Here is a 144,179-nt window from a genome sequence, read left to right on the forward strand (position 1 = left end):
TCCCACAAAATACCACGGCCTGGGTGAATCTATTTTGAAGAAGTGGCGTTATAAGAAGTTTAAGTTTTAAAAAATTGGCTCTCAAAAGAAATTTCAATCATTGTACTGTTGATATTTGGCTCTGTTGACTAATGAGTTTGCCGACCACTGGTATGGGACATAGTATATTTAAAATTTTTTATTTATCTGAAATTCAAATTTAACTGGGCATCGTTCTCTGTCTGACAATCCCACATATGAGTGTTCTGAAACATTATTTTCATTATTCTGAAAATGATCAGTGTCCCAATGACCTCTAGGGCTGGGGCCACAAATTCAAATTCCTACAGGGCCTAGGCAGGTAATATAAATGTATAAATTGGGTGATCAGGAATGGGCTTGGAGCCAAATTGAAAATTGAAGAGCAAATTTTTCCCCATCCCAGACATTTAAATTCAGATTTTAAAAATATATAATAGCCCTAGCCAGTTTGACTCAGTGGATAGAGCATCAGCCTGTGGACTTAAAGGTCCCAAGTTTGATTCTGATCAAGGGCACATGCCCAGGTTGTGGGCTCAATCCCTAGTAGGGGGTGTGCAAGGAGGCAGTTGATCAATGATTCTCTCTTATCATTGATGCTTCTATCTCTCTCCCTTTGGTCAAAGTGCCCCTCGATACCGAGGGACAGCACTCTTGGTCACATCGTTTTCCTCCCCAGCAGTCCACGGGGAAGACAGGAAGTGATGTTGAGAGGCCCCTACTATGTGCCACGTCCTTTCTTTGCAGATATTTGCTTATTGTTGATCTCTTCTTTGTGAGATGGTGAACCACTCTATGGTAGCACCCCTGGGTCACATACCTCCAAGTTCTATATTAAGTTGTGGTATAAAGATGTGTTCTGTGTATATTTACCAAGAGGCCCAAGATCATGCAAAATCATGAACTTAGTTACTGCAGATTGGAAGCAAAACCATCCACTAGTGCTTCCCCCGGCCCCCACATTGCCTTGCCAACCTCCTACACCTCCCAATTCTAGTTACAAGCATTTTTTTTTTTAATCTGAAGCCTTTAGCACAATTTAAACCTTAGCTTAAAAATCCATTTTATTTTTATTTTTTTTACAGAGCTGATTAGAACCTAAATTTAGAAGACGCTGGTTCTTTATTGGCCCTAATTCAAAAAAGTATTGTTCTATTGGAAAATTAGCTGTAGCACCTTCAAAGGCCTCCTCTTGTGCGTGTTGAACTGAGCCAGCTTTGGGGCTTTGAAAGGAATACCAGCTAATCTTGGCCAAGCCCTACCTTTTGTTTCTATTGGGGGGGGGGGGGGGGAGGCGGGGAGAGGCTGGAGGAACACGGATGACTCAAAGCAAAGGACCAGTTGGCCCCCGATGTGGTCCGCTCCTGATGGGAAAGGGCACGGATCCTGGAAATATATGAATTAGACTCAAAGCTTGGAAAAAGCAAGGGCCAAGTGCCAGCCAGGCAGCCTTTTGGTTTTGCTAACTCCAAAGATTTTTCGAATATTCCCCGCCCTCCTCACGATTCCTGGCCTCGCCCAGCTGCTCCAGCTGCGAGGTGCTGAGTGCAGGTCGGCTGGGCTGGCTGGGCTGCCACTCTGGGTCTGCTTTGCAGCCAGCGGTGCCTTCCTGGACTGCTCCCTCTTCAAGGCTTCCTCCTGCTGCATGGCGGCACCCAGGAGTGGCCCACGCAGGGCAGGAAGCATCTGGAAGCCCCCCCCACCCCCACCCCTGCCCTTTGGAATTTTTTATTACTCCTTTTCTTTTTAAATGGAGTCCCTTCCTTTCCATGGAAAAGGTTGTCATGACAAATAATATGTCTCTTTTTCATTATTATTATTAGGCTCCAAACTTCTCCATGGGGGGTGGGGAAATGCTTTTCAAAAAATTAAAATCAACTTGAAGACCGTTCTTTATATTCATCAACTTCAAAGAGACTCTACTAGGCTCCTTGGGCAGGACTCAGAGCAGAATTTCTTAATAAAAAAATCAGGAACAGAGAGACAAGGAGACCAGCACACATGAGTGAAATGTACTGGATTAGTGGTTTTCCTTTAAAGTTTAGTGTCTGGGGACAGGGAGAGGGAGTGTGCATGTGGGTGTGTGTGCCAGGTACTGTGCTGGCAGCTGGGGATGCAGATGCATAAATGAAGGAAATAGTCCCTGGCTTTCCATGCCTGATGGAGGAACTAGGCGTAGGCGCCCTGTGCCCAGGAGAAGCAGTGCAGTGCAGTGGTTAGGGGCACTGCCTGCAGAGTCAGAAGGTCTGGTTTGTGCATTGGCTCTACTGCTTGCTTAGGGGCTGTGTGGCATCGGGCAAGTTACTGAGCTTCTCTGTGCCTTATATTTTTTTGCATCCTAAAGTGGGGTTTAACCCTACATGATGGGGCTCCTGTGAGAATATAGAGTTACAATAGTTAAAAATACTTTGAAGCACAGTGCTTGGCACTTGTGTTTATTACCCTCGGATAGAAGGTGTGGAGAAGTGTGTGGGAGCACAGAGGAGGGGCAGCCGACTGCCTGCATGTGGCAGGGAGGCTGCAAAGAGCAGGTGACAGCAGATCTGTACCCTGAAAGGTGAGCAGGAGTTCGGTAGACAAAGCTGGTGCCAGTGAACCTGGCTGGGGTGGGAGTGGGGAGGGTGCTGGTCAGAGGCAGGAGGAAGGCGGAGGCTGTAGCAGGAGCAGAGGCCAGTGAGGCCGCAGCCAAGAATTGTATCTGGATTGGGGAGGGAGTAAAGCACAAAGGAGTCTGGAAAAGCGGGGTCAGGCTAAACTGGGAAAGGCCTTGAGTTCTTTGTAATAGGCCATTCATTCATGTAAATCACCTCAACTGCATCTGACAAACTAAAGGAGAGCTCCAGTATTAGCACGGTTATTACTACGTTTACCATCCAGTTCTTTACAGACATCACCTCACTGAATTCTCAAGGCAGCCCTGGGAGGCAGGTTCTATTGTCCCCATTCTGTAAAACAAAGAAGGCTTAGGGAAGTTACATAACTGGCCCAGCCTCACTGAGCCAGTAGTGGGCAGAGCCAGGAGGTAGTAGAGCTGGGATTTGAACCTGAGTCTGAGTCTAGGGCCTACGCTCTTAACCATGACTTGGTGCTTTCTCACAATGTTCTCACTGCTGCCTTAGAACAGTGCTTCCCATTTGCCTAGTTAAATGGGATTGTTTGTGAATGCCATACTGTTTACTTTGAAAGATATAAATCAAAGGAATCCAATAAAGCTGTCTGACAGGGACCTTGGGTGAATACATGCACCCTCAGCCTGGGTGTGTGTCAGATAGTCTTCATGTATGTCAGGCAGCCCGGGTGTGTGTCAGGCAGCCCGGGTGTGTGTGTCAGGCAGCCCGGGTGTGTGTGTCAGGCAGCCCGGGTGTGTGTCAGGCAGCCTGGGTGTGTGTGTCAGGCAGCCCGGGTGTGTGTGTCAGGCAGCCCGGGTGTGTGTGTCAGGCAGCCCGGGTGTGTGTGTGAGGCAGCCCAGGTGTGTGAGGCAGCCCAGGTGTGTGAGGCAGCCCAGGTGTGTGAGGCAGCCCGGATGTGTGTGTGAGGCAGCCCAGGTGTGTGAGGCAGCCCGGATGTGTGTGTGAGGCAGCCCGGGTGTGTGTCAGTTAGCCCGGTGTGTGTGTCAGACAGCCCGGGTGGGGAACGCTTGGGCTGTATCTTCAAGGCTCAGGCCCCAGAGGAGAGCCGTTTGACCCCCTGGTGCCCTGAGCACAAAGACCGCCATGGCAGCCCCAGTTAGCATTTCCTTGCAGACTACTTGGCAGGGCTGAGCGGTACCTGATACCCTCTGGGGTCACTTCGCTTTGAGCAAGGACGTGGCTCCCTTAGGGATCAGCGCAGGCCAGGGTGTGCAGGTCTCCAGGCCTTGGACAAGAGCCCAAACATCTTCCGATTGGACGAGGGCCTGGGATACCTTCTCTTCCACCCTCTCACGGCTGGCTGGACACTTGTGCCCCGCGTCAGTTCTGCAGTCCACTCCCTTCCTCTGGGAGACACTCCTGGGTGGAAGGCACTGAGTCAGCGGACCCCGGCACCTGCCGGGAAGCAGCTGGGGAGGGAAGGAGATTCTTCAGGGGGGAAGCAGGCAGCAGGCGCCAGGGAGTTCCCCTCCTCCACTTCCCTGTTCTCTGTGGACTGACCAATGACTTTAGTGCCAGGCGTTAAAGGAATCACCAGGGGCTTTTTGTGTGTGTGGCAGGGGGAGAGAAGGGGGGGATCGGCAGGGGGATGGGAGGGTGGGGGACCTTTGCTTTGTGTTTGTGGTGTGTGCAAATAACTTGATTTGGGGAGAGAGGAACCTCACCTTGCTTTTCGGCAGTGGGCAGTGCTTTCCAGGCCCTCTGTTTGATAGGGAGAGTTGGTAAAGTGATGGCACTAATTGGGGAAGATAAGTAACTGCCCTTTGGAGTGAAAGAGGGAAGAGGAGGACAGAAATGCCCATTCTCAGGCACAGCGCCAGATCTGCGTCAGGAACTGGTAGACGAATAGAATGAATGTGCCATTGGCCAGGTGGCCCGTGGCATTGGTAAGGGATTACAGCAGGCCCCGAGCCTGGGCAGGTCTATGAAGACGACGTGGTCCTTGGACCTAGGAGGCCCAGAGGACTTTCTCAGAATGCCTGAATTGAAAAACTGAAACTAAGATGATACTTTCATCCTCAAAGTTGGTTTTCTAACCACATGGCTGGATGAACAGAAAGCAGAAGCCCATGAGAACCTAGATGTCCTTTTATTAAACATCTATTTCTAATGTATTTATTTACAGCAATAAAAAAAAAGAGAGAAATCATCAGGGGTCCCAGGGCATTTACCCTGGGACAGGGGCCCCACGTTGGCATCCCAGTGCAGATGTCCCTCAGAGAACCTTGCTCACCTCACAATTCACTCTTATTCTCTCTCTCTTTCCCTTTGCAACATTCATTCCAGTTTATCTGTATATGTAAAAGCCTAAGCAACCATACAACTGGTCTACTGTATGGTGTGCACTGACCACCAGGGACAGATGCTCACTGACCACCAGGGACAGGAGCTGGCCCCTGGTGGTCATTGTGCTACCATGGCCAACTTCCCATGGTCACTCCCCCCAGCCAGCTGTCCTGATCAGCCCTGATCACAGGCCAGGCCGAGGGACCCCACCCGTACACGAATTCATGCACTGGGCCTCTAGTAATTCCATAGTTTTATGGCTTTCTTACTTAATGTCCCTGCCCCTCCACCTGACTGTAAACTCCATGCTGGCAGGGAACATGCCTGTTTTATTCCCTGTTGTGCAGCCAGGTGGAGCCCATGGCTCTTTTGTCTGCATTTCTGGCTGTTCTTTCTCTCTGTCCCTCTGGCTCTGATGCCTTCTCCTCTTTCTGGCTTTAAATAGCGAGTTCTTCAAGGCTGGCTCTTTGGTTATCCTCATCCCTCTTTTCCCTAAGCCAGGGGTCTTCAAACTACGGCCCGCGGGCCACATGCGGCCCGCAGAGGAGTCTGATCCGGCCCGCCAGGTTTTTTGGGCAGTGAGCGCAGCCGAGGTGTTACAGTAGGAATTAGTAGTTCATATAGTCCGGCCCTCCAGCTCTCTGAGGGACCATGATCTGGCCCCCACTTTAAAAAGTTTGAGGACGCCTGCAAGCCATCTCACCAACGCTTCATTTCACCTACTTGATATCTTTGTTTGTGCATCTGAGCGTCACCCCAGGTTGTCAGTGACCCAGGCAAACTCATGGTTTCTTTCCTAGCCCCTGGCCCTTTCCAATGTTCTCGGAGTAAGTGGCTCCATTGGGCAGTCACATGGGCAGGCCAGGTGCCTAGGAGACACCCTGACACCTCCTTATTATTTATCCTCCCCCCAAATCCAGTCACTGTTATCTCTAACTTATCTCCCCAGCCCATCTACTTCTCGCCATCTCTGCAGTCCCCATTCTGGTCCTCGCCACCTGCTCCTTTCGCCTGCCTGGCTTATTAACTAGCCTCCCCACTTCTATTCTGGTCACCTTCACTCTTCATGTTCCAGCCACAATGATCTTGAAATGCAAATTTGATCATGTCAGTATCCTTCCTTCCCTCCTCCACACATTCACTTGAAAACTCTTGCTAGAGCCTCCATTGCTCAGCCACAGCCCAGACCACACAATGGACTGTCGCAGGAGTGTGTTCTCTGGCCTGTGTGCTGGGGGCATCTCACTCAGACAGTGTCCCTTCAAGATATCACCAGCCTGGTTACCTTTCAATTCGTTGCTCGGTCTATAGAGAGCTTGCACGTCCTTGCCATGATGAAGGCTGGAAGAGCTGTTTTTGCTGATCCCTGCCCCCTCCCCACCAGGGTGGCCTGCCAGTGAGGGCAGTTCAAGCCACAATTCTTTCTAATTAAATCATCTCTTCCTGCCTCTTCAACTTCAAGTCTTTTTTTTTAGTCCTCACCTAAGGACATATTTTTTCCATTATTATTATTATTATTATTATTATTATTATTTTTAGAGAGAGATTAGAAGGGATTAGGAGAAAGAGAGAGAGAAAAACAAAACAAAAACATAGACATGATAGAGACCCATGTGCCCTAACTGGAGCCAGGGATTGAGCCCACAACATGGTCTTGACCAGAATGGAACCTGAGACCCATCAGTCTGCAGGCAGAAGCTCTAACCACTGAGCAACTGGCTAGGGCTCAACCTCAATCTTTTATAGCCAGGAGTAGGGTTGAGGAAAGGGTTGGTTTTGCTTGTCCTGAGCACATGGGCCGTCATTGCACTTTGGGATATGGGAGCACTTTGCCACATCCCGAATCCTTTTGGGGCGACTGGCAGAACTGAGCGGAAAAACTGCCAGTTACAGAATCCTGTTTTATATAGAAGGTGCTCATTGAAAGCAGTTGGTTAGGATCTATTGTTACATAAGAAGGGACATGTACCTTTTGGGGAACTTGCGTAGGCAAAGCCCTAAGCAACTAGCACCCCATGATGGTACCATGAAGTGGAAAGAGGGGATAAAGGCAAACTTGGCTCCGTCGCTGCCATGCCTGCTGCCTGAAGTTAGAGCTCAGGGTATCTGAGGCCCTCACCCTCACCCACCTCTGCTGACCTCCTTCCCTCTCAGTCAGTCCCTGTACCCCCATGGACGCCAGCCCCCTGTCTCAGCCCAGATGGGTTCCTTGTGGAGATGGCTCTAAGACATATCCGCCAGCCAGGAGATAGCAATCTAGAAATGTGTACTAAGAGCATTGAGTGTTTTTGCCTCTTGAGTAATTCCATTTTAGTAGTTTCCAATTCAGGAGTAGTTTATAACAGGTTTATGATGGGAGCTCATTTTCCTCATGGGGAATCCTCCCCCTCCTCCTCTTCCTCCTCCTCCTCCTCCTCCTTCTCCTTTTTGTTAATCCTTTCTGGAGGATATATTTTTTTGCATTGATTTTTAGAAAGTGGAAAGGAGGACGGGTGGAAGAAAGAGAAACATTGATGTGAGAGAGACACATGGATTGCTTGCCTCCTGCATGGGCTCTGACCAGGACCAGGGATTGAATCTGCCCTTGACTAGGAATTGAATCTGAGATCCTTCCGTGCATGAGCCAATGCTGTAACCACTGAGCAACCCTGGCCAGTGTAGGAATCCACCTTGGAGGGAACTTCTTCTAGATTCCATTTGATTTGCTGCTGTAATAAGATGTGAACCTTCTTTGTTTTCGTTCATAGACTGAACAGAGAGGGTGAGGCAGTCGATAAGGATTTAAGCTGTCAGGGGGCCTGCTTCCAGAAGGCATCGGGGTCTGAGAAGGAGATTGCAGTGGTGCTGAGTGCACAGAAATCCGCGTGGGGAGCCTGTAAAAAGGGAAACTGTGTGAGTCCACACCTCCCACTCTGATTCAGGAAGTTTGGGTGGTTTCCAGGAACATCTATTTTTAAGAAGCTTCCCTGCAGATTCTGATGCACAGAGAAAGGGTTCTGAGAACCACGGCTTAGACTAAAACCTCCCCTAGTCCATTTCGTTTTTAAAGAAATCCCCTGGGTCTTATTTTTCATGGAAATATGGTATGTCACCATAGGATCCTTGCATTCAAGAAATATCTGAAATACCAGACAAGCATTCTTGCCACACAGATATTGGGGGAAGAGTAGTTACAGAAGACATTATGTGACCCATATACCATTTTTAAGTGGTATAGATACCGAGAAATCTAGAATGACTTCCTGATGCAAACGTGTTCTGCTCACAAGCAAGGATGGACACTTGGCTTCTTCTCCTGGGGGTCATGGGAAATGGGAAATGGGGTCCATGTTTCCATGATCATCTTCCCGGCATTAAGATTCCACCGTCATGTAATTTTGGAAGCTGCGGGGCATTCCTTTTTGTATCTGCCCTATCCAGTGGTCTTTTCTGCATTCGGCCTGGAGTCAGTCAGTTAGGTAAATCAGGGCTGTAGTTCTTCCCACTGTTAGGACGATAGCTATTTGGTGGGAGGTGTTATGAATTTTGCCCACTGATTCTCACAATGTGCTGGGCATTGGAATCACTAGGAAAGCTTTTCAAAACCAAAATGGCCTGTACGCGCCTTAGACTGATCCCATCAGAACCTCAGGGTGGGGCATGGGTTCTCAGGTATCAGTATTTTTAAAGTCCTCGGGATACTAGGGGCAGGGTGGTTGAGAACTATTCATTGGGTCTAAATGCCACCTGAAATAGGAATAGAAGCATAGCAAGAACTTTCATTAAAAACCAGGAGAAAAATACTTCTTTTCCTTGCCCCCTACATTTCTGACTCCATGGTGACTTTGTGTCCACTTGTCTTTCTGTGGTTGGTTTTGTTTCTTGTTCTTGTTCTTTTCTCTCTCTTCACAGCCTTCAAGTATTACCTTCCATGTGGCTCCCAGGTACCCAAGATACACACACACACACACACACACACACACACACACACACACACTACTAGAGGCTCGATACACGAAATTGGTGCAAGGGTAGACCCTCGAAGCCCTGGTTGCCTTGCAGCCCTGCAGGCCCGCCCCCTGGTCTTTTCAGAAGGTCATTTTGATAGGCTGTTCCACCTAATTAGCATATTAGCTCTTTATTATATAGGATATCATTGGAAGTTCTTGGTCTCTGCTCCATACTCACTAAATCAGAATCTCTGAGGGTAGTTCCATAAATCTGGATTTTTAATAAGATCCTCAATGATTCTTACGTACTCTAAAGTTTAGGTGTTTGGGCCCTAAACTCACTAGTCTAGTTATGGGGTCCAAAATATTGAAGATGAAGACTTAAGAACATGCTTAATAGGAATATTATATATTTTATCCCACAAAGAGGGGACAAAGAAGGATGATCAAAGGGCTGAATATTAATTTACTACTTTGACTCTAGTTTAGAGATATAAGTGAAAATCCCTGAGATTTTTTCCTATTTTTTTCTTTTATTGAGTTTATTGGATGCCATCTATAATAATAATAAAAGTATAATATGCTAATTAGACTGGACATCCTTCTGGATGTCCTTCCAGGACGAAGCTGGGGCTGCAGCAGTGGGATCACAGCCTGCAGCTGTGAGGGAAGGATCCAGGCAGCCGTGGCTGCGAAGGCCTATTCTTACATGCATTTCATGCATCAGGCCTCTAGTTGGTTAATAAAACTGTATAGGCTTCAGGTGTATAATTCTACTACATCATCTGTATATTGTATCGTGTGTTCATCACCCTGATTCAAGTCTCCTTCTATTTATACCCCCATACCCTCCTGTACCTCCCCCTCCAAGGCTATCCTTAATAGACTGTGATCTAAGGAAGACATTTCCCAATCCTGATTCTTACGAAGTGCCAGCCACCTGTGGCATTTACATCACGTCAGTTATCCATCGCCACAATAATGCTGTGTAATGAACAACCATAAAACCCCAATGGTGCACAATAAACAGGGAGTTGTGCTCAGGTGTCTGTAGATGGGCTGGGTGACTCTACAACTCTGGTCTGGGCTTGGAGAGGCACTCCCATGAGTCAGCATCTGTTGCAGGTCTGGGGCAACTCAGCTTAACCAGTGGCTCGTCCTGCAGCAGACTAGCCCAGGGTGGCAGGATTCTAGAGTGGCAGCTTGCGAGGGGTCTTAAAGCACAGGTCTGCAATGTAGTCACAGGACAAACCCATATTCAAAAAGTGGGGAAACAGATTCGCCTTTGGATGAGGGAAGTTGTTACGTTACAGTCCAAAGGGTGTGGCTGCAGGCAGGACAGTAATTGATGCCCTTTATGCAAACAATTGACCATACCCAACCCCTAACTTCCATTCGTTTAGGTAAAGTGTGGTTAGACAGCACAGTGTTCTGAAGGCTCTCCTCTTGGGCCTGGGCATGGGGGTGGGGATCTGTGTGCACATAGCGGGAAGGGAAGGCCTTGTGTGTCAGTAGTCTGCTTTACCAAGCAGAGCCTGGTGTACATCATCAAGGGGTGTGTGACAGTGCTCAGGAGATTATTTCAGATGTTCCTAACACTTCCCAAAGGGGCCTTCCCAGTCACCTTGCAGATCCTGTTTCTCTCCTGCCCTGGAATTCTAGTCAGACTCTGATTAGCAAGGGGCACATCCATCCCAGTGGTAAAAACAAACAAACAAACAAACCAAACAATTGAAAGTGGCTTTTATCTTTTCCAAATGAATAAATATAAGTGGTTTAGTCCAGTGGCCGACAATCTGATTAGTCAACAGAGCCAAACAAATATCAATAGTACAACGATTGAAATTTCTTTTGAGAGCCAAATTTTTTAAACTTAGACTTCTACTAACGCCACTTCTTCAAAATGGCGTGGTATTTTGCCCAGGCCATGGTATTTTGTGGAAAAGCCACACTTAAGAGACCAAAGAGCCGCATGTGGCTCGTGAGCTGGTTTGCCGACCACGGGTTTAGCCTAACCTTGCAGATCCTGCTTGGTCTGACCAAACAACACTTTCCAAAGCCGTGTCTTAATGTGAGTCCTACACATCCGCACTATCACAGGGGGCTTTCTCCATCTGTCCTCTCTGCCTAAATGTCTTGTTCCTCAGCCTCTGCAAATCTAAATCTTAGATATTCTGTGTGTCCCTGTTTATTACCTGCTTTAAAAGCTGTCACTGATAACAGCAAATACAGTGCACTACTTCCCTGTGTACTTGGCAGTGAGGAAAAGAGTATTAAAGTCACACAGATCTGAGAACAGTTCAACCATCGACTTGTTTGACCTTAGAGATTGCTTAATTGTGCTAAGCCTATAGTTTTAACTGTCTAAAATCGGGATAATACCCTCTTACAGGATGTTTATAACAAAAATAATGTGTTTAAAGTTCCTAATACTGAGACAGTTCTTGATAAATGATGGCTATTTTATGACCCCATTTTACAAGCTATTATTTTTTGCTGTGTTGACAGATGTCACCTATCTTTTCTTCTTCTTATCCACACTTCCCCTTCTTAAGGACAAGGGCTGCCTTCTTTCTTATTACTGTTACCTGCATTTTACAGATGAGGAAACAAAGGAACCACAATGTTCAGGTGACTTGCTCAAGGTCAGGTAGTTAGCAATGGTGGTGCTTAGATTTGAATTCATTCCAGGATCTGCTTTCAACCCTCCCCTCCCCCGCTACTGCCTTATCTTGGCCTCAGCTCCCAGGAGAACAAAGCCTTTGATCAAGGCTGATTTGAGACCTAGGGGGCAGGGCTGCAGGCCAGGGGGGCTGAAACAGGAAAGGAGGGAAGACCGATGGAGCCGGTCTGGCACTCAACTCCAGCAGACCCTTGGAGTCTCCAAATCGGGGCCTGGGGAAATGAAAGGAGGAAGCACTCACACACTGTCTCCAGTCTCTGCTCCTGGGTTAACCACAAACTCCCTGCACTTCTGGCTGTGCACACTCAGCTCAGAGGCTGTTCCCTCTGCATCCCGCCACAGACTCCAGCAGCCCCGAGGCAGGAAAGCAGACAGCAGTGCAGGGCCACCGAAGGTTCTTTCCCACCGAACCTGTGAACACCCGGCCACAGCCAGCGTGAGACTGGTGGCCGAGCAGCAGGATGAGTTAGAGGGGCCAGGTGACTGCCAAGTGGGGTCTCACAGGCATGCACCACCTCCGCAAATGATGGTGAAAAGTACTGCAACCAGGAGGGTCCTGTGAACTTCACCTTGATGCAAAGACGGATGATTTACTTACATTTATTTTGGGATCAGGACAGCGTAGGAGGGAATATTAAGAATCCTTGCCTCATGTTCCTTTTAAAGAATTCTATGGAAAGGCTTGGACTCCACCTGCATTTTGAAACGTGAAGTATGTGAGATCCTGGGATAAGAGGTAGCCTCTGAGGCTGACTTCCTTCTCAACTCACAGAAAATTAAATGCATAAGAAACTATGACTTTGAACTGGTAACTTCCACCACGCAGCAGCATGTCCTAAAAATAACACGGCAGCAGTTGCAAGCTTTCCTGATTCTTAGCATCAAGCTTCGGGTTGGGAGAAATGGTCAGCCTTCAAATGGACAGGTCCCGCTTGTCTACACTGGTCTGTGCACCTGCCTTCCCCTGCGGAACCTTCTTCTAAATCAAAGGGCCCGTTCAGGACTGGAGGGAAAAACTATAAAAGTTGCATGTTAGCCAGAGAGGAAAGTTATCTAACTTCTGGCTGGCAGTAAACGCCATGTTGATAGCATGGTCTTTTAGATCATTAAGCAAGCCACTTGGGCTGAGCTGAGGTAATGAAGTTCGGTGTAAAAGGTGGTCACATAAAGACCGAAGTACAAGTCTTCCCCAAGCCCATTGCAGGGGCCAGCTCTCGGGCAAACAGAGTTCTTTTACATCTCAATTTCCTATAAAATATCACTTCTTTACTATTTTAGTAACAAGAGATAATACTGAAATTAATTTGTCTCTTGCTGAGTTCACAAATTTTAAAAGGTAACAATACCTATATTTTGCCCAATATATACTAATGTAATATTGAATGAATATAAGAAATGTCAGGAGACAACTGTGGGTCGGGAAGAAATAAGGGGAAAAGTGACTCTTGTGATTCTGATGTCTTTTAGAATGCATGCCTCTACTCAAGCAGAAACAAAGCCAGGCGAGAATGCTACTCCAATGTAAGTATAAATACGTATATAAATACACAAGAAAGAGCAAATAATCCGGGTTCAGTTTTGCCAATTTTATTGAACCAATAAAATTCCTACTAATAACAATGAAATAAACTTTTGCAAGTATAAATGTGATACAGTTTAACAAAACCCATTGTTCTGTACCTATAAATAGATTTTCAAAATGTCATAAAAAGTGCAGTTATGAATTGTTAACATGTTAATACACAGTTCCTTTATTTCAAATGTGTTTGTCTTGACTCACTAACAGTTCCTTCTGCATCTGTTCAAATAATATTACCCATCCCTCCAAAAAAAAAAAAAGGGCATGAAAGCACTAGAATATTACACATACACTGATCCACTCAGGTCAGCTTTAGTCAGAGTTGTAAAATCAGCAACGTAAGAAAAATAAAACCTAGTTTTACATACAAAAAAGCTTTCATGGGTTCTATAATCTCCTTAACTGCTAACTCATGTGGAGGGCATAACAGTGGAGAAGGCTTATATGGGTAACTACCTCAGACTATATCTACAGCAGGGTCTGGTTAGCCAGAACACGTTTAAAGTGGCTGTTTCTCAAGTTTGCTATTTTCGGAATTGAAACTATAAATAGAAGACTGCCATTTGACATTGCAAATTGTGTAAATCCTAAATTTCATCAATGATCTATTTGATAAGAGCTTATTCTAATGGAAAACCTTATATAGTAAGAGACTGATACATATCTAGCAGTCTTACGATCATCCGCCTCACATTAGTCCAAAGTCACGTGCTTCGTAAAAAAAAACAAAAACATTACAGTAACAAAGCACAGGACTACAAAGGCAAAACATCACAGCTTCTGATTACATTGAATAAAAAGTACCAAGGAACGCAAAAGATAGTTCTGCATTAATACTGATGAATTAAAGAACTATAATAGACATTTCACAGCATGCTACATATATCGCTCACAACTCAAGGATAAAATGAAGTCTAATTTTGAAAGTCAAGAAGTTGGCAACCTGATTTCATGTGCAATTCAGCTACAAAGTCTTAATATATACATTCATCGTGTAGCTGCCCTGCAAAATCAGGATTAAAAAAAAAAAAGATTTCAAGTTCAAATCCTGTTTCATAAGCTAAAGGATACATCCAGTTCTTCCATGACCAGAAAAGGTATTTTCAGGCTTGAAGGGGCTAATCCAAGAAGCAAGGCCATGTTCCACACCGACCTGAGGGTCCTTGTTGCCCTCACTCAGACTGTGCCTGTGATGTCAGTGTTCCAGTGGCACGAAGAGGCCACACTGGCTTGTGGTTTGGTTTCTGTCTCTCCTACCTTAGGTTGAGAAGAGTAAATGTGAAGAGAAACGGGGAGGGGAAAATGGTCTTTTCTTTCCAGGGAAGATGTATCAATGCAAAGGAAATACCTGCATTAGATAGAGTTCGGATAACTTTCCTTGAGAACAAGGGTACCAGTGAACTCCTGCATTTTATTTTAGAGAAGCGGTAAAATTCAGGCTGGAGAAAACAGCCTCCACGTTACAAAGGAAACTAGTAGGCCACCCAATTGATGTGTTTCCTTTAGCCTACATTTTGATCCTTCCATAGCAGATTCAGAAGCCAGATGAAAAATTTGTGAAGACTGATTAAGGAAGAGATGTACAATCCATTCCATTCGGTGTCATGATGGATATGTCTAGCTAACCAGGATTCAGACATTTGCTTTTAAGAGGTTAAATTGAGGGGTAGAAGATAAGACTGTTTTTTGCAAATTTATATACCAAGAATTATATGTGTTACATTTAAACTTACTAATGTTTGATACTGTCCTATGAGCTATAAAATGGGATGCTTGTTCTAAAGGTTATTTTATAGTATGCATTTCATTTTTTCCAGAAATTTCCACAAGCACTGCAAAGAATCAGACATTCTTCCTTCCCCCCATTTCTTATATCTCCTTTTTCAACTCTGTACTTCATGGTGGTGCAGCCATGACGAATTTAAAGCTAGAACAAATACTTCATGACATGCGATTTAGTAAAAACCATTCCTTCAGTCTCCATTATTGTCTCATTCCTTAGCTAGGCATTGCTCTATTCCTGGGCTCTTAAAGGCATTTACTAGACTCTGCTGTCAGGTTGGGTTGCTCATGAATGGGAGTGGAAAGCATCCAGATGCCACCATTGATCGTAACAATCGATACTTTCAAACAGGTGGCTCGTTGGTCCCCAGGCCATGCAGCCATCTACCGAGAAACCTGACTGGGTTTCCTCTGACAGCGAGTACACACTGGCGGGAGAGGAAGAACTTCCTCCCCTGCATTTCCTGCTCCTCACAGACCCTGCCTGGATGGACCTAAGTGCAGCCAGAAAGTACAAATGGCAAAGGCAACGCATTCCCTCTCCATCCCACAGGACATTCCCCCCAAGAGAACAACAGGGTCGGCATGGGGGTGAGCAGCTCAGTCTAACCCAGGAAAGCTTTATCAAACTGTCATGCAGCCAATTTTGTGGTGGGCTTCCGTGATCCAATAGGGCCACCTAACCATCTTTTAGCAGCTATCCTTCTATTAGGCATGTGTCTCAAGGCCCAGATACCACCAAATACAACCAATGATCTGAAACACCGCCCATTTGTGTGCCAGAAACCCCCCGTTTCACCGAAGGGTTACAGATCTGTCTGGACTCCTAGGGAACTTGAACTTCACATTCAAATAACTTGGACTAATACCAGTATTAACTACCTAATACAGATCCAGGTTAGAATGGCAATTCCATCACTTTAAAATCCTGTTAAATCCTAAGTTCTGCATGGTAGAAATAGTTCACTTTCTGTATCATGTATAAATATAAAGATTCCTACTTTGTTAGAAGGCAAACACCTATGATTTATTTTAACTATGGAAGTAGTATTACTGAACCACAGAGAGTGAATCCATGAAAAGGTTGGATACTCTGAATTTACAGGCTCTTTGGGGATGAGGTAGAGGACAGCAAGACATTTTGGCAGCTGGGAAAAGTGGAACAGTCTGGGATGGAGAGGATTACACGTGGTGCTGCGTAATGTTTGGTAGGGCATCTGGGGCAAGGGTGAGCCAAAATATAGCTGGATGGTTGTGGGATTTAGAGGGAGCTGGGACAATGGAGAGAAAAATGACTTGGTAAAGTAAATGCTGGTGACTTATCAGCAGGTGGCTGGTGATGTTTGATTTGTAGTGTGACAAGGCATTCAGATCAAGATGGGTTGAGGGAGAGGGAAGAGGGAGCGGGTAGAGGTTGAGGCACTTGGAGGATGAGAAAGCAGGCGGGAAGGGGGGATGGAATGCAGGCAGGAGCTCCCACGATGGGAAATGTCCTTTGTAATGAGTGTATGATGCTGAGGACAGCCACACTCTCGGAATGATGTCCCACATGTTCTTTGAAAACTTTTCCTTCCTCACCAGGCTCTGCCTTGACAAATACCTCTACCTCTATGGTCCATTTCACCCCTGCTGTTTTTGTTCTAGGTCTCACCTGAGCAGATACTGCTAACTAAGCCACATTCGCATGAAAATAAGCTGCACATCCAGGAGGCATGTAAGTTCTGTTGACTGAGATGAATACATTCATGTTACAGTACTGCTTCGAGGAAAGACTACTTATTTTGATTCTCAGTCTTCAGAGGAATATTATAGGGAAACACAGTTTATGATGATGACCAAATAGAATAGGCTCTGATTATACAGACGAGCTAACTTAAAACTTGATCTGAACAGTACAGCCATATGTCTCTCAGTTTGCTGTTGAATTATCCTAAGAACATTTCATATACTATTTATGTAACATTATGGTTGCCTATGTTTATTCCATGTAAGACCATCTATTGTATTTGCATAAAAAGGAAAAGTCCTATTAGATAAAGAGGTTGAGGTCTTGCTTTCTGGAGGAATAATACAGAATTGTCTTTAAACACAACTAAAACAACACAAAAACCTCATTCTACTAGTATAGTTGCAGATCATTTTTATAATACGCACTGAAACTTAGTTTATTTCTCCCTGATGAATTTCTTTAGAGTTTAAAAGAATGTTACCATCATATACGCATGCACTCTGCACTACAGTGGAGAACTATTTTTAAGCACAGATCTTTGTTGGTTAATTTTGTTTTGCTGTGGCATAAAAATCTAACTTTTTGGATTAAAAAAACTCTGTAAGATGGAAAAGGAAAAAGAATTCTTAAATAATGTTAGCTTTCAGAAGCACTGAAAAATTTTAGGAACTGTAACACAATTAAAATAGGGGTTCTGGTTCATATAGCATTTTGATATAAAGCTTACACTGAGTACTCTGTTCTAGAACAGCCCTGTGAAGCTTGGCCATTATTAGGGTTTGAAGCCTGACTAAAGGCCAAGGCCATGCCCCAGATTCACACTGGCCATCTTTTATTTTAAAAGTACCCCAAATGAGACAAAGATCCTTCCCTAGACTGAGACAATATACTTAGTTCAAAAAGGTGAGGAAGATAATAAGTCGTCCTGTCTCAAAAGCCTCTTTTCCTCTATATATTATGAGTCTGCCCAAGAGGCCTAATCTCAAGGACCTTATGAGGCCACTTCTGGCCATGCCCGCAGTAAAGGGATGGGGCTAAAGGACAGATTCACTTTCAGATAGCAGAGTATTTAGACATTTCTTAAGGGGATCTGAGAAAGGAAGAATTACAATGGAAGCTGGAAAACTTGAAATTCAAAGTAAATTGACATTGATCAAGCATTTACATCAGTGGGTGACTAAACTAACTTGAACATAACAAGCTAGGAAGGTAGAGAATTCACATTCGCATGTGCTTTTTATTTTTTCTCACGTACACTTGCACATTTAAAGTTTGGCACGATGTAAGCCCATGGGATAGGTTAGCATCTTGTATAACCACATCACTTCACCAATTGAACCACATAGCTCTTTTAAAAATATCACATTTTAATATAAAAAGCTATACTATAAATTACTACATAGTAAATTCAATACTCTGAAAAAATACCACCCTGGAAAACCGCATCGGAATTTCAAGTCTGCATTAGGTAAAGTCCACAGCAAGCTCGCTGTAAAATGGAACCCAAAACCTGGAATGCTGCACATGCGTCTGAGTAGGTGCTTAATGAAGCACCTCCAGAGGTCACCTTCTCTAGGCTGGTTCACTGAGGTTCATGAATAGATTGTTTTGTTTCTGTTTATAGTTCCAAGCCAACTTATTTTCCTGATTACTGATGAGATGGATCAATGCTGAGCTGGAAAGAAACCTTGCTAGGAAAGAGATCTAATAAAGGCACTACATTTCTGTAACCCAAACGCCAACTACTTAATATTTCTGAGGGGAAAAAGCAAAACAACAAAAATGAAGTGGCCATTGTAGTTTCTTAAGCCTTGTTTCCTCTTTTGGTCTAAAGCTCATATGGTGTTCTGTGAGAATTCCTCCTCCTTTTCAATATATAAAATTCATTTTCCTCCTCTAATAGAGGTCTCCTGAATAAACACAGGGCTGTTAACTGAAGGACTCCTATTAACAAAACAAATGTCAAGACTAAAAGAGATCCTCAACTTGAAAGTTTCCTAAAGTTTGGGAAGTTAAATGGACATGTATGTTGTCGGCTGGGTTTTGCCATTCTCCTATATACTTTTTAAATACATATCTATATAATATGATTTGAATAAAGCCAATTTATGGCATATCAATAAACAAAACAGAAGAAACCTGGCAAAGTTCTTTATCTCTTTAAATAAACCACCCTCGTCTTAAAAAAAATTAGTAATTTTTTCCTCACATGGAAGTTTTCAAAGAAGATCCTGGAATCCAAAAATGCAGAACTGCCTTATGTTACTAGGCTCACAGTCTTCTTTCTATTTTCTCATCTGGGACAAAATCTAAAAGAAAGCAACCTACTGCATTGTACCAGAAAAGGATGATACATGGAAAGGGGTAAATCATTGAACAAAACACTAGCCCACTATTCTTTCATGAGAGAGGAAAAAGAAAAAGTCATATGATAAATAAGTCTAAGATGAAATCTTTGTGGAAAATCTAACAAAAAATGTTAACTATTTAATATTATTTACTAGGAAATTGATCTGTTTTTAAAAGATTAGCATGTTGGTGTACAATTCAAGTCACCATTAATTAACCACAAAGTGTTTAAGCCGTGCAGTTGTGTCCTACCAGATGGCTGTAAGCATCTCTTTAGGCACTTCGCTGGTTCGTTAAAGTAACACAAATTAAAGCTATAAACACATAATGTTGTGCTCTGTGAAGATAGTCTAATCAAGCAACATAAACCAATGCAAAAATGTGACTTTTTGGATGCTTATATTCCTCCCCTAAGGCTTGTTCACTTTTTTGAAACTTGTCATCCAAAGAGATTTTCCTGGGGAAGGGGGTGCTTTGGCTTTATGAAAGGAACACTGTTCAACCCCAGTCAGGTGAAAGCCTTGTGCAATAAAGAAATCTGAATCAAATTTCTTTATGGCTCAGTCTTAAAGGACACTTCCGCAGTGACATAGTAGGGGGGAAGTTTAGTATGTTTTTTAACATATTGCACTCTTTTTGTTGTTCATTCACATTAATGCATAGAAACACAATTTTTAATTTTGAATAATAAACCGTTTAACCTATTATAATAAAAATCATGGAAAATAAGTTCTAAAAGCCTAACAGGAAAAAAAAATATATAGGTAGAGTAACCTTCTTTTGTTTACTGCAATATAGAAAACACTACAAGAAAAGAAAAATGTGCAAAGAAAATTTTTGGTCAGCCTAGTGTGGGTACAAGTTTACATGTGCCAACTACATGAACTATAAGCAGCACTGTGAGCACTGGTAACTGAAGATGGCGGAGGATTACTGTCAGTGATAGGAAGGATTGTGCATAATTCCACCTTTAACGTACACATCTGATATGGAAAACTGAAACTTCTGTTTCAGAAGAGAAAAAATAGCTGAATTTGGCATTTCAGTAGCATGCTATAGAATTCATCATGATTAATTTCACATTAAATTATGGACAATGGCTGTATCACATTTCACGTTATCGCCAATAGCAGTAAAAAAACAAAAACAAACAAAAATACCAAACAGTGCCTGACAATAATCTCCTGGGGACACAGAGCCGTGTCCTGTGAGCAGCTTAGTTCAACAGCGCATGCTTTTCCTCTACCAGGTTTAGGACACACCATGGAAAGTGGAGTGGCCAGAGGAGGCTATTCTTTGCTGAATTCCAATATCTGAATAAACAGTTGCTTGAGCAGATTGTAAGCGCTTTTCCTTATTTAACAACAACAAAAGGTGGGGAGAGAAATACACGTACACACAAACCCCAAAGCGCTGAAGTTAAGCATTAACAAACCAGGTTCATGATTTATGATCCAAAACTCCAACTATAAACAATGCCAAGTAGTGCTCCTCAGTATTATTCTCGCAATTGTTAGTAATGTTAAGCATCAAGAAAAAGAAAACACATCATTGCACATTACAGCCGCCCCCAAAAACGGCTAAACTTTGACACAGAGAATTGAATAACTTTTGATGCTACATCACAAACTGCTTCTGATGTATATCTTAAGTGAAAAGGTCGAATAACTTTTGATGCTACATCACAAACTGCTTCTGATGTATATCTTAAGTGAAAAGGTCTTTACACACATCTGACATTTTCCCTGGGTGAGGCTTCAGGTCAAATGCCGAGTTATGGCACGAAGAGCATATAGAAGTTCAGCTTGCATCCGTGCTTCCATTAACAGTAAATTGACGTGAACCTGGGAATGAAAATGTTATCAATTTAATGACCATTGTAAACAATTGCAAAACTTTATAAACTTTTTTTATATAGCATTCACAAAGGTTTTTCTTGTGTATGAAGACTCATTTACAAACATACACCCCTGGGCATTGCTAAACATGCACATGATGTGAAACTCATGAGAAAACTGTTTATAAAAAAATGGCTCTTGTGCTCGGCTGGTGTCGCACAGTGGAATGAGCATCATCCTAAGCACCAAGAGGTCACGAGCTTGATTTCCAGTCAGTGCACATGCTCAGGTTGCGGGCTCGATCCCCAGTAGAGGGTGTGCAGGAGGCAGCCAATCAATGATTCTCTCTCATCATTAATGTTTCTCTCTCTCTCCCCCCCTCTCCCTTCCTCAGGGATCAAGCTTCTAACCTGGGTATGTGTCCCTGACTAGAATCAAACCCAGGACCCTTCAGTCCGCAGGCCATCGCTCTATCCACTGAGCAAACAGAATAAGGCTAAATAAATAAATAAATAAATAAATATAAAGTTGGCTAGATTATGCCATTTCCACTTCTATAATCGCACTAATTTATTAATATTTTCATAATCATTACTTCTCATATTGAACACATATCTATGGTATAATGTTTAGTCATGAAACACACCTTCTCTGAGTGTTTGAACTGACGCCAGTAACTATCATACATGCGCTTGGTAGTCCTCTCAGGATAGCAGGTCACTGTCTTAATGTAAACCTTCAGGCTTCGTTCAAGTAATTGATTAACTTCTCCGTAATCATAGTCATCATACCTATGAGGAATGACAACAGCTTTATAATGACAAAATCAAAATTTCTGATTTCTAAAGCTTCAATAGAGATACTTATTGTCCAGTAATTAAATAACAAAAGCTCATTAATTAAATTCATCTAAAAATATTTATTGAGTGCCTATTATGTGCCATGTGCCTTCCATGTACTCTTCTAGGCACTGGTGATACACAAATGAACAAAACAGACAAAAGCCCACAGTCTTATAGAATTTAAATTCTATGGGAGAAAAAAAAGTTAAAAAGATAAACATAGTATGTAGATGGTGAGAACTGCTATGGAGATTAAGTGGAACTGAGGGCTAGGAGGAGAGGAACTGTGATTTTAGATAGGAAGGCCTCTCTGAGACGTCAACATCTGAGCAAAGACCAGGAGCAAGTATAAAGCCCTAAGTAGGAGTCAAGTGTTTCAAGGAAGGAGAAATGACTCAAATAAGGTGATAACTGGAAACTGACCACCGAAGTAGCATGTACAGAGATCACTGGCAACCTCAATAATATAGTGGTTTCAAGAGAGAATGAGAGTTAAGAAAATGAAGATAATAAATACACCACCAAAGAGATTTGCTGTGCACAGGAGCAGAAAAATAAGGCAACTGTCAGAAGGAAAAACGGGACTGAAAAAAAATCTCTCTTTAGCCTAGCCAGTGTGCTTCAGTGGTTGAGCGTAGACCCAGGAATCAATAAGTTTCTGGTCAGGGCACATGCCTGGATTGAAAGCTTGATCCCTGGTAGGGGATGTGCAGAAGGCAGCAGATCAATGCTGTTCCTCTCTCATCCATGTTTCCATATCTACCCCTCTCCCTTCCTCTCTCTCTAAAAATCAATAAAACCATATTTTAAAAAAGAATCTGTTTACAGATGAGAGAAATGCATGTTTATATACAGATGGGAAAGATCCACTAGCGAGAGTAAAGGTGATCACGCAGTAGAGGGGAGATTGCTAGAATAAGGATCTTTAGAAGAAGAGAGGAGATGGGACTTTGCGCCCATGGGCATAGGAGCATAGACAGTTCACCCACAATAAGAGGAGCTAGAAGAAGTAGGCACAGAGGCAGACAGGAGGGTAAATGCAATAGTGGGGGTTTGTAGAATTTCTGGTCTATACTTTCAGTTAATATTTAACCTAAACACAATACTTAAAAAAGAGTATCTCAAGGATTTTAAATAAGCTTTATTTAGTAGCATCTAAGAGATAAAGTCACCATAACATTTGTTATTTATTGTCATGAATACACATTTATCACAACTGAATTAAATTCTATTGCTGTTTATTTTTCTTAATTAGGTAGGTACAATATCTGTTTTAAAATGTAATGATTCTGTGCTAACTTATTGTCTAGGATGGTTAAGTGTTAACTAGCAATTATTATTTATCATCACAATAGTGTCTTCTAGGTAGAATGTTGATTTTTCAGGAATTTTGTTTTACATTAAAGTTATAGAAACTACTTCACTTAAATTCTAATTCCACTTCACAGAGACTTTCTGATATTATATCAGAAACAACATAGTAGAGTAAAACTGAATGCATCCACATCTGGGGATTTCTCTTTCTACAAATCTATCTCTATAAAAGCCTCAAAAAACAGCTCAAAGTGTACATTAAAAATAAAAAGCTTTCCTGATTACACCATGATTAGACTCTTCAATCTCATTTATTCACTGTCCTCTCAATGCTAATCTTTAAAAAATTGAGAGGCTATTAATTTACATTGACTGACAGTTTTCTTTCAGTGTTTTTATGTGAACTCATGCAAGCTTTATGAGAGAAGAATCTATTCTAGTTTTATTTATATCCTAATTATCATTCATTCAAAATTACTTACTAACCAGCATTTATTAAAGTGATCTAAAGGAATACAATATATGGTTTTTAACTGCTATTTCTTCCTGGAAAGATTCTCAAACTGAGTCTGATTTTTCCTATCTCCAATGATTCCTGATATTTTTCCCCTCATTAGTAAATTGTTAGTACTGTATTTACATATGCATATTAATATTCACAACAGTTAACCATAGAGAAATTCTTTTCTATAAAATGGAATTCATTTTCCAAAATCGGAAGTCCACATGTAGTATTTTCTCCCCAAAATACATACTCCTAAACAGGACAGGAGTAAGGCTAGTGTCAGAATTTTCTTTTAGAAACGTGTAAACTGGTCTCCACAATGAGCATACCTGATTCCAAACATACAGTGGACATAGTTAAATAAAGCTCTGCGTAGCATGGTTGTGTCGACATCTTCGTGGGTGGCCATAGTGTTATAGGTGAGACTGTAGACCATGCGAAATTTTTCATCAAGAAGATGTCCAATGTCAGAATAAAGTCTGTTCACCAGGGAGAACCCATGGTTTTCCCAGGTATAGTCCTAGAAGAATAAAATGTATACCCTTACAAAATGGGCATTCTTCATTTAAGTCAACTCTAGTTTTTTATTAACTATAATGACTTAAGCAAGAAAGTGACGATATTTCAAATTTATTTCTAAATTTGTAGCTTTGCTAAAAAGCCTTCACATTAGTTTGTAGATTGGAGTGCTGTGCTATTCCCTCAGTGGGATTCAGGGGTTAGCTTGTCGGTGATAAACTGGCTACTTCCTGTGCTCAAGTGCTATGCAAACGACGCCCTTATCTGGAAGAACCCCAGAAGATCTTGGACTAATATGTGACCAAACCTGTTGAGACATGGACAGTTAGCAGGTCATCTGAAATAGGCACCATGGAGCTTGTCTTAATCCAAATTTGCACCCTCTTTAGGGGGTCACATCATTATTGTGATTGTTTTTCTAGGGGTGATGAGGGATTAACTCTGAAGCCATTAGCTACTGATATAGGACAGTATTATAAAGTGCCTTTTTATTATAAATGTGATGTGATACATCACTGGGTTTTTTTCTCTGCTATGTTCCCCCTCCCAAAATGGTATGAATATTATACAACTACAATGTAATAATGCTGTAACTTAAGGAAGCCTTTTCCTTTTGCCTTCTCAATTGGGAAAATGTTGAAATAATAATCTACCTATTAAGAATCAAATTAAACTAAGCTGAAAACAAATAAAGTGATTTACAGACTATCAAAATGATTTCCTAATTTCTTTAGAAGTCAATTTATTTACATTTAAACATGTCACAGTTAAGATAGCAGTATTTACTTTCTAGTTTCTCTGAAATACAGACATCTCATACCTGAGCTCGGAATGTTGGTAAATGCTCTTCTCCTCGTCTAGCAAAGTCTTCATACCCAAAACCGGGGTCTTCAATGTATCGGGAGACATCAGATGTTATAATCATGTCATCCTCAAAATCTAAGAGTAACAACAATCTAGTTAGTGTTAGGGAAACCACATAGTTAGAACAATGAAACCCCTCCATTTTCCTCCACTTTTTTAGCTTTTCCATGGATTTTCAGAGTGACAATATTGACTAGCTGGCTTAAATTCAAATAAAATATCTACTACTTAAGTTTTGAATATAATTTCATTACCAAATCCTGGCCATTTCAACATTTTAACTATAGTTACTTAGTCAAAAAATGGATGAAATTAAAATATCTAAGTAGTAGTAGCACATTTAGACAAGGAAGATAGCCAGGCCTCTGGTTAAAATGTTTAAACTTTTGATCTCTCTGGGGATGAAGTGGGAGGTGGGGAAAGAGAAGAAGTGAAGGTAAAGAGCACTTTAAGTGAGCTGAATGTTAAGATAGATTTTGTTAAAATTAGATGGTGTTTCATCTGGATTCACAGGGAAAATGAGTTCATTTTTAGTTGACCAGGAGGCATATAAGGAGAAGGAAAGGAACACCACAGGGAGAAAAGTGGACTTCCAGGAGTCACTATTAGTTGATTTGCGATCAGTTAAAGAGGTTTCTGTTTGGGAAAATTCATTGAGTTTTACACCTAAGATATGTGTGCTTTTCTTTTCACGGGATAGGCTGCACTTTCTACCACGGCTCCAAGTGGGACTAATGCTAGTCTGCAAACACACTCAGAGTAGTTAGTGTGACAATCAAGAGAGGGCTTTTATACAACTACAATGAAAATTCACTGAGTTCTACAACTAAGATATGTGTGCACATGAAAAGAAAAGGTATACAACATATGGAGTAAATAATATGCTAATGAGATTGTGAATGGAATACTATCAAAGTGGCATTAAGATAGGAAGACTACAATACCATCGTAAGATAGCTAAATTTTGCATTCCTGATAAATTAAAAATTCACCCCCGAGAAACTGTAAAAACCCAATGCATGTTAATTTAATTTAAAGATAATTATCTTTTAACTCAAATTTTTTAGGTTAATCTTTTTAAAAAAATATATATATTTTATTGATTTTTGTACAGAGAGGAAGGGAGATAGAGAACTAGAAACATCAATGAGAGAGAGTCATCGATCAGCTGCCTCTTGCACACCCCCTACTGGGGATATGCCCGCAACCAAGGTACATGCCCTTGACCGGAATCGAACCCGGGGCCCTTCAGTCCCCAAGCCGATGCTCTATCCATTGAGCCAAACCAGTCCCGGCATAGGTTAATCTTTATATCGATACTTTTCCCTGATTTCAACCACTAAAAGGAAATGAACCTTTACTACCTTCTGTTATAAAAAAAAATAAACAAATATTTTAAAAAATAAATGAAAAAAACTAGATCTTTCCACACAAAGAATATTCTATTAGTATTTTAATATTAAAAATACATTAAATATTTAATAAATAAATATATATTAAATAGTTAAAACAGTTTTATGGCATAACAAAAAACAATAACTCTTAATGACAGTGTTGACAAGCTTAAAAAAACAAGTGCAATTATAGTAATTCATTTCATGAAAAGCCTCACAATAAGTATTCTTTTCCAACAAGTTTTGACCTTCCTTGGGTCATTAGCAGGGACTAATTGGAGTGCTTGATAATAAGGCAGGAAAGATCAAATGCCCAGACTAACCAACCCAGGAAATAGTGTATGAAATTCTTACCTAACTCCTTTATTACAATAGACTGTCATTGTTGAGTACTTACTCTATATCAGGTGCTATGCTATGCACCTGTTATTTTTTCTTTGTTTCATTAACAGTAAAAAATTACAGATACTATTGTTGGTACTAAGTGTCAGAAATACAATGTGGACTACTTTAAGATTACGTGGAAAACTTGTAAACGTTAAATCACTGAAATTGGTCCGAAGCTTCAAAGTGACTTTCAGCTCTAAAGAGAAATCTCAGGCTCTCCTGGCCCACTTCTCAACCACTCTGTTACCTCTTCCTTATGCTCCAGTTATCTATTCTGGGTAAATAGAAATAGCTTTATAAATAGCATTTCAATGCATTATCTCTTAACATTTACCAACGAGATTAATTAAGCTTGTACGTCCCATAATAATCAACAAAATAAAGCAGAAAAAAAAAAAAAAAAAGCAACTGTTGAGGCCACAATGAAAGCGAGGAGTTTTGTGAAGTGCAAAGTAAAATTAAACCAAGCACAGTGAGCCGCCCACTGTACAGCCTAGTGGTTTCATTTGCCAAAAACAAATACTGGAGTTAACTATTACTTAACTAGTTCCATTGACTTTAATGTTAGTTTTTGTTTTGCTCATATACATTTTGGGATTGTCATATGACTTTTAAACATCTTTAAACAATAAAGAGTAACTAACCAAATAACATAAAAATGTATCCTATGAATACTATCCATTCATTCATTTTTAAATTAGGAGTCAATTGAGATCTGTTTTCTAGACAATTTTGTCTACAGAAAAAATATATACAAAGATCTCTCAAACCACACATATCTTTTCCCTAAATTTATCTTAAGATGTTAAAGTTTAAAAAAAATTAAAATTAGTATTAACAAATCTAAAGCTCTCACTTTAATTCTACCTAAATAAATATTTCAAAGTCTGAACTGAAATAGTATTTTGTACTTTGCCTGCACTCTTCTGCCCCTAAGACGTAGCCATTAATAAAATACAGAAAACATTATGCTATAGTAACAAAACACCTTTCTAACTTGAAAACCCCCCCCCCACACACACACACAACACAATAAAAGCTAGTTAACTCTGTTACCAAGCTACAGAATATCACCCTCATATAAGACTCTAAATATTTATTTTCTTCAAAAGACTTGAAAAACTATTGTTAGAATCTCCCCATAGAATCTGGAACGCTTTACTACACTAGTTAAACCAAGAAGTTGTTTACTTTTTAACTTTTTTTAAACCAAGAAATTTTGAATAGGAAAAAACAAATTTCTATTTTAAAACTTTGCTAAGTTTATAAAAATGACTCAATTAGCCAGTGTATGAAGTTATTTTTCTAACTTATCTTTGTGTGACCAGAAAATTTAGTACAGGGAATGTTTAAGAGTAAATAATGAAATGATTTATTTCCTTGAGTTATTTACAAATGATACCGCCTCTACTGTTAAAATTAGAACACAATTTTTGACTAGGGTCTAAGATTTGCTAGTCAAAAATTCATTTTAGAAGGCAATAGTCCTGCTCAAGAGACCAGGAAGATTGAAACTGAGATCCAGGAAAGATTTTCAGTAGTAAAAACATAAAAACAAAAACCTATCTTTTAAACTCTAGTGATTTTGCCGGGACCGGTTTGGCTCAATGGATAGAGCGTCGGCTTGGGGACTGAGGGGACCCGGGTTTGATTCCGGTCAGGGGCATGTGCCTTGGTTGCAGGCATATCCCCAGTAGGGGGTGTGCAAGAGGCAGCTGATCAATGACTCTCTCTCATCGATGTTTCTAACTCTCTATCTCTCTCCCTTCCTCTCTGTATAAAAATCAATAAAATATATTTAAAAAAAATAAACACTAGTGATTTTAGAGAAGCTCTTAAAAAGTAATGTCTAAAAGCAAATAGATATTAGTAACTTTAATAAAATGTTTATATTTTAGAATATTGGCTTACCTAGAAGGTTAACTCTAGGCTCATTATTATAATTACAATATTTATTTTTGTATTGACTTGAGAGACAGACAGAAAGGGAGGGAGGAAGGGAGGTAGGGAGAAGGAGAGGCAGAGGGAGAGGGAGAGAGGGACAGAGAGATATCGGCAGGTTGACTCGCCACCTTTTGGTGTATGAGACTATGTTCCAACCACCTGAGCCATCCAGCCAGGGCCCTATGCTCATTATTTTTCATTGTCTCATTTGTTCTACCTGGACAAATGAGACATGATTTTTATAATCAACTAGAGGCCCGATGCATTAAAATTCGTGCAAGAGTAGGCCTTCCTTCTCCTGGCTGCTGGCACTGGCTTTCCTCTGGCACCTGGGACCCGGGCTGCTTCCTTCGGACTTTGGCTTTGTCCAGAAGGACATTTTTTTTTAATTAGCATATTACCCTTTTATTATTATAGGTTGTTTTGATTTTAACACCAAATATATACTGAAAACTTCTAAAACTTTATCTTGAGCTAAAAGCCCTCTGATCGTCACACTAACTCACATGTGTCAAACACAAGGCCCGCGGGCCAAATCCGTCCCGCCAGGCCTTGCAATGTGGCCCACACCGCGCTGTCATCACTGCACTCCGCTGCGTTTCCATCACAATGACAGTTTATGACTGTTCAGTAAACCATTCGGCCCGCGATTTAGGCTGGATTTTAGATTTTGGCCCCTTCTCTGATTGAGTTCGACACCCCTACACTAACTACTCTGAGTGTGTTTGCGGACTAGCATTAGTCCCACTTGGAGCTGTGACAGAAAGTGAGGCCTATCCCATCCTAGCCCAGACGGACTGCACTCCAGCCAGATTCCCCAGTGACTCCCATGCACAGTAAAGTTTGAGAAGAACTGTGCAGACATCCCTGGCCTGGATGTTGTAAAGGAAGTCCACATGTCCAAACTAAGGCAGCTTATCTGTTCCTTAAGTTTAGAAAGATCAATCACTATGATAAGGCCCCTGTCCACCTACCCAGCTCCTTGTCCCATTAGCTATCTCATGATTTATGTCCTAACAACACGGCCATTTGTTCCTGAAGCAAGCATCCTCTTTCCTTACCACCGTGCCTTGACTCAGGTGTGGATGCTGTTTACACCAACTCCCCTATCCCCAGCCACTGCCTGACATCCCTGCACTCAGCTTACAGCCAAAGGGTTGGAGAAAGTCATCTTCTGGGCATCCCTTCTTGTCTACATTCCTCCCCCACGAAGGCTGGGTTCAGGGTCCTCTTCTGGCCACACAAATCTTCCACATTCCACTATGTGTTATAATTACTTATCTTTCCCACCAGCAATGACAGTTCCCTGAAAGCAGGAACTGTGCCTCATGTAGGCTGAAAATCTATTTGCCAGTGCTGAGAGTATATGGGGGCACTCAATAAATATTTATAGAGTAAATATTAAACAAATAACTAAAACACCAGGTTTCCTTTTTGAGGGAGATTTCATACTGATTAGAAGCTCTGAGAAACTAGTACTTAATATACTCAATTTTGAAGATAAAATCTTCATTTAAAAAAAAAAATCATCATGAGAAATGGTAAAAAGAATTCCTACTTTTCCTGGTAAAATTTCTGAGAGCAATTGGTTGATGCTATGTTTAAAGTTAACAAATATGGGCAAATCAATTACTCTCAGAACTTGTGAGACTAACTAGTCTTAAGACTAGTTATTTTAAAGCCCCCTTTTAAACCAAAATGGAACTCCATTTAAAAATAAATGTTATGTAGATGGATGACTTTGAAGGATTCAAGCTTTCTACTGAGTCTATGCTATTTTAATAACACTTACTACATGGTGTTTAATATATTTTTTAGTCATAATTGAAAAGTTTACCTCCTTCTTCAAAGTCTGAGTATTAGATAAAAATGTGTTTTTAAGACTACAGCAAAGAAGCCTAGCTTTAAGTATGGAATAAATTCCTCCAAATTCAACCCAAGAAATAAACCCAAATAATACATTTTACAAATTCCAAAGAAATGCAAATGCAAGTGAAATGTAATTTTAAACTAACCTGGAAAAGCAGCAGTGTGAGAATAGTCCTCCTACACATTCCACCCACAAAAAAGGCAGTGATATTTTTAAAAAATTATATCTATTGAAACAGGATTTCACTGGTCAGGAAAAAAATCACAAAAGTAGGATGAATTAAATATTTCTATCTAATTTTATAAGCACCTGATCTGCTTTGAATTACATTTTATGTAGAATAGAGTATGTTTGGAGTATTCCTCCCAACTGGATCTGAAATATATTCAAAGATGCACCAACATAACAGAGGAAGCAAGTAGTGTCAGATATACCATCTATAATGCAGAGGATGAGAAAGAAATAAAAGGAACATGTAGCACAATTATTTTTACAAATCCACATGGAAAACACTGAAGGTGGTCTGTCAGGGTTCCAAGAACAACCAAAAGATAGTGAGAGAAAAAAAAAAGCACCTGAATGAGGAAATGAATGAAAAGTATCTCCAGAGACAACGAAAAGACTTTCTTTCGTCTCCTTCTCAAAACGAGTGGTCATTTCTTCCTGAGATGTGTCTCCATCTTCCCTTTCTTCTTGAAGCATTTTCATTCTTTCCATTAAGGCCTCCAGCTCACTTAGGGAACCTACAATCTGAAGCCAGGAAGAATGATGGTGTTATTAATAGTAGAAATGGGTCCAGTAAACATCTCCACCTCCCACAGTCACCTTAATATGTACAGAGGTATCAGTACTATTATTAAGTTCCTAAGTGGGTTTTCCACCAACTCCAAAGAAAATCATATCATAGCTTTAAACATTTTCAGAAGTAGGATGTTTTTACATCAGTTATAAATTTAGAAAGTTTATAGATACATTCGATCTAGAATTCTAGCATTTGGCATATATTAAATCATATTATGGTTTATTTTTTAAAGTAAGGCAGCTTCAAATTCTTTAATTTTTCTGTCATAAGACATATTTGCTATTGGTTAGTCCAGCATCTATGGACGAAAGATAAACTGTTCTGGGATCTGCTGTTCAAAGAGTCTAACATTAAAAGCCTAGGATCATTGGAATGCAGCCTTGTTTTAGTCTTTATGATTTGTAATGATATCTATCTGCAGTAAAAGCCTTTTTAAGAAAATTCAGAATTTCAGGTACAGGTTACATTTTTATAGTAAAAATTATGCTAACATATATATCCTTTTTAATCAGAGAATAAATTCTCTGTAAATATTTTTTAATGTTTTTAGAGAGAAAGTAAGAGATAGGGATAGAGTTAGAAACATCGATGAGGGAAAATCAGCATTGACTGGCTGCCTCCTGTATGCCACCTATTGGGAATCGAGCCCATCAACCCAGGCATGTGTTCTGACTAGGAACTGAACTAGTGGGCCTCTTAGTTCATGGATCGACACTCAACCACTAAGTAACACCAGCTGCACCTTCTAGACCTTTTTAATGTTAGAAATTATAAAGGCAAAACAATAAGGAGAGGAGAAAACTGACCCCGAAGTTGTTGCCTGTAAGGGATGCATTCTCTATGTTGTTGTCATTAGCGAGGTCACAAACACAGAAATTGTTGACTGATATTAGCCTGAATCCATTGGAGATTTCTGGATCTCTCTCCGGATTAATGCCACTACCAAAAACAAAGCTTGCCAAAGCATGATAATGTGTCAGTAGGACCACAGCATGTACCAGTTCGGGCAGAGACCAATTATTTTCTCCAGTTTTGACAAGTTTCTAAAATGAGAAAGCAAATCAGAGTAAAAATAAAAATCACAGAATGCTATAAAGCAATAGAAAGCATAAAAAAAATCTTATTAAATTTCATATATATTCATTTATATGAATAAAACTTAAAATTCTCTTTTAAAAATGTTTCCTATATTCAAAATGTGGCTGTAATCAAATACTATTACATTAAAACTATCTAACCTAACAATATGATTTTTGTTGTGGCTTCACCTAAATTCATATGTATATACTAGAGGCCCGGTACATGAAATTCATGCATTCAAGGTAGGGGGGTGCAGATCCTTCAGCCAACTGGGGGAAGGTACAGACCAGGCTAAGAGACCCCACTGGGGCCTGGGAGAGATGTGGGAGGTTGGCCAACCAGGGAAGGGTCAAGGGAGGGCTCCAGGGTGTGTCCAGCTCATCTTGCTCAGTCCCCATTGGCTGGATCCCAGCACCAAGCTAACCTACCAGTTGGAGCGTCTGCCCTCTGGTGGTCAGTGCATGTCATAACAAGCAGTTGAGCAGCCTTATATCATTAGCATAGTACAATTTGATTGGTTGAATGGACGACTAGACAACTGAACACTTAGCATGTTAGGCTTTTATTTTATTCATATATATATATATTAGAAGCCCGAAATTCATGCACTCAGGGGGAGTGAGGGGTCCGTCAAACCAGGCTGTTCCCTCTTGCAGTCCAGGAGCTTTCAGGGGATGTCCAACTGATAGCTTAGGTCTGCTCCCCCTAAGCTAGCATTTGAGCATCCTTAGTGCTGCTGCAGAGGTGGGAGAGGCTCCCACCATCGCTGCTGTGCTTGCCAGCCATGAGCCCATCAGGGGGCAGTTCCTGCATTGAATGTCTGCCCCTTGGTAGTCATTGCATATCATAGTGACTCGTCATTCTATCATAGTGACTAGTCATTCTACCGTTCAATTTGCATATTAGCTTTTTATTATATAGGATGAATTCATATATGCAGTATCCCCTGAAATGTATATGCACTTTAACAGCTGATAACTGTTATATAAAAATGAAATGTATTTTAATAAACGTTGCCTTTATAATTATTCTAAATGTATGTATACATTTTTGGGACATTACTATATAATAAAAGGCTAATATGCAAAGTGACCGAAAGGCAGAACAAATGGTCGTGATGATGCACATTGACCACCAGGGGGCAGGCCTCAATGCAGGAGCTGCCTCCTGGTGTGGGAGCGCTGCTCAGTCGAAAGCCTAGAAGCCAGGCTTACACAGCAGTGACAGGAGCCTCGCCTGCCTCCTCGGCAGCACTAAGGAGAGCAGGGAGTGGCCTAAGCTGTCAGTCAGACATCCCCCAAGGGCTCCTGGACTGAGATGATGCAGGCCAGACTGAGGGAACCTCTCACCCTGATTGCATGAATCTCATGCACAGGGCCCCTAGTTATATATAAAAGTGCTTCCAAAGCACTTTTCCATGTAATTTTATGTCAATGTCTTGAATTCTTTGAAATATCTTACTAAAATAATCTAGCACAACCATTCATTTAAACTTTTTAAGGTAGAGACTCTACCTTTAAGAATCATATAAAAATCAAATTAAATAAATCAACATTCTTAATCCCTTCATCCCTTCTTCCCCCAAGAACCAAATCCATCCATTAACCCATCAGGGATTTGTTCTCGTCAGTGTTTGCTTTCTCTTCTGTCTATCCGTGTGTGTGTGTGTGTGTGTGTGTGTGTGTGTGTCTATGTGTGTATGTACTACAGCTCCCTCCAAATCTAAAATATTGTTGAAAGTATCACAGATGCTCCCCTTTTACTCCATTGACTGTTTTATCCAGCACCTGCCCCCACCCAGGCCTTCACCATACTATTGTCTAGGTCTATAAGTTATGCACATCCTATATAATAAAAGCCTAATATGCAAATTGTCCCCTCAGATGGTCATCTGACTACTCGATGATGTGCACTGACCACCAGGGGGTGGCACAGAACATAGCGAGCCTCGGTGACACAGTGCTGGCAGCAGGTGGCAGTGTTGGTGCTGCCAGCCAGGATGGGCCCCAATGAGAGCGGGACCATGATGAGATGGTGGAGGAGGTGAGTAGGCGGCACCAGGTTAAGGTGGGTGCAATTGGGGGCCCAATCACCCTGCCCAGCAACTAGCAGTGGCAGTGAGGCCGCTGCCTGGCTCCCAGGCACTGGGGGAGTTGAGTGGGAGGTCTGGCCCTGACCAGTTGCCCTACAAATGGGGATGGTGGAGCAAGTAAGGGGGCTGTGCCAGGCCAAGGTGGTACCCAGCGGAACTGCAAGGCTGGGGCCCAATCTCCACAGGCCACCCCGAGGAACCCCCTCTGTGCATGAATTCGTGCATTGGGCCTCTAGTAGTCATATAAATTCTTTGGTTAATCTCTTTCCAACCACCCCACCTTTCTTCTGAGATTCGCCAGTCTGTCTCTTTCATGCTTCTATGTCTCAGATTTATTTTGCTTATCAGTTTATTTTGTTCTTTAATTTGGCTAATTTCATGGCTAAAAACTAAAACCAAAACACTGCTTTTGTTTTACTTTCCATTATTTAAACGCACACACACACACACACCCACACACACTCACCCATAATTTATTACCAAAAACAAAAGCTCAGGGAAAAGAAAAGAAAAAAAACAAATCAATTATATTATACCCCCTTAATGTAACTTTTACACATCTTTTATTTTAATAGGCACGATTATATAATCAGAGTATACATCTATTTTTTTCTGCTTTTCACATTTCACATTTTGACACATTCATTTCTCAAAGGCGACAGTTTTACATTAACGTTGAAGCCTGGGCTACACTGTCTAGGAGTGAGTGTACAGAACCACTTCTCCATGTCCTACTATCAGACATACACATTGCTTCTAAATTATTGTTGTTTATTTGCTACTATAGCTTCATGCTATAGCTTGGTTATTATTTTAGAAACAATTCCTGGAAGGAATTTTAGGGCACAGGGTATTAATAGTTTTATGGCTTTTGATAATACTGCCAAAGAGCTTTCTAAAAGGATTGATAAAAATTTACAATGCTTTTGTCAGTTTTAGCAGGTTTATCAGTAAACCTAAAATGATAGCCAATATTCGTCTTTCAAATTTCTCACCTCATATTCACTTTTTAAAAATTTATTATAATCTGATTTCTTTTTCAAACAATCTCCTGAAGCTATTTTCTATTTCTTTTTAGTCCTTATCCTATTAGATTAGAATTTATGTTTTCTTCATAACCATCTCTCCACTTAAGTAACTAAAGTTGCTATCTACTTTTCCAGCATATCATAATATTCCATACTCTGCTCTCAGTCTGGAATGTCCTCCTCTACTCCAAAACTCCCACTAATTCTTCAAGCCATAGCTCAGATGTGACCTCTTTCATGAAACCTCGGGATCAATTCTCTTTACTCACACATTCATACGCTATTACGCTGTGATCACTGTCTCTCTTCCTCTAGACTTCAAGCAGGTCCTAGGGCAGTGTCCATCCTTTTAGACCCACCAGAGTTTCTGACACAAAGTAATTAACAAGTGACATAAAAATAATGAGTGACTCCTTTATCTAACGATCATATTGCAAAGCGAGAACATAAGCATCAGGACAACATTGTTCTTCAGTGATTCCCAAACGTAATTGAAATCGGAGCATATACAGATTGACAAAAATTAAGTGAGTATAACTAACAAATAACAAAAATGTAATCTAGTAATATTTTTTCAAAAGGACATCTCAATGCATTAGAAGCAGAGATTTTAAATGCCTTAGACTTGTATCGCTAATAATTTAGATGATCGCTCCTATTTATTAGTAGTTACTAAGTGCCCCTCACAGTGTTAAAAATATTCTATAACCACCTCACCCTGCTGGCCTTTGATGAAAGGTCCTTTTGAAGTGCAAGTGCTTTAGTCCATCACAACTCTAAATACCATCTCAGGCATTTAAACATTCACACACACCAGGTGGCAAATCACTTCTTATTTGTAAAACCATTCTGTGAAAATCTTAAAATGATTAAATGTTAGAATTGGAAAAGAGCTTAGAACTCATGTAATCTAGGCCCCTTATTTTATAGCAGGGAAACTACTGAGGCCCAAATAAGTTAATTTACTGAAGGTCACAACCTTGTGAGTAGCAGAGGAGAGACTAGACCCCAGGTACCCTATCATGCTTGTGTATTTTCTTTTTCTACCCACTGCTTTTCTCATAGCCACTCAAAGCACTTGTGCAAGCTAATGATTGATTACTCAAAGAGAAGCATTCATTCATACTTAGAGTAAACCCACTGACTTCCTAAATTTATTTTTCTACATATATTAATAGTCTATTTTATTTTTCAAGTTCCTAATATACGCAAGTTTTAAATATTGAGTCTTAAGCAAAATACTTAACTAGAAAACTACTCAGTTGGAATCATTAGTAAGTATCTTTTTTATTTCAAAGAAACATCCCCGGTACCTGAATGTGCTCTTTTGTGATCAGCCAGGGTCGGTGTGCTAGCAGCTTATTTATTTCATTAAGGTTTTTCAGTCTTTGTGGTACATATTTCAAACCATTCAACCACTCAGCGATACCTCCTGTTTTTAGGAATTCATCCACATGCATGTTTATTAGGTAAGAACACTGATGTCTAGCTGCAGCCTAAAATACAAAGAGTTAATAAAACATCATTGTAAAGTCTTATTCTACTATTTCTAAACAGAAATATAAATGGAATTAATCATTTTTGTAGCCAGTAATTCTTGTCTTACAGAATATTCATCCTTCTAGAACTTGCATCAGAGCGATGCCATAGATTCTTGAATCCATACCGGAAGCTGATGCTTGTGCTGTCACACAAAGCCAGTCACTTCCTCATCTAGGAATTGGTGCCAGTCAACTTAAAAGCTACTTTCTTGTTTTGGGAAGAAAGTACGTGTTTGTTTCATTTTGGTAAATTATATCAACTGTAGTGTATTTAAAACAATAAAATCTCATTAACTTGTATCCTACCAATTCAGGATGTATTCTATTGTAATTTGGGTAATTCTCTTATTGCCTTTGGTATAACTGTGACATCAGTCTTATCTGTGCACACCACTGAGAAAAAACTGAAGATCACTGACCCTTTCCTTCCTCTGAAGCCAAAATCAGCCGTGATACTGAAAACTAGATAAATCCACACACAGCAAACTGCCGCAGCTCCTTTCCTCAGGGCTCCTCTGCAAAACTGTGTTGTTCTATTCTTTCTGTTTTCTATATCTTATTTCTTTCTTAGTTTATGACCACTCTAGGTCTGTTTTCAGCCTTACTGTCATCAAAACCTTAAGCTATAATTACATTCTTAGTCAAGTTCATCATTCAATAAAACACAGAATGCTACATTTTCTGTTTGTTTAAAACTACAGTGAGAACATAAACAAGATAATCAAAGTAAACTTGGTAAGACCAATCTGCTAACCTCTGGCCATCTCTGCTAGCTCTGTCAGCCCAGCTGGTCTAAATCTCCAAATATAAAGCACTTGCATCACACTCATTCCTCTTTTTCTCTGGTAACAGTTCAACTATAATGCTGCTTCCTTCTACCCTTCTCATTCCTGCTGCCTAATACCCCAATTTATAATTCTCTCCTACAAACATTAACTAGTTAACTAGTGCCAAGCACTATACTTAAAAGTATTATCATTCACTTAAGAATTCTTCTGTTCTCCAGAGTACCTCCATTGGTGCAGACTGATACTTTCCTCTTAGCCAAAATAGTAATTATTTTCATGTATAAAATGACTAAATAAAATGTCACAAACTGGTTTTATTCTAACAATAAAAACAAGATATCAAGAGCAAAAACAAAACGTGTGGGATATTACTTTGGCCCCTACAAGCATCTTTAATCATAAGAGAGTAAGTATAGAAGATGATTTTAGTGAAAATTAAATGAGAAAATTGCAGTACATTAAGTGGTTTAAAGCATTCAGAATATACCCAAGGGGCCTGGTATCCAAGAGGCCGCAGCCTTCTTAAATTCTTATGTCCTTAAAATTATACTTAGTTCCACACACCCACACTCCTAATGCTAAGGGAAGAAGGAAGAGTGAGCGCAGTCACCATTATTGCGATGTAGTGCCTGTGTGGGAGAGGAAGGGGGCCGTCCATGCGCAGCATGTAGAACTGGCTCCGCAGGAAAGACTCCAGGTACTGGGTGTGCAGACTCATGACCTGGGTGATGTTGTCCAGGCGACCGGATGTAGAGTATTCTTCCACAAGAAAGTTAGTACGTTCATCCGATGTGTTTGCTTGAGCAACCTTACAACCAAGAAACCCAATACAAGATAATTATTGAGAAGTAAACACATCCTTGGTTTACATAAATTATGCCACTACTGAAGCAAATGAATGTTCTTTTGATATTAACAGATGCTGGAATTACACAGTTGCTCATATGGGAAACAGAAGTAAAAAGAAAGCACCACTCATTTTTGGCTCTGGTGCCACCATTTATTAAACAACAAATGTCAAATTATCAAACATTACACACACAGCTATGAAATTGGAGAAAAGAAGTTTCCATCTGCTTTGCCAGGAACATAAGGCAAATATTTCAGAGCCCACATATGTGGCCATTGTCACACCAATTTGTGGTGAGGAAAAATAGTGGCATTTGATTACATACATAATTTTATGTCAATAGCCTATGAAGTTATTTAATCACCTTATCTTTAGACAAGTATTTTCCGTCTGATCCTTTGCTTGTTTTTGTTTTTCAAAATTAAAAAGGGGCCTTCTGAAGTCTTTTTAAGGAAAATATGATAATTTGTAGGGAAGTGTTAATTGAAAAATTAATAACATGATAATACTGTCTTCCTATTTTGAGTCTATCATGTTAATTATAAAATCAAGGTAAGTTATTAAAATGGACATCCTCCATCATAGGGAATTAATAGAGCTTACTCAACAGTAGGTTATTTGTACTATAGTTTTATACACAATGACAGGTTGGGCATCACACTAAGAATTGGCTTGGCAGGTGTAAAGAGCTTATTAGCACCTTGTAGAAGGCCCCAGCTCTGTGGGAATGAATAGGCATGAGATGCTATTTCTAGTATTGGTTCATTACTTATTGATTTTAGATTAGAGTTCTAGACTTAAGAAGAATGTATTCCTTGTATTAAATTCAAGATTAAATTCAAGCTCACACACCTCATTATTAGCAGAGCCTGATCTGGAAACAGATTTCCTAACGGCCAAACTGTCTTTCCAAAGACCCACACTGCTCATAAGAAATCCTGTTAACTTATAGGGCTGGCTCCACAGTCTCTTCTTAAAGGAAGTTATATAAAAGGCACCACTGACAGAAAAATTTAATCTCAAAGAAAATATGTTTGAAAAGTGTAAATTGCAAGGAAATGCTAATTACAATGGTGTAAAAAAAGCAATTTCACTTTGGCTCACTAGAAATCCAAAATATATGTTCATTTACCCGTTTCCCCCATTTTGTTAACTATAGGGACCAAGTGATTATTAAAAATAATAGGATCCTGATAAACTACATATAATTAGGGATAGTATACTACTATTTGTTGTTTTTGTTCTGTTTTCCCCAGCAGAAGTTTCTTCTGTTAAGTGATGTCTAACATACATTAACAAATGATTCATATGATGCAATAGATCCTGAAAACAGTGATGGCTTTTGCAGATCAGATTATCTTCAAACACATACTGTGAAAGTGATTCTTTCAGGAAGTCTTTATATATAACACTTATGCTCTATGAGGGAACTAGGTGCTAGCACAGCAGTTTCTCTAATGCATGGCCACCACCTAGGTCAGCTATAGTCACTGAGCTCCTAAAACATTACTGTTATCTTTCATTTAAATGGCAAGGTCACTAAAAAGGTGAAATGAAGGTAAAGGAATTGCCAACTTTGGCAATGACCTAGGATGTCTTATTTGAATTCCACTCATCCCTTAAGACAATGTCTGGCACAAAATAGATGCTCTATAAATATTTGTTGACTAATTTCAGAACAATATGGGAATTATGTTGGTGCTTTGAGAAAAACGCTATCTTTGCAATACATAGTGAATCAGTATATATAACCATATTCAGTATGAGTTAATAACCCCTTGAAGCAGAGAAAAATTCCTTAATTAGTGGTTCCCAAACGTTTCTTAGCCCTCATGTATCTGAGAGACATCTAGGAATCTAGAAGGTCCTGCACATTGCTGTGATCCTCATAGAGATGCACACCCACATAACGGGCACAAATCCTGTCCTGATTTTAATCTCCTTTGTGTCATTCTACAATTTTTCCTTCTTGCATCCACCACTTGACTCCCCACCTTCACCAAAGGTATAGATTTTATCAGGAACTCTAGCATTTTGTACAGTTAAGACTTAGAAACAAATGAAAATAATAAGTACCAGTGATGTAATACCATGTTTTGTTTAATAAATAGTTTAATAAGGAAACTTAACAGGTTTAGTTGGGAAATTTACTTTTTCATTTCAAAATATCTTTATGTAAACTATAATCAACATGACAGTGGCCATTTTAAAACCTAAAACCTTTAGATTAATATTAAATTTTATGACTGTTAGCAGCTTTGCTCAGAAAAGTTGTATTTGAAATCAAACATGTTAAAATTTGTTTCTAATCTTACTAATAATAACTATTATTTTGGGCAGATTATTACACACAATATTTTAAGTGAACTTGAAAAGAAAATATTTCTGTAGCTTTCTGACATAGAAATAAGAAACGAGCAAAACACATTTACTTCCATATTAAAAATGGAGATATTCTTTGATATAATTATTATTCATCACACTTTCATGTACTTTATGACAAACTTACTTCCTTCTCTGGAATAAAGGCACTTGGTCCTCTTGTCAAGGGCTGAGATACTCTGATTCTTTTATCCTGTTTTTAAAAGAAAAGTTTTATGTATTAATGATGACTTCCTAAGAAAAGTTAAATTTTATTGCTAAAGTACTAAAATAGAATTATGTAAAATCAAAGTGTTAGGTCTCGGATCAACAAAAACCTATATAGCCACTGGATGAATAAGATAATGGGGCCAGCTCCTAACCAATGCTGCGTGCACAGTAGGCTTCCAAAGTGTCACTTCCTCAGGCACATTCTACAGAGCCATAGACTTTAGTCCATAGTTGACATGACTGAAAACTATCAACCTTCATAATAAAAACCTTCCTAAGTAGTACTTCAAATTGAAAGCTAAAGGAAAGATTAAATTCAAAGAATTAAATTCCATGCAACTTCCCAAAGCAATGAATGACCTGACCTGTGTGGTTTTTAAAAAGAAATAGAAATAATTATATCAAAGATAAAGTTGAGGTTTAAGTAAGAAAAATGTAAAACTTGGAGAAGTAGAAGTTAATTTAACCTAAGAAATAGGAGAATGCAAGAATGCTTATTGTTACACTTGCTATTCTATTTAGTATTAACAACTGGTAGCTTGCCAATGACATGTTGATCTGTTCGATTATTTATGTTTCAAATCATTGTGTTAATTTTTTAAAAATATATTTTATTGATTTTTTACAGAGAGGAAGGGAAAGAGATAGAGAGCTAGAAATGTTGATGAGAGAGAAACATCGATGAGAGAGAAACATCGACCAGCTGCCTCTTGCACACTCCCTACCGGGGATGTGCCCGCAACCAAGGTACATGCCCTTGACCGGAATCGAACCTGGGACCTTTGAGTCCGCAGACTGACGCTCTACCACTGAGCCAAACCGGCTTCGGCTAATTTTTTTAATTAAAAAATATATTGGTGTTCCCATGTAAGTGTGATTATCTGTAAGTAACTTCCTTTTCCATAGGCAAATGGAAAAAAACAGGAATAATCAAGGGAGGCCCTCTGGCTTTGAAGTTCTTAGGAGAAGAGATTGGAGAAATGGCCACTTAATTTTCTATAATACAAATAATATTTTAAAGCGCTGAAAAAAATAGGGACTATTCTATGGTTTATAAAGATTATAAACACTGAGTGGGAAATTACAGAGCATGGGAACCGGAAGAGAGTGGATTAAGCGTTAGGAGTCACTAAGCCCTCCTCAGGAAGCGTCTAAATGGAGGAGGTAGCTCCAGGTGATATTTCTTATCTGAGGATGGCAATATCTCTTGTATGGCCACAGCTGACTAAGCAGTGATTTTCAATGCTTTTTATCTCACAGCACACATAAACTAATTACTAAAATTCTGCAGCACACCAAAAAATGTATTTTGCCGATCTGACAACAAAAGGTATACTGATTCATTCACATTGGATAGCTATGGTGTTGGCTGTTGTTATTTTTTTTCTTGACAATCTAGGGGAAGAGAAGTCAGTGCCCTGGATGAAATAGTCAGATATATGTTTTAAGAATTCTTGCGGCACAGCGGTTGAAAAATCGCTGGATTAGATCAATAAACATAGAAGCTGACCTGCAGCCATAGGTGCCTTGGTGAAAGAGTTCTGCCTAAACAGTTGAGGTTAATTAGCTGGAGCAGGAGGATTCCAGAACACTAGAAGTCACTCCAGAGCACTGGAGTCGTACAAAAGCAATGTAACCTGATGAAGAGGAACAAATAGTGCTCAGAAGCAGGAGCAAAGAGAGAATAATGAAGAGGCACCAGAGTAAGCATCAACCATGTCTGCTTCGAAGGGGAAAACCACTAGTTTCCATGGATTCACTAGAGCCTAATCATAGCTCTCTTCTCTCCCTTCCTCCCTCCTTCTTTAGCTCTGCACAAAGTCATCCGAGTCTTTTTGTTCCTTACAAACAGCCTACCAAACCCAAAATAGTGGCTTAAATCCCTTACTTAATCAGGAAGCAGTCACCATACAAGTTGGCAAAAGTAGGCAGTCAGGCATTCAATGATTTTTTTAAAGAGCTTAATCAGATCTTTAATCACAGGGTGCTGCCCTGATGAGTTTGGCACAAAACCATCATTAAATTTCAGGGTTCTATAGAAATAAATATTTTAAATAATGATAATCTTAAACTGCTACATTCTCAGAAAGAACTAGGCATCATCTATGTTATATTTATAAAGTGATGACAACTATATCTCAATTTACTGGTCAAGTACATTAGAGGACTCCATGTAAAAATAAGTAATTTCAAATTTTTAATATTGGCATTTCTTGCCTACATCAACCAGAATCAAGATTTACCCAGAAAAATAACTTCGAAGAAAAGAACAGATTTCTTCCCTTTGCTACTCTCTGGAAGTTATAGAAAGTAAAAATTTAAATTCTCTCCATTTAATATAGCCTAATTCACTATTATGTAAAAAGCAATTTCCTTTACAATTGATCATTTCAAATAAACAATGTAGTCAGAGAAACTGATTCTGAGGACAAATCATAAATTTGAGAAAAATGCCAATAGGAAGGTTAATGGAATCTTTCATTTATTTATTTTTATTTTTAAAATATATTTTATTGATTTTTTTACAGAGAGGAAGAGGGGTAGAGAGTTAGAAACATTGATGAGAGAGGAACATTGATCAGCTGCCTCCTACTGGCCCCGCCCTACTGGGGATTAGCCCTCAACCAAGATACATGCCCTTGACCGGAATCGAATCCTGGACCCTTCAGTCTGCAGGCCAATGCTCAATCCACTGAGCCAAACCGGTTTCGGCAAGTGGAATCTTTTAATTACATTTATAAAAATACATAAAATTCATAAAAATACAAAGAAAAAAAATAAAAGTGTACAAAGGGAATTTGAAGATGCAGAATGATTTACTACTAAGGTGATTTGTTTATAAAAATTACTATTTGATACACACACATTTAAATTTACCTTTAAATGTTTGAAATTGTTATTTTGCTTACAAAAATATTTTTTGGAATAAAAGATGTTTGCATTTGAAATACATTTTCAGAGTACTGAAAATTACTGCACTTATAAGAACATCTCTTAGTTTTTACCAATTAACAAGCAACTGAAACAAAATTTCATTTGTGTCAACATTCATTAAGCATTTACACTGTGCTCGGCACAATGGGAACACAAAGAATAGTTAGATGGGCAGAACTGCATACAACTAACTGTATATAGCATATGATATATTCCACAGTGGATGCATACACAAAGTGATATGGGAAGACATAATTTTAGCAATTACAATTTACTTTATTTCCCTGCTGTTGAATATTAAAGTTGTGTACAGTTTTCACTATTATAAATAATGCTATCCTGCATAGCTTTGTTCAAAGAGATTTGAAGGGGCATATTTTGTGGTATTTAGGCTAGTTTCTTTAGGAAGACTCCCAGATGTGAATTTATGGGGTTTGAATTATAAATATAGTTAAAGTTCTTATTGCCAATATACTAACAAAAATGCCTGGGTAGCTTAATTGGTTAGTCATCCAGATATGCCAAGGTTACATGTCCCATCAGTGGAGTAACAAATTGATCTCTCTCTCAAATCAATAAATAAACATTTTGAACAAATTTTACGAAGTTTGTTTCCTTCAGCTGAGTAAATAAATGTCCATTTAGCCCATTAACTACAAAAGTGAAAAACAACATCCAAAAATGTGTGTGAAACTTTTTATTATAAATTGATTTGAGGTAAAATTTCTTAAGCAGATCTGTGGACGAGATCTGTTTTCAATAATATAATTCTGGGAGGTGATGTAGCCCCTGGGCCCCCCGCCCCCCACACCAATGTCTCCCACACACACACACAACCCCCCCCCCCCCCCACACACACACAAACACACAAAGGCACAAAAACAGCTGGGAAATTACTGAAACAGCCCAGGGAGAGATGATGTGGCCTGACCTAAGAGCTGTTTAGATACTGAAGAGAAGGAAAAACTAACATTATTTTTAAGTTTCACCATCCTGTACCCTTCTCCTGGGTTGCACTTTTGAAATGGCATCACTACTGGAAAGATCAGCCTAGCTCCTGCTTCTGTGTAAGGAGCACCTTTTCTGGTGAGGACTCAGACACTGTGTCAGCTGGTTGCTTTGGATGTTTATATGAAGGTGAAAAACAAAATTTAAAAAATGACCAAGCAGCTAATAAATCCTACTATAAACTCATTTTACTGAAAGTTTCTTTTCTCCACATACTTTCTATCAACTTTTTAAAGTTGATAAATCAAACACAAAAGAAATAGGGTTGTGTCATATCCAAAAGATTCACTTTTATATCATAAGCTGAAGTTCTGGTCTCCTTTCTTCAGCTTTTATTTCAAATCCAAAATGTTTAGGACTGAATTTCTACTTCATTCATACTCCAACTACAATAGTTGTCTGAAGTCCCTTGACCTGTGTTGCCTTATATGGTAGCAATCAGCCACATGTGACTAAATTTAAATGAATTAAAATAAAGTTAAAAATGCAGTTTCTCGCCCTAGCTGGTTTAGCTCAGTGGATAGAGTGTCGGCCTGCAGACTGAGGGTCCCAGGTTCGATTCTGGTCAAGGGCATGTACCTTGGTTGAGGGCACATCCCCAGTAGGAGGTGTGCAGTAAGCAGCTGATCGATGCTTCTCTCTCATCAATATTTCTAACTCTCTATCCCTCTACCTTCCTCTCTGTAAAAAATCAATAAAAAAAAATATATTTTTTTAAAATGCTGTTTCTCAATCACATGGGTCACAATTCTAGTGCCTAACAGCCACATGTGGCTATGGCTACTGTACAGGAAAGGGCAGATGATTCCATCTGGCATTGCAGAAGGTTCTACCAGCTAGGGATGCTCCACTTACTTTTAAAATCACATCTTCAGGCATTAAAATGCCTTTCTGAATTGTTAAGTGACAGCTCTGCAGAGTTATTGCTTTGATTGTTACTCCTACTCAATCCCATAACCAAGCATTTTAATGTAATTGCAGAAATCCTCTCAAACTAAGAGTGAATCCACACAGGAGCAATGCAGGGGGAAAATAAAAAGAAAAAAAAAAGAAAAAATCAGTTCCAGAGGATCCTTGTCTCAATTTTCTACTCACATTACAGTCTCCAGAAAAATATCAAGGAATTTCCCCCCTCTCTTTTGTCCCTTTTAAACAATGATGGTAAAAACCCCACATGAGGTCTAACTTCTTAACAATTTAATGTACAGTACAGTCTTCTTAACTGTAAGCACAGTGTCATACAACAGATGTTTAGGATTTTTTCATCCTCACTGCAATTTTATACCATTGAACAACAACTCCTCATTTCCCCCAGCCCTTGACAACCACTACTTCCTGCTTTTTACGTAAGCGCCCACTTCAGATCCCAGCTGAGAAGCGGTGTCATCGCCAGCCTTCTTCACCTCCCACCACCATTCAGATCTGCCTCTTCCTGTGCAACTCCCCCCGTGCTGGGCTTCCATAGCACCGAACCACCCACTCCACTTCTTCGGCCACTTTTATACTTTCCCTAGATGTTCCCTACGTTTCTTTCATCAATAGTCATTCTCTCAAGTGTCTCTTCCATGGCTTACCACTTTTATTGCACGAAATTCTACTGAATCGTGTGACAGTCACTATATTGGGAGAAGAGAGTAGAGAGGATAAAGGAGAAAAAAGGGATGTGTGATATGAAAATGATCAAGCCATACAACTGACCCCTCAATCTTTTATATCCATCTCGGAGCATAGCCTTTTGGTCTGGCTTTGGGCATACTGAACTGGTGTGACAACATCTGCTTGTAATACTAGCACCTTCAAATCAACATATCTAAAACTAATCTGCTACCCCAAACCAGCTGTTCCTGCTTGCTCTCCTCTATAAGTTATAAAATCACACCCCCTCCCTGTCCTCCTCCTCCTACCTCCTCCCAGTAACTCTGGCTCCAATTTACAGCTATCCTTGACTCCTTATCCTAGGAGTCTGCATTCAAACAGTTGCCAAATCCTATCATTGCTCTTACCAAACTAAATCTCTGTCATCCTTTCAACAGACCAGACCCTTCAACAACCATAAGAGTTTCTCTTGGCTGAGGAATACTTTCCTCTCACAACTGAGAATAATATCAATATTAGGTCTTGGCTTTCCCTCTTGCTTGGAGGCTTTGAGAAGACAACATGTGAAAAATGTAAAAAATCCGAAGCATAAAACAAAATAAGGTCCTATTTTCACTTTTCTCCTGCCAATTTTCCCTAATGTAAAACAAAACAACCCAAACTGGAATAGCCGTGAATAACTGACGGCTGTTCTGTAAGTGAATAACCTGCCGCTGCACTGGTTCTGAAGAACACTGCCACACCTCCTCTCTTCTTTTAGTTTAGTATAGAGCTAACATCTTATTCTGGGGAGCAAATGGCTTTGATCATACTAGTGCTGAACCTTATACAACAGCTTTTAAATCATAAGCCTTGTTTTGTCTCTATGAAAATCCAAAACCAACAAGTAAGCCCTTGAGGCTTTTTTAGCTGTATTTATAGTAGCCACTAGTCACATGTAGCTATTTAAATTTAAGATGATTAACATTAAAGTTAAAAACTTATTGCCTCAATTGCACTAGTTAAAATCATCCTTATCATCAGAAGGACCAGATAAAATTCCTGTTTATCCTCCAGTAGCAGGTTTCAGCTCCCTACCAGCCTATGAAATTATTCAAACAAGCCAATATAGCTTCCCACAGGAACCCCGGGGGTAACTCACCCCCATCATTCTACAAAGCCTTTCTCCCACAGCACCCAAATGTTCACTCTTGAGTGAAAACTCAATATAGCCCTGCATGTTTTCTTCTCCTGTGAGTCCTATGTAACTAATAAACTGTGGATCTTATTTGTTCAGTGTGGAATACTGTGGTTGACCATCCCACAGCCCAAAGTTGAAAAGAGGGAGCACACCAATGGGGTGAACATGAGGCTCGTGAGACTATATTATATGAGTTAATACCTGAAGAGCTCTTTAAACAGGGGTGTATTACTTACTAGAGGCCCGGTGCATAAAATTCGTGCACTGGGGGGTGCATCCCCCAGCCTGGCCTGTGCCCTCTCACAGTGTGGGAGCTCCACAATTGATCGCCCTAAAGAGGTAGGCCCTGCCCACCCATCCGGGCTCTTTGATAGATTGTCCCCAAGAGGTAGGCTGGAGCTGGGGGTCCTGCTTCCACAACGTGTGGAGCCACAGGACCACCAGTTCTTGCATGCGGTGTCAAGCCCCCACCCACCTGCAAACGCACAGAGTCTCCTGGTGATCGCTGGTTGCAGCATGTGGGCATCTTGGTGTGAGGGCATGATGACCTCACAGGTTTTTGGTGGTTTTTTTTATTGATTTTTTACAGAGAGGAAGGGAGAGAGATAGAGAGTTAGAAACATCGATGAGAGAGAAACATCGATCAGCTGCCTCCTGTACACCCCCTACTGGGGATGTGCCCGCAACCAAGGTACATGCCCCTGACCGGAATCGAACCTGGGACCCTTGAGTCTGCAGGCTGACGTTCTATTCACTGAGCCAAACCGGTTTCGGACACAGACTTTTATTAATAGGATTATTTGCTATTATAACACTGAATTCATAAAACATAAACTAGTTCATAAACATAACTAGTAAAAATGCTTAAACATTATCTAACAAGTTAAAGAAAAGATTTATACAGTAGATTAGTTGTAAGAAAACTATTAGTTGGCTCACAGTAGTCTCTTCAGTATTTTGCTCAACAAATGATGCTAAAAATTTAAAATAGAAAACCAATTTGGAAAATAAATCCACTTAAGTGAGAAACACAAATTTATAAAATAATTGATTATAGATACTCTAATGAGCAGATGATTATTTTCAATAATTAAAATTTATATTTAAAAATCATTAAAATGTAGAAAGTCATCAAGATTATATCTCTTGACCTTAAAAATAAGTAATATTTAACTACCATGCTTTTCTATATAGTAGCATATTTATTTGGATGATTTGAAATTTTATTCATGCCTTCACAGTTGTTAAAGACAAATAATAGTCTATGAATCCCTATAAAAAGCCAAAAAGGTACATATTTTTCATTTTTACCTCCCTTCACAATTATTTAGTAAACATTTTTCTCTCCAACCACACATTAAGTTCTCTAAAAACTAGGGCATATTCTATATACCTTTTTTTTAAAAAAGTATGATTTTATTGATATTTTTGAAACAGAGGAAAGGAGAGGAATAGCGAGAAACACTGATGAGAGAGAAACATTGATCAGCTGCCTCCTGCACTCCCCTTACTGGGAATCCAGCCTATAATCCAGGCATGTGACCTGACTAGGAATTAAACCAATCTCTTCTTGATTCATGGGTTGATGCTCAACCACTGAGCCATACCAGCCATGCTGTATACCTTTTTATTATTCAAAAATCCTAAAAAGTTGTCCTGGTCAAGTGGCTATTACTTGGAGCATCATCCTATACACTAAAAGGTCTCAGGTTTGATTCCTGGTCAGGGCACATAGGTTGAGGGTTAGACCCCTGGTTGGGGCAGGTACAAGAGGCAGCTTATTGATGTTTCTCTCTCTCTCTCTGCCTCTCTCTAAAACAAAAAATGAGCCCAGCTGGTGTGTCTCAGTGGCTGAGTGTCAACCTATGAACCAGGAGGTCACAGTTTGATTCCTGGTCAGGGCACATGCCTGGAGTGTGGCTTGATCCCCAGTAAGAGACGTGCAAGAGGCAGCTTATTAATGATTTTCTTTCATCATTGATGTTTCTCTCTCTCCATCTCTCTTCCTCTTTGAAATCAATAAAAATATATTTAAAAGAAAAGAAAAAGAATTAATAAGAATAAACATTTCCTTGGGTGAAGATTATAAAAATTCCTAGAAAGCAAATATTAATTAAAATAATTTCATAAAACAACCAACTTGTCTTATGTGACATTCTAATTGATAACATCTGTAGATTAACATGCAATGTTCAAGTTATATGTCTGATAAATTTATTAAGTTTATATAGTATGTCTTTTTTTAAAATTTAAATATTTTATTGTTTAAAGTATTATAAAAGTCTCCTTTTCCTCCCATTGACCTCTCCCTGGCCGCCCCCACTCCTCAGCACATGTGCCCCCCCCCCCTCCGTCTGTGTCCATTGGCTATGCTCATATGTATGCATACAAGTCCTCTGGTTGATCTCTTACCCCCTCACTCCCACCCTTCCCTTATAGGTTGGACAGTCTGTTCGATGCTTCTATGACACTGTCCAACCTATAAGGGATAGTTCTATTTTTGTTCATCATTTATGTTGTTCATTATATTCCACAAATGAATGAGATCATGTGATATTTATCTTTCTCTGACTGGCTTATTTTGCTTAGCATAATGCTCCCCAGTTCCATCCATGCTGTTGTAAATGGTAAGAATTCCTTCTTTTAAGAAAACAGAAACACCAATCAGAAAGGATATATACACCCCCCCTATGTTCATAGCAGCACAATTTATAATAGCTAAGATTTGGAAATAGCCTAAGTGCCCATCAGCAGATGAGGGGATTAGAAAACTGTGGTACATCTACATACTATGGCATACTATGTTGCTGTATATAGCAAGTCTTATCTATCAGAAAGAGTAAAGCAGCCGGGACCGGATTGGCTCAATGGATAGAGCGTTGGCTTGGGGACTGAAGGGCCCCGGGTTCGATTCTGGTCAAGGGCATGTACCTTGGTTGCGGGCATATCCCCAGAAGGGGGTGTGCAAGAGGCAGCTGATCGATGACTCTCTCTCATTGATGTTTCTAACTTTCTATCTCTCTCCCTTCCTCTCTGTACAAAAATCAATAAAATATATATATAAAAAAAAAAGAAAGAGTAAAGCAAAAAATATTGTAGCTATCTTTTAAATTCAATATTAAAGAGAAAAAAGTAATTTCCTGATCAAATATTATTAAGTACCTCTGTCCTATAAAGAAACCTGGAATGATTAATATAGCATGAAGGAATATGTTATAGAGACAGTTTTACCATCTTCATTCATTTCCTGATGGTGTTATATCTATGTCTACACATCTGAGTTCTTATTAGCCACCTATCCAGACATTATTATTCCCTTGGCAATTTAGCCAGAGCTTCTATGAGTAGCTATTAAATCTATGAGCTTTTGTTTTATCTCAATGTATCTTTAATTTACTATCCCATTGAATTTACCATCTCATTTGAATTTCCTCTGTACTCTATCCTTCACTTAATTTGTTGTACTATTATGTCAAAATAGAACCCTTGAATTTTTATCAAATGCATGTTTACTGTTAAAATAAACAAAAGACAATGAAGAGAAGTAGATGGTAATAATAATTTCCAGAAATTCCACTACTAGAAATTAATACTTTAATTCTGGAGTACATTCTGTCTATATCTTTTTACTTTTTTAAGTGCAAATAAAAACTTCACATCTTTAAGAAAAAAAAAACCTATTATGGACCTCTGTTCTCTTCAATACGTAGATCTACATCCAGGCATCCAGTACTCCATTGTATTTATGTCAAATCATTCGTTTAATCAAATTCCCTTGTTAACAACAACCTCAGAGTATTAGGCATTTACTGATACTTTATTTTTTTTTAATTTATATTTTATTGATTTTTTACAAAGAGGAAGAGGAATGGAGAGTTAGAAACATCGATGAGAGAGAAACATCGATCAGCTGCCTCCTGCACACTCCCTACTGGGTATGTGGCAACTAAGGTACATGCCCTTGGCCGGAATTGACTCTTGAGTCCACAGGCCGACACTCTATCCTCACTGAGCCAAATGGATCAGGACTACCAATACTTTAAAAGTGAGAGATGATTCAACTGGAAATTAGCCCTATACTGAGATAAGGCTTAGTTAAGGAGGAAATAAATATAGAAAAGAACAAAAGAAGATTACAAAGGATAATGTGTTATATTTTAGTTCTTAATGCAGCACTGGCCCTGACCTGACCTTCACTGAAGGCTTGGTGGCCTCACAGTGAGAAGCAATGGGCTGTGCCTCTGCAGTGGGGGTGGCTGCAATAGGGAGCAAGGGGGGCAGGCTGCCCCAGAGTCTTTTAAGTGATCCTTAGACCCCAAATTGCAGGTACCAGGTAGGGGAAAAAATGACACAAATTGTTGTTTTGTTTTTAATCTTATCATTGCTCCCAGTGTTCCAGAGATAATTCTGTTTAAATATAAGCAAAAATGACATCATTTTGTCAGTATTTTTATTTTTATGAGAGCAGGACTACAACCAGAACTAGGCAATTTTCCCCACTAAATTTATACCTGAGCTTCTCGAGTTTTCTATTAACCTAAAGATATTACCACTTATTAATTAAGGGAAGGAATTGGATAGCACTTTGAAATACTCAAAATAAAAAGTGCTGTTAAGAAACACACACACACAACCTTATATTATAATAGCTTAATCAGTCATGCAAAACTAACAGGAAATATTCTTATACCTTACTTTGCAAACCATAGTGTTATTTTAGGCCATGAAAATGCTTTTTAAATTTTCCTTTATGAGTCTCAAAGTCAAAAGCTGACTGCCCATTGCCATGGAGACAGTTCTATTTAAGGTATTATATTAGTTCTCTCCTCACAGAAAAACGATAGGAAAATGGTCAATAGAAAAACATCACTCTCCAGGGTTTAGAATTAAGTACTACACATGCTTCTGGGGCAGCTGACGCATAAGAAATTGGAAAGTGGGGTTGGGGGCATAATTTAATACAGTCCCTTACATTTCATGAGTAAGACCAACAGAAGTTAAATTTTAATACTAAGCTAGAAGCAATAGGAGGAAAACTCTCATTACCTCAAAATTATATGCAACAAGTAGTAAAAAGAAATTACTTATATTCAGTATCCTAGATAGAACTGCAACTAACTGAAATAATCTCTCCTTTTCAAGAGCATTCTTTTATCCCTTTGCTTTATCTAAGCAAATATGATATTCATACCTTAGGTTTGTTCTGTTTTAATTTTCAGGCTTCCTGATGTGCCTTTCTGACACCCAATTTGTAATTGTAACTGAAGAGTAAGCTACCAGTTTACAGGTGAAAAAGAATATCCATAATTTACATGCATACTTAATCTTATCTAAGAGACTAAGAACAATAAAAAAGACCCCACAATGTATCAATACTAAAACTATCTTTAGAACAGACATTATCGTTTTTTCTGTTTAAAAAAAAAAAATTCTTGAGAGGTATAAATTGCCAGTTAGATAAATAGTCACTGGAATGTAAATTAAAGCACAGCATAGGAAATCTATACATATAAAAGTCTGAGCTATCATGACAAATCACTATGATGAGTCCCTGATTGAGTGACCATCAGGGGATAGACACTCAATGTAAGAGCTACATGGAGTGTCTGCCCTCTGGTGATCAATGCGCTCCCACAGTCCTTCCCCCTGCTTCCCTCCCCATGGCCAGCCAAGATTGGGACTGAGAAAGATGGCCCCAATGGCGCTGATCACTGGCCAGGCCAAGGGACCCCACCTGTGCACGAATTAGTGCACTGGGCCTCTAGTATAGTAAGTATACTAGTATAATATAGTAATAATACGTATGGTGTCAGATGGGTACTAGCATTAAAGCACTTACTTTTATGTAAACAAGCAATTCCAAGAAAAACTGTCACTTGATTTCAGTCATAGCCAAGTTTTCAAAGCCCATCTCTCTTCTTTTTCCTTAAGCTAAAGTTTAGAATTTAGCAACAATAAAATAAGATATATTTTTCTTAAGGTTAGAGCATATTCTACCTGAAGGTCCCAATTTATAATTACTTTTCTAAAACTGGCTCAAGGAATCTTGAATCTCCCTGATTCTAGAGCTGGTACTGCCATTATTATCTATAAAGAGTACTGTATTGATTTAATTTCCTGTTTTCACAATATTGCTCACACAATTGATAATGCATACTGAAAGTAAAATGGATATATATATAATTTTGACTTGAAGAAGCATTTGGTTAACAATCCTTGAACAGTGGTTCTACTTTCTCACTTGAAAGCTTATTAAAATACCAATTATTGGGCCCTGCCTCCAGAATTTTAATTCAGCAGTTTGGGGTGGATCCAAAATTCCGCATTTTTAACAAACACCCAAGTTGTGCTAATGTGGCTGGTTTCAGGACCACACTTCAAGAACCACGGTCCTAGGCATTTAACAAGCTTATTAGTCTATAGAATTGTTACTCCCTGCTAATAAATTACTTCAATTTTCCCCAAAAGGAACCACTTTCAATTAAACAATAGCTCTAATCTCTGGGGGAATAAACAGCCAATTTGGAAAGGATATTAATTCAATAAGAACCAAGTTAATTCCTAAAAATTGCTATCCAGTGGTTGGAGAACTGCTGTGAGTTACAATGACATTCAGGAAAATAAACCCCAGACCAGCAGTAAATGCCCGTGTCCCCTGTGAATTCAACTGGCCTTGAAAAGCAAGTAACTATGAGGAATTTAGTCTTTGAATATAAATTTTTCTTAGAAATAACCATAAAGCAATTATGCATTGTGTTCCAGAAAAAGGAATATACCAAATCTCTATGAGTCCAGTCTAACTTCCAACTGACTTACATCTTTATTTCAGAAATCCCTTATCTTAAATTGATCTACAACCATGGGAAACATTACATTACATTTTAGTTTTCAAGTGCTCTATAACTCATCAAATAGTTAATTATCCATAGACACTAAACTGCATTAAAATGACTATAAAGAAAGAATAAAAGGAAATGGCTTTGTACAACAAGAAACTCCTCTTTTCTTTTATGGTCGTGAAATACATACCTGCCACTGAAAAGTAATGGAGGAGTTCTAGAGGACAAATTACTTTGTTCTTATGACATCAGAGTACCATTCATGAATGGTAACAGTGTCTTAGTAAAAGTTAGAATTAACAAATGCACACTGCTACAACAGGTTCTAATTTTAGAGGCATGAACATTAAAGAGGTAACACTCTGTAGCACATTGCTGGCAGGATCCTAAGTTAATTTCTTACTTGGTATTTTTAAAAATCAAATTGTTTCTAAAAATATCTGAAGTTAAATGGAGTTTTCATAAAGATAATCATCAATGATCCATCCATTCTTTCCACTTACCATTGAGGCAAATATGCTCTCTGCAATAGCTTGAATAATAACCAATAGTAAAAGACACAAGAGAAAAAAACATTCCAATGAAAAGTAAGATATTTTCTACTAATGGCTGCTTATACATCATGGGAATTTGCTTTTTAAAATCAAGTTCATTAGATTAGTGGTTACGTCATAAAAGAAGACAAGAATGATCAACCCTATCAATGAATGTGTTATATACTCTTAATTCTCCCATATATAATCACTAGAGGCCCAGTGCACGAATTTGTGCACAGGTGGGGTCCTTCAACCTGGCCAGTGATCAGGGCAGCAGGCCAGGGCTGCCCAGCCAGGGGGTGGGGCCCCGGCCAGCCAGGGAAGGACTACCGGAGGTTGGCCAGCCACAGGAAGTTGGCTGTGGGAGCACACTGACCACCAGGGGGCAGCTCCTGCATTGAGCGTCTGTCCCTTGATGGTCAGTGTGCATCATAGCTACCAGCTGGTCACCTGGTCGTACTGGTTGCTTAGGTGTGTGTGTGTGTGTGTATATTATACAATCATAACAAGAGTTGGTCAGAAGAACTCCCTACCAGATCTAGTTTGAACCACATATTATGAAAATGCATACTAATAATTGTCAATCTTCATTTCAATGAAAATTCCAGTTGACTGAACAGGGTTTGAACCTTGCACAATACATAGCCTGTGTCATTGCTCTGGGTGTCATTAGACCTCAACCATGGAAACATTATATACTGATGCTTTTACAAAATGTGCAACCCAGATAAATGGTCCCATATTATACTTACTGATTAAGTGTGGAATTTTTAAAGCTCATCTCCATAAAAATATTTCGAATAACTAACAATTTCCCATTTTTAAATTACTGACAGCCATCATTTCTGCTCATTAGAAGTGTCTGCTTCTATTGAATTATATCCTCTCCTCATGCACATGACCCAACACAAACATTCACGTGTCTGTCTTTAGGTATATTCTACCCTTGACAGCTCCCAAGTATGTGTTTGGTTCACTTATTACACAGTGGCATTTCTTGAGTGCCACTATGTTAATGTTGGTTGAGGAAGTCAGTTATGGAATTAGGGCTTCAAGGAAATAAGACAATTATTTACTGCGGAAAAACTACTCTGCCTATTTCACGCCCATCTGTAGTCACAGAATATCTATATAACTACTGCATATTATCTTCACCAGAGACCTCAATGAATAAAAAGAGTTCTGGAATCCTAACATGGGGACTCTGAACAGCATAAAACACAGTTTAATTCTTAAGGGATTCATTTTGTATTAGGACACATCAATCCAAACCCTTTATATAAATTAGGTTTTGGGAAACAGACAAAATGTAACTTCAATTAAAATCTAAGTCTCTGTAATACATAATGTCACTTTTACTGAAATCAAATACTAATAAGGTATGACAATCTCAAAAAAGGTAAAAAAAAATCTGTTTATAGTGCTAAATTATCTGACATATGTACTTTCAACAGATTTTTACCTTATTTATTTATTTTTAAAATATATTTTATTTATTTTTTACAGAAAGGAAGGGATAGTTAGATCGATGAGAGAGAAACATCAATCAGCTGTCTCCTGCACACCTCCTACTGGGGATGTGCCCGCAACCAAGGTACATGCCCTTGACCAGAATTGAACCTGGGACCCTTCAGTTTGCAGGCCAATGCTCTATCCACTGAATCAAACCAGTTAGGGCAGATTTTTAAAGTTTTACTTTGGGCCCATCCAAATTATATGGTATTTATCCAAGTACTATGTAGATGAGTCACTCAAATTAAAAATTTTAACAAATAACAGTGTTTATCACATAGCTGCCTTTTGATTAAATTTGCACACCAATAAAAGTATAGTTAGAATGATACAGGAAACCTTTTTTAAAAAATAGGTACTATAGCCCTAGCTGTTTTGGTTCAGTGGATGGAGCGTCGGCCTGTGGACTGAAGGGTTCAGGTTCGATTCCAGTCAAGGGCATGTACCTTGGTTGCAGGCACATCCCCTGTAGGGGGTGTACAGGAGGCAGCTGATAGATGTTTCTCTCTCATCAGTGTTTCTAACTCTCTATCCTTCTCCCTTCCTCTGTAAAAAAAAAAAAAAAAATTTTTTTAATCTATCTATCTATCTATCTATCTATCTATCTATCTATCTATCTATGTTTGTACCATAGCTATATATATTTTAATAATGAGCAAAACACAATTTAGGAAGGTCATGTACCCTAGGCCTCTGATGCCAAATTCATTGTACTTTTTTTTTATTCCAGGTTAGCAAACTATGGACTGCCAAATCCAGCCCACAGCCTCTTTTTATACTGCCTGAGAGCTAAGAATAGATTTTATATTTTTAAGTGTTTGAAAAAAAATGAGAAAAATGTTCATGAAAACTGTATGAAATTAAATTTTCAATGTCCATAAATAAAGTTTTATTGGAACAAAGCCATATCCTTTCTTTAATGAGCTGGTTATGGCTGGTTTCATGATACAAAAGCAAACTCAAGTAGGTGTCATAGAGACAACTGTTTAGGTTGTTCTTCAGGCCTAAAGCCTGACATTATTTACTATCTAGCTCTTTACAGATAAAGTCTGCCAAACCCTATTCCTAGTCTTGGTTAAGTGAGGGGCATAATCTTGAAGATCTCTTTGTGAGATCCACATGTATGCTGCAACTCACCACACTGCTTGGGCAAGAACCCTGATGTCCTCACTGTCAGTGTTCTTTCAGTGCCTAACATTAATGCTTGTTGAATGACTAAGTAAATGAATAAAACATATTCACACTCGTGGCCCAGTGCACGAAATTTGTGCACGTGTGTGTGTGTGTGTGTGTGTGTGTGTGTGTGTGTGTGTGTGTCCCTCAGCCTGGCCTGCATCTCTCTTGCATTACAGGACCGCTGGCTCCTAACCGCTCACCTGCCTGCCTGCTCACCCCTAACCATTCTGCCTGCCTGCCTGCTCGCCCCAACCACTCTGCCTGACAGCCTGCTCACCCCCAACTGCCCCCTTTGCCAGCCTGCTCGCCCCCAACTGCACCCCCCAACCGGCTGCTCACCCCCAACTGCCTCCCCGTCAACCTGATTGCCCCCAACTGCCCCCTGCCAGCCTGCTTGCCCCCAACTGCCCCCCTCCCAGCCTATTACCCCCAACTGCTCCCCTCCTAGCCTGATCACCCCTAACTGCCTCTGCCTTGGTCCTGCCACCAAGGCTTTGCCCAGAAGGACATCCAGAAGGTCTCCAAGCCTGATTGGCATATTACGCTTTTATTAGTATAGATAGTGTGTGTGCATCTGGTTTATAAATGTGTACAGCCTTTACATTTCTTGATTTCTTAAGAATATGAAGGCCATTAAAGGGTAGGCATGTAATGGCAATCTATATATTTTTACCAAAAAGAAAGAGAACTGTTTCTACATTCTCATTTGCCAAAATATGTATCTTCCTTCATTTTTAAGGGCACTAAATACTAAGTAGGTATCTTGCATAATCAAAAGAATTCTTATAAATTCATGCTAATCTTGGGTGTTCAACAACCAATGCACTTTGCCTAAAGAATATTAGAAACTGTACCTTGTAGTTATTTAAAGCTACACAATATAAAACTAGGGGCCCAGTGCATGAATTTATGAAGATAAGTAACATGAATGCACCTAGAAAGGAACTGGGCCGTAAGGCTGTGGTGGGCACAGGGGTGGGTCTTGGCCCATCCTCCTCACCCCCACCTGGCCCTCCTGCCATGGACCCCCGCCCCATCTGCCAGCAGTCCCGCTCCTGCTGCTACCACTCCCGTGCGCTGACAGTGGCACCAGCCCTGCTTGCACTCCCTGATGGCATGGAGCAATTGGGGCCAGCGCCAGCAGTGGCTGCTCACACCCGCTGACGGTGCTGAGCAATCAGGCCAGTGTCAGGCACCAGCAGTGGGTGCCAGCGGGCCGGCACTGGCAGCAGGAGCGAGTGTTGGGTGAGACAGCAGTGCATGGGAGCAAAGAATTTCAGTAACCACAAGAGGCTTGTCCTGATGACAGTGAGTGGCATCTCGCCTTGGTTTAGAGCCTCCGCTCACCTGCTCCACCAGCCTGCCATATTCCATGCACACCCCCTGGTGGTCAGAGCACATCATAGCAAGCGGTTGTTCTGCCATTCGGTCTATTTGCATATTAAGGTTTAATATATATAGATGTCTCAAAAGACTGTATAGATCATACTCCATTAGAAAATAAAACAAATAGGTATTCCATAACCAAATTAGATATTCACTAAATTTAAGTAATATATTATACAACAAGTTTTTATAAAATAATTTTCACATTACTTGGGGTTCAGTGCTAAGGTACCTTTAGGTTAGGTAATTTTGTTTTGTTTTCGTTCTTTTGTAGTGGAATAAATTTGCTGGGCTTGTTTTCCTTTATTAACTTATAGCCCAAATTAAGTTACACACGTTAAATTCCTTATTTCATATAAAAAGAAAACTTCCTGCAGAGTTCAAATTGATTATTTTTTAAAATTTATATTACCTTAAAGACAATGATGGGTAGCAAAAAAAATACAGCACCTCGTTTAAAATGCTGGGCCGGAGCCTTAGTTCAAAGTGAACAAGGATAAGCCAGCTTGATGATGGTCCTTGATTATCCCAACACCCTGATTATCACCCAATTTTTATTCCTTTCTTCATTTTAACTCCTCCCTGAATACTGAATACAACTGCATTAATAGTTTTCCTATTAGTCACAACAATAACCAAACATATCCTCACAGTGAATATATTAAAAATGTTTTTGACAAAACCATCACTCTTTTTATAGTGTTAAGTATAACAAATTAGGAAAGATACCTGCAGTGAATCAATTACTTAGATTTCAAGAAGCATTTTCACCTGGAAACAATGTTGTACCTAGTAGTTAGGTTTGCCGGCTAATCAGTAAATGCCTATTAACTATACCTGTCATATTAATAATTCTCTGGAACTTAACTAGATATTTCACTGTGTTTCCATGGAAAACTCTCAGGAGTTCTAATTTACAAGTAGCACAACCACATCTTCCCACAACTAAGCCCTTTGTAAGACTGGAAACTCTTATCTAGTTGTAATAGTTATTACAGGGGCTGTAAGTAGAGAAAGGCCTATGAAAGAATACCAGTCCCAGGATTTCCTTCCTTTGCCACTATTTTTGTCTTAACACAGAAAGCAAAAATGAATGGTGGAAATGAGCATTCATGTTACTTATCTTCATAAAATCATTTTTACTGCAAAAACTTTACAAGAAAGTGAGGAGGTTTCTTAGAAGTCCCATTCAAAAGACAATATTAAACTCAAAATGTTTCCAGACAGTTCTTATACCACAGATACTATAGCAACACTGATCAATGCTATGAACTAATAAATGACTGATTGACAAAAAGAGGAAGCCAAAATTTGCTGAGAAATTAGGAAAAGTATATCCTGGTATTAGAAAAAAAAAAAAATGGCCACCTAATTAACAACAGACTTACACAGATAAAAAGAGCTAGCTAGAGGGATCAAATTGTGCAATGAGAACTTCAATTTGTTTCTCAATTGACTTAATATATTATAGATAGAAAATTTTGCATTTCTAATGTAAAAATAAAGTAGAGAATATCTAAATTTGAAAGCACTCCTATTATTCTTTCAAACAATCAGGTCCTATTTAGTTTAATTTTACATTTTATAACTTTTGTATAGTAGAAAAACATGTATAATGGAAGGCAATACAGTGTTTATACCAGTAAAATGAGCCAGACTTTGAAACTCAGGTTTCAAAGTTTGCCATTTATTGGTACTCTGACCTTAAGCAAGTAACTGAAGTTCTCTGAGCCCTAGTTTCTTCATCCACAAAACATAGTAATTCTTCATAGGTTCATAATAAGTAAATGTGATACACAAGTAGGGCTTAAATACTTAGCACAGTCTATGGCACATAAGCAGTAGGAAAGCTATTGTTATTGATATTATAAAATGCATTTCAAAGCTAAGAGTTACAGTGCCAGAGAATTACAATAATATGCCACAAAACCTAGCTTTAGTTAACCATGAGGTAAATCTTACACATCTCCATTATTTGGAAAGACATTTCATTTCTTCCATTGACTAGTTCCATCACTGCAACAGAGGAAATTGTAAAAACTAAAATATCTAAAAACAAGAACATATACTTCCATTGTAAGTAGCTATTAATTAGTAGAGAAAATCAGTCTTACACAAATATATATATATATATATATCGTGTTTCCCCTTAAATAAGACATCGTCCGAAAAATAAGACCTAGCGCAACTTTGGGAGAAAAAATTAATATAAGACACTGTCTTATTTTCGGGGAAACGGTGTGTGTATACACACACACACACACACACACACACACATATATATACACACACATATATACATATATACATATATATATTTTAATACATTTTATTGATTTTTTACAGAGAGAAAGGGAGAGAGATAGAGAGTTAGAAACATCGATGAGACAGAGACATCCATCAGCTGCCTCCTGCACATCCCCCACCGGGTACGTGCCCGCAACCAAGGTACATGCCCTTGACTGGAATCGAACCCGGGACCTCTCAGTCCTCAGGCTGATGCTCTATCCACTGAGCCAAACCGGTTTCGGCCACAAATATATATTTTATACTTAAGAAATCTCTGGTTCAAGAAATAGAATCGCCCAAACCAGCCATTTAAAAAATATATATATATTTTTAATTGATTTCAGAGAATCACTGTTGGCTGCCTCCTGCACACCCCCAAATGGTGATCAAGCCCACAACCTGAGCACGTGCCCTGACCGGGAAATCAAACCTAGGACCCTTCTGAAGTCCGATGCTCTGGTCAAACTTATTAAAAAATAGACTTAATATATTTGTTATGAAACATAAATCTAAATGCCTGCCATTCCTTTCAGAAGCTTTGAGCAGCAAAACACAAAGTATTTCAAACCATCATTGAATAACCCATAATATTCATGCGTCCCTCAGAAGGCAGTCAATATCTTGGCCCACAAACCAATGAATGACTCACTTCTGGGTGGATCTAAAAAGTAAAGGCTAGCTAAGGGGTAGTCCAGGCCTATGAACAATTCTCTGGTTCAGTTACGAAGGGAGTGCCTGCTGGCCAAGTATATCACAGCTGGCTTGGGATGCTTCCAAAGTAAAGGACTTGGGGGGTGGGGAAGAGGGGAGGTGGAAGAGGAAATGGTTTAGACAGAACTCCATGGGGAAGTGAATCTTAGGAGATGGCCTACAGAAAATCTTGGAAGTTTGAAGGTATGCCTTGAACTACTCTGAAACAGCCATTCCTTACAGAATCCTAGAAGATTCTAGGAGGCAGAGCGTATGTCCATATCAAAGCAATGGCCATTTTACATCTCAGAGAAGAATCAACAGCCAATGCCAGTATCCTGACCCTCTTAATGGACTAACATTCTTTCTCCCTATCAGAACTCTGTCCAAAATGTTGTATAACCCTATATAATAAAAGGCTAATATGCAAATTGACTGAACGACAGAATGACTGGTTGCTATGATGCGCACTGACCACCAGGGAGTAAACGCTCAACGCAGGAGCTGCCGCCTGGTGGTCTGTGCACTCCCACAGGGGGTGTGCTCCTCAGTTAGAAGCCCTGAGCTAGGCTCACGGCTGGTGAGCGCAGTGGCAGTGGCAGGAGCCTCTCTCACCTCCACAGCAGCACCAATGATGTCAACTGCTGCCTAGATCCAAGGGTGCAGGCCAGGCTGAAGGGACAGCTTCCCTCTGCCCCCTGCAAGTGCACAAACTGCTCATGCACCAGGCCTCTAGTATTTAATAAAACAGTATAGCAAGTTAAGTTTACTTGTGGGGTTTCAGATCCTACATGGCAACTAACCTTCAAGAAACTCTACTTGTCATGTTTTGGTGTGATATCAATGAAGAATATTCACAATTGTCTTTTTTTGTTGTTCAACTACATATCTGTGGCAGGCCATATTTTCTTCACTTGAAAGCATATCACAAGAAACTGAATGAAGAAGCAAATATGAAATTCAGCTGTCTTATATTAAACAGATATTTGCAAAAAATATAAATGCCACTCTTTACTGTTTTTGTTTTGGAAAATTTATTTGTATAAAAATGACTTAAGTTAACATTAATGGATTATTTAAATGAATCAAACATCTATATTTTTCTCAGTTTTAATTTCTCATTAAATAAATATTGGCAGTTATAACCCACACATAACCAAAAGTTCTTTGGGGTCTTTAATACGTGAGAGTGTGAAGGCGTTTCAAAGCCAAAGTATTTGAGAACTGCTCAGCCATTTGTCTGTCTTGTACTTTGAATGGATTTTTTACCCATGTATGATTTGGACAAACATTTTCTCAAAAATGAGTCAAGTAAGTGATCCTGAAAATTCAAGAAAAACAACTGACAGTATTTATTCCTGTGATAAAAAGAAGAGTCAGATGGCAAAGATTATGCCTATTGTGCTTAACCGGCTAGTTCTAAGCTGAAAAAGAAAGGCTCTGAGTAGCAATGGTTTTATATATTGGTCATCTGGAAGATATTGATTAAGTTATTCAGATCTTCAAAATATTGACACAGTTTATTATATAGCATCAAAAAAGCATATCCATTAACATCACCCAAGAGAAAGCCTTTAAGAATTGGGAAGCTTTCAAGCTAATGATGGCAGATACACATTTCCTAAAATTCTACTATTTCCTTGAAAGTTTGAATTTCTTCATGGCAATGGATATTGTCAGTTTTTTCTGTGAATTTTTACGGTCACGTTATTCTTTTTTAAGACTCCCCCGCCCCCACCTTTTTATTGAATTTATTGGGGTGACACTGGTTAATGAAATTATACAGGTTTTAGGTGCAAAATTCTATAACACTTCATCTGTACATGTATTGTGTGATCACAACCCCAAGTCATCCCCCCAATACCCTTCTAACCCTTTCATCCCCCATGTGAACTCCCCTGGGAACCACCACACAGTTGTCTGTGTCCACGAGTTTTTTTGTTGTTGTTGTTGTTGTTTAATTTAATCAAATATCCAAAGTTTGTTCTTTTAAATAAAAATGGGGTTACAGTTTGAAAACTAAAATTAACGTACCATAAAATTAACTTTTTTGTATGTGCAGTTCTGTGTGTCTTAACATATTTGTCTCCCTACTTCCACAGTCAAGACACAGCAGTTGCATAATCCCAGAAAATCCCCTTATACTGCCCCTTTCTAGTCAAACCTTCACCACCAATCTGTCCCGTTAGATTGGCCTTTTCCAGAATGTCACATAGAATCACAAAGGAGGTAACATCTGGAGACTGGCTTCTTCCCATGTATAACATCTTTGAGATTCATACATGCTTGCTTTTTATGTATAAGTTTCTCCTGTATGGATGTAGTTTGTTTTACATTCACCCACTGAAGGATATTTGTGTTTCCAGTTTTGGGTAATTTTGAATAAAACTGCTAGAAACATCTTTTAAAATGTGGTTACATTTTTTTAAAAAAAATGATTAGTTTAGCTTGTAACTAAAACAACTGCACAAGTTTTTTCCCCATAGAAATGAAGAGTATGCTATGCAATAGAAGTGCTTTATATACTTCTCATTTTGTCACACAGGATAGTTTAAAAAGATGGACACTCAAGGATTAAGGTATTAAATGTTAAATTGTTACTGCTTGTTCAAGGTCACTTTTAAATGAAACTGGCATTTTTTTTCACTGAATATATGGCAGTGAAGAATACAATGATAACTGTTTGGTGCCACTACCTTAACTTACATTATGGGGCCAGCACAGTTTTATTTCTAATGCTTTTGCACAGTGAAAAAGGCAATAAAGTCTTATTATGATCATAAAAATAGTTTGACCCCTTGATACCCAAAGGGTATTGGACATCCCAGGATCTGAAGATCATATTTAACGAGTGCTACTTTATCTTATTAAGGAATATACCAAACAACTGTTACAGAGATAATAAAAACAGCCAGCTATATCCTCTCTTTTCCCTCCCAGTTGATCTGCAATAATGTGTCAGGTAGCTAAAATTCATACATCAAACCAATATTACCTGGAGAGTTTTAGTTACCTATAGACATTCCCCAGATGCAAATCTGGGAGTGAGGAGATTCCCCCAAAACCGCAAGAGACAATAGAAATATGGAAATATGGTTTAATTATTATAGAGGCAGTAATGAGAATTAAATGGGCTTCTTACTAGTTATATGGCAAAGTCCATGCCACTTGAATTTTATTAGTTTGTGACAATCAAGACTATGTGAAAATACTCTAAAAATTGTAATGGCCGACAAACATAACCTAATCCCTTCAAAGGGGAAAAAAAGGAAAGGGGAAAAAAGGATAGGGGGAAAAAATAGAGGCTTTTACTTCCATAACTTTTCTCCCATATTAAAATAATTAAAAATTACTTGCTTTATCCTAGATTTGCCCCAACTTCTATTAAACACAACCATCCTTAACCATTAGTCTTTTCAAATTGAGTACCAATTTCCCTCAACTGTTAAAAGTGTCCAAAAGGCAATTTTATTTAATTATTTGAAAAACCAAAAGGTACTCAATGAATTATTATTTAAGGGGGAGTTGATACAAATATATATGCAAATTTTTAAACGTTGATTGTTTTAACTGAAGGCATATCTTTACCTCTCATTTACAGGCAATAGAGAAACAGGACAGAAAAGTGAAGACTAACCAAATTACTCAGTATGTACTGAAATATATTGCCATCACACACATATAATTAAAGTATCTGGATAAGAGAAAAATATAAATAGGTTTGACTTTTTCTTTCTTATATTTATAGTTGTACTTTATGGTTTATAAAGTATTTTGACACTCATTACTTCTCTCAAGCTATACAGCTAACTATAAAATCAGTAGAAATTATCTACATTTTACAAAGAAGACTAGGCTTCAAGGAAGTTAACTAACTTGTCCAAAATACAAGAACTTATCAAAGACCTAACTGAGAGCACATTAGCAGTTGTTTTAGGAATTTATTTGGTGATTGGGGAGAAAGTGGGAAGAGCAGTAGAATCCCTTTTAGAAATGATATCTTATATTGAGCCTGAACTATGAAGTACATAAACATATAAAACCATTATTTGTATGTCTTTTTGTGTCGAAGTAACAAGTACTGATAATAATAAGTTTTTGTTCTCACAAATAAAAATTTAACATAGTAGATATGTACAGAATTGAATTTTTATTAAAGGCCAGTGCCTTCACAATCAATGACAATCTTTCTTATCAATGTTATATTAACAAAAATGTTCAAATAGCCAAAACCGGTTTGGCTCAGTGGATAGAGCATAGGCTTGTGGACTGAAAGGTCCCAGGTTCGATTCCGGTCAAGGGCAAGTATCTTGGTTGCGGGCACATTCCCAGCAGGGGTGTGCAGGAGGCAGCTGATCGATGTTTCTCTCTCATGGATGTTTCTAACTCTATCCCTCTCCCTTCCTCTCTGTAAAAAAAATCAATAAAATATATATTTTTTAAAATGTTCAAATACATACACAAAGGTAACAGGACGTTTAATTCAATCCCTGTACCAGAATAATCTTGTAACAAAAGATAACTTCTTAAACAATGTTAAAATTTGATAAAACATATTTTGGGACAGCAATATTTTTAAATTATAATTTTAAAATAATTTAAAATATACTTAAAATTTAATTCAACTCAAGCATTTTTGAACACAAGCATTTTAGAGCTCCATAAAAAGCAGCCTGCAAACCATTGCATATTGGATTGCTATCATAAATTCACTGCTTAATCTCTGCTTAGTTCATCCTATATAATCCAATATAATAAAAGCATAATATGCAAATCGACTGAAGGGTAGAATGACAGGCACTTATGAGGTGCACTGACCACCAGGGGGGCAGACGCTCAATGCAGGAGCTGCCCCCTGGTGGTCAGTGTGCTCCCACAGGAGGAATGCCATTTAGCCAGAGCCACTCAGCTAGAAGCTGGGCTCACTTCTGGAGAGTGCAGGCAGAGGGGTCCCGGACTGTAAGGTGACAGAGGCCAGGTTTAGGGGATCTCCCCATCTCACCCCCACCCCCCACCCCAGTGAAAGGATCTCCTGCACGGGCCTCTAGTTTAAGATAAAATTAAGTAAAAACTGCTTTTGACAATCAAAATTATGTACATAAGAAACCCGATTAACCGAGGTAGACTATAACCACTAATCAATCCTTAGTCATAGAAATTCTATTCTATTGGTTGAACCATATAAAATTGCTATTAACTGACAAATTTGACTAGAAAAAATGAGGTCCATATAGCTCAATCCAATATTTCCCATTTTATTTTCACTTATAAATCCATAAAAAAAAAAAGGTGTCAAAATAAGCAAAGTGGAAAAATGCAACAACCAACAAACACGTACCACTGAACTACTGAACATACTGGTACTAAGAATTTTTAAATGTTTAGTCCTTTAACTTATGGTGCAGAGTTTTAGTCACTCCAATAGCAATGATTGCTTAATAGCCTACTGTAATAGTCCACCTTTTATTTACTGGAAAATGAGGGAACTGACAGTTACCTACCTTTCTTAATGTAGTTTAGCCCTCCACTTTAAAATATATCTAGTTGTTCCTGGAACTTCTTCAAGTAAAATGTATAACACTTCAAAAATTCATTAACTTTTCCTTAATAAATGCAGGCATTTCCTCTTTTATTAGAAACCTTGTTGAATTATTTCATTGATAACAGAGCACGTTGGACTTAGTAGGAGCTACAGATCTGAGGACAGGTTTCTTGTTTGTTTCCCTCTGTGGTTTACTTCTCCATTCTTTTTACTGATGGCAGGTTACCAAATTATATTCAATATTTTAAGAAGTATCCTTATTTTGGAGGACAATGAATCAAAATTATAATGATACTTCTAAGAATAAATGTGATTCTCATACAATATGCAATTCAATTTTCAGATACAGAGTTAAACCAAATTATTTCATGTGAAGGTGAACCCAGTTCCTTTTGAAGATACCCCCAAATCAACACACTGCAACAAATGAAGCCACTTAGAGAAATGTATCATGCCACATAGAAAGGTGACTCTCCCCCATCATTAATGAGGATTATAACTGCAAAGAGTAATTTACACTGGGTGTGCATGAGTTTCATTCTTCCCAACAAAAAATTCAAAATGCTATGACTCACTTGGTTATTACTGAAAACATTATTAAATAGAAAACAGGATAAATTTGGAGAATAACATTTTGAGAGTTGCAGATGAATTTAGAGTTATATACTTTGTATCAAAAAGCAAACCACCTCTTTATTAGAAATAAACTCTTACCTGCTTTTAGAGTGATAAAGAATTTAAAATGTTAAATACTTGATATTTTTAAAGAGCACTTAAGAATACTACTCTTAAAAAGCTACTTATGTTGCCAACTCATGTCATAACTGGCTCAAACAATTTCATTTCCATCTAAAGCTATTTCATGCTACTGCATGAATCAATATTAAATACCCCTTGGATTTGTTAACAACTGGAATATTGGCAGAGGTATGCATGGTAATTATAAACTATGAAAATGGTGAATATCCATTTTCCATCTACCCTTTTCCTTTAAAAATGGCTAGAAATGAAGATGTTCTTTCTAGGTAAACAGAAATGATTTCCTAAAAGCTAAGAGAAAGACATAAAGAATGCTAGCCAAGTATGATGAATCCATAGCCATGGTTCTCTCAAAAGGAAAAAAATATATATATTTTGTAGCCTAATATCACCTCCAAACATTTTATTAGCCTACCAAATTGAGAGAGCCACTTAAAAAAAAAAAAATCAAAATCAATATAGCTCTTTTCCTTCAGTTAAAAAAAAAAAATACAACTTATTTTAACCAGGCTGGAGTGTAATCAAATGTGTATCAAACAACATTTTTTTTTCATGTTAAAGACATAACTTACCACTTTTAAAGTTAGGAAGTAATAATCATTATTTTTAAAAAAGTTAAGTTCAGAGGACATCTGGCCCTGAAGTGAAAGAGTTAACATTCAACTAAGCAGAGCTGCACTTCTGATCCATTACATTTCTCACAGGCTGCCCTACAATGAGCTGAACAAGTATCAACTGTAATTTGATCCCAGAGTTTATGGAAAAAAATAACTGCACATACTCAACATGAACACTGAATAAAAAAATCTGTTTCAAGAAAAACATACCCCATAAACTCAATCTAGGACATACTTTACTGTTCGATAACTTCAAATCTGCAATCTCTTTGCTTTCTTCATGCTCTCCAATAAAATGAATAAAATGAGGGGGGGGGGAGGGGTTGAAGAGAGAAGCAGCAGCCCTACTGCAGGGAAAAAGAGGCTTGAAAAACAACTTTGATTGGCACTTGGCCTGACCCACAGAGGAAGAAAAAACAGTTTTTGGACAAAGAGCGCAAATATTTGAGCTTGCTTACTTATATGCTTTCTTTCTTCCCTTTTTTAATATATAAAGAGCTGAACTGAACTGGAGAGAAATTGACAAAAAAACCCCCAAAAAACAACAACCCGTACATCTCAGTCCTTGAGTCCCGACGCATTTGCACAACTCAGCAATTTTAATTCATTTGTACCGGGCACAAACAGAAGCACCTCAACTAATGTTTCCACTTAATGAAACGTAACAACAGAGTTTGGAAAAGAATAAATTGATTATCCTATTACCCAGTGGCCAGTGTGAAAGTCTGATGAAAAGCTTTTCTCGATCTCCAGCGACATGCCTCCCCCCCTTCCTCCCTCCTCCCTCCTCCCTCTTCCCTCTTCCCCCCGTAAACCGAGCGATTCAGCCAAGAGGGCTAAACAATGCTGGAGTAAACTTTCTCTCAGTCCCTCGGAGAAGCAATAAGCTGAGGGTGCATCTGATTTTTTTTTCTTTTTTTCTGGACAAACGCGAGCGGGGGAGGGGTTGCTGAAAAAGGGATAACTCACATTCACCCCAGTCTCCTCCCTCCCCCGCCCCATCCCAGCCCGAGGGGAGCTGTGAGGTCGAGGCGCATTTCCCATCCCATGGGCATAAAGTTCAAGCTGCTTCACCCATTCTTTTCGCGATTGAGTTCTGGACAACAAGACGACCATCGGAGAGAATGCAAGAAGGGGGGGGGTGTTTAGTTGGAGAGCACGCCAAGGAAGGCAGAAAGAAACCGAGTAAACAAAAAACACCCGCAACCAGAGACAGCGACAGCGAAGAGGGAGGGAGGGAGCCAGGTTCCTCCAGACCCGACCTGACGGTTCCGATTTCACACCGGCCTCCCTCCATCCACATGCACCGGAGGCAGGGGAATCGAACAGGTCCCTCGCTCCCTGCGCCCCGGGAGCAGGCTGGCTACGAAAGATGAGCCGAATGCACAGTGCACAGCACTCTCTTACCAAAATAAAAAAATACAAATACAAATAAATAAAAATCCCCAAACCCTCGGGACTGTCGCCCGCCAAGATAAAAAGCAGCAGCAGCAGCAGCAGCAGCAGCAGCAGCAGCAGCAGCCTCCACCTTGCACCCTGCACCCTGCACCCACGCCCCCTCGCTGGGTCCCGGCGCGGGGAAGGTGCCCGGGGTCCCTCCGAGCCTCCGCTCCGGGGCAGTGCGCCCGGCCGCGCCGCCCGAGCCCAGGCGGCGGAGAGAGAGCGCCCCTCCGCGCCGCGCCGCGCCGGCCCCCAGGCCGAGCCCGTACCTTCCGCAGCACTTTCCGGCAGTTGGTACAGATCAGGTAGTTGGTGGCGGCCGCCGGGCTGCTGCCGCCGCCGCCGCCCCGGTTCATCGTGGCGGTGGGCACCGAGGGCAGCGCGGGCGGGCGGCGGGCCGGGCCGGGGCTGTCACTGCGGCCGCCTGCGCCGCTGCCGAGCCGGACACCGGCCGGCCGGCCGCGCTCCTCCGGCGGCGGGATACCGGGAGAGGAGGCGAAGAGCCTCGAGAGCAGGCGGCGCTGTCCGAGGCGACCGACCGCGACCGCGGGCGGCTGCTGCCGAAGCGACGGCGGAGACGGCGGCGGCTGCTCCTCACCGGCCCGTAGTCCCAGCCGCCCCCATCCTCCGGACCCCCGCCCCCGCCAGGCTAGGACGAGCAGCCGCCACCGCTGCCTCCGCCGCCGCTGCCGCCGCCGCTGCAGCGCCTCAGTGCGGCCCCGCCCCCGCCGCCCCACCACCTTCACCACCTCCACGCTCCGGGACCGCCCCCTCCCGCCAATCGGACAGCTCCGGCCACGCCCCCGGGCGCGAGCCCTCCGCCTATGAGCGACGACAGCTCGGGTGGGAGCGGCGCCGGCCAATCATAGAGGCCGAGGAGGCCTTGAATCTCTGGGCAAGTTAAGTTCATCCCCGCGGCTCCGTACCGAAGGGAGAAGGCGGGTTCGTTAAGGCCGTGAGGTGGGCGGGGATACAGCGTGTGCTGCTCCGCCAATAGGAGGAAGAGGGTGTGTCGTATGCAAATAAACCCGGGAAGCCCAGCCCCTTTCCTCCCCCCCCCCCCGAAGCCAAGCCACGCCTCCCCTCCTCTAGGTCTCTGCAGGAATAGGGAGAGAGTGAGATAAATAGCTGGGAGCTAGCTAGAGCTTGCTAGTTGATCTAAAACTGAACTAAATATTTCCCGATTTCTTGAGAAAGGTTTGGAAGATGGCGTGGGAGTAGGGAAACTAAAATTTTCATATCATCACGTCGGTGGGTAGGCTTTTTCTCTCAGCCCCAATGTTAGCTTTCACTGTAAAGAAGACTGCAGTCACGTAGCGCTTTGCACCCAGGGAGCTCTAAGAACTTTATGCATCATTTATCGTGCAGAGAGTCTCGGTTTGCAAAAGACCAGTTTACCTGAGGCATGGGCGTACAGTAGGTAGGGGAATGCTTGAGGCATATTTCCACCCTTAATCAGTTAATGGGGGGGGGGGGGGGAGGACACAAAACCTCTGGTTTCCTGGTTTCCTCTGCGTCTGAAGCCCCTTTTCGCAGTCCTCGGTAATGAAAGTTCCTTTATTTGTCTAGCACGAAAGGGGCAAAGAGACAGGTTTATTTTCTCACCCAAAAGTCCTTTATAAAGCAGCTGGTCAAATACCCGCAGAATGCACAGCCCTGTTCCCCAAAGGTTCAGAGAACACATTGCCTTTTAAAACTATGGGTCTGCACCGGCCTCTTCCCCAGCTAAAAATGGTGAGTCAGGATTTTTTGCGTTCGCGCCCTGCAGAGAGGAGGCAGATGTAATTGGGGACCGGATGGGACAAGGCCACTGGGAGAGTCAGTTCGCCCGAGGAGGCCAGCACTGCGCGTGCGGGTCGAATGCGGTAGCGGAGGCTAGACACCCCGAAACCTGTTCCCCCGTGAGAACAAAGGCAGGCGCCGAGCGAGAACCTGATGGGTGCCGGGCCCGCACCGGTGTGCTGGGGCCCCCGGAGACAACTTGTTTCCCCCGCTGACGCGGAGCTCCGTGCTCCGGCTCCCCGCCCGCCCGGCCTGGGCTGCAGCCATACAGGACGGTGCGTTATGACATCACCTGTTTTCCCCTCTTTAGAGCACGATCAGTATTCTCGGCTTCTCCTGTTTTAAAGGTCGCTAGTGTACGCAGATTTGTGAAGGCCTGCAGTTAGCCAGAATGAGTCTGTGATGATTGAAAAGAAACGTCTCACTGGTTTGCATTTCTTTCTTTTCTTTTTAATTTTTAAAAAAAACGACTACCCCGGTTTCCTTTGGGATTCAATGTGGTGTTGTGATGCAAAATCAGAAAGGTACACTGGGAGGAGCTAGCAAGTTTAGCATATCAAAGCTATTAGACCAAACTGTGTAGTTATTATAAAACTGCCAATCTCGTGTTTTTTTCTTTCTTTTTTTCAACAGCTGCCTCCTCTCTGTCCTTTTTAGAGACCAAAAGGCATAAACCAAAGTCTACACAAGGAACAAAGGAAGTGGAAATCTGCCAGTGTTGGGTTTAAATAAGATTAAAATAGGCTGGAAAACCCCCCAAAAGGTCTAAGTTATGTGGTTGGGTAAATGTGTTGATCCATTAAACTAGTGAGAGCTAAAAGTCTCTTAATGCTATGTAGACTAGAATATAGCCTAGAATAGCAATAGAGTGAACAAGGTGCTTAAAATTCAGGTAGAAGAAACTGTAAAAGCAAGAAAGTTCAGCAATGGGAGAAATTACCACATACTTTCCAATAGTGGGGAAAAAACACACACACAAGAAATTCAGGAAGAAAGTTATCAAGGCCCAGTTTTCCCAGAACTAAAATATGTATGTGTCTCAATTTAGTGGTAAATTTCTTGGACTATATTCCTAACTGGTTCTGTCTTATAAAGCAGATTTTATATGGATACATTTTAAAGGGAAGAAGAAATGGAAATATTAAGTTAATATTTGTGCAGAGATCGAAATTCCTCAAATAGCACATTAGCTACTAATTATTTTATTTTTTGTTTGTTTTAGAAATGAACACTTCACAAGCTTTTATTGATTGATTGACTTTTGGAGAGAGAGAGAAAGAGAGAAAGAGAGAAAGAGAGAGAGAGAGAGAGAGAGAGAGAGAGAGAGAGAGAGAGAGAGAGAGAGAGAGAAACATCAATGTGTTGTTCCACTTATTTATATATTCATTAGTTGATTCTTATATGTGCCCTGACCAGGGAGAGAATCTGCAGCCTTGGCATATCAGGAAGATGCTCTAACCAACTGAGCCCAAATTATTTTCTATCATATTCTTTTTAGAACATTTCTTTTTACTTAATAGATAAAATTCTTTAACAATGAAGCCCTTTAAGTTCTTCAGTAACTAAATTTCCCAGAAAGAATGGTAGGAGAGTTTATCGCTACACAGTTATTCCCTCTAACAAGATTGTTAAAGGGAAGTTTTAAAGGAATATGTCACTAATACATGGCCAGATACATGTATGTGACCTAATGATGGCTCTCTCCACCAAACTTCCCCCAAAACATTAATAGCCTGTAATGCCATTTATTGACAGTTAACCATGTACTGCATGGATAGTGGCATTTCTTATGTTGAACTGTTACATATGTGTTTATGTTCCACTGCTGAAGTTTTCAATCTAGTAACTCATTCTCAGCGCACAGCAACCACTCTTCCTCTGGTTCTCACACCCCCAGGCCCACCACACCTTCTTCTCCACTCTATGGTAATTTTCAGCATCTGGACCCTTTCTGTCTCATCCATTCCTCACCTGGTCTCCCTTCTGTTCTTAGCTAGCCTGGCTATCATCAAGAGAGTGGGACTTAGAAAATAAGCGATTTGCAAATAAATCCTAGATCACACTTGTCTAACCAACTCAAAAAGAGTCTGGGGTTTAGCTAGAAATAACTGATAAAGATTTACCGTATTAAAAATTCTGAGTTGGTAAACTGGAAACACAACCAGGCAATAGCCAGAGTTCTCCAAAGGAGAAAGAAAAGCTGCAGTTCTTAAAGCAAAAAGTACATTCTTGAGAAGAATCAGTCCTGCCATCTTAGCCTCGGGATTGGAGGGAAATGGCAATCCTCTCAATGGCCCGTGGTCTGGACACTGGACATCAAGGGGGCTGGGCACATGAGCATTCTTTCTTTAGTCCTTCAGGGCATAATCAGAGGGTCATCTGGAGGCTTGATATATATTCAGACATTGACACAGCACAAGAAAGTTAAAAACTATTTAAGTTTCCAGGCTGGTTAGAACAATAATAGATTGTTTCCTCATACCTCAACCTACTTGATTTTAGTAATTCAGCAGTTTGGCTATATTACTCTCTTTTATTTATTTACTCTATTCCTCATTTTCCCCTTTGGTCAGGATTTTCCTCTCAGAAAGCATCATAGATCCAACAAGACATTGAAGTCTTCTGATGCCTAGGTGACTTCCTTAGGTTTATCAGAGGGGCTGATGGATTATAGACATGCTTGCTGTATATGAATTTATAGTCAGCTCAATAATTTACTTTGAGTCATTGGGAAAGGACCAATGGAGACATTATGTGATTACATATCAGTTTTAGGAACCAGTCTCAGTCTTGAGAATAGGTCAGTTCAATTAAACAGCTGTCTCTCATCTCAGGAGTCGACGATGCAGGTATCTCCCAAAGTTAGGCCTATTGTGCAAGCAATCAGGTATTTAATAAGAGGCATCTCTATAAAAACAAAAGGAAAACAATGTTTGATTTAAGCACACTATAATTCTGCTTCCTGAGTGTTAAAGGTAGCTAGTTGAGAAGATTTTGAGATGTCTGGCCTGAAGCATCTTCAGATGGAGTGAAGGCAGGCAGTGGCAATCTGATAGATTCTCCTGATTTGCAGTTTGTATGGCCCTGGTGATTTTTCTGCAAAAGGCAAAAAATCATCTCTAAATGAAAAGTTTATATTAAGTTGTCCCATTTTAGCTTGCATCATGTTGGAAAAGGGGCAGTTTTACACTGAGTGGCCAGATTATTATGATCTCTGAATGCATAATAATCTGGCCACTCAGTTTATATCCTATATAATATAAGGCTAATATGCAAATTGTCCCCTTGACCAGGAGTTCAACCAGCAGGCAGGCTGGCCAACCGTCCATGTCCCCTCCCGCTGGCCAGGCTGGCCAGATCCCACCCATGCACGAATTCAGGCCTCTAATACACACACACACACACACACACACACACACACACACACACACAGAGTGGCCAGATTATTATGCATTCAGAGATCATAATAATATGGCCACTCAGTGTAGTTCTAAATGATTCCATATCAGAAGGGTGAGAGAAAAACTGGAAATATAATTTGGAGAATAAGCAAGATGTTGGGAGAAACTACAATAGAAAAATTCAAGATCCAGTCCAGTTTATGAGTAGGAGAAAAACCTCAAGACATATAAACAGCATTAGACTCTAACATCCACAAAAGTATATGATTGAAACAATTTCTCTCTAAATTATTCTCATTTTTACCACAGATAGCCAAATTGATACTAAATTGTTTGCAAAACGGGCCTACTTTCAATAAACAGCCTGTTGTTGACATAGAAGCAGAAAAATAATAATTAACCTTATAGGCTCTATTAAATTTATCTTTCTGGAATTTTCCATGAGGAAAACTTGCCTGCAATACCTCTATAGTTGAGTGAGTTCCTCTCTTCTCATATCTTAAGATTCCTGCACTGCCAGGAACTGACCTCCCTGACTCACCTGGTCAGGCTGCAGGGAATCTTGTAATCAAGGTACCAAGCTGATATACCCAAAGGTTTTATTGGCTTTTGTATGACAGTTCCTTAAAGCTGTCTTCTCATAGCTGAGTCTATGCATGTCTTCTTCGAATATGACATTTCAGTCAAAGCCTTGGTAACATAACCAGTTTCCAATTATGTCCAATTACAAGGAGAACAGATTCTTATTGAACTTATGTAAATTTGCCATAAAAAATAAGAAGACTCACTGCGTGTTTCTGAGTTCTGGAAGTATTAAGTAGGGATAAGAAGACAAATCTTTCATACCTGCTCACGTAGGGTAGTTTACCAAATTTCTCTAAGTCATGGGTAGCATAAGAGAAAAGGTTGCCTTGTATTTGTAAACAGAAGGCTAAAGACCCAGTGATATTTCAAACAAAAAGTCATAAAAGTGATAATCATCCTTATCAGTCCCATGGTATTAATTCTTGTTGATCTTGATCTTCTTGTTAACGGTTTTATGAATCCAGTTTTTCCATTTGTTCTCTCAACTTTGCCTGATGATTAAGGGTGTTAGTGTCTGTGATAATTCCAGGAAGTTCGTAAGGCTTTTTTCCATCACGGCTTGTATGATTTTTTCTCAGTGAACTGTGCCCTGAACACTAGAAATTGTGGAAGATATATCCCAAGTGGGAAATACATTTTCTAATAGTTTCTTTGCTACTGTGAGGACATAGGCCTTACCGCAGAGGAAAGCTTTAGACCATCTGGAAAGCATTCATACAACAAGAACATATTGATAACCTATAGTGAGTGGCAGTTGGATGAAGTCCAGCTTACACTCACTATGCTGGATGAAGGAATGCAGAAACTAAAAATGGGTATGCCAGAGGTTGTCTTGGGTTTCCCATAACTCCAGCTGATCATTTAATGTACAGCCACTGTGTCTCCATCTTAGTTTCTCTGATTTAGGAGCAGACTGTTGCCATGGTACAAGGGCATCAAGACGGCTAAAGTCTGGCACTGAGGGGTCATTTTTTTTACAGAAGCAGAAGAGACTTCAGCCACATTTGCCTCAGTCTTTATAGATTCTGTTGCTGCTGCTTTTGTCTGAAAGCCAACCAGGGCATTTCCCTGATACTCAGGTTCAGTCCCTTTAAGGTGATCCTCAGTTTTAAGGACAGACAGCTTATGCCAGGACATATCAGACTTCCAGATGTTCACGCAATTTCTGGAGCAATTATAACATACACTTGTGCAGATATAACATAAAGAAGGCTTAATGTTTACACACGTAAATAGAATCACAAATTATTACAAAATAACACAATGATCTATATGACCAAAGTAACAATAAAAGATTTCAAAGACATAGAATGCTAGCACTTATCACTGAGAAGATTCACTTTTCTTAACTAATCAAAGACTTGACTAAGGCAACATAAAACATAATTTTTTTTTAATAGAACACAGAAACTTTGCTTTATTAGAAGAAAACCTTTCACAATATCTTATCAGGAGCAGAAGTACACTATTGATATTAAAGCTTATTTGTAAAAAATCCTTTTAACAAATTTCTTCAGTCTTATTCAGTTTGTTACATATTAGATTCCACAAATCTTCTACAACTTTCCTTGTCTCTCTTAGCTTGTCCCTTCTTACTCATTCAGAAATAATCTATTTATTTTAGAATAACCATTTTCTTTTAACTTTTTCAAAAATGCATTTCCATACTTTATTTTATATATATATATTTCAGAGCGTAAGGGAGAGAGAGAGAGAGATAGAAACATCAATGATGAGAGAGAATCATTGTGTCTTCTACAAGAATCTACTTGGGATGGAGCCTGAAATCCAGGCATGTGCCTTGATGGGGAATTGAACTGTGACCTCCTGCTTCATGGGTCGACACACAACTACTTGGCCATGCAGGCCGAGCAACATTTCCATACTTTTTACCTTCTTCTGCTGAAAATGCATTATTTTCTTTCATATTAATTAGAAATCCTAACCTTTAGAAACCTTAATTTCTAATGACAACTAAACAGTAAACAATTAGCATTCTTCATAGCTTTTAGAAACAAAATTTCTTTTAGTGACAACTATATTTCCTAATATTTAGAAACGTATGCTTCCTCAACAAACACAAGACATATTCATTAGCAAATCCAAATTTATCTTATAGCTTCTCTGTAATAAGAAGTCAAAAGTAGATAAACACATATTTATTTAACACAACAATTAATAGTTCAGTATTTTATCTTAAAAATTATCTTGCTATTCAATGAATTTAACTTATTTAACTTAGTAAAACTAAAGTTTCAAAAGATTTTGGGAAACTTTTAAATATATATAACATAATTATTGCTAAAACATTTTATCTAATTTTTTTTTCATCTTACTTTGGTCTATTTAGATTATTAGTTCTTAATAATTATGTTTAGATTACCCATTAAAGCTCCAGGAGATATCAGGCAATAATTGTTATTGACTAGTTATTGTCCCAAGGTATTTTTCCTGCTGACAAGTTTTGTAATAGAAATCATATGAACTTCTTTTTGTAATCCCATAATCCCAGGTAAAATAAAAGTATTATACTTAATTCTTGTAACTCTAAAGATATTCTTATTTAATCAGACCAAGCTCAGAACAGCTTTACTATGAAATATTTTCTCAGATCAAGTGATTCTGAAAAGCATGTGGGTTAGTTTCTGTTATTTTTGAGAATTTTTATATAAGCACTTAATTCATTTAATCCAAATAAACAGCTTTCCAAATTAGCAATATCATCTGAAAGTAGAAGATAGCTCACAATACAGGCAGATGGAAACAGATACCTGATAGATTTGTTTTTAAAATTTTAGCCATGAGAGAGGTTTAATAAGGCAAAACCCACTAATTTATAACAGTTACACTTATTCATTCAGATGGTTAAGGCTTTTTTCTTATTAATATTTGTGCAGAAGACAATTAAGATTTGTATTTGCCCTTGGCAAGAAGTCTTGGCGCCGGATCAGTTTGTGTTTTTAAAAACCCTTGTTTTCTTTTTCTCTTCAGTCTGAGGAATCGAGGATGGTGAAGATGGATGGGCTTTGAACTACGCTTAGACTTGCATTTCTGGTTTCACAAAGATTTGTAAAATTATGACAATTGCTCTCGATTCCTCTGAAGAATTGGATTGTAACTTAACAAGCATGTAGTTTGGATATCTACCCACCCAAGCACATCTTCCTAATTTGCTTCTTTCCCCCTGGAAACATAGTTTTATTTTAGCTTAAGAGAAAAGGCTTTAACATTTTTTTTCTAATAGACTTTGAATCTTTATTTTTTAATTTTGCCAAATTTCTGATCATAGAGTTACTACAATTTTTTTCTGTTGTTGTTGAAATATCAGGTTTCAGAAGGGAGAAATAGTCAGAAATTTCAAAGCACCTGCAAAGTTTCTTTTAGGGTCCTTTCAGAACTATTTTGAAAAAGTCAGTTTGTCTTTTAGAATCTGTGCCTGTCAATGAAAGAATGCATTCTGCTGTCCCAGAGAAGTCTGGACTTCTCTCTAAGGGGGCCCTTGAGGTGTAGACTTAAAAGATTTCCTGAATGGCCATTAGAGTTTTAAATTATTTTGGCTAAGTTGGTCCATTTGATTAAAAAGGCACAAGAGAAGGAACCAAAATGTCTGTATATATAGCTAGCTGGAGCTTCCAACTAAAGGGTGAAGGTCCCAGAAAGTTGTCATGGCTGGTCACAGAGACAAAGGTGCAGTTAATGCGATCGTTTTTGAATCATTTGATTTCTTCGAAGCTTCTAAGTACCAATTGAAAAATGCTTCTCATTTGGCTTGTTTAACATTTCTAAGATTCTCTAATTGTGCGCATAAATGTGCTCATTTAGGAGTCTCAAAAAATCCCCAGAGTGACCAGTGTAAACCCAAATTGTCCTTCCTATCAGAAGCCCATCTAAAAATACTCAGCAGAGAATGGACCAGAATGGGGTTCCTCCTCCATAATAGCCTTAGAAACAGGGCACCCCATTTGGAAGAACAAATATGAAAAGATCCAAGAATAAAAGCTCTGAATCTCAACAGAAGCAGGGAGATTTAGAACTGAGAGAGCTCTCCACTGAAACCCCAGAACACAAGGGCTCCAATCCAACCGGTAGCATGGGAACCAAAGTGGAGTGCCCTTCAGATTCCATCACACTGACACCATATATGCCCAATGAATGGAAAAAATGTTCGGAAGCTTGGCTAGCAACAACTGATAAAGATTTATTCAAGGGTCTTAGGGTTTGCAAACTGGAAATACAACTAGGCAGTGCTCAGAGTTCTTCAAAGAAGAAAGAAAAGCTGAGGGTTCTTGATTATAAAAAAAAAAAAAAAATTCTCAAGAAGAGTCAGTCAGTTCTGCAATCAAAGCCTCTGGCTTGGTCCGAAATGATAATCTTCTAGATGACTGGTATCTGGCAACAAGAACATTCTTTCCTGAGTCCTTCAGTTGGTAATCAGAGGGTTATCTGTAGCTTTGGTGTATTTCCTGGAAAACAAAAAGTTTAAGTTCCCAGGCTAATTAGAACAAGAATAGAATTGTTTCCTCATACCTCAATGTACTTGATTTTAGTAAATCAGCAGCTTGATTATAGTGACTCCATTTCATTTTTTCACTCTATTCCTCATACTGTTAAGAGAGAATGAAACAAAAAAACAAGATTTCACAAGCAAAGAGAAACTCCAGCCCTCTTGTTGTTTGGTATGTCTAAACAACAGAGAACTTTACGAATGTGGGATATGAGTGTAAATTGTAACGAATGTAAAAACTACTTAAAATTTAAATATATATTGTTGATTTCAAAGAAGAAGGGAAAGGGAAAAAGGAAAAAAGAGATAGAAACATCAATGATGAGAGAGAATCATTGATTGGCTACCTCCTGCATGCTCCCCACTGGGGACCAGCCTCATCCTGGGGATCAAACCATTGACCTCTGGGTTCATAGATAGATGCTTAACCACTGAGCCATCCTGGCTTGGCTTAAAATTTTTTATTACAAGATTAGGTAATATTTCATTAAATAGTGTACACCATTTAAAAATATCAATTTTGTTTGTCTTGAAATATTCTTTTAAAATGTTTGGGCTTTTTTTTTACAAGTACTACAAAAAATCACATGGTTTGAATGTACCATAACTTATCTAACCACTACTCCCTTGTTAAACATGCAGGTTGTTTCCATTTTTTTATGATCATAAATAATGCTTTGATAAGTTTCCTCAGACATAAGTTCCTGACAGCATCTCTGATTCCTAGACATGGAATTTCTAACTGAAAGGGTAGGAATATGTTTTTTAAGACTCTTGATGTAATTTGCTAACATATTTTGTGAAAAGGTTTGGCTAATTTGCACTCATGGCAGAGTGAATAAGAACACCAGGGAGCCTTTGAAAGAGAATCTGACTTGTCATTCTCCTTCATAAGGCCCATCAAAAGCTCACTTCCCTCTTCTTCTAATGCCTTCTGCCTGGTGAGTTTCTTTTTCTGTTGAAAGATCCCCTGGAAGAGTCAAGCACTTGTTAAGTTGTCCATGGTGCCGCTCATACCTCTTCTTTAGCATCAAGCTCATATTGAAATGATTGATTTAAATTCTGTTTTTCTCATTAGATTGTGAATCCCTTGAAGATAGGAATATAAAGTTAGTCATTTACTTTATATTCTCAACTCCTAGCTCACAGAGAAATGCTTAAAAAGCAGTAGAGAAAAATAATGAAGTTTTGCTCTTACTTTCCTAAATACATCATACATTCTTCTAATCCAGGGCAGTGGTCAGCAAACTCGTTAGTCAACAGAGCCAACTATCAACAGTACACCGATTGAAATTTCTTTTGAGAGCCACATTTTTTAAACTTCTTCTAATGCCACTTCTTCAAAATAGACTCACCCAGGCTGTGGAATTTTGTGGAAGAGCCACACTCAAGGGGCCAAAGAGCTGCATGTGGCTCGCAAGCCACAGTTTGCCGACCTCGGATCTAGGGAATCACTTTTGAATCTCTAATCATAGCTATAGGATCTTATAAAAGGAGATTGGATTTACATCCTTTTCTGTCACCAGTTCTTTCTCTGATATTGAATGTAATGATTATTAAGGCCCAGATATGCTATCTCTTTTATAAAATAAAAGTTTTTGGCACAAACTAAGGTTGGGGGCAAATTGTTATGTTCAGTCCTTTTGAAAGAAGTTATTCTGTTAGTAACAGGCTTTGACTTTGGATTTGAAATTGTTTACTTCTCTAGATATCTTCATTCTACTGACCTCAGAATGGGGCTCCTTTATAGTTTCCTCAATGAGGATTCAATTGAAAATCAATTGTTTTTAAAATTCCATTTCTCGAGACAATAGGTCATTTTCTAACATTTTGCCTCCTCAGACTTCTTTGTCTCAGCACCCAAAGCCTTTGGACTATAGGCAAAGTGCTGTATTATTTACAAATTTACAAATATGGCTATTTGTTTTGTGCACAAAGGAATTTGCATTTCACACAATTTTAAATTGATTACTCCCTTTGAGCTGTTAATTAGAGTCCTGCTATTTTTCCCCCCTAGGGCCCAATACCAATATTACTCCAAAGGAGAAAGGAAGAGGATCTCTTACAAAAAGGCCACTGCTTTGGTGACCTTTCCCATCCCACCCCCTCAGTCCTCCACCTCCACCGAGAAAATTATTCATACCAAAGCTCATTTTTCAAAGAGCAAATATTCCACCAGGATCCAAGTTTCTGTCAGTCTGCTCTTCTAACTTCCCATTTCAGGGCTTCCTGTGTTTAACCCCATGTAAGGGAGACTATGACTGAGAGGCCTAAAGATGTGGGCTTTGTTGTTGTCTGTTTGGCCTGCATGATATTAGCCAGCAAAGTGCTTTAAAAAAAATCAAATTATTTTAGCCGGGACCGGTTTGGCTCAATGGATAGAGCGTCGGCTTGGGGACTGAAGGGACCCGGGTTCGATTCCTGTCAAGGGCATGTACCTTGGTTGCGGGTATATCCCCAGTAGGGGGTGTGCAAGAGGCAACTGATCGATGACTCTCTCTCATCGATGTTTCTAACTCTCTATCCCTCTCCCTTCCTCTCTGTACAAAATCAATAAAATATATTTAAAAAAAAAAATAAAAAAATAAAAAAAATAAAAAAAATCAAATTATTTTAAAATATTTACCATTTAGGAGATTTTACACCAAAAATCTAGAATTCTAGTTTCTCTTGGAAAAAAAAAAAGTGACATCTGGCCACCCTGAACTGATACTGCCACATGGCAACCATTTACTGGGGCCTCGTACCTGCTATTTGGGTTTGGATAAATACTTTCTAGTTTCCCAAGGTTTCCATCACTCTCTGGGGGCTCCATTTTGCCATTTTATTTACATTATGGTAGGGATTTGCCCCACCTCCACAAACTTTCTCCAGCATCTAAGTTACTGATCTGCTGGTTGTCACTTAACTTTATCATAGAATAGAAATTAAGAATAAACTTATCATGTAGGTAACAGCAAAAGTTGAGGATCGGAATCCGATGCAATATCATGATACATAGCTCGGCATCCTGACCCCACATATATGTTTGTGTGTGTGTACACACTGTGATATATCTTATCTAATAAAAGAGTAATATGCAGATTGACCATCACTGCAACACACAATATGGCTGCCCCCATGTGGTCAAAGATCCTGCCCCCATGTGGACACAAGATGGCCACCACAAGATGGCCAGCAGGGGAGGGCAGTTGGGAGGGACCGGGCCTGCAAGGGAGGGTAGTTAGGGGTGATCAACCCTTCAGGGGAGGGCAGTTAGGGGTGACCAGGCTGGCAAAAGAGGGAAGTTGGGGGCAAACAGGCTGGCAGGGGAGCAGTTAGACATCAATCAGGCTGGCATGGGAGTGGTTAGGGGTGATCAGGCTGGCAGGCAGAAGCAGTTAGGGGAAATCAGGAAGGCAGGCAGGTGAGCAGTTGGGAGCCAGTAGTCCTGGATTATGAGAGGGATGTCTGATTGCCCGTTTAGGCCCAATCCCACTGGGCATCCCTTGAGGGGTCCCAGATTGGAGAGGGTGCCGGCTGGGCTGAGGGACACCATCACCTCCTCCCCCAGCCCCCCACCCCTGCCCCATGTACAAATATTGTGCACCAGGCCTGTAAAAAAAAAAAAAAAAAAAAAAAAAAATATATATATATATATATATATATATATATATATATATATATATATATATATCTTAAAAAGAAATTACCATATTCTTTATGCTGCTAATCTCACTCCTTTTTCTAACTCTGATCACATTTCCATTCTAATTGTAGGTTTAGGAAAAGGGAACCTCAGGGAATGGGGCAATAGTGGAAGGACATTGGGGATGTTATCTATGATGGACATAATCATGTAGAGACTAAGAGCCCTGGCTCTGGAGTCAGATGTGGGTTTGAGAGCTGACTTTACTCTTTAGTAGGTATGTGACTCTGGGAAACTTAATTTCTCTATGCTTGAGTTTTCTCATCTGTAAAATGGAATAACAATACTACCTATCTTTAAGGGTGAGTATAAAAATTGAATAAGATAATATACTATGGTTCTCAGCAAAGTGACTAGAACATTGTAAGCCCTCAAAAACTGTTTGCTGTTGGCACCATAATACGAGAGATGTTATGCTCTCCACATACTGTGTGGCCTTGGTCTACTTACTTAACCTTTCTCTGTATCAATTTTCATCAGCTGAGAAACAAGGGTATTAATATTAACTTAGTCATAGAGCTGTTTGAGGATTAAATGAGTTATTTATAGAGTCCTTTAAAACAATGCCTAGCATATAAGAAATGCTATTTAAGTGTTTGCTATTATTGTATACTGTGGTCTTTTATTTGTTTCTCCCTCCACCCCCAGGAGAAATCTTTGATTGTTGAGGTACTCCTCAAATCTTAGAAAATGTTGGATAGTAGAAATAGTAATAGACAGAAAGTCAGGATACCCAGGGTTCAGTTCAATACTGCTGTGAGCTATGTTATTTTGGGCTTTGGTTTTCTCATGTTTAATATGGAGGGGTGATTAATTCAAAGCTCACGGGCAGATTTAGGTTATAGGGTTTTTCTTAATTTTCTCTAAGAAAAATTATAAAACTAGAGCTGAAAAATTAATGAATACACACTTAAAATGAGCCACAAAAGCACAATACATTTTTAAAAGCTGAAAAAATCACATCAGAAAAATCCAAATAGATAAATGACGGTTGTTTGTTTGTTTTCAGTCCTAAGTGAGAATTTCTTTTATTTGGAGAACTCTACCAACCTCCTTGCTGCTCAATAAATAACCGATTATTATTTACCCGACACAACCCAATGTTACTTTTTTCCTGCAGGTTTGGGGCTGTATAATCTGATTTGCTCTTCCTGTGACAATGATGTTTGCAATATTATTATGGAAAGAATTAAAAGATTATGTTTTCCCTAGCACACATTTCTGGTGCTGAGTGCTCCGGACATAAAAAACATCATGAAACAAACTTGAACACTACATTTTGGTGACATGATGCTGGTGAATTGGCCTGTTGGGCAGTGGAAATATTCCTAGAACCCCTTCTTACGTGGGAACAACTTGAAATAGCAACCACACACTGAAATGATTGACTCACGTATATCTCTATAACTCACTAAACCTGAGCTAAAAGTATCCCATCTCAACTTCCCCTTAGCCAGATAGCAAAAATACCCATAGCTTCCCCAATTTATCCAGCAGGAGGGAAAGTTTAAAGGAGATGAGTGGGAGGGCAAAGAGACTGTGGTCTTTACCAACCATGGTTAAAATATCTTTCTTTGGCATTTCATAAAAAACCTGGCCATGTGAACACACTGCCCAGGCCTCTCTCAGGGCCTTGGAAGGCACCCATGCCAGTGACGGGCTCTAAAGTTTAAACTTCATTGAATGTGCGGTTAAACCCTGTCTGACTAGAGAATTGCAAAGATCTTTGCAAACTTTAAAATTTCGGGAAGTTGTTTTGACTTGGCATTTTAATGAGACCCTAGCATGGGCAGGATGTAGGAGAGGTGGGAGAATTCCTCCATAGCTGTGAGCTATGCGATTTTGGGCTTTGGTTTTCTCATGTTTAATATGGAGGGGTGATTAATTCAAGGCTCAGGGGCAGATTTAGGTTATTGGAAGGCAGGAAGAAAGAAGGAGCTCCTCCAGCCCAGAGTTGTGCTGGTTTCCCTTGGTTCCCTCGAGGATCATTTTTTTCCTGTTGATCTGTTTATCTCCTTGATATTCCAAACTCACTGTCCCAAATCCTCAGTATCCTTCTTTTGGAGTCGAGGAAACCGAGACCGAAATATTTCATACGTGTTAAATATCAGTGTGAAATAAGCTGGCTCTCTAGGTGTTAATAAAGTGAATGAATAAAGTTAAAAATTCATATGCGAGGAAGAGAGTTTGGGAGTAGGCTCTAGTTAAGGGAGAACAAAGGATTTGTAATTCGTAGACTCAGAATTTAGATGTAATAATGTTCTATCGGAAGGGACTTGCAGGGAATCAACATGTTGGACTGAGGTGAGATTGAATAGCCTGTACTTCAACTTCCAAACCCCCTGAATGTGACTATGGACCATAGAGACTGAGCATCTTCAGGGATGCATCTTATTCATCTGAGTATTCTAAGTACTGGGAACCTAGGAGGCATTCAGAAAAGCTTGTTGCGTGAAATGATTAGCTGTGTTAGAGTTTAACTAGAAAGGAAGTGGACATATTATTTTTACCAACACAAGTTCCCAAAATTGTCTTAGAAGTGTAAAAATATTTTCAATGCAAATGTGAAATGTGCCTTGTTAGCAAGGAGAAACTTTCAGCATTTATGTGCATAGTAATAATAAAGACAGCAATTTCAAAGATAACATGTTGGCTTGGGGTAGCACATTCCTACATGAATTGCAAGCTTGGAATCACAGTTTGTGAGATTCTGGATGGCAGCAAATTTGGAAGAACCTGCTTTGAAATATATTCTATCCAGATATTCTTTTATTCACTCACTTATTTATTGGACCCTTACCAGGTAGTGAGTCCTGGTGATAAAAATAACAAACAGTTCATAATCTAACAGTAAGACCGATGTATAATCTCTGCCTTGGTAGGAGATAAATAGAAAATGGAAACTAGAGGTAAAAGAATTATTAGGAAAGAGCTCAGAAAGCTCTTTTGAGCACTTAAACGAGTATGCCTGTAACCAGATGCCTCTTTGTAACAGTGATGAAATCATGATGCAGTAAGTTTGTTGTGTCTCAATGCAATTTACAAGTCAACAGGAAGATAGAATTAACTCTTATAAGTGTTAGAGAACAATACAGCCAGTGTATGATGAAATCACCTCCTAATTCCATGTTCATTACTTAATTCATTCTTGCATTCATGCATTCATTGACTCAGCATATCTTTGTGGAGTATCTACCATGTGCCAAGCACTTGGCTAGCCATGGAGTTAAAGTGAAGGACTGAGAGTTGGGGTCTTATAGAACCAAAAACCTATGTCATGCCCATATTTAGTGAGTATCAGAGTAGAGAAAACACAGGAAGGGAATATGCAGCGGGGAAATTTAACCCAGCTCAGGCTTCTCTAAGGAAGTGAAATGGAAACCTGAGCGGGCTATCCCCTAGTTTCTGACAGTGCCTTCCAGTGAGTAGGTCCTTTCCATTTGCAACTCTCAATGTTTCAATTCTCCCTTTAAATAGACTTCATGCTCCAGTTATAAAATCCTTAGGAATCCTGGCTTTTTACATTACAATAGATACACTTTCATGCTGGGAGCAATCCTCTTTCTTTTTCTAAGAGGTACTATTCACCAGCATTTTATTTTATCTTATTTTTATATTTTTATTATTTTAGAGGGGAAGGGAGAGGGAGAGAGTGATAGAAACATCAATTATGAGAGAATCATTGATCGGCTACCTCTTGCATGCCCCCCACTGGGGATGGAGCCCACAACCCAGGCATGTGCCCTGATCAGGAATCGAACCATGACCTCCTGGTTCATAGGTCAACATTCAACCACTGAGCCATGCCAGCCAGGCACCAGCATTTTAAAAGAATATTGAAAGATATTTCCTGATTAAAGAATATCACTGAACATCTTTATTTCATATTTAACATTCTCATTTAGTTCACCATTCTGCTGAGTTCCACTTGTGTATGTGCAAGTTACATGTATATACCATTTCTAATATATACATTTATATTATCTGCCTTAAGACTAGAAAGTATTTGAAGATTATCCTCATATTATTAATCTCTATTCTCTGATCCCCATAACACCCATGATAATAATATTATAATCAAAATAGATATAGTTATAGAAGAGACTACTACCATGTACTAAGTGCTTGCTACATGCCAGTTTTGCAATAATCTACATAAATCATCTTGCTTGATATTTATAAAAATCTATGAAGTGGTTAATATTATCTCCATTTTATAAATGATTTATATGTATTAAAAGTTTGGTCAGAGTCATACCATTATTACAAAACAGAGCTGATTTGAACCTAGATTTGGTTGATGCCAGTGTTTATAGTGTTTTGCAATCCTGCCTTGGCATTATATAGCCAATCATCATTGTAAATATAATATTCTTGGCCTACTCATTCTCTGTAGTAGGCTACCAAACTGTGTGGTCCATTGACTTAGATCTCCCAAACATGCACCAAATATAGTTTGGCACCTCTATTATTTGGATTCTTATTGAAATAAAAACTATGGGAGTAGGAAAAGAAATATCCCTTATTCTCTATTCTAATATTTTATTGTCCATTGGCATATTACTTTAAAATACAACAATTGAGTGATCCTGAGATGTGAAAAATACTTTTATTGGTCAATCTAAAGATTCCTAGGGACCTGGTTAGTCTAGAGAGATGGATGTAAAGGAGGTAAAACTGGTAAAATTGAGGAAAAGTGGAGAGGAAAGAAGGTGCTGTTGCTACCCTCGCGATATAGGCTATATCATGGGTCCCCCAGGACTATTGTGAACAGCTGGGATGAGCTCCTTTAAGAAAAAAGATGAATAAATTGGTTTCCAATTAATCTATCTGTCCCATCCATATTCTCCTCTAAAGAAATCTTTCTTCTTGTGGCCTCACTTTAAATAGTCAGACTCTATACTATGCGTTTTGCTCCTTGTTTCAGATGAGTGGACCAAGGGGTAGACACTTGACTTCAAAGACAGCCATTCTGGGACCTGGCCAGCCATCTGTATGGACTAACTTAAAATGATAATCTGGGCCAATCAGATGCCTTTCTTGGAAACTTGGCAGTGGGAGACTAAGACACTAAGTCAATTGGCAGCAAAGTCAGTTTTTGTGAGGATGCCATGAACCATATGCAAGCTAAAACTAGGGGGGAACAGAGGAGATAGAGAGTAAAGGTTGAGGAAACTGCTGGGAACAGGAGAAGGAGGCAATGCATAGAAAAAAGAAAAGAAAAGAAAAGAAAAAGAAAGCAAAGACACTACCCCACTAGTGTCTAGAGCTGCCTTCAATCATGGTGGTTTCCAGTTCCTTTCCCTGCTGTGTATTCTTGGAACAATCCCTCCTGCCCGCCTCAATCGAATCTTCTCTCTGCTAATTTTGGGAAGTAAGTTGAGTGTGTCTTTGTTTCTTCAACCAAGAGACAGACTGAAAAAACCTTCATTTCCATAGCAAGAACTTACAAATATATCACTCTTAGTTCTCATTACTACATGGATGTGAAAGTCAGACACTCTAAAAGAAAAAGAAAAAAGAAAAAAAAAAAGAACAACTAGAACTCACTGGGCCAGAAATCCCTGTTTTCATGTCTGCACATAAAAAATTCCCACAGCCTATGTTTTATTAAGAAATTCTGCTTTGCAAAAAGCTCAAACGTTTCAGGACCTTTTTGTGTTCCCAGTTGGAGAATGGAGATTGGTAATCTCTTACCCAAACTGCTTTTCTGCTCCAGGCTTAATGTCAAAGCAACTCTGGCGTGTCTACAATAGCAACTACCTCTGAAGAAAACTCAGAGACAAAGCTTTCTCCCTTTCTACTTTTTATCCTTCATTCAAATGTCATGCCTGCCGGCCCAGTTTAATGATCTCCTAAGGGTTTTGAACCAACAATATTTTCTAAAAAGTAAATATGAATGAATGAAAATTAAATTTCCTTGAAAGTTTCCAAGAACTGAGTAGTCAAGAAAAAGACACAATGAGTGAGGAGGGCTGTATCAGTTTGCAGGTTAAAACACTGTGGTTGTCTTTATAGGGTGTAAAGGGGACCAGGCATATTCAAGGAGGTCATCTGTTTTAGAAATGTAAACGGGTATAAGTGTGCTAATCTGATCCAGCTTCCCAGATGTGGAATGGGCCTCCACAACTGACCTGTTGCTGTAGAGCTAGCCACGAGCCTTAGAGGAGCTCATCTCAGCTAACCACATAGATCTGGGCTTTTCTTGGCTCCCATTCATCTCTGTGCCCCTCATTCCTTGTCTCTATAGCAGTGTTTTTCAACCTTTTTTGGGCAAAGGCACACTTGTTTCATGAAAAAAATCACGAGGCACACCACCATTAGAAAATGTTAAAAAATTTAACTCTGTGCCTATATTGACTATATATAAAGTAATTCTCTTGAATAGGAATCAAATAAACACAAAGAAAGTATTTTATAATTACTTTATTATGAAATATTAAGTAAACAAAATAGTGAAAAATTATAAAATTCTTGTCTTGTCTGCACCTACGGCACACCAGGCAACATCTCGCGGCACACTAGTGTGCCGTGGAACAGCGGTTGAAAAACGCTGCTCTTTCTTCCCGTTTAAAGTCATTCTTTCTCTCTCTCTCTCTCTCCTCCTCCTCCTCCTCCTCCTTCTCCTCTTCCTCCTCCTTCTCCTCTTCCTCTCCCTCTTTTCCTTCTCTCTCTTCCTCCCCTTCTCTTTCTCCCTCCTCCTCTCCCTCTTCTCTCTCCCCCCCCCTCTCTCCCTCTCCCTCTTCCTCTTCTTCTCTCATTTATATTGTGCTTATTCTGAGCTCAGCAGCCCTTGAATCTGTTCTCTATCTTATAGAAAAAAAAAATAGTTCCTGGAATTTTCTATGACCTTGGAAAATAAAGGGGGCACTTCACTTTACCAATGAGGAATATCTTTTGCCAGATCTCTGAAAACTTTGTGTTTGAGGAAGAAAAGGAAATGGTGCTTTTCTCTGGGTAATACTGGCTAGGTTGTGGTTGTTTTGGACTTGCTGTTGATGAGGTAATTCTACTGTTATTTCTGTATATAGAAGACCTGACACTTTGCATTTTCTATTTATCTGAGAAAACATGCACATTTAGAGATGCACATGGTTAGGAGGAACTAGAATGCTGAGGGACAGAAGCAAATGGAAACATTTTGTACAAGTTGTTTTTAGCTGTGACCTGAAATGTGTTACCTAAGAGTTCTATAAGAATGAACTTGAAAACTTTTTTCTATGATGATTTTGTATAATCTAGTGACTGTTCAAAAAGCCTTAAAATTTCATTTTCTAGTACTTCTTTTATAGGGTTTTTTTTTTTTTTGAGGATTAAATGAAAGAATAATGTGTAAAGTGGTTAGCATAGTGTCCCTCCTATGAGAACTCAGTGTTAGCTATAATTATTTCTATAAGGTTTCACACCACAATCATATATATATTTTTAACAACAATTGAAATTTACTTGAATTTTAATGTTTTGGGTTCCCTCGTACCATTTACCACTGTTGGTTTGATTTAAAAGCCCCCCACCCTCCACCATATACTTGATGTCATGCAAGGTTTATCACCAAGCATCTTTATTACACTTGTGTTTGAAAGTGCATTTTTGTCTTCTGTTAGTCTGTTCTATCACATCCCAAGATAGAGAACTCTGTTTCAAAGATACTATTGAATAATGAAGAACCGAACTGCTTGGAAAAATTAGATGACTACTTTCCCCCCTCATTCTAGCCTCTCTAGAAATGAAGAAAGACAATCTTCTTTACCAGTAGAAATTGGACTTGAACTTGAATGTAGGTGAGTGTGTGCACACGCACATACCCACAGAGACTCACAAAGATGAATATGTATCTTTGTGTGTCCTGCTCTCAACAAATTATTTTTTCTATGCTAGTGATAGCATGTCATAACCATCCTTTAAGCTTTTAACTGAAGATTTTCAGTTTGCCAGTTAATGAAAAGGAAATAATATTCCTATTTAAGAGCTGGAATTCTGAGACAGAGAGCCTTGGGATACTTCTAGACCTTTTCCTGCTAGCCAATAGCTTATGCTTCCTAGTTTTACTCTCCTAGAGGTGACTACCTTCCATGATATGGACAAAAATCACGAAAGATCATATACCTGATCCATCCTGTATGACTCAGGAAAGAACCTAACCATAATTATAAATAAGTCTGCTTTTTGGAAATACAGGTCTGGGTGGTATAATGGGCAGGATATAGAAAGCATGGACCAGGCCACAGGTTCTGTCATCTTTGCCTTTTACAAAGATTGCCTTCTGTTTATAGAAGCCTATTTGTGAGTCTGCCTTGGTCATCAGGCAAAATGCCTTATTTATTTCCTGGTTGTTTATATAACCAAGGAACCAGGCTACAGGATATTTATACTGTTGTCTATCAAAGCATTCACTGCGAGAGGAGATAAGCAATTCCTATGCCAAAAATATTGTGGCTTACAAAGTATGAATGCACATGAAGAAGGTCATTGCATTACCAGGTCATAAGTAAATGATTTTGTAATCTTGGGCGACTGACGCAACTCATGTACATTGATTTCACCTTCTTCAGATGTTAGGAACTTAATTTTTTGCTGTTTCACTATCATTCTGAGCCCGGAGTGCGGTCACATCTCAGATAAAAAGGTGCTGAAGCAAAGTCTTGAGTTGGATCCTCCTGAGAGCATGCAGAAGAGTTTCTCCCTGTTTCCAAAGAACTGAGGAGTGTCTTGAGCCAAACGAGGATACAGTTCTAGATGTGGATGGTGACAAGGAGGCGTCAGATTTTTCTAGGAGGAAAACTCAAGGACGCATCTGTTTGGGTGTGTTGATGCCATAGTTTCTGTAACCCGGCTGCTGCCCAAAGTAGCTTCTGAATGAAGACTGGTAGTCTGCTCCCTAAATGGGACAGCAATCCGAGGTGAGCACAGGCTCAAGCCCCACGCTGCCAGCACCTGAGCTCCTTTAGCACCACCTCCAGTCTGTGCTCGTTGCCCTCTGCCTTCAGCAACACCGTTCCAGCCTTATTCTGGAGTGAGGTCAGGTGAATTCCTCAGGTGAATTCCTCAGCTTCCAAGGGCATGTTAGGGACACTGACTTTATGCAGCTGGATCTGCTTCAGGGCCTCCAGATTTAATAAAACCACATGACTTCAAAGCCTTTCACTGTCGCTCGGCTTTGGTCTTGTCACTTATCTGACCCAATTCCAACTTTCCATGTTCCAGCCTCCCATCCTATAATATTTATTTATTTATTTATTTATTTATTTATTTATTTATAATTAATAGTGCTCTGTGTTGTAACTATTCTAGTTGTCCATGGCTGTGTAATAAATCACTTCCAAATAGTGATTTAAAAAATATTTTGATTGATTTCAGAGAGGAAGAGAGAGGGAGAGAGAGACAGAAACATCAATGAAGAGAGAGAATCATTGATTGGCTGCCCCTTGCAGGCCCCACACTGGGTACTGAGGCTGCAACCCAGGCATGTGCCCTGACCGGGAATTGAACCACAACCTCCTGGTTTATAGGTCCACGGCTCAACCACTGAGCCACACCGGTTAGGCTCCCGTTCCTTTTATTAATCTGCTTATTTTCCACATTATCAGCCCTACTTCCTGCCACCATCTATTATAATTATAACAAACTGCTAAAACCAAGCTCCTTTGCTCTTTTGTTCGTAATCTCAAAAGTCACCCAACGTCTCATGGAAGCAAAATATGTAGTTTTTTGTGTTTTTTTGGGTAGGGAAAAGCCTAGTGATGACTGACCTCCAGCATGGCTTATTTGCCACTTGATGTAATTCTTGCTCCTGCCATGGGGAAGGTACAGGTAGGATTTTCCCAGACACAGGTTGGCTATTGTGTTTAGTGCTACCCATCCTGAGTCAGCATTGTTTAAGCAAATGAAGGCAGGCGTCCTTGAGGAATGGTCATGGAGGCATTGGTAGCATCCACATGGCGGGAAATTTACAGGCTACCTTTGGCCTTGTTCACGAACAGAATCTCAACCCCAGCCACATGCCTTCAAAAGAAAAGGTTACTTTCACTCTTAGACTGTAAGCTCAAGGGCACCCATTTCTGTGGGGCTGCATTCATTCCCGTCCCTCACATGCACAGAACAGAGCCTGTCCCACTGGAGGTGCTCAATAAGTCCGTTAACTTCAATCCCTACCTGATGAAGCTGTTGCTCTAGTACTGGATTTCAAAATGGCTCTTCTCCATTAAACAGCACAGTGTCAAACGGGTACGGCAGAATAGATTTTGATATGCTCATTAAAACACACAGAAAAAATATGATCATTGTTTCCATCATGGGCCTTTGAATGAACATGAACTTCCAAAGGCTATACTGGGGGGACAGAATTAGGCAAAGAAGGAATATCTCAAATGTGAAGGGTAGTTGATAAATAGAAAATATAGCTTTTAACTATAGAAATGTTAAAATTGATAGTTTGTTTTTTTAAAAATATATTTTATTGATTTTTTACAGAGAGGAGGAGAGAGGGATAGAGAGCTAGAAACGTCGATGAGAGAGAAGCATCGACCAGCTGCCTCTTGCACACCTCCTACTGGGGATGTGCCCACAACCAAGGTACATGCCCTTGACCGGAATCGAACCCGGGACCTTTCAGTCCACAGACCAACGCTCTACCACTAAGCCAAACCGGTTTCGGCATGATAGTTTCTTGTTTATCTGAAATACTTACTGTTTTTCTTAGGCCCTTAATATGTTATTTTTAAAAAGGGGAGTGGGGGTTAAACTAGATAAAAAATAATCCCTTCCAAATGTAAAAAATTATAAGACTGTGATTATGGATGATCAAAACTGTAATAAATAAATAAATAAATAAATAAACAAACTGAGGACTTTTTTTCTGGTTACCTCCCAATTTCTTTTTAATTTTTTAAATTTATTATTATTATTATTATTATTATTTTACATATGTGTCCTTATTCCCCCATTACCCACAACCCCCATTATTTTCTTTCTTGGGAATGGATCTAGCCCTGGAATAGAGGCTATTATGCTAAATTCTATTACTGTACAGCCTGTCTCTCTGAATCCCTGATTCTGTGTGCAAAAATCTTGTATTATATATATGCTTTTTTTTTTTTCCTTGAGAAACAAGGACCCAGAGTTTTCATTAAACTCCCATGGTAATTTGAGACCTCAAAAACTTGATAAGCCACCGGATGTTAACATTTGAGCTTGTCTTCTTCTAAGGCTCAGCAGGGCGCTTTCTAATATCAGGCATTATGCTAAACAGTTTGTACGTATCGCATCATTTAACCTCAGCTTCACAATATTGCTGTTTTCCTGCATGTCTTGCAGCTGGCAAGTAATGGAGCTGGAGACCAACCCAGGCTGACCCAGAATGCCAAGCTTTTATTCATTATGTAGAACTACCTGCATTTTCAGTAGATAGAACATTTGCCCAAAGTCAGAGGCTCTTCAGTCTTAGCCATCATTCTCCCTTTATTAGTAGATCATCTTTTATGTTTGTACTAGAGGCCTGATGCATGAAGATTCATGCAAGAATGGGCCTTCCTTTCCCTGGCTGCTGGTACCACCTTCACTCAGGCTGGAGCTGCCTTCCCGCCTTCCCATGCTGCCCAGAGGCCTGGAGGGACTGGGGTGGGGCAGAACACCTGCTTCCTTGCATGGCAATGATACAAGCATCTTGCCTCACCCCAGCCCCTAGGCAGTGCCTATGCATGCAAATTAACCCACCATCTTTGTTGGATTAATTTGCATGCTCACTCCTGATTGGCTGGTGGGAGTCACAAAGATACGGGCAACTTGCATCTTACTATTTTATTAGTGTAGATAGTAACTGGTTCCTGAGCATCCTCACCACATCCAAGCAGCATTCCCCTCTGGAAACAGCCTTAGAAAGCACAGAAGCAACCCTCTCCTGACCATTCACCTCCATTTCCACCCCCCATTCTATAATACAACTAGGTAGCAGTAAGCAAAATGTCTATTGTAGACTCAAGTCTGCCCACATGGCACAAATGGACAGGCCATACATTTGGAGAGACTCCAAGAAATCCAACCCAAGCACTGAATGGTCCTGGCCCTGTTCCCAAATTTTACTGATCATCCACAAATTGTGATTCCACACATGTTTATACCTTGGCCTCCAGGATAATGGAAACCAAAAAAAGAGACTGAAATTAACATGTCAGCCCAGCTGGGCCCCGTGTGGGCCAGCGATTACCTTGGAACTGATTGCCTCTTAGGTCACCTGAATGTGGCACACCTGCACTTTTAGCAAAAGGGACAACAAAACAATCCAGAGAGCTTCCTAATGCTCCTCAGCTCAGGGTACATGCAGGACGCTACTTGACAGTAGCAACTAAGCTGTTAATGAGCAACAGGAAAACTTAAAAAAAAAAAATTAGATGACTAGCAGAGATCAGAATTCTGATAAGCTGAGACCAGTTTGGCTCAGTGGATAGATAGAGCGTCAGCCTTCGGACTGAAGGGTCCCAGGTTCAATTCCGGTCAAGGGCATGTTCCTTGGTTGAAGGCACATCTCCAGTAGGGAGTGTAGGAGGCAGCTGATCGATGATTCTCTCTCATCGATGTTTCTAACTCTTTATCCCTCTCCATTCCTCTCTGTAAAAAAATCAATGAAATATATTTAAAAAAAACAAACACTTAAAAAAAAAAAGATTCCTGGTAAGCTCTGTAGTTCAGCGACCATGGCCATCACTCAGCACCAACGGAGGCTGGAGAGACAAGTCACCTAAAGCACTGCCATGGCCTGAGGAAAGTGCATCACCCACGCCTTCTCACCTGCTGCAGATTTGTAAGGACGAGGAGCCGGCCTCACCTGCAGGCAGAGAAAAGGCTGTCCTCAAGCAAAGACGACACCTGAGAGGCCACCCTCTTTGTGGTATCATGATAGGCATTCAAAACACGAACCTGAGAAAAAGAAGTGAAACTGAGGATCAGAGTCAGAAGTGTGGGTGGCATAAGGGATCGAATAGTGTGAGAATCGAGACACTGCCAATCTCCTCGCTTTCTTCTTTCTTGTTCTTACAGACCTAGCCACTGATAGAAGCCGCTCGTTTCCCCTGAAGTAAAACCTGTTGCTTTCTTTGCTCTGAAGATGCCGGTTTCAGTGTCTGCGATAGCACATTCTGGAGTCTTGCTAGGTTTGAAACTGAGTGCTTCCAGAGAGTGGATACCTTTCCTCCTTCTGGAAGGCAGGGCAGCAGTGACATCGCGTCAGAGCACTACCCTTTCTGCCAATCTGCATCTTAGCTCAGAGAGGCAGCTGGTCAAGCGAACAAAACACGGCTAGTCATGGAGGAGCGGGATTAAACATTCGCTTTATCTTTTTACATCCTGAGACCACCATATGGAGATAGGTTACTTCCTTACAAAACTCACCATCTGCTTTGTCATTGTTGCTTTCCTTGACTACCTTCTCCAAGAGATTACAGACTTCGTGAGGACAGTTTTCCTCATCGTCGCCTCCTTCATACAATAAAACATCTTGGAAGAAATGAATAAAGTCAATGCAAAAAGGTCTTCTAGGCTGTGTATAAGAATAGCGGATTCTTATCAGGTTAATGAAATGTGGGTTGAATTGCTCAGGATTTCTTAATAACTTGCACTGGAATTTATATTATGCACAAATGCTATATTGAATGCAGTTATACATTCTAGAATAAGAATAAGCATTCAGGCCTCGGTGGCTAACTGCAGCTCTTATATTTTCCTTTGAGTAACTCTTAGCCAGTTTTACGCTGGGAAAATGCGCCCCCCCCCCCTCCGGCTCCCACCCGGCCTCCCTCAGTCTCAGCCCTGGCCTTGCCCTCTTCCCCCTGGTGCTGCAGCGGCAATGCTAGTATGTGACTCTCGGTTCCAGCGGAGAACTGCCTTCTGGAGCCATGGGCTTTGTTCAGCCACAGTTACAGTCAGTCCCATAAGAGGGATGCTGGAGCAGGAGCATAACCCTTTTTTTTTTTTTTTTGCTTTGGAGAGAAGTGATCTAGGGCTGTGGAGGTCTCTACACTGAAGCCAGTACAGGGGGAGGTGGAGGTGGGGAGAAAAAGGGAGAGAGACACACCATCAGAAGCAATAAGGCACCCACACTTATTTTTTCCCCCTGTCAACTGCCTCTAAAATAACTCTTAACTCAGGGGTCTTCAAACTTCTCTCATTATGAGAATCACCTGGTGGAGTTGTTAAAACACAGATTCCCGGATCCCAACTATAAGAAGTGCTATCAGGAATCTGTGTTTTAACACCTCCACCAGGTGATTCTCATAATGAGAGAAGTTTGAAGACCCCTGTAACTGGTCCAGAGACTGGGTGTGTGACTTCGTTTTTTGTATTAGTAAAAGAAAGAGATTATTTAGATGGCTCCTAGAGGAAGTGAAATTTGGTCCATCTTGGTCTTGTTGGTACAATCTTTATTTTATTGGACTGAGATCTCTGCCTAGATATAATGTTGGAGCTTCTGGAACTACAGGTAACTCAGAATGCATGTGATTAACCTCTTTTGCACCTGACAGCTCCATATGAAGAGAGCTAGTAGGACTCATTTGTTCATTCAATAAACATTTATTGAGCACCTACTAGGTGCAGGCATATATTTCCTCCAAGCTTCATTTTTAGACTATTTTTGGAATTGTTTCGCATATCACGGGGCTCCTGGACCAATGCTGGTGTTCCTTCCTTAGGAGGACCCCACTGTGTCAAAGCAACCCCCATAAAACATGGATCGGAAGCAGAGCACAATAGCGTCATTCCTTAGTGTTTCACTATCCTTAGGTGCCAGCCACGTGCCAAGCATGAAGGCTAACAGGGATGAATGAGACTCTCTGAGGAATCACTGCCCAGAAAGAGGAGGTTGCCCTGTAAATATGCTAGTCTATTGCAGGGAACTACCGTGGAACCCAGAGGAGGGAGTGACCAATTCTCCAAGTGCTTCCTACACGGGGAGTTGAGTCAGGACAGGAATGTGGACTTCCCACAGACCAATGAAGCTGGGCGAGGGGGGGGGGGGTTTGCTCAGTGGAGGAGAGGGGAGTGGAGGGGGGCGTGTTCCAGAGTCAGCCACCTGAGCAAAGGAAGGGAGTAATAAAACAGCCAAGCTAGTTCAAAACACTGCTAAGGCTTTGACAGGACAGGGTGTGAGATGGGGCTACAGAAGAAGTAGGACCAGAAAAGGAGGCAGGGTAAAGCCATGAATGCCTACTGAGAAGCTTGGATTTTCTTTCTACAAGGTGACAAGGAATCTTTAAAGTTTTTAAAAGAGAGGGACAACGTGATTAGGTTTAATTGCAGAAAGGCGTTTTGAAGGTATACATTCCAAGGGCAGGACATCTAGGAAAGTGAGGCAGGGAGACCAGCTGGGAGATCAGGCCATCTGGGCAAGAGATGCATAAAGATTCCATTAAGACAAGGGTTTGAGGATGGAGAGAAGGGGGTGGTGTGAAGACAGAAAGGACACACGGACATGCTGCGTCACAGGAGTTGGCCACTCAAAGTAGATCAGAGAACCAGTGGCATCAATACCACTTGGAAGGCGTGCAGGGCGTCCCACCATGGACTCACGGACTCAGAATCTACTTTGAGGGGGGCGTTAACAAGACCCCCCCCCCCCCCCCCCCGCTCCAGGCCATTCATGGGCGCATTGCAGTCAGAGGAACACTAGCCTGGGTACTCGGGATTCAGAGGTGAAGATTTGAAGATGAGGAAAGCTGAGGTCCCTCATGGCGTCTACGCTCTATCAGGGGAGGCCGATTTGCAACAATAGTTCCAGGGTTGGCAGTGGATAATGACTGTGGAAAGTGCTAGAAAGGGGACTCGAGGGAGACCAGGAGATCCTGCAATAGCATAAAAGGATTTCAACTGGGCTGTGGGTCCAGTTAAAGGGTTCCCTGGGTGAGTTAAGGCAGCACACAGAGTGAACGCAGAGAAGCAAGTGGAAAGTTGTATGTGCGAGGGGGTGGGGAGGAGCCTCCCACGTAGAGACCAGGACTAGATCCAGCTGGAAGGGACACTGGGACTTCGGAGGAACTCAAAGAGCTGGAGCGAGGAAGAGCCTGTCATGTGGGGCTGGAGGTCAGAGGGGGCACCACGTCAGCCTTCCAAATCACGCCGGAGGTTTTGATTTTTATCTTAAGAAGGAAACAAGAGAAGAAAGCTCAAAGCAGAGTTAGGCAGGGTATACATCAGAGGAGAGCCAGCAGCCCTTCCTGGTGTTACCACTACAGCCCGTTCATTAGTGGAGACTATTGCTCTAGGCTTTTTTCCTCTTCTTTAGTTTTGACTCCATTTAAGAAAGTCCTATTGAGCTTGGACTCTGTGTTAGGCCCTATCCGGGCAGAGGAGGGAAATTAAAATATTTAAAGTGTGATCTCTGCCCTTCAGGATATTACAGTTTAATAATGACATTTTGCTACATTAAGCTTATAAAAAACAAACAAACAAACAAACAAACACAAGCACTTCCAATTGTTCATTCCCTATGCCTTCCCTCAGAGACTGCTTCGGAGCCAGTTTTCTCTCACCCTGTTGTTATGTGTTTAGCTTTTTTTAGTACACATGCACATTTCCTTGGTTTCAGGCCATTCTCCCAGCTTGCTGCTTCTTTTCAAGTCTTGCTTCAGACGTCCATTTACTCCCTCTCTCTAACAGCGTCATGTCACATGCAGACTGGATGAACAGGTCTTCTTTTTGTTCATTGAAGACCCTACTTTAAACATTAGTTACAGGCCTCAAAGGGTTCTTACGCCCCTTAGTATGACAGCAGTAGAAATGCCCTTCTGGTGATTACTGGTTGATTAATCAATACAGGTTGGGTACCCTACAGTATTTCTTTTCCCCCCTGGCAGGCGTCTCCCTACCTTGTAGCAAGAGCTAAATGCACTATTGATGGGAACCCACTGCACCTGTGAACACCCATGTCACAATGCCTATGAGCTGAATTTTAATTTTGTTACATCTCTGCCATCAATATGGGACTGCCTTTTTACTCATCATCGTGTTCCTCACACCAAGTACAGCATATTGCGTTTGGTGGACACTCCATAGCCATTTGTTCACTGACAGCCTGCATAGTTTTTATGAACTTGCAGAAATTGTACAAAATAAGGCAGGCTATTTGATACATTTCAAGGATTGAAATGTAAAGTTTATCCCTTCAGGTGTGCCCCAGGTCTGTGGCCAGTTCCCGGAGTAGGATCCGCAGTGTCATATGCTTTGCTCTCTGTAACATCTCCTGGTACTTGCTGAAAGTTTTCCATCTCTTTAGTTTACCCCAGGGATTCTGCAGTGAAATAAAGAGAAAAGATCTGTGTAACTCCTTCTAGACATCACTGATCCCCAATTTAACAGGGAACGTCAAAAGGTTATGCCATCGAGAACTCTGTTAGATCTTGCCAATAGAGCTCCAGTAAACAGGCGTACCGAATACAACAGACACCACAGCTTAATTTGGCAAAGGTCATTAATAACAACCACTGAAACATTCTCCTTTTGGATGTTAATCATCTAGAGATATTGGTAGTTTTCCATATTATTCCTGATGATCTCACTTTTTTTCTTCTTCTTTCTTTAACTAGAGTACCACTCATTTTGAAATTTGTTTTCATTAATTCCTCACTACTTTGATTTTTTTTCCCTCTTGTTGTATCTAAGTTTCTGTCAGTTTGGCAAAAATACTTACTGATACTTACTGGAGCTTTCCTGCATCCCACATCACAGTTCTACAATATGGACTTCACAGCCATTATCTTATTTAATTCTCTTCTGTAGGAAGTACATATGTAACTAACCTTGCTTTGTTAAAATAATAATAATAATAATAATAATAATAATAATAATAAAAAAAAATCAGAGATTGGGGAGGTGAAAATATCCACACATTTGTATTGGTTTCCTGCCCTCCTTGGGGGACAGCTGATGTGTTTCAGGGCTCAGGGTTTGAATATGGCCGATTTCAAAACCCAAATTCTTAGCCCAGCACATGCAAAGGGCCCAAGACCGGGAAAGCCATGCTGGAAGGCCCTCTGAGAGCCTCTTGCTCAGAATAGGATGTATGCTTGGGGACCTGATTTGCTCTGTCATCTTCTGGGCCAAATAAATCTCCCAATGGAAAGCAAAAGGCAGGAAGGGGAGATGGGTGGAGTGGGAGGTGGGGGATAACTTTGGGATCCTCAGAGAGCACTTTCATGCCTGGAGCTGTGGATCTGAATGGATATTGTATACATTTCTTAACCTACGTGAACACATTTCTTCAACAATAAAATATTTGTTTAATAATCAAGTGAGGTTGGGATCTAGTTTTAGTTTTAACTGCCACCAATTAGCTATATGGTCATAAGATTTTTTTTTCTTGAACATTTATTGAGTGCTAACTCTACCTTTTTTTTTTTTTTTTTTTTTAAGACAAACATTTCAGGCAACGGAGTAGTAAGAGCAAAGGTGTGGTAAGTTTACTGAGCAGAGAGCAGGACAAGTGGGAACTGTCTAGGTCAGTGGTTGGCAAACTCATTAGTCAACAGAGCCAAATATCAACAGTACAACGAAATTTCTTTTGAGAGCCAAATTTTTTAAACTTAAACTATGTAAGTAGGTACATTGTTATTAACTTAATTAGGGCACTCCTAAGTTGGCCTTTGCTAAAACCTCAAGGGGCCAAAGAGCTACATGAGGCTCATGAGCTGCAGTTTGCAGACCACTGATCTAGGTTCATGCTGGAGAATCCATGAGACTAAGATTCTAAATCAATCAATCTTTCTTTCATTCAAAAAGTGCTTTTTTATTTATTTCAGAGAGGAAGGCATTGGGAGAGAGAGAGATAGAAACATCAATTATGCGAGAGAATCCTTGATTGGCTGCCGCCTGCACACTCCTCACTGTGGACCCGAGCCTGCAACCGGGGCATGTGCCCTAACCAGCTATCAAACCGAGACCTCCTGGTTCATAGGTCAATGCTCAGCCACTGAGCCAGGCCAGCCAAACCAATTCTCTTTGTCAATATGAAAAATTATTTACCTTTCAATAACACAGAAAATAAAATAATCAGTGAGTTTGTACTTCCACCAGCAGTGAAAACACGAACACCTGAACAGTGCGAAATGAAGCCAGTTTTAGAGAGAGCAGTTTGCTGGAACTAAGAGTGACCTTTGGGGACATAAGCTGAAGCATGAGACATGAGGATTGAGGGGGACACACAATGTCACCAAAGAAGAAAAAAAAAAGGCAATTATTGGGAAAGTGACAGAAGCATAAAAAAGTACATGGAATTAGCAACATCAATTGTGAAACTGAAGTCACAGTGTTTGGGGGCTGCAGTCACAAAGACTAAGACAGAGAATAAAAACTGCATTTTCAGGTCTGAGTCATTTGTGCTCTCCCCCATCTCCTCCTTCCACCAGCATTTCACTCTCCTAAGCCTCTGTTGAAGGATTCTCTTGATTCATTTGAAAATAAGTATGGGTGAGGGCATATTTTTTTCACCTGAGCAAACCAGATGTGGTGGGCTCCTGGGAGAAACGTTGTGGGTTTTTGTTTGTTTGTTTGTTTGTTTGTTTTGCTCCACTCATGTAAAAATAACTCAGGGACGCTGAAATATTTTTAAATGTGTCTTAACAGTCAAGGAGAGGAAGGCTTTGGAGCCATGAATGAAATGAAAGGAAAAGCTGTGCCAGGCAAGGTGAAAGTCAAGATCAACGGGAGAAAGCCAGCATTGCCCTCTCGAGAGGTGAGTGAGAGCTCCCTTCCCACCAGAGAAATATCCCTGACTCTCAGTTACTGAGCTGGGTGCTAAGCCTGCAATGTCTGCTCTGTCAAAGCCATTCCATTAAAACTTAAAAGGAGTCTCCAACTAGAGCAGTGCTTCTCAACCTTTCTAGTGCTGCGACCCTTTAATACAGTTCCTCATGTTGTGGTGACCCCCAACCATAAAATTATTTTCGTTGCTACTTCATAACTGTAATTTTGCTACTGTTAATGAATCGTAATGTAAATATCTGTGTTTTCCGGTGGCCTTAGGTTCTACAGCAGCGACCCACAGGTTGAGAACCACTAGCAGGGTTCCCTAAGACCATCGGAAAACACATATTTACATTACGATTCATAACAGTAGCAAAATTACAGTTATGAAGTAGCAACAAAAATAATTTTATGGTTGGGGGTCACTACAACATGAGGAACTGTATTAAAGGATTGCGGCATTAGGAAGGTTGAGAACCACTGAACTAGAGGATCTCACCCCTTATGGAAGCCTTATGTAATGTATGCAAATGTGCATCTGAATTATTAGGCTTCTCCCCACCTCCCCTCCACCCGCCAAACGTGCTCTTAATTTGGAAAAGCATGTGAAAGCCTAGAGGTTTCTAAAACAAATGTGTGTCTAATAACATCGTGAAGGAAAACCTGAAAAATGGAGTTTTGAGAGCCAGAAGAGGTTGAACAGACAGGACCCTAGATGGAGACCAAGGATTGCTGGGCCTGGCACTGGGCTGGCTACTTCCTTTGAAAGCCACTTAGCCTCCTGGGGCTGAGATGCTGTGTCCCAGCAGGAAGAGTTCAGAAACGAGGGTCATGAGTCCCAATCTTGTCATTTATGAGCTATGTGGCTGGCAAAAGTTTTCCTATCTGGGGGCTTGATTCCTTACCTATAACGTGGGGGAAGCAACCTGACTGGTTCCTGGGGTTGTTGTGAGGGACAGATGAGAAAGTGTTTGTGGAAAGCACTCTGCAGAGTGAAAAGGGCAGTGGGCAAGCTGGCCTTTGCCATCACTTCCTCCATGCATCTTTGCCTCTCAGAATGTTGGGACAATCAATGAGAGCTCAAAAGGCATTTATTACAGAAAATCACAATCCACTTTAGCAAGTAAGGACACACACTTTGGTCCTGTTGGTAAAAGCAAACATAAACCAATCAGAAGGCCAGCCTCACCTGGGAGATGTGTAAAACAGTCAGTTCTCCAGAGGGCCTTGGGGGTTGGGTGGCTGGGAGGAGGGAGTGCCACACCAAAGCCTTCGCTCGGTTATGGGGTGAGGGGAATGCTCACTAGGATTTAAGAGGCGTCAGAGGACTGAAATGATCACACAAAAAGGAGATGTTCTCATTCCATTCGAACTATAATGTGATTTTGCTGTTGGGTACACTGTCCTCTTCACAAGACTCTGAAGTCAGTAGCCAGGGCTGTGCAGCAGAAGTTTTCCACCCAGCAACAGGATGATGTCAGCAGTCTGGAGAAGGACCAATCAGCGGGCAGAATGAATCAGAGCGTGCTGGGATTTTGCTCAGTGGTCTCCTAGCAAAGCAAGCTCAGCTCTGAAGTGCAGGAGCTATTTGCACTTCCTCTGCACTTAAAGCTGAGACCGAATGTCTCCTTGCTGAAAGGGTACGAATGGGTGTGCAAGCAGTTAAGGTTATTTGCATCCAAACAGCCAGTGCTGTGGGTGAAAAAGAGTCCTATCTGGTGCTTTTCTGTGAGTGTTATTTTGCAATAAAAAATGTTAGCATTAATAGATATTTTAAAGGCTTGATTATACATGATACCTTGTAATTGTTTGAACCCTGTTTTGTTCCATACATTATGGGGCAGTTGGGCAGTTCTAGGCACATGAGCTACATATAAACTTCAATACTGTACCCTATAGAATTTGAACTTGCTTCTGATGGTTCTTGTCTTCTCTCTAGTGACAAGCAGTCTGGAAGCCAACAGCTGTTTCATTTCTGGGTCAAAAGCTCCAATTCTCCAATTCCACTAAAATGTGTTTTGTGCGAGCTTTAAAAATAAGTCGAAGAGGGAAGGTTATGATGTAACTTGGAGGTATTACCTCTTGGTGGGGAGGGTAAAGCTTTGTAACATTTCTGAGAACATGCAGTGATGTCCTGACACTTGGTCAGTTTTTTTTCTTTACCTAGTGGACAGTGACAGCCAAGCTGGACAGAGGCTCAAAGGGTTTAACAGCTATTACACACCAGGCAGGTTCTTACCTCTCCAGCCTGTACTAGGGCAAGACAATGTCTGTGCGAAGGCCAGAGGCAGTCTCTCCTCTGAGTGGTGACAGCAGGTCTTTCCAACTGGAGAATATCATGCTGAGTGAAATAAGCCAGCCAATGAAAGAAAAACACCACATGATTTCATTCATTTATGGATATTAAGGAACATTATAAACTGATGAACAAAAGGATAGATACAGAGACAGTAAAGCAACAAACAGACTGTCAAATACAGTGGGGAGGGTAGAGAGATATGGGGGAGGTAAGAGATTAACCGAAGGACTTGTATGCATGCATATAAGCATGACCAATGGACGAAAAACTCTGGGTAGGGAGGGCATGTATGGGAGTAGGGGGGGGGATTGGTAAGATATGTACACATATAATACCTTAATTAAAAAAAAAACGAAAAGAAAAAAAAAACCAACAACAACAACCACAAAACCTCTATAACGAAGAGGGAGTGACTTTCCACACCTCAGAGTCCTTGGCTGGTTTCAGGAAGCACCAAGGATTATGATTTCTGCTGCCACCTCCTCTCCTAGGACAGCTTCTTTCCTGGCTGAAGGCCTCATTTTCCTCACTCCTGGAATGAAAACAGAGTTTACAACAGCGAGGTAGTCTGGGCTAATTAGGGACAGGCCATTCTGAAATACTAAGAAGACTGACTTTGGGAACACACGTTAGAGAAAGGCAGACTTAATGCGTCCGAAGATTGATGACCCGCTGGAGGAGGGCAGGCAGGCTCTGGAGTTAAGGCTCCCTCTGGTTTTACAGTCCAGCTCTGGGATTTACAGGCTCTGCCCTCGGGCCAAATCTCTGTCCCACAGGTGCAGGGCGGGGGGGGGGGGGGGGGGGGGGGGGGTGCCCAGGCATAGCTCCCAGGATGCCTGTGAAGGTAAAGATACACAATCTCTCACCCAGCTCAGGCAAAGCACACTGTTAGCTCCTCAATAATTCATGGACCCTCCATCCCCTTGAAAAGTGGAAATAAACAACTTGTTGGCAAATAGTAATCCCAGAGGGGCCAGCTTTCGCAAACTCTGAAGGGGTTGTAATTAGCATGTAAAAGGATTGCTTCCAAGCCTTGAAAGCAGGTTGTTCTTTCCAGGCTCTTAGGCAGACCTGGAAAGCCTTGTTTACATGCCAGCATTAATTCGCTCGGCAAATCCTCACTGCCAGGGCAAAATTAAATCTCAGCTCAAGGCTCTGTTTGAACGACCCCCAAACTCCAAATGAAGGCGGCATTAATGTGACCCGAGTTTCACTTCTCTGGGAGCTTGAGATGATTGCAACGGGCCTTCTAGTAGTTCTACGTATAAAGCCCTGGCATGCTTCGCTAGAAAGATGTAACTGAAGTATCTGAACCCACTCTGTCACTGTCCGCCTCCCTCATCTGAACTTCCCTCTAGGGGACCCGCTCCCGGTCCCCAAAGGGGTTTAGAAAATGCTTTCTGGAGACTTGGGGCAGAAGTGGGTGGGGATGTGAAAGCCCAGGGCAGGTTCAAGGTCAGAGCAGCTGTGATGGCCAGAGGGGAGGCAGGAGGAAGTGGTGTGGAGATGCACTTCCTGGGCGAGACCCAATCAGCTATTTTAGACTCGGGTTCCTTATTAATCAGCAGCCAAGGTAACATTTGGGACATGGTAACATTTTATTATTTCCTTTCTCCTGAGAAATACTTGTGTTGTATCTGATAAAATGCCTTGTTCACTTAGAGCGTACTGCCTCACCGAGGAGGGATGGGGAAGCCTCTTCCCACTTCACAGAGGTACACTGATAGCTGTGGGCAGGCTCAGGGGTTTGTGAACCATCACTCCACGCTAGGACAGCAGGACAGAGATGCTGAAGAGGGAAACAATGCCACAGAGAGTTGAGATCTCCACGCAGCACTTCAAGTCCAAGCGGAGTAGATTGAAATAGGTAAATTTGCACCTGCAGCTTTAATTAAGCATCAAGACCTGTTTTGTTTGTTTGTTTGTTTGTTTGTTTTTTTTAATGACTGCACCTCAGTATATAGGTCCTACCAGATTGTTATGTGTCTTTGTTTAAGGGAAAGCCAATTTATTCCCGGAGAAAGCCATTTTGTGTCAGGACAACCTGACATAGTGTTATGGGTTGAATTGTGTGCCCTTTCCTTTGCTACCACACAAAGACACGTTGAAGTCCTAGCCCCAGCACTTCAGAACTTGACATTATTTGGGCACAGGTTCATTGCAGATGCAGTTATTTAAGTTAAAATGAGGTCATACAGGAGTAATGTGCGTCCCTTAAATATAACTGGTATCCTTTTAGGAAAATGATGGTAGGAGGACAGACTCATCGAAGGAGAATGCCGTGTAAAGTCAGGGACTGGAATGATGCACACACCAGCCAAGGGCTGCCTAAGATTGCCGGCTACCAGTAGAAGCCAGGAGGAGGCAAGGGTTCTCTTGGAGGTCTCAGAGGGAGCTTCTAGAACTGTGAGGCAGAACATTCCTGTTGTTGTAAACCACCTAATTTTTGGTCCTTTGCAGCCCTAAAAAGCTAACATATACAACAATAATAAAACATGAGTGATATCACTCCAGACGAGGTAAAACTGGCAGCTGTGAGGTCTTGGACTGATTTCTCGATCTCTCTGGAAGAACTTTTCCTTATCTCTGTAGTACAGCTGGAGTAGGTGACTCAAAAAGATGCTGAAATCCTTTGAGAATATTGCTGTTATCTCCCAATATTTTTGTAGGTTATTCCTCGAATCTAGATCTTGAATCTTTCCCCATCTCTCCATCTGCACTTGCTGATAAGGTTCAGGGGCCCACTTTTCTCTTGCCTGGAAAATTGCAAAACTATTCTCCCCTCCAACCTACATAGATCACGCATGTGCCTGAGGGATTTCTATGGAGACCAATCTGATAACATGATGCCCCATACCTCTGCAGCCGTCCACTGCTTTCAGCACAATGTCTCAACTCCCTTTTTAGGTTGATAGAGAGGCTCTTCAACGTCTAGACCAAACCTCTGCCTTCAGGCTTGTCTCCCATCAATGCCCTCCAAGTTCTTCTTACCTTCCCCCCTCCCCACATTTTCTATTTATATATCCTTGCTACACTAAAACATGTCTCCTCAACAGCTGTGAACTTCCCTTTCCTAAAATCCTGCACCATCTACTCCCCAGAAACTTCCCCCTACTCTTTTATTCCCCCACAAGATAGTGAACAATTTGAAGGCAGGAACTGGTGTCTTATTCTCTGATACCGAGACTTTCCTTAGCCTAGAATAAGAGCTTGATAAGTATGAATTAAAGGAAGGGATCCTTTATTCTTCAAGACCTATTTCTTAGGGGTTTCTTTCCCCTAAATCTGTGGTCAGCAAACTCATTAGTCAACAGAGCCAAATATCAACAGAACAACGATTGAAATTTCTTTTGAGAGCCAAATTTTTTAAACTTAAACTTCTTCTAACGTCACTTCTTCAAAATAGACTTGCCCAGGCCGTGGTATTTTGTGGAAGAGCCACACTGAAGGGGCTAAAGAGCCGCATGTGGCTTGCAAGCTGCAGTTTGCCAACCACTGCCCTACATGAATATCTGAACTGGGAGTTCCCTCGCAGCTCTCATTGCACTGTTCCAATTTTATGTCAGTTCTCCCGGCCATGCATCCTTTAGCTCTCTGCATGATGCTTTGCAAATGAGTACTAAATAAATACTTGTGGGGGTATATGGACAAATACACAATTGGCACATTATTATTGTAAATGTTTGTGTGCATTTTTTGTTTGTTTGATCAGTGCAAAACTCTGAGTCATCTGCTGTAAGTGGACAAGGTTAACCTTAATTTGGTCGACGTGTCTTGTCTTGTTTTAATGGACTGTGGCCATCACAGTCTAGTTCAGTTGAACAGAACGTGTGCTAAGGGTGGGCTTCTTGACTCTTCCTGCCCTCACCTGGGGTAATGCACAGCTAGCTCCGGAACTCCGGATGGCACTGGAAAACTCTGCAGGCAGGGATTCTCCTTTGCATACTCAGGAGATAGAGCAGAAAATCCAAAGGGACCAACTCTCCATGAGGGTCAGCAGTTGGGCAGGAGAGTAGTGGTCAGGAGCTGGGAGGGCCTAGACATGAGCTCCATGCAATGGTTCTCTCCTTTGATCTGTCTCCTTTCTCCTTCTCCAGGGCGAAGTTTGGTCAAACCAAGGCCTTGAGTGGAGAGGAGTTGAGGCCTCCTGGAAAGTGGTGCACATTGCTCTCCAGGCTGGTGTTTATAGCAAATGTCTCTCGGTGTGATCACATGTATATGACTAAAATGAATTATAATAATTCTGCAAGGTGGCTATTATTATCCCCATTTTCTTGATATGGACATTGAGGTGATGTGTGCAAGGTCACATAGCTAGTTAGTAGCAAAAACAGGAATTTAACTCAAGTCTGTTTGACTTCATAAACTTTGCTCTTGACTATGAAAGATTTACTTTCCTAGTCCATTGCAGCCTATCAAGTTGATAAATTAATTAACTAAACCAGTGGTCGGCAAACTGTGGCTCACGAGCCACATGTGGCTCTTTGGCCCCTCGAGTGTGGCTCTTCCACAAAACACCATGTGCGGGTGCGCACATACAGTGCAATTGAAACTTTGTGACCCTTGCGCAGAAGTTGGTTTTCGGCTTCAAAAGAAATTTCAATTGTTGTACTGTTGATTTTTGGCTCTGTTGACTGATGAGCTTGCTGACCACTGAACTAAACAATATCCATTTAAAACCTACTATGTACCAGTTATTGTTGAAGGTCTAGGGGTAACATGGCAAATCTATATATGTAAAAAGCCAGGGACCAGAATGTAGGAACAACCAAAACGAGCAGTCACTATGACGCCCACATTGGCCAGCAAACTGGCCTGATTAGGGGATGGGGCAGGCTGGCCAACTTCCCTCGGCCCCTCCCCCCAGTCAATTCTGCCCCCATCGGCCCCCCACTCTGATCAGGGGCAGGGCAGGCCAGCCAACCACCTATGGCCCCTCCCCAGGCTGTTGACCCCGGATCAGCCTCCCCCCCAATCCCAATTGGAGGCAGGGCCCACTGGCCAGTCACCCTTGGCCCCTCACCCCAGCTGGCTTGGCCCTGATCAGGCCCTATCGGGGTGGGCTGGCCAGCCAATCTCCCACGGTCTCCTCCTCCCGACAGGCCCGACCCTGATCTGCCCTGATTGGGGCTGGGCAGCCGGAAACCACCTGTGCACAAATTCGTGCACTGAGCCTCTAGTAGACAGGTAAAGTTGCTCCCCTCATGGAGCTTACATTCTAGAGGAGGGAGACAGACCATAAAAACATAAGCAAATATTATCTAATGGTAAGTGCTATGGAAACAAGAAAATATGGAAAAGGATAGAGAGTGTTATTAGCAGCCTCTGAGATGGTCCTAATAAGCTCTACCTTCTGATATTCAGATTCTTTGTGATCTCCTGAGTGTGAACTGGACCGAGTGACTCACTTCAAACTAATAGAATATGGTAAAGATGAAAGGATGTCATTTCTGAGCTTGGGTTGCAAAAATACTTGTTAGAGGGCTTTGAAGTACTCTATGCCTGTAGGATTCAATGAGATGCACACGTGACATGAAGTTATATAATAATTAGTCCTAGAAACAAACCTGGGATTATAAAAATAGTCTTTATAAAGAACTCCAACTGTTGATATAGCATGTGTTTAACTTCATTGAGCCAGAAAACCAACAGATTTTATATCATCTACCCAATTTTGTTTAATGCCTCTGCCTAGGTCATTTCAAGTCCTCATTTCACACAGTGGGCCCATTTTGATGTTCCCCAATAACCCAGATTTCTGAGAGCTGAGTGTCTTAAAAGCCTGACCTTGACTTTTATGGACACTAAACGGCAACATTAAGGATTTCAGGGGATATTTTTGCATTTTCTCTAGCTATAAAGAAGTATGAAATGAGATATTTCTTCAATTAGACTAGGCCTGAACAAGAGTTTAAAAATTAAATATTTATGAATAATAAATATACAAAAGGTATAACCTCACTAGAAATTAAAAAGCACAAAAGAAACAATGAAGTATAAATTTTCACCTTTCAAATTAGAAATAGGATTCTTAATCTATGGAGGATTTAGTGAAATGCAAAGTCTCAAACAGCTCATGCAGGATAAATTAGTAGAGCAACATTTTTAAATGAAGCAGTTGGCTACATGCAGCAAGATTCTTAGTCATATTCTTCCCTTTTGACCCAATAACACTGACATTTTTGTAATTAGCTGGTTATTAATACTAGGAAAGGAGCAAAGTAAAGGGAAGGCCAGATATTACAGGCATATCATTTGAGCAGCTTCACCAGGAAGCTACACCTTTATACTCCATCAGGATCCAACAAAGGGAAGATAGTCTCATACTCAGTAAATATGAGGGTACTAGGGAAGGTGTTTTCTGTCAGTCACACCTGAGGATAGAAATGTTTGGGCCAGAATGGGTGTGGCCACTGCAAGAGTGGGGGAGAAGATTTAGGACACATAACACCCTAAACCAGTGGTCAGCAAACTGCGACTCATGAGCCACATGCGGCTCTTTGGTCTCTTGAGTGTGGCTCTTCCACGAAATACCACAGCCTGGGCGAGTCTGTTTTGAAGAAGTGGCGTTAGAAGAAGTTTAAGTTTAAAAAATTTGGCTCTCAAAAGAAATTTTAGTTGTTCTACTGTGGATATTTGGCTCTGTTGACTAATGAGTTTGCCGACCACTGTCCTAAACAAAGGATTTCGCTCTCTTTCTTCTCTGGGGACTTGTGTGACTCCGGGCCTATGGGGCTCTTTTGCCCTGCTTTCCTGCATTTGCCCACATGGCCCACAGTCTTGTGGACCCCTAGGCCCAATGGACTAATAGTCTTTAACTAGCCTGATGCTGATCTGGGCCCAGCTGCAACATGGAGCCAAGTGTACACTGGCTTTGCTTCTAGCTCTACCGACACCCCTGCTACATTTCCTCTATGACTGGACTAAGTAAAATGGGACTTTGGAAACCCAGAGGTATAATTCCATGGAAATAAAACTTTCTGCATGATCTCATCCTCCCATGGGGTATCCCAAGAACCTCACTTCCACGGATAACAACACCATAGTATCCTCAACCCTTCAACTATTGCTGGCATATTGTAAATATTTAGCAAACACTTATAGAATGAATTAATTAAATCTTATAATCCTAATAAAGCCTACAAAAGTAATATCAATTATAAAAATGTACAAAATTTTTTTTGAAAAAATATTTATTGAAACATTTTTTTAAATAAGGAAAATGGAAACACCCCGAGTGCCTACAATAAAGACTTGATTAAGTAAATTCTAGAATACTCATTTGGTGGTATATTTTTCTGCCCTTAAAAGAGGCTGTAGAAGAATTTTTAATAAGGTACACTGTGGACAAAGATGAAGATACTAAATTGGGTATACTGTGGTCTCTAATATTCATATAAAGGAGGCAAATACATAGCTGTACATAGAAAACAATAATGGAGGAAGAAATACTTCAATATATAAATAGTGGTTGTCTTACAAATGACTAGTTTTCTTTTTTATACTGTATTTAAAATTTTCCCACGGTGACCATTTGATTTACATGTACAGCTATGAAAATAGCAATATAAACAATTTAACAATGAATTTCAAATCTAAGGCTACAAACTTCAGACCATTAAACTATGACTATGTATTGAACTGGGAATGCATACGCAAAAAAACTAACAACATATTTGTCTTTCCCTAAATATTACAATCACGCTAGTTTTCCTTTGTCAGTTCTTTAAACCAGGTGGCATGTGGAATAGTGGTGATAAGCATATTCTCTAGACCATTGGTTCTCAACCTTTCTAATGCCCCAACCCTTTGATACAGTTCCTCATGTGGTGACCCCTAACCATAAAATTATTTTCGGTGCTACTTCATAACTGTAATTTTGCTACTGTTAATGAATCGTAATGTAAATATCTGTGTTTTCCGATGCGCCCCACAGGTTGAGAACCTTCTGTAGAGACTAAGACCATCAGAAATTTTATGGTTGGGGGTCACCACAACATGAGGAATTTTATGGTTGGGGGTCACCACAACATGAGGAACTGTATTAAAGGGCCTCAGCATTAAAAAGGTTGAGGACCACTGTTCTAGGCCCAGGGTTTCCTAATTTATACCTCTTCTGTGACACTCACTAGTGTAGTTGGGCACCTTTGGTAAATTATTTAACCTCCTGAAGCCTTGGTTTCTTTGTCTGTAAAATAGGAATATTAATAGTTTCTGTCTCATAGGATGACTGCATGTATGGAATGAGAATAATATTTATGATGTAAAGCATTTAAAGCCAAGCCTGGCATATGGTGTTTGCTGTTGCCATAGTGTGACTTCTAACCAAGCACAGCTCTGTTTAGTGTCAGAAGTTTAACATCTAATCCTTCCTGGTCTCTCAGAGGAGAGACATGACCACAAGGCTTCTGTATTTTTTGGATGTCCATGTGTGCAAGATTTATAGAAGAAATGACAAAGATGATGAACTGAACCTTAAATAGAATGGCTTTTTAAATCAAACATTTTGAAATGTATTTTATTTTGGCACTTGTAGTTCTCTTGCCTTTGTATTGTCCAAAATAATAATATCAAGCTCCCAATTCACAGAGAGATTCTCTCAACCTTAATGGAGAAGCAGGAACAGCTTAGACGTTTTGACCCCTGGGCAATAGAAGGGCTCCTGCTTTGAACACTGAATGGACGCTTGGGGTCCAGACCACGCTCTTCCTCTACCAGGAAGTCTCTTGGCTTACTCCACAAGATCAATTCCTCTCTCTTCCAGAGTCCCTAAGCTCTTTTTCTAAAGCCCTCAACGACTGTGTTTCCATCATGTATTATGACCATTATGTGTGTGTGTGTGTGAAATAAGATGCTAAATTTCATGTTTTATTCTTTCTGGTGGTAGAACCTGCATAGTAGTAGATCCTCAATTTTTGAGTAAATGAAATAATAAATCATGTAGGTATTTAGAGGTGGAAAAGATCTTAAAGATGTAACTTTAGAGCCCAAGGTCTGGATATATGGAGAGAGTCATATCTGCAGTCAGAGAGACATCTGTTTTAATGAGACTTTTACTCTCACAAGTGGAGTGATCTTGGGGAACTTTCTAAGCTTTCTGATAATCATTGTCCTTATTTGTAACCACGAGGATAACAATACCTGACTCACAGAACTGGCAAGAGACTAGAAAGATAATTAACTTGCAAATGGCAAGTGAAAAACATTCCAGAGCTTTGTAGTTGCTAAAGCCTCAGCATGGTGCTTACTCTTTTGTTCATCTTTCTTTATCAACTTTTAGGATTGGCCCTAATACTGTGTCTGTGAAATGAGGATCTTTCCTAGGAGGAGAGTGAGGAGGGGAAGTAACATTGGTTGAGAATATGCTATGTACCTGGCTACTGTGCCTGTAGCTTTCCCCATGGAAATGGGTGGGAACAATCAAATGAGCTGACATTGTATTCTCATGTTTCAAACACTCTTGAGGGTTTTCTTGAGATCTTGCTCACCTTATTCCTAGGATATCTTGAGATAGTAGATCAGATCACCAGACTGAAAACCTCTAAGAAACGAGAGTAACATTCGCCTCTGTGGGATAATTGGAACTCTGGTTACTTGAAACTCCCTCCATTATAAAGCTTTCAGAGCTAAAGGGCTAAATTGACTTACAGTCTTCCTGTGACTCCTGCAGGTATTTCAAGCAGGACAATTACCTGGCCAGAGCAAGATAATGTGTCACAGGCCAACGTCCTGGGAAGTAGGCTAACTCAGCACTTCTTAGGCCCAGCAATGGCATTTTTTAAATTATGAGCACCCATGCCTCCAAATGATAAGATTTTTTAAAGCAAGGGTAATAGGAGTTCACCCCAGACCTAATCTGGCCATATATAATTTTTTTAAATATATATTTTATTGATTTTTTACAAAGAGAAAGGGAGAGGGATAGAGAGCTAGAAACATCAATGAGAGAGAAACATCGACCAGCTGCCTCCTGCACACCCCCTACTGGGGATGTGTCCGCAACCAAGGTACATGCCCTTGACCAGAATGGAACCTGGGACCTTTCAGTCAACAGACCGACGCTCTATCCACTGAGCCAAACCAGTTTTGGCTTATTTAAATTTTTTAAAAATGTACCCAACCAAGTGTATGTTTTTAAAATTGTTATTATTATTATTATTATTTAAGGAAAGAGACATTAGTGAGAACCTTCCATGTACCTATATTATGTTGGATGTTCCACCGTTTTATTCCATTTTTTCTTCTCAATAGTTAAGCCAAATGATATTATCCTCATTTTACAGCAACGGCAAAGCAGTTTGTTCACTTACAGGATGCCTCATGGGTCTTACATAGTAGAGTCAGGATCAAACTCTCCTTTTACTTTTTTAAACCTGCAAGGTCAATGTTCTTAAGATGAACATCTCATTTTAAATTATTTTCAGAGTGATCAAACAATAAATAAATCATTATTCATACATTTATTCATAATTTATTCATACAGCTCCCCAAAGACCAGGGCTTTGCCATTCTAATCACCTCTATAGGCTCAATTGGCAGTCAATAAATATTTGTGGAATGAATAAATTCATGTAATCAATCACTCAACTGTTAGTGTCTACAGTCAAGTTCTGTAAGTTTTGTGAGAGACACAACGATGAATAACATGGATTTCATTTCCTAGTACATTATGCTAAATTAGGGGAAAGAAACAGAAAGTGATGCTGTAAGTAATTCTTTAAATGAGATAGGGATTCTAAGTTAAGAATTCAGAGGAGGAAGTGGGACATGGGAGGACAAGAGAGACGCTCTAAGGAGGAGTGATATTTATATTGAACTTAAATCCAAAGGAAGAATATTGACAGGTAGCAGTCATGGATGGGCATAGGGAAGGAGAGCAGGCAGTGGGGAGGGTGTCCCAGGAAATGAAACAGTCTGAGCCAAGTTTGAGGCGGGAAATAATCAAGTGTCTTTGGAGAAAAGGAGAAGTACAATTCTACCAGCAAATAGAAAAGTGGAAGGGAACCTCAAGACAGGGACTGTGATTCTGGAACACGTTGCACAAAACCCAGAAGCCCATCCAACGTTTAGTAAACAAGCTGTGAGTCACTGCAATGGAGTCACTGTGAAATGAGCCTCTAGAAGGCTCAGTGAGAGCTTGCTTAGCCACAGGAGGAAGGAGAGAGGACTCAGCTGTGGAAATAGCTACAGACAAAGGATGAAGCATGAAATTGATGAGTGTATTGTTTCCAAACCCACTCACACCCAGTGTCCGGGAGGATTTTATCAAATTCTAGAAAATTAGGAGTTTGGAACCCTGCATTCATTGGCTTGGGACTAGCCTGCCTCTGCATTTTGACTCTACATAAAGAGTGCTTCCATAAAAAAAATAGATGTATTTGTTTGGAAGAGCACAAGTCCTGAAGACCATCTGAATAACACAAACTGTGTCTAGCAGGTGGCATTCAGCCCTGTCCACGCCTCCTAAGCTTGGAGGTTAGAGCTGATAGAAATCTGTCTAAATTCTGCACCACTGAAGAACACACAGAACTGAGCTGCAATGGACAAGCTGCACCTTCTTCAGGCATCTGTGATGTCTATGTGAGCCCAACCCTCCGGTGATCCCTCCTGCCTGAACTAATGGAGGATAATGACAACAATTAACGTTTATTGAGCACATACTGTATGCCAGACACTGCATTATTTTATTTAATAGAATCTTCGCAAGAACTCAGTGTGGTGGCTTCTTTTGTTCCTGCTATTGTGCAATTGAGAAAATAAGGTTAGATTGTTAAAGTAGTCAGAGCTTGGACTCAAAGCCAGGTCTGTTTGTTGAGTTAATTGCATTTCATTGCAACCATAGGAAAATTTCCATTTAAAGAAAACTTTATTACAGAGAACTGAAAAAAAAAGCAAATTTCCTAGAATTTAATGGAGTAGGAGGGAAGTATCGGAATGCATAAGGGGCAGAGCCAAAGGTCACCAAGTGGAAGGAGATAATTACAAAAATAATGCCTGTGCTAGTTTTTTCTCCTAGGGCCGTGGTCTGCAAACTGTGGCTCGAGAGCCACATGAGACTCTTTGGCCCCTTGAGTGTGGCTCTTCCACAAAATACCATAGCCTGGGCGAATCTATTTTGAAGAAGTGGCGTTAGAAGAAATTTTAGTTTAAAAAATTTGGCTCTCAAAAGAAATTTCAATCTTGTACTGTTGATATTTGGCTCTGTGGACTAATGAGTTTGCTGACCACGGTAGAGTGACAGACAATAGTTCCCCCTCTTCCCCCCAGAAGGTGGTGGCTTCAGACAGATTTCATGGTCTGCCTGGCAAGGGATATTTTGAATAAAATCTACATAGTTCCTTCGTCTCATGTTCGTGGTCACAGGGGCAAGGCTGTCAGACGTCCCTGAGGTGCAGCTGTGCTTGAATCCTGGACACCCCTCTTGAGCAGGACTCTGTTGTCATTCTAATTAATCATTAAGCCCGGGGATTTGCAGTTACCAGACATAAGCCTTGTGCATGAGATAGGAGCTTGCATTTCTGTTGCCACACCCGGTCTGGTCTGGTGCACTTCCCAGAATGAGCTCTGCATACCAGCCGGGTCTGCCATCACCTCTGGAGCTGAGGGAAGGGGGTGGGGCTGCTCCTATGGCTTCTGAGGCTCCTGGGCAACAGGACATGCAGAAGGAAACCAAGAAAGCAAAATGGAGTTGGCAGTACTAAGAAGACCCCTCTGGAAGGAAATCGGCATTATGGAGTGGAGGCAAAACCCTCCTGTTATCCACTCGGCTCCATGCTGTGATACTGAAACTCCAGCAGTCCCCTGCAGCTCTTTCTGAGTGCTCAGTGGTACCTGCTCTTAGAAAGGTCAAATTTCCCCCAAAGACTCCTGTTGACATTTGGCCTGAAAGTTGAAGTGGGTAGAAGCAGAAGCAGCCTCGGACAATTAAAGCGAAATGTGAGGGTGGAAGGGAAGTGTGTCAAAATGCAGTCCCTGCTCAACAACGCTTACATTTGGGGTGAGAGCAAAACAAAGCAAAAGGAAACCAGACATTTGAACAAATCTGCCGGCTGAGAGGTGCCTCCCTGGAATATACAATTGGGTGGTGTTCAGACTTTGAGATCCTTCCAAGAATGGCACTCTGTTCATCGTTCCCGTCTAAAATGGCTTTCCTTTGCTCTTGGGAGAGAGACTATCCTTAACATGCCCACAAGGCCAGCAGTCTGGGCCCTGTCTTTTCTGTCACCAGGTGGTAGCCACATCAGCTCATGGAATACTTCACCAGGTTCCATGTCATACCTAGACTTAAGCTGTTCTCTCTTCTTTCACATTGTCCACTCCACGGCCATCTCCCCCCCTCCAGCAAAACAAACAAACACCCACAAAAACAAAATCATTTTCCTTCCTCCCCCCCAAAAAATGTTAGCTCCTTGAGTGCAGGGACCACGCCATTCTCATTAGCACTCTCTCCCCCAGGCCTAGAATAGTGCCTGGCATGTTGTTAGTGCTCAATAAATATTTGTTGAATGAATGAACGAGTGGAGCCAGATCATTCCAAACAGTCACAGTTTATCCCGTAGGATTGTTCTGTTGGACAAACAGTCTAAACTAAAAGGCTGGTTGCATGGCATACTTCCACAGAACATTGCAAACTGGATGCCAATCAACAAACAACTGGCATACACAGGGTGCCAAGGGCCATGTTTGGTGCCATCAACTTGACAGCTGAAGGATTCTCTCTGAGTGCAGAAGGATCCAAGGAAAGTCTTAATGGGGATAGAATCTGAGGAACATGCCCTGTATCTTTTCGGCGTGAGGGAGAGAGGAATTAAAGTAATCGGTGTAACATTTTAGACTCAGGCAGTGAATTAGCTCGTCTAGATAGAATATCTTAGATTCCACATTCACCTAGTAACTATCTATTGAGAATTTACTGGATCCTCCGGTGACAAAACTAGAGAGCAAACAGGACAAGCCTGGTGGGACTGAGAGTCTGCTCTGGAGAACCCTTGAAACCACACACGCTTGGTTTCTGGCTCACATGGGTCATTTGGATATTTATAACAGCATTTGCAGGCCATACAAAATTACCTGCTATATTTGGTCAACCATTTAATTAACTCACCCCTAATACTTTGGCAGGGCCAGACCAAATGATTTCATAGGCCTTTTATGGCCCATGGGCCAGATGTTCCCCACACCTGTTTCAGGGTGATATTCGTTAAATATTTGTCATCATTGGCTGTTGCTTGAAACGTGAAACATTCTGAATGTCCTCCCAGGTTCTTTTTCTATCATTTCCCACTATCCTTTTTTTTCAGCCGGACAACCTTTTCCTTCTCTTTGTTGAGCATTCTCCATTGTCCTCAGTGACTTTTCCAAATCTGCACCATTTAACTTTGTGCCCTCTACTCTGACTCCATTCTACCCTTACTCAACAGATGATTTCAACTCCTACTTGAAAAAATGTGAGGCTATAAGGCTTGGAATGCCTCACCTTTCTCTGTATCATTATATATCTATCCTCATCTCTACCCAATTTATTTTCTTCTAATTTTGGAAGATTTAGACATTGAAGTTATAGAGATTGAAGAGTCTCTCATTCCAATGTGTTTTAAAAAAATACATATTTTTATTCAGTTCAGAAAGGAAGAGAGGGACAGGAATATCAATTATGAGAGAGAATCATTTATCGGCTGCCTCCTGTACACCCCACACTGGGGATCCAGCCCACAACCCTGGCATGTGCCCTGACCAGGAATCAAACCATGACCTCCTAGTTATTAGTCGATGCACAATCACTGAGCAATGCCGGGTGGGATGTTTTGTTTGTGTGTGTGTGTTTTAAATTTTAGGTCCAGATCAGTTAGTAGGATATGAGATCAACATAGTGAATTGTGATCAGCATTTTTTAATGAAATAGAATAGAATACAATAGAATCAATAGAATAGAGTAAAACTTCAGGGCATAAAATATATAGTAAGGACAGATATGATCTCATAAGCTTTATTTTACATATATGATCATGTGTATATCTTTGTGTGTGTGTGCTGGGTCTTGAGTTAGGTGTATTCCTTATAGTGGACCATGGTAAAAAAATATTAAAAACACCATCCTATTCAAGACCCCTATTCCCAACCCTTCACATTTCCACAGCATTCCCACTCCTTCCACTATCTTCTGTCTTCTCTACATATTCAATCTGTTAATTTCTAGTGATTCTTCTCCTTAGCTTATAATGCCCTCAATTTCTCCAATGTGAAACTATTCTACCTTGACCTAGATTTCCTTCAACTCCCTTCCCTACTTAGTCAGGAAGCACAATCTAAATTCTAGCTCCTTCTTTACTCCTCCAATCCCCACACCAACGAAACTTCTTTTTAAGCGAATGCTCTTCCTATTGTTAACGGAATGCATATTATTTAGGCCCGAAGTGGGGAACCTTTTTCTGCCAAGGGCCATTTGGATATTTATAACATCATTTATGGGCCATACAAAATTATCAACTTAAAAATTAGCCTGCTATATTTGGTCAAACATTTAATTAACTCACCCCTAATACTTTGGCAGGCCAAACCAAATGATCTCGAGGTTCTTATATGGCTCATGGGCCAGATGTTTTCCACACCTGTTTTAGACTAATGCTTGTTGAATATTTGTCATCGTTGGCCATTGCTTGAAACTTTCAACATTCTAAATTTCCTCCCAGGTTCTTTTTCTACTATTTCTTGTTGTCCCTTCAAGAAGTCTTTCTCTTTTTCCCCCTGCCCTTTAAGTCTGTGTCGCTCAGAGTCCCAATTCACCTTCTGATCTTTTATTTTCACATGTTTTCCTGGCTTCATTTTATCCTCAGCAGTTGATGACTCCCAAACCTGCATGCCCAGCACATAACTCTCCTCTGAGCTTGGGTTTTTTATATCAAGATGCCTCCTCAGGCCCTAGCTGGTTTGACTCAGAAGATAGAGCGTCGGCCTGTGGACTGACGATTTTCGGGTTTGATTAGGGTAAAGGGCACCTACTCAGGGTTGATCCCCAATAGGGGTTGTGCAGGAGGCAGCCGATCAATGATTGTCATCATTGATGTTTCTATCTTTCTCTCCCTCTCCCTTCCTCTCTAAAATCAATAAAAATATATTTTAAAAATGCCCCCTCAGTTTACTTCATTCTTCCACAATACATCTCAAGCTGATCTCTTGGTTGTTTCCAAATCTGCCCTTCTCTGCTTTATTCACCTGGCTGACTCATATATGTCATTAAAATTCAACTCAGGTGTTATCTCTTTGAGAAAGCCAAGCCGCATAACCTGTACATCTTTCTAAATATTTAACACATTATGCCGATATGGTTTGTATATCTGTCTTTCCCATTAGCCCCTAAGCACCTGAAGGGTGGGGAAGTTTAAATCACGTTTGCACTCCTATTGTCTGACACAAGTGTCTAGTCCATTATAAGTGCTCAATAAATATTTTTTAAAACTGCTATCAGAGTGGAGGGCCAGAAAGTATTATGTAAATTCATCCCACAGACAGGCCTGTGGGTAATTTTGAATGAAACGGTCTACTCTAGGCAGTACCTTACCAGTTAGCTTTCCCAGACTTATTGTATACTTGTTCTGCTTTTTCATTGCTTTGTGTTGTGTAGACCTAGAGATGGTAGGAGCAATGAGGAAGGAAGGAGAGCCCATCAAGACAAATCTCCTAGTGACCTTTCAATGTAATGCAAGTACACAATAGCATTTAATCCTGAGATTAGACAGACAGACATGCCGTAGCTCTACTACTGCGCTGCCGTGAAAAGCAAAATAAGCTACTCCTGGCACAGTTTAGGAATGTGATGAAATCTAATAAAGGGTGTGTACAATTTTAAAGAGTTTCTCTAATTAGATTCTAAATAAATGTGACACATCTTGACTTCCTTCCCTTTTGGGTTTTCAATGACTTAGATAAAGGTGTCTGTTCTCTAAGGCAGAGATTTTCAACTGTTGTGCAAGAATTTTTAAAACATGCAGTACCTGACTATTTAGTCAGGGGCCACTGACCTCTTCTCCCTTAGATTTTCAAATTAAAAACTGACAACAGCCAACACAACAATAGTCATCCAGTGTGAATGATTCAAAATTACACTTTTTTTTTTTCAAATCCACAAAAAATATATTTTTGGGTGTGCCTCGGGATTTCAGTGATTGGTTTATGTGTGCTATGAGGTGAAAGGGTTGACATGATCATGAAGCCATTAGTTTTTCTTAACAACGAATTAAGCCCTAGGTTTGTTTGTTGTTGTTTTTTAATATCTTTATTGGTAAAAGTATTGCAGATGTCTCCTACAGATGTCTCCTTTCCACCCCCCCTGCGCCCTACCCCCCCATTGACCATTTCCACCCTGCACCTGCCCCTCCCAGGCCTTCACCACTCTATTGTCTGTGTCTATGGGCTATGCGTATAATATGCACATAAAGTTCCTGGGTTAGACATCCCCACCCACCCAACCTCACCCCTGCTTTCCCTCTGAAACTCATCAGTCTGTTCCATGCTTCTATGTCTCTGGATCTTTTTGTTTATCAGTTTATTTTGTTCATTTGATTTCACATATGAGTGAGATCATGTGATACTTATCTTTCTCTGATTGCCTTATTTCACTTAGCATGATTCTCTTCATGTTTATCCATGCCATTGCAAATGGTAATAGTTCTTTCTTTTTTACAGCTGTGTAGTATTCCATTGTGTAAATGTACCACAGCTTTTTTATCCTCTCATCTACTGAGGGGCACTTGGAACCCAGTTTTTTTATATCAAATTTCCCTTTGCATAGCTTCATTGGAATTAGACATCGGCTCAAAAATAAGGGAAAGAGAAGCCTCTGGGCTTCACTATTTAAAAATATTAGTAATTTCACATATTATACTAGTACTATTAATATATAGTTTACAAAGAGTTTCACAGAGATTATTTCATTTAATTCTTAAAATAACCATTATGATTACTCCTGATTTATAAATGACTAAGCTAAAACTCAAGAGATTAAAACAACTTGTCCAAAGTCACATGATTGGTGTTGACAAAACATTTCAACAAAGGGTTTTTGAAATTTTCTTTTAAATCTAGACTGATCAAATAAAAGTTTTAAGATAAGATATTTTGAATACCTAAATTCACCAACAGATATTACCAAAGACTAGTTAGTTCTTTCTTTCTGATTTTTGCATATTATAAAATATTTGAGGTAGATTTCTTCTAATGCTTCAGTTATTTCCTTACTGTCTTTGTAGTTAGTGATGATATAGAAGTGTCCTTAGTTTTAGTTTTTGGGGAGGTTGAAATGAATTTGTTTTTTGTTTACTCCATCACAAACCGATGATAAGAAATTCTAACCATCTGCCTTTAAGCCCCTTGTAGAGTTAAAGACTGTTATAGCTAGAAGATGCAAGAGACCATACAATCCCAGGCATGGTAATTCATGCCATTCTTCTCTCCTTCTTAGATTTCTATAGCATTGTGTTATCAAGGATTGTGAGACTATGTTGATACAGTGGGAACAAGGATGATAATTGATTAGCTGTACAGCTGTGGGCTCATTGTAGTGCTGCGGTCATCCTTGATTCTTCTCTCCAATCTGTCAGAAAGTCCTATAAGCTGTGAGCTATATCTTCAATCTGATTACTTTCCACCATTTCTTTTTAGTATCGTTTTTTTTTAAAACACGTTTTTATTGATTTTTAGAAAGAGAGGAAGGGAGAGGGAGAGAGAGATAGAAACATCAATGGTGAGAGAGAATCATGAATTGGTTGTCTCCCACCTCCCCATGTGCCATACTGGGAATCAAACTGGGAATCTCCTAGTTTATGGGTCGACAGTCAACCACTGAGCAACATCAGCCAGGCTCTTTATTGGTTAGGATATACTGGGTTATTTCATGGTAACAATAACTCCAGAATCTCTGTTTTTTAAACAGCAAATGTCTACTTCTTATTTGGGCTATCTAGTCCTTGGGCTACTTATACACTTGCAGGGGATAAGTAGCCCAGGAGGGTCTCACCCAGCAATCAAGGGCTCTCGTCTGGGAGTGCTACATACCACTTCTGCCACCAGAACATCACATGGCACCACCCAACTGCCAAGAAAACAAGGAGGTATAATTCTTCCATGTGGGTGGAAGGTGAGGAAAACAGATACATATGAACATCAGAATTCTAAGTCACCATCTCTCACTTAGATTCCAAAAAAATATCCAAATTTCTCTCTTTCCATGTTCACCCCTGAAACACACTCTTTTTAAGGCAACTAGAAGATTTATTTAAAATATAACTCATAATATCCCTCTCCAACTAGTCAATTCATACACAAGAAGAATTCTCTTTTAGAAAAGGAACCACTATTGTGTCCACAGCACCTTTGTGTTGCCATGTATTTCTATAACAATAGCTTTTAAATCTTTTTTTTCTTCTTTTTTTTTTTTTTTTTTTTATGAGGAATGGGTCAGAGCATTTTCCCACAGGAGCCAGATGAAGATGGATAAGAGAGAGTCCTTGTACAGTGTGGCCTTCTACATTGATCTCTTGTTTGCAGCTCAAGAGAGGCTGCTGTAAAAGAGTTGAAGGCTCTGCTATTGTGCGGAGTCTTCTATCAGAGTGGGGGTGGTGGCCCTGCCTTCATTAACCAGATCATGTTTCCTGATGCCAGCTCTACTGGTTCAGCATGGTGTGAGAATGAAAGGGAAGCAGGGAGTGGCTTGTTTTCTTGCCATACAGGGCCCAAACAAAATACTTGTCAAAGAAAGACATATTGCTTTCTCCTTGCTTATCTCATCTCCTTTCCTGCCTCCAGTTATCTCTAATTTATCTGAATCTTCTGTGTTCATTGATGGAAAGTAATCCTCCAAATTTTTTGTCAGTATCTTACTTGAGGCAGTATCTTACTTCATCAGTATTACTTCTCACATTATTCTGACTATAATGATCACCCCTGGGCACAGCTACCTAGAAATACAAACAGCGTAGAGAGAAAATAAGCTATGTCCTGAAATCTGACCTCTCCTTGATATTTTCTGTTTTTCGGTACTATCAAAATTCATTGTCCAATCCCACACTGTACTGACCTACAGCGCGTCTTCTACCCTTTCTGCATTGACTGATTTGTTTGGACTTGACTTCTGACTTCTCTAGGTTTATGTTGTCTGTCTAGCCTTTTTAGTCTCAAGGACTTCTCCAGAATCACTATCCAGATCTTTACTCTTATACATTTTCCTTCCTCCATGCCTATCATATTTTCTTTGTTTACATCTCTGGTATCAACATACTTTCAATAACAATATCAATATATTTGATCTAAGCAGATCTCAAGATGACTTATGTTTCTGAGGGAGAAAACTATGTATTCTCATATAACCTCAGCCTAAGATGAAATGCTCCGAGAAATATAATTCACTAATTTGGAAAAATTATTATAGAGGTTCTGAGATCCTCCTCCAAAGTACTTAAACTAATTTTATTATGAATTCATATAAAGATAGAGATGAAAGAAACCCTAAGGGCTGTCTCATTCAGTCCTCTCAATATGCAATTGAGGAGCCCTATCCGGTTTGGCTCAGTGGATAGAGCGTCAGCCTGTGGACTCCAGGGTCTTAGATTCATTCCGGTCGAGGGCATGTAGGTTGGTTGGGGGCACATCCCTGATAGGGAGGGGGCAAGGATGCAGGAGGCAGCTGATCAATGTTTTTCTCTCATCGATGTTTCTAACTCTCCCTCTCCTTTCCTTTCTGTGGAAAAATCAATAAAATATATTTTAAAAAATATGCAATTGAGGAAATAGGAACCAAGAAGGAATAAGTAAAATGTCCAATATCACAGAATTAGTTTGTGTTGGGTGGAATCATAGGCCCAAACACCCAGGGCACTGGTCTTTCCACTCTATGTCTATGACATCACCTTTGAGCTTCACATTGTAATCACTGTTTGAGAAGTTGATATCCAAGTATACCTTATTGAATTGAAAATGTTTTTGAAAATCTTTGTTTTGGGAGATTCAATTTTAGAGAACAGAGTAATTCAAAATAAGGAAAAAAGCTATATCCATAGGAGAATGCAGTAACAGATTTTGTTTTTTATACACTGGAGATTACTAGTACATTGCAATTCTCCTGTTTTACACTGGAGACCTATTTGAAATCTCCCTTTTGTATTTTCAAAGTTTATTGTTGTTCAATGCATATCAAATCTAGATGGGTCTGAAAATCTACAGTGTTGTTTTGATAGGAACAAAACATAACCAATGATAAAAAAAAAAAAAAAGAATACAGAAATCCATATCTAACTCATATACTTTTTAAAAATTCCACGGAACAAACCAGCAGCATCTGTGAGTACAATTTCAATATAATTTCTCATTCTATGGGTATGGGTATTTTATCATTCTAACCCACATTTTGCCTAAAATACATTTATCTGCTATTTTCCCCTTCTTTCTCAGATCAGCAATAAAAATTTTTCAAGTGTTTAGAAGCTCACAATCTTCTTTATAAGAATACAACACACCTCAAAAAGAGAGTTTCTGGAAGCAATGCAGTCCCAGTGTTTCAAGTAGAAAAACGTCCAAGCTGTCCATTTCTCTTTCTTTTAAATACTTTAAATATTTTAATTTTAAACATTATCCACCACAAATTCCATATTTGAAAATGATCTTTGAGACTGTAAACTCTGTCCTAGGACAATGGTTGCTCTTGTCTTATACAAATTTTTGCTCCATCCTTGTTTGACTAAATCAAACAAGAGTCAAAACAGGTTTCTATTGGAGTCTCATCTCTGTCAATAATGGTGAAAGCAGAAATGGTGGATTCGTGCGAGATAAAAATGTACAAGTCTGAGGCATGGGGAAGGAATTTGAAATGCTTGGTGCTGATGAAAATGTGTTATGTAGCTTCAAGGGATATCACTCAACATCTGGATGTCTTCATCAACCAACAGAACAGGTAAACACATACCTGCTTTCCCATGGTGCTGAGAATTCACTTAAAGTTCTGATGAATTGAAAAACACTGAAAGACTCCTTAAAATGTCAACTCCATTCTAGTGCCTACTGTGACTCTCATCAGAATGGGAAGGAGTTTGAGGAAAGAGAGACTACTCGATTAGCTTGCATTTTAGAGGTTGGGTGATTATGATTAATTTCAAAGATCACCCACAAAATCTTATATACTCCTCTTTTTGTAATTAAAAATGTTTCATAAATATATGAATGAACTCCTGCCCTAATGCTGTGTAATAGGAGGCACAGAGATTCTGGAGGTAGGTAGGTCAGGGTTCAAATCCCACCTTGACCACATAGAACACATGTGTCAAACACAAGGCCCGCGGGCCAAATCCGTCCCGCCAGGCCTTGCAATGTGGCCCGCACCGCGCTGTCATCACTGCACTCCGCTGCGTTTCCATCACAATGACAGTTTATGACTGTTCAGTAAACCATTCGGCCCGCGATTTAGGCTGGATTTTAGATTTTGGCCCCTTCTCTGATTGAGTTCGACACCCCTAACATAGAATGTATTCAACATTTATATGTCAGATTGAGCAATTCACAGATGATAATAACCATCCTGAAAATTGGTTGTGAAGGTAATATTACAATAGATTAAATTAAATTTCAAAGTGGATATGAAATCTCATAAATAGTTCATGGCACATAATAAATAAACCCATTAGGTCCTGAGACAAGGATTTTTATGGCAATGGTTTATTGGGGGAGCTCTGTCAGGTAAGGCCTGTAAGGGAGTAGTGAGAGAAGCAGAATGAGGAAGAGCCAGGGAAGGTGTGCATGCAGATGAAGGCTATTTTTGCTTGATCTCAGGGGGAAGATGAATAATGACACCGCACAACTTTTCCATAGCAAGGCAAGGAAGATACTTTTTGAATTCCTTTTTCAGTCAATCATTGGCTACAAGACACCTCTAGAGTCAGTGTGCACCCTTGCAGGCCTTTCTGGGAGAGATGTTCCCGTCCACTAAGGCCAATTCTCAGAAGAAGAGAAAAGCTGCCGCCAGTATCGGTTTGGCTCAGTGGATAGAGCATTGGCCTGTGGACTGAAAGGTCCCGGGTTTGATTCCGGTCAAGGGCATGTACCTTGGTTGTAGGCACATCCCCAGTAGGGGTGGTGCAAGAGGCAGCCGATCGATGATTCTCTCTCATCGATGTTTCTAACTCTCTCTCCCTCTCTCTTCCTCTCTGTTAAAAAAAAAATCAATAAAATATATTAGAGAGAGAGAGAGAGAGAGAGAGAGAGAGAGAGAGAGAGAGAGAGAAGCTGCCAGCTGTTTGCAGCCACTTACAATAGCTGGGGATTAAGGGTACTGGTTGGTAAAGGGGATCTTGGCAGGGCACTGAAAGTGTCTTCTACACTACAGATAACTAGAGGCTATAGTACATTTATTTATTTTTTGTTGTTGTTTGTTTGCTTGTTTCCTATTCATCCATCATTCAACCATCCTTTCAGCAATTATTTATTGTGTGCTACCTCTATGCCACGCACTTATTATAGGCATATGGGATGATGCATCAGTGGGTAAAACAAAGATCATTTCTTCATGGTGCTCATGAGATCATAAACAAATAGATATATAAAATAATTATGTACCAGGTGATAGGGTGGTAAGTACTATAGTAGATGGATAATAGGACTGACATTTTCTTTTAGCAAAGTAAAATTTAATTCTGAGTTCCAGTATTTCTTAACAAGGTTGCCTTTTAGTCACTGAAAATGCATTGCATCTTAAGGCTTGGAATGCTGCAGCTCCATAAAGCATAGAATCCCAAAAACACGGGCTTTGTTTAGTGGAAGAAACCTTAGAGGTTAAGGTCAAGATTTGAATGAATTTGTACTGACCTCTGACACACTCTAGTTTGTATTTTGATTCTATGTTTGATATGATCCAGGTTCTCTATTTGTTTTTCCCCTCTCTAAGATTGATACTTTTCAGTTAATTATGCTTCCTGGTAATTCAAATTTACTTACTTATTTACTAAATCTATAAGTAGCATTTGAGTGTCTATTGTGTGCGAAACTCTAAGGAGGTTTGCAAAGGACAATACAAAAAGTCTCTGCCTCCAAGAGTTTACAACCTACTAGGAAAGATAAGCTTGGTAATACTAATAGCTCTATCACATGGCAGAAAGCACCCCAGCCCAGAAACTTAACATAGAGGATCCTGAAAAGGAGTGAGAGATTACTTATAACCAAGAGGGTTCCATCTGGAGAAAGTTTCTGGCTGGGGTTCAAAGCTGGCTGGGATGTGCACATTTGTGTTATCATCATAATTAGCTAGTGTATTAACATTAATAATAGAAAAAGAGCAATGGGAGGCCAGACATTGTAAGCGTGTTCATCTGGAAGCTCCTGCTTCATGCCACTCAGGGATTCACTGGTCCATTCCCTGCAGACACTGGGGGAAGGGATCAAACAAAGGCTGAGATGGGCACATGCACAGTGAAGTCAGGGTGACAGAGAGGTGCTTGTCTGTCAGTCTAGCTTGAGGAAAAGACATTGGCTTGGAGGATGAAGCCACTTCAAGCACACAAAATCTCGGGGGTAGAATCCCCACACAAAGAGTTCCTTCTCTCTCTTGTTCTCCTTGTTCCTTCTTCTTTCATGCTCTATGACACACACTCACCCCCGTCTCTCCAAAACCACATGGCCTTAAGCAGCCACATGGCCTATGACCATGCGACCCCACATGCAATGAACTGCTGCTGGGAAGACAAGCTAAACTAGCCAGATGCTGGACTGGACTGGACTTTAATATGGAGCAGCAACTCCAGGCAGTGGCCCTAAAACTGGCCCTCTTGAAGACAAGATTGGACTTTTTACATGGTGAGATTGAGGGAGTGGACCTCTCTTAATTTCACATAATCAACAATGTAGGGGCCTTGAGAATTCTTTTCCCTTCAGCACCTCAAGAACTCCACTTCCACCAACAACACTTGGACATAGGTGATGGGTGTTCCAAGTGAAGAGAACCTGCCAACCAAACTATAAAGGCAGCAAAAGGCTGGATGCATTTGTGGGATAATGAGTATCTCTGGTTAAAAATAGTGGATTAAAAAGATAAGATTATGACTCAACTAGAGAAGGATTTGAAGGAACTCTTGTCAAGGATCTTTTGGTAGGGAGAAACAGAAATCTATTCCAGCTAAAACACATAAAATAGTTTATGACAATAAATAGAGACACTGCACAGAATTCCAGAAGGAAAGCACAACGGGTTGTAGGAAATTAGGATGTTTCAAGGGCTCTCTTTGCACCTCCAGGGCAGGGAGATTTTGTCTATTTTTTGTTACTTGTCTGCTCCACTCTTTTCTTTCTTTTTTTTTTTTTTCTTCTCACTAGTTTCCTCTATTTGCTTATTGTTCTCATGGCCCAGCCCAGTATAGCCCCTCATCTCTTAAATCTGGTAATGAACAAAGACAATCATCCCCAGGCATCATCCTACCAACTTTTAAGGAAGATACTCTTTAGGCAATGTATCCTAATCAAGTCACCGGGACCTGGAAGGAGGCGTCCCAAGGCTGTTTCCTACTCAGAAAACTCTGGGTTGTTTCCTCGGAAGGAATCTCCATGAAGTGGGCAGGGCTGGGGACCCGGAGTGAGGTGGCCTGGCTGGGTAGCTCCATTCTTCAACAGGCAGTGGGAGGCCAGGGAAACTTTTTGAGTTCACTTATTGTTTGTTATTGTTTTTCAGTTTTGTGAATTAGTGACAACACATTTACTCTTTAAAATTATAATGGTGCAATCTTGAGCATCTGAAAACAACCAGTGTATGGTGCCAGGGCCTCTCTGAGCTTTGACTGCATTAATGCCTGACTCTGGAAATTCTTTAATTTTAAGCCCTTCACTATACTCACTATAGTCTACTGAAAATATTTGTCTAAGAGTCTATCTCTTGCTCTGTGATACTGTTGCGTTCTTTTGAGTGTTAATATTTCTAGAGCACAGCCTGGCATATAGTAGAAGTTTAATAAATGCTTGTTTCTCATTTTCTGAAGCATTGATTTCTCCAAATTAACTCATACTGTGAGCTGAATGCATGAATCTGTGTATATATTTTAGAAATGAGGTATGGGCACTCACAGGTTGATAAATTGGAAAATCATCAAACAACTACATTCATCTTGTGTTCTTTTTCTAAGGAAAAAAAAAAAAAGAAAGAAAAATAAATGGGCTCTGGGAAGTTTTAGGACTTTGGAATCAGCCTGTTTGGATTTTAATTCCAATATACCATTTACTAGCTGTGTGACCTGGGGCAAGTTACTTAAAAAGTCTTCCCTTCTATCCTCTCATTGGTAAAGTGGGAATAATGTGAATTATTATTTACATGCATGCAAGTTTGTGTGAACATTAAATGAAATATTGATGTAAAGCTCCAAGTCTTGTCTGATACAGGACTTACCAATAATTATAGCTGTTATCATTATTGTGGCTCTCAGGGTTTATTAAAAAAAAAAAAAAGCAATGATAAAATTATAAACAAAATTCTGTGAAAATGAGTTGGGACCGTGCTACTGACAGGAGTTATAACTTCAAGATTAGGCATAGCTTTTGTGTCAGAAAAATCTGGCTTGGATTTGGGATCAAGTCCTTAGCAAATTAGTCCTCAATGTTCTCACCTGTAAAATGGGGATAGTAAAATCCCTGCATCTGTAAGGTGTGGAGAGAATTAAGTAAAAGAATGCATGTAAAATACTGAGCCATGTGCTCAATACATAGAAAGCTCTCAAAATAGGACAGCTATTATTATTGCTTTTGATGTTATTAGTTCTCTCTCTCTCTCTCTCTCTCTCTCTCTCTCTCTCTCTCTCTCTCTCTCTCTCTCTCTCTCTCACACACACACACACACACACACACACACATCCCACCATCACTACCACCAAATCCAAATCTATCAAATATTTTTTCTTTGCTCTAGCTAATTCTTATTCCAAGTGAACCAATGTATTTCCACAACCACAATAGTTAATAAATATTCCACAGAAGTATGTGTGTGTGTGTGTGTGTGTGTGTTTGTGTGTGTGTGTGTAGTGTTTTCATATGCATGCAGTGAAGAAACACTTAGCTTGTCTCAAGATTTGAAATAATAGTTCCAGAGGCCCTGGGACTATAGACTGTAGAATCAAAATAGCTTCCCCCCCGACTCCTTATCCCAAGCCCAGTGTTCATCTCCCCAGCCAACCCAAGCCGCTGAAAGAGAATCAGCAGAACAAAATCAGAGACTTGGAAGGCAATTTTGAGGAAGGCTGGAAGGAATTGCAAAGAACCTGTCCCTCCTAATCACAGAGTTGCAGAAACTACAGACAAGCTGGTGGACATTAACCATTTGTGTCACAGGCAGAACGCCATCTGCCTCTCGCCTTCCTTGGAGAAAGAACAGCCTGCTTCCCAGTTCCCAGCAGGAGAAGGAGCGGAGCTCAGCCTGCACTCAGCTGGGCTCTTCAATGAAATGCAATTCAACCCGTCGGGCCCCAGCATGCTTAACCTTTGGACCGCGAGTGCCAACATTTCTCTGGAGAAAGTATCAGTAGTGCCTGTCTTAGTGACTGTGATGCAAGCGCTGAAGGAAAAATAGGCTTATACCCGCTATGATTTTGCAATGGCTCCAACAAAGGGCTTAAGGGATTTCAGATGCATTTAGAAATTAAACTCTGCTGGTCCTCCTGAGCCAGCATCTCTTTCTAAATACCAGAGGGACTGACAATGACAAAACCCAGGCCCAACTGCTGATGCAGGCTTGATGGTATTCGGGCTGTCTAGTCATGACAAGGCATAAACAAATCTTTTTGCCACTGCTCCCCTGTGAAAAAAATGACATCTCATCTGGCTGCTTTTTACCCAGCTCCATTGGCAGGGTGCCCCAGCACCCCCTTCCACCCCACCTCCACTCCCCAAGTGGATCTTAGGGAAACTGACCTTGAACACAGAACATGGAATTTTTTTTTAAAGTGATAAATGCTCTCATTCCCTCTTTGCTTATAGAGATATATCTGGTCAAAGGGGAACTGACAGTAGAGATTCAGGACAGCTCAACAAGAGGTCAGTTTCTGCTGACATCAGTGAAAAGGGTGTCTCAGAGGTGGCATCTGGTTTAGAGGGAAATGAAAAATGAGAGCTTGCTGTAAGGACAGGAAGGTTTTTGAAAAGTATGATTCTTAACGTAGCGATTTCTTTGGGTAGGTACTCTGTAGATTATAAAAAAGGGAACTGGATTTCTGTAACCTGGAAAGGGAGAGTAAGGGGTGGGTATGTGTTGGGGGAAGGAGGGGATGGGATTGGGGGTGGAGTTTTGTAAAGGGATGGAGACATACACAGAGGACAATGGCCTCTATACCTTCATTTGTCTTCAAGTTTTGGGTCATGAATTGTCAGGAAACGGGTTCTTCACATAACCTGAAGGGCTTGAAATTTCTCTCCAATGAGTCTAATTAGGCATTGCAAGGAGGTGTTGCTCAAGAAATACTTGTTGAAAGTCATATTTTTGTCGTTGTGATTTTATCATGTGAAATAGAGTCTCCTTGCAACACAACTCACTAACTGACACCCTGATACACACTTTGCTGTGGACAAGGCCTCTGATGACCTGGGGAGTGGTGAGAGCAGCAGGGGAGTGAAGAGGAAGGGGCAGAAGCCAAATCAAGGTTGTGTGACTGAATTAGCTACCACCATGAATTCTTGATCCCACAACATCTTTTGAGGAGCCTTATGAAATGCATCTCAGAACTGGGGACGCAGGAGGCTCCATCCACCATCATTCAAGTAGGACCCCCTGGGCATCAACACCCTCCTACGCTTGCACAGAGTGGGTTCCTGGGGTACTCCATGCAGAAAAATTCTGCTGAGAACCATGAAATACCTGTCCTATGGCTGGGGAAATATGCTCTCTGCACCTGCCTAGAGCTACTTGAAGTCTGAGCAGAACTGGTGACCACAGCAGAGGTCGGAGTAAAGGGTAGAGTAGGAGAGATGTGAAGCTGTGCATAAGAGCCTTAGTTTAGAGCACCTCTTGCCTGGATAACTACAGAATCTTCCTAACTGGGCCACTTGTCTACAAATCTCTTCCTCTTCAAATTCACTATCCAGATACTGCCAGGATCATCTTTCTAAAACTCACATCTGATTATAGCACTCGCTTCCTTAAAAACCTTCTCTTCCTTCACTCCTTTCTTCCTTGCATACTTCATTCCTTTGGATACTTCTTGTCTGTCCCATGATTTTTTTTGGTATGGCCCAAAAGGTAATATTCCAAATCTGTCCTCAGGCCTCATTTCTCACTTCCTCCAAATGAGCACCCTTCATACCAACCCTGATGTTTCCAACTTGTGTACTCAGAGGTCCTATGGCATTATTTCAAAAAATCAGAAAAACCATATGTACACCAAGAAATCTGTAGCTTGAATAAGTAATGTGACTAAAACATATGTTGTATGTTCACAAAATGTAACTCACACTTCTCATTGGATTTGCAGGGAAAATGAGATTTCTTAATTTTGTCTAGATCTAATCTAGTTTCTTTTATGATCATTCCCTCTATACTCTCTTCCCCATCTGCTGGTGGCAGCTATAACTATTAGCTCATGTAGAGGGTGCCCTTCCTTTGTGATCATGTTGGGGTGAGGGTCAGTGTCAGGAGACCCATTGAGGGAAAGAGCATGGAGTTGTCTTGCCACGGCCATGCTCCCAAGCTTGGGGTATTCTTTCTTTCTGTTAACCTACCAAGTGGCCTCTGGTCAGGGAGAGTGCTTGCTCTTGAGTATCCCCAGGCCAATCTTTCCCAGAATGAAGCCTCAGTGAAATCTGAGGGAGGGGCAAACATTTCTTACACTCAAAGGCTCAACTGAGCATTCCAAATAGTACAGAGCCAGATGCCAGGGAGTTGGGACTTTCTTGCTAATTTGTTCCCATGCAGCATACTAAGATGCCAAACTTCCTAGTCCCTCATGGTGTGATCTTTATCTTATCCATTTCCACAAGCTCCCCTCTTTAAATCTTTCACATCTGGTGGCCCACTCCACACTCAGGAAAACCTCTCCTTGGGATGAAGTTGTGGGGACAGTGGGTTTCACCTGAATTTACCTAACAGTAGACACACATCATCATTGTAAAATGCTTAATTTTTTTTTCTTACCAAGATTTTATGGTCTATTCTCACTGAAGAAACACATTCCTTTATTAAAATAGCACTGAGCCTATTAATTGTAAAGTAATAACCCTAGCGTTGTTGTACTGAGAGAAGAGCGTACGCTCTGTGGGGACAGGAGTTTTGTTGGTTATTAACTGCTTTATCTGGAACATTGGAACAGTCCCTGACACACAGGAGGCATTTAAATCATATTTGCTGAATGTTTAACTGAATAAATAAATGGAAACTTCTTTCCATTCTGGGGCTTCTCTTCGTTATAAAGGACCCCCACATTGCCAGAGAATAGATTTGGAGGAGATGGAAATGCTGTCTCAATTCTGCTAATGGGTCATAAATTTTAAGAGTATGTTTATCAAAAATATTAGAAACAATGTGTCTCTATGTAGAAAATTATTTTTTCTAAGAAAACAGGAGCCCATAAAAAGAACTCTCTCATCCCAGAGATAGTTTCCTCCACCCAGCTCTATGTCCTAGGGGCAATCACAGTTAACAGACTGTATTTTTAGTTCTGTTTGGTAACCATATGACCTTAAGTAAGAGACGTAAACCTCTATTTTTTGTTATTACCAACTGGAGAGAATTACTGACCTTTTGTTATGAAAGATCAGGACATGAACACTATACCACTACACACTCAGACTCCCCTTTCTCCTTGTCTCTAATTTTTTCTCTTGTTTTGCACATATTATATACATAAATAAATTTGGGGAGTTTTCCTTACTTCATTGCCTAAGTATCTATTGTACTTTGGTCATCTGTTGTATTCAGGGTAGTATTCAGCCTGCTATTAAATTTCTTGTCATTTTTAAATTCTAAGAACTATTTCCTGTTTGAGGCTGATTATCCCTTTTCCTATAGCACCCTGTTCTTGTTTAATTGATGCAAAATCTTGGATTTCTGAGGATCCTAATTTAAACAGCTCTTTTCTAGATTATCTCTGTTTCCTCTGAGATCAGTTTTTTTTTTCTTTCTTCTTTCTCTGTTGATAAATCCATTTATATTTGCAAGTGAGGGGCTTAGGCTGTTAGACGTGTTACTTTTATGCAGCTGTAGAGATTTCTGTGTTAAAGGGCTGCTTTTGAGTAGTATTTTTTTTGCAAGTAGTATTTTCCCCAGAAGGCAGCTTGGGGATCCCTATACTAACAAAGGAGGATGGCTCTACTTTGATGATAGAGAACTTGGAAAGGCAGGATTTCACTCCTGGACAGAGGTGCCATTACTTCTCAATTTGCCTCTTGCTCCCACCACCAACACCTCTCCCCAGGCACACTATTGCATGCTTGTGTGGGGTTCAAAAGCTACCTAAAGCCCTAGTCTTCTCTCTCAAACTCTGATACCCTCATCAGGGGCATTTTCTAGGAAGATCACATGTTTTTCTTAGACAACAGTTTGAGGAAGGGAAGGAAAATGTGAGCTTTAAGTTTGATATCATATGTTGTATTTTTAGCCTGTATATACTAGTAGATGCTGTAGAGATTAATAAAACACACATTTGTTCAAGAGCTTTATTAAATGCATAGAGGATTTTGCTGTGCTGTGCTTTGTCAATCAGTGGAAGCTAAAGCTTTTTGGGGTTAATATCGTTAGAAAACTCTATCTTAGTTGAGCTTTTTAAATCACCTGGATCATAATGCATGTTTGATGCCTTAATGCTGCTCTCTGTACTTAGAATGCTCATCTCAATTCCTCTACCTGAAATATCCTACCATCTTGAAGGACTAGCTCAATGATCAATTTCCCTGTGAAATTTTTCTCTATGCTTGAGACAGAATTGATTGCTCCTTCTTCATTATTCCCTGAACACTGTGTTCCTCTAGCATACCAATTACCACATTGTATGATGGTTGTTTGCATTATCTCACTCCACTCTAGCCGTAATCATCTTTTTATCTTTTATCTCAAATACCCAACACAGAATGAGTACTTGTTGACTCAAGTTGAATTGCATTTGCTCTTCATGATTGTCATTAATGTATGTAATGAAAAGAAGGTCACAAAGGAAAAGGATTGTTTTTAACCTTACTTTTGTGAAGCTTTATGGCATAGACAGGTCATCTCAATCACCATTCTTGTTTTCTAAAGCTGTCAGAAGAAGATTCTTGCTTATGTGTTTATTCTTTCATCTAACAAGGTTAACTTAGGAAAAAAATACTCCAGACCTAACTGGCTTGGCTCAGTGGATAGAGCATCAGCCTGTGGACTGAAGGGTCCCGGGTTCTATTTCGGCCAGGGACATGTGCCTGGGTTGCCAGCTTGATCCCCAGTGGGGGGGCGTGCAGGATGCAGCCAATCAATGAATGATTCTCTCTCATCATTGATGTATCTATCCCTCCTTCTCCCTTCCTCTCTGAAATCAATAAAGAAATATATTTTAAAAAAATATTCCATTTCAAGAGATCTCTCAGAAGAAATGAGAATGTAAATAATGTCTGATGAAAAGAGCTGAGGAGGAGATATGAGAATGTAAGTATAAGTCTCTATTGTTTACAAGTGCCCTTACGATAGAAGATGTGTTCACTATTGCCTTTGTGTTATTATTCACTCACCCATTTACTTCATAAGTATTGATTGAGTGCCAATGGTACAGGTGTTATGTAAGGACTTTGGAAAATGCTGAACATAGTAGACAAGGTCCTTGTCCTTAGGCAGTTGATAATCTCCGGAACATTCCCCCATGTTGATAAATGACTTGAGGAAGTGGCTCCAAAGACATGTCAACAGGTAATTAATTAGTGGTATTTGTTGGGGATTTCTTATGTATTCACCCTACTTCTATAGTGCTAGGTAGTTTGAAAGTAAGATAGACTTTGTTCATATAGAATTTAGAATTTAAAATGATGAAAGTTTTGTATAAAATGGTAAAGAGAATCAGAAAATTAGATATGTCATAATGCAAGAATATTAGCAGCTAAGAGTCTTAGGGACCAATTTGTTTGTAAATACTATAGACAATGAACTTAAGACCTAAAGGATAAGGAGTAAGTAATTTAGAGTTAGGGTAAAAAAAGGTGCCAGGTAGAGTGAAACATATGTAAAAGTCCAAAGAGCAAGAAGCATGAATTTCAAGGCACTGATTCTCTCAGTAGGGCCAGACCATAGAGAACACAGTTGGATAGTAAAAGTGGTGGGAGATGAGCCTGGAAAGATAATTGGAAATGAAATCATGCAGGATTTTGTTAGCCTTCCTACCATGATACAGTTATACGAGGAGTAGGCCAAAGGTCCTCATGGTGTGACTCTCTGACTGTGATATGTTATAAAATAATTTTTGGTTTTAGGTTTTGCTAACCTACATGTTTATACACACCCACACAAATTCACAAACAGTTATATAAATGAGAACTTCCAATGACAAAAAAGATGATAACTCTTGGGTAACTGGTCATTTCTTTGTTTTAACTTTGCAATGTTGACAGTGGGTAACGCAACACAGTCTCAAGACAAAATGAGTCTGTTGAAGGAGAAGGCAAATAGTTAAGCATGAAGATAAAAATCACGAAAAGATTGTCCAGGAAAGTAAGAACCAGTACCCACATACCTTTGGCGTGTGACTCAGCTCCAGTGCAGAGTGAATTATCTTCTTTCATCTGTCACAGGAGGAATCTAGAAAGAACCTCATCCTTTTCTACTAAGTCTGCAAAAAGGGAGATGAGCTATCCTATTTCTTGTTCTTGCCAAACAACAGAGCTTGCCTGAGGAGAGTATTGGCAGGCCAATTACAGCTGAATGCTTACATATACAGGCAGGGTTCAATTACTGGAGTGGAGGGCAATGAGGATGAAAAAAAAAGGCTAACAGCAGATGATCCAAAAAGTCACGGAATCTTGGCTTTTGAATGAATTGCATTGATTTCTTGAGGCAGATTTGCGTTCCTAATTACGCCTTACTTAGGCTAATATTAAAATGAGTTTGCATTCCCAGAGAAAGCACACACCAGCTGGGAAAAGAAAGGAGAGAACCAAAATCTTGCTGGGTGATGGGGTTGGTATAGTTGTAAAGGAAGTGGCCTAGGACTCAATGTTTTCCATACTAATGGAGAATACCACCCCTCTCCCCAACCTCCATAAATATGCTGCAAGGACACAACACCCACTTGAACATTTATTTTTTATTTTTTATTTTTTTTAAAATATATTTTATTGATTTTGTACAGAGAGGAAGGGAAAGAGATAGAAAGCCAGAAACATCGATGAGAGAGAGTCATCGACCAGCTGCCTCTTGCACACCCCCTACCGGGGATATGCCCACAACCAAGGTACATGCCCTTGACCGGAATCGAACCCGGGTCCCTTCAGTCCCCAAGCCGACGCTCTATCCATTGAGCCAAACCGGTCTCGGCCCACTTGAACATTTATTACTACTAGATCAAGGAACTAAATAAAAGCAGGTACCATTTTACATATAGTGCACAACATGATTTCTTGTAGGGTCATCCTGTATTTAAAAGTCAAATGAACTTCCTTGCGATATGGAGTGAGAGAGGGAGAGGACCCATTTAAAAGTTGCTTGTACCCCGTGGAATTTAAACTTTAATTATCACTTAACCTATGAAAGCTCTGCCAGTATTATAACAGTAGGTCCCTTCAGAACTGTAATTAAATTTCTGCCTGTGGCTTATGTGGGTAAATCCTGTAAGAGGGGCGAATCAATTATACAAACATTTAAGGGAGCTATAAAACCCAGGAAGACAAGAGTTCCTAAGTGCTATTGGAGAGTTCTAGGATTATGTCAGAAGAATAATTTTATGACCTTTCTCTAGAAATAACCAAGATTGATTATTATGTGTGGGTAGGGAGGACTCTGAGAAAATGCATTCGTAGTTACAGAATTTATACAAGAGTTGTAAAGTATTAGAACTCAAAGAAGCTGATGAAGCCCACAGCTAAGATTTACTAAGCATTTTCCGTGGGCTGTGTATGGCTCTAAGTGTTTTAAACCTCGTAACCCATAGAGCAATAGTCTGGCCCTCCCTGTTAGAGGTAAGGAAACTGAGGCCTGTGGGGTTAAAAGGCTTGGCCAAACTGCATGACTGGAAAAGGGCTGAAATGGAACCAGAATCCAAGACTTCTGACTCCTGATCCAGGGCTTTCCTTCTACGTCTGACTTCCTTTCTGTCAGCTGGAAGACCAACTTTGATTGTACCTGCAGGCTTGAACAAAAGTGCTGGGTATGGTGGAAAAAGCATGGACTTTAGAGTGGAACATGCACTTGAACTCTTGCTTGTTATTTACTTCTAAGAGTCTGACCTGCAAGACTGCCATGTCTCTCCTTGGTTTGCACCCCTCCATGATTTACTGGAACAAAGTCCAACATCCTTGCTTGGTCTGGGAGGCTGGCCCTGGTGGCTCTGGGTTGTGCTAATCTCACCAGCTTCCCCTTGTGCGAGTCCCCACCTCTTGCTCTCAGCTCTGACTACTCCTGGGTGTTTGCACTTCTTTGAGGGACCGTCCTTCTTTCCACAGAGGGACTCCATGGTGGCAGGGATGCCCAGGACCCTTCTCCTAGACCCATGTTCGGCAAACTGCGGCTCTCGAGCCACATGCGGCTCTTTGGCCCCTTGAGTGTGGCTCTTCCACACAAAATCCCACGGCCTGGGTGAGTCTATTTTGAAGAAATGGCGTTAGAAGAAGTTTAAGTTTAAAAAATTTGGCTCTCAAAAGACATTTCAATTGTTGTACTGTTGGTATTTGGCTCTGTTGACTGATGAGTTTGTCGACTATTGTCCTAGGCAATTCCTCGAGTCTCACCTTCAATTTTGCTTCCTCATGGAATTCTCCTTGGATCCTCAGATTGAGTCATCTCCCTCTGTAAGATGTCCTCAGGGCATCCTCACTTGTCCTTCCTGAAGGCTCCTATCCTTACCATAACTGACCAATCACTTGTAGTTGTTTAATTGACAATCCCCTAGAAGAATAAAGTTCTGAGAGGGCACAGACAGGTATCCCAGGGTCCATAGAAGGCACTCAGTAAGTATCAAATGAATGAATGAACCCATCTCAAGCCTCAGTTTTTTCTTCTGCGGAGTGGAGATAACAAACTTTGGATCACTGCCAGCCTTAAACAGCGTATTGATTTAAGGCGTCCAGCTCCCTGTGAGCAGCACAGAACTCAATGCATGTGGGTTTCATTTCCTGCACACTCTTCTTTCTGTGACAATGTCCCCGAGCCCCATGCCTGCTGAAACATCTGAGAAAGATGGAATTATGTCCCGGATGGTTTTAGCACCAAGTGTATTTTATGCAGCGTTCAGAGTCTTTGAACTCCGGTCACCCGCTGAGGGTGTACATGGCGACTAACTCTCCATGAACCAGCGTATTTGACAAAGCAGGACACCTCGCTCCCCAGCTGGATGGGATAACAGAGCGCTTACTGTAGGCACCATTCTCTCAGGGTCAGAACCTTAAACTAATCCCCCTGCTGAATATGGAACAGATGAAACGGGAGCAGCTGCTCTTCTCAGCTGGGGAGCTGCTGGGGCAGAGCAGAGTGGTGTTCAGGTGGCTTTCCCCCCCAACAGCCCAGACAGAGTGACAAGGAGGCTGCTCCGATTTGTGCTTACCCACAAACCTCTGGCCTGCTTCTCTTTGGAAGGCAAGCTCTAGTTCTCTCCCTCCCCCCCACAGCTGGAAACCAGACTCCCTGAAGACAAAGGACTGTATTTCCTTCACAGCAGGCTCTCCTGTGGATTGTAACTCTCCTAACAGCCCTTGACCCTCTGCTGCTTGGAGAACTCTGTGGGGAGTGAGAGAGGAACCTGATCCAGGGGAGGGGAGATGGAGCATGTACAGCGCTGTAGGCTCCAGAGAAGGCAATGTCACAGACCCTTTAGGGACAAACTGTGGATGGGTCAAGTGTGTGTTTATGTTAAAGGGAAAGGACATTTTAAATATAATTGAAAGCCAAATAGCTGGTTTTAGCACCATGGGTATGGACTTAGGCCTGGAACCAAGAATTGCCATCTACTACAGTCTGTGTGGAACTGAGTGATCACTTCATCTTCTAAAACTCGGTGTTCTCATCTATAAAGTGGGCATAGTGATAGTACTCATCTGATAGGCCAGGAATGGGCAAATTTTTAATGTTAAAGGACCAGACAGTAAATATGTCAGGCTTCACTGCACATGGAGTCTTTGTTGCATATTCTTTCTTTTATAAACCTTTAAAAATGTACAAACTATTTTTAGCCTAAGGGCTATACAAACACAGGCCCAGGGCCAGATTTGGCTTATTGTGAAGATTAAATGAGATAACATATATAAAATGCTTTGCATTGGACCTAAAACATAGCAAATTCTCAATAAATGATAGGTG

At 40.4% G+C, this 144,179-nt stretch overlaps 1 protein-coding gene across 3 annotated transcripts; it reads right to left on the minus strand.

The window, feature by feature from the left end:
• Positions 1-13,117: 13,117 nt before the first annotated feature.
• Positions 13,118-71,398, minus strand: SESN3 (sestrin 3). 3 transcript variants are annotated; one of them, XM_045577829.1, is made up of 12 exons: positions 71,009-71,393; positions 41,153-41,218; positions 38,404-38,601; positions 36,778-36,960; positions 32,071-32,307; positions 31,038-31,212; positions 24,824-24,942; positions 23,814-24,004; positions 21,470-21,614; positions 20,690-20,829; positions 15,309-20,631; positions 13,118-15,248 (listed from the first exon to the last, which is right to left on the minus strand). In XM_045577829.1, the coding sequence occupies exons 1-10, from the start codon at positions 71,093-71,095 to the stop codon at positions 20,743-20,745; spliced, it is 1,488 nt and encodes a 495-aa protein (XP_045433785.1). In that variant the 5' UTR covers positions 71,096-71,393; the 3' UTR covers positions 13,118-15,248; positions 15,309-20,631; positions 20,690-20,742. The 3 variants fall into 3 exon arrangements, with proteins under 3 accessions (XP_045433785.1, XP_036283467.1, XP_045433786.1); XM_036427574.2 differs by having other exon boundaries at positions 13,118-20,631; XM_045577830.1 differs by lacking the exon at positions 32,071-32,307 and having other exon boundaries at positions 13,118-20,631; positions 71,009-71,398.
• Positions 71,399-144,179: the final 72,781 nt, after the last annotated feature.

Source organism: Pipistrellus kuhlii, unplaced genomic scaffold (genome assembly GCF_014108245.1).
Source record: "Pipistrellus kuhlii isolate mPipKuh1 unplaced genomic scaffold, mPipKuh1.p scaffold_m20_p_9, whole genome shotgun sequence".
Classification (NCBI taxonomy): Eukaryota; Metazoa; Chordata; class Mammalia; order Chiroptera; family Vespertilionidae; genus Pipistrellus; species Pipistrellus kuhlii.

Coding starts and splice junctions, on each gene's coding strand:
- SESN3 (XM_045577829.1), bottom strand. CDS start 71,095: ATGAACCGGGGCGGCGGCGGCGGCAGCAGCCCGGCGGCCGCCACCAAC. Junction 41,219..71,008: donor GCCGGAAAGTGCTGCGGAAG/GTACGGGCTCGG, acceptor TTTTAAAAACAG/GATAAAAGAATCAGAGTATC. Junction 21,615..23,813: donor CACTGTATGTTTGGAATCAG/GTATGCTCATTG, acceptor CATTCCTCATAG/GTATGATGACTATGATTACG.